Source organism: Haliotis rubra, unplaced genomic scaffold, assembly GCF_003918875.1.
Source record: "Haliotis rubra isolate DU_JTF1 unplaced genomic scaffold, ASM391887v1 Scf18, whole genome shotgun sequence".
In the NCBI taxonomy this organism is placed as follows: Eukaryota; Metazoa; Mollusca; class Gastropoda; order Lepetellida; family Haliotidae; genus Haliotis; species Haliotis rubra.
In genome coordinates, this window is record NW_025765780.1 from 2426002 (window position 1) to 2570180 (window position 144179).

Sequence of the window (144179 nt, forward strand, 5' to 3'; positions counted from 1 at the left end):
GAAAGTTTATTCCTGAATTCTAGATTATTAATCAATTTATGACTGGTGAAAGGTAAATTTCCCAATGGTAAATGTGTTCGCTCGTCACGCCAAAGATCCGGTTTCTATTCTCCATGTGTCCATATTGTGTGAAGCTGATTCGTGGTGACTCTCGTCGTGAGGTTGCTGGAACAAAAGCAGGATAAAAGCAAACACACTCACTCATTCATTGTGTGACCAATAAGTGTCACTGTTATCATTGTTTCGGGTTCTTCATTAACTTCATTTCATCATGTATGTGAGTGAATAAGATTTCACGCCGCTTTTAGCAATATTCCAGCAATATCACGGTGGACACCAGAAATGGGCTTCACATATTGTACTTTGGTGTGGCGAGTGAACGTTTTAACCACTAACCTACCCCACCGCCTGAACATGTAACATGACAAGTATACTTACAGAGTTGTAGTGTGGACGATTCAAAAGGCGGCGGTATTCAGACATACACTGGACATCCCAGAATCCTGTGATTATGATCCATGATCTGTCAACACTAATCCCGTGCTGTTTCAGCAAAAAGGTGATAATACCAAAAATGGGATGTCCTACAACATTAGCTTACAACTTGTTGCAATCCCTCAAAACACGACTTAAGTTCTAAAAACAGCATCTTTAACACGTCTCTTACATTTAATCTGAGGGCAAAAATCAAAGCTGTTTTCACAGCTTGTATCAATGTACTCTTAAGTAAGAATCTTTACAATGAATTATTTAAGGCAACTGAACATCAATCTTAGAATTTTCTCAGATGTTTCTAGAATCTTTAAGAAAGCAGCAAAGGTCTTTGAAGAGAATCAGTCTTGGACACTAGTGGATCGCTTCATCATCATTTGCATTAGAGAGATGACACCTTCTGCTAGCCTCTCCTCCCACAAATTGCCTGACCAAAGGAACGCTTCTCTTTTGTCAGTGCCATGCTACATTTGCCAACAACCCCCTCTCCGGCCAACGCATCAGCAGCTACCTCCAGACTGTCGTCTCAAGGAATGATTGATTAAGGTATTTCTAAGGAATGTAAACTATTCCCTTTCAATTAGACGAGACACCATTCTAGATTAGCATTCGACATGTAATTCCAGTTGATATTTCCACGTGTATATAATGGAACTATCAAACTTACGTTGGTCCTGTCTTTCTCTTCACACGATGTATGGAAACAACTATTCACATAGAAAGTTTTGTTTTTAGTATTTTCTTCTTCTGTTCTTGTAAAAACATAGCTCTGAAAATATAATTCGCAAAATCAGTGGTGTATTTTATCACATACAGTCAACTGTCTTGTTCATTATTAGCTTGTGGTTAACGAATATTGAAAATGTCTCACATGAAACCTTTCACAGACTATGTTTGATGCTACTATTGAAAGGAATCCTTGCCCTTTGTAATTGGCATTCAACGCGAATTTCACTCAAGCTAATCTAGATTGAGTTTTTTTGTCTTCTACTTAGACCTCTATCATGTGAATAAATGTAGAAAATTTAAAACCCACATTACAGAGATCTACTTCTACATTTACAACTATCAGTGATTCAAACGTCTAGACCATGAATGCAAATAGGCACCCGACTTCAGCGGATTGTCTCCTTTTGGTTTTTCTATTCTTTTACCGTTCCCACAGAATGTCAAGCACCACACTCCGACACAGTATGGCATTATCTGAGTCTGTGTGTCGATAGTGTTTCACTGTACCTTCAGTATTGAATATCGCTGCCAATAGTTAATGCTTTCTCGACATCAAACTTATCTGCAAACCAGTAACAATGGCTTACATTGTGCAATGTTTACCAAATTTCAATGTTTGTCGTATCTCGACACAATTTTTAAAACTTGATCTTCCGATCACCTGTAAGATCAGGTAATGAGAGATCTCCGTCTGGTGATAACACGAGAACTAGAAGATATATGACATAGGTTTCAAGCTACTATTCCATCATCTGGCTTATCAATCAGCAAATAAGTCACTGTTATGCTTTTCCGTGGCCAATATGCGGGTCAGATAACCAAGATGGCATTTAGAGCGAAGGAATGGCTTCAAATGCTTATCTAAACATCCTGTGTGATATCGCTATTACTGACTCTGTTGAACGATCACGCAACCGTGTGACGTGCGATAACCAAGAGACCAGGGACAGATCCAAGAACAGCCATCGACCGTGTGTTCCTGCAAACTGTTGGCAGCGTCTATCACAGTATCTTGTCAGTCTCCTGTCCGTACTGGCCTTTGTAAAGTGCACAAATACCGAAGTAATTCATCATCTCGGTCCAGTTCTACTCCATCAACACAGTAACAGGCCTTACACCACGAACGTAGCTATGAAAAAATGTAGCAACATATAGGTCTCGAGGTCTATCGCGAGAGGACACGAGAAATGATGAATGTGGCACATTGGCCCTCTCTGCTACCCAACCTAGTAGGGGTATGAGTTTATGGCGCCGTAATATCGACCAGCGGAGAATGAAAGATTACTGAGGTAGGATGTAGGTTAACAGATGAAATGCACAAACATCGGAAATCTCTATTTCCTGTTAAGGGAATTAAATTGAGAGTGGTTCCAACTTGAGCAGAGCAATAGAAAATTTGAAGCGGTTATCTCAATGCAAGCGTTAACGAAAGCTTTGTTTTATCGACAAAAAGAGATTCTTTCAAAAACATTGAGACTGAAAGTTGTACTTAATTCTGTCTCAGTGTTTCAAAGCACTAGAGATTATGGCGATTTAAATTTATCGCAGATGATAAAGGGTAATGAGTGTTATATGACCGATTACCATGGCAACTAACGACCAATACAATATAATAGCAATTCCATCCGTCTGTCTAGGTCATGATGCTCATGATTCTGAAATTAAAAATATCAAATTACACCCTTGGGTATGTTTTGTCTGTTATTTCCTTAAATATCAGAAGTAAAATACCAACTGAACAAGAGCATTGCGGCCAAACTTTCAATGTTTCCAACGACTGCGACTTCAAGATGTTTGGTAACTTTTGTAGTTTAGTGAATGATGTGGGGTGTGCGTTTTTGAACATTCCTCATATGACAAGAACTGCCTACTGTGGGAAGAAATCCCGAAGTACTGAAGGTTTTAGACGTGTATAATTTCACTGACAAATCTAGAAACCTAATCGGGACGAACCGGGATTCGAACCCACGATTATTGGATTTGGGCGCAACTCTGTACACTTGGTCACCTGTGTCCCCATCGTATATAGTTTTAACAAGACATTAGAGACTAAAACGGATGGGTCACAATTATAAAAGTAACCAATTCTGGCTGATAATGGGACAAAGCATTTTGTGTTATTGTAGTGTAACTAGTATCTGTAGTAGTAGAAGTTATTGTTGTTGTAGTAGTATCAATAGTAGTTGTTGTGTAGGGAAGGGGGAGTGCTGGTAGTAGCTTTAGTAGTGGTTGTTGTGTAGGGAAGGGGGAGTGCTGGTAGTAGCTTTTAGTAGTGGTTGTTGTGTAGGGGGATGGGTTGCTATTGTAGTAGTAGCAGTAGTAGTAGTAGTAGCTGTTTGGGTTCCAGGGGGAGGCGTACTGCTAGTAGTAGTAATGGTCGTCAAATATGCGAAAACACATCCATCAACTTCTTTTCGATCAAGACTGGCAATATCAGAACTTAATTTGTTTCAGTATCAGTCTTGTTTTTTTCACAGGCCATTTAATTAAGTTGTGTAGAATGCTTCACAATAGTGCCTTTGGCCCCAGAGCCTGGTATTGGATGTTCCCTGTCTACATCCCCTTGTAAGAATATACCAAATCTGCGAGTATCTCATCCTCTGGAACACCACGTGCAAGCAACAAGAACCCACTCATCAAGTGGAACCATCATCCATCCGTGACCAACTTTAAATGCACTCTAACCCTACAAGTTGCAACAGTATACAACCCTGTCCCGCTACCATCCTTAACTGAACTGTAATATTGCCCTAGACCTTATCCCGCGTGTGAGTATCGATCTCCGACAAGCTAGCGATCATTGGACGGTCTGCTTGGCGCTGCGTTCACAGTACCCTTCTTTCGCTGCCACTCACTTAGTCACGTCAGATTGAGGCATACCTATAAATGCCCGACCTCGGCAAGTGGCACGTCACTTATGAGTTGTCCTGCAGTAGCGGGAAGTCGGGGGAAATGGACATAGAGAGGGATTTACGCAGTGGTTATACTTACACTACAAGGATTCCCATCTTCCAAGTAAGTGGGCGTGTTTTTATAAACAAGCAAGAGGCAGTTAAGTTTATTGAGCTAAAGAAAACAGTATCAGAATGTGCCTGAATTAGGCGTGTGATAACAGAACGATGTCATTCAAATCCTGCAGTGTATCTCACTCAATGAATGTGGAACTATGTATCATCTGTCTGTCTGCCTGCCCGTCTGTCTGTCTGTCTGTCTGTCTGTCTGTGTATGTATGTGTGTGTGAGTTAACATTTCCATAATGATGCGGAGGTAAACTACAAACACTCGATAAACCTAATTGCTATGATATCAACAATAATTTGTTTCATTTTGCTGAAAGAAAATCTTTGTTCAGCCTACAGTCTTGCCCAAGAGAAAAGCGTGACCATCAATGTCGTGAGGCGATCGCACAGTCCGATCAGCAATGTTCTACCTATATAAACGAAGCTAAGGCCGCGGCTTGTCTTGGCTTTGCTTCATAATCCAAAATCAATAGTAATGGGACTTAATAAAGATGTTTCTAAATCAATGAATTAGTATCCGTCACCCATTATCACGATATTCCGCTCAAAACCTACCTTCAACGTAAATGATATGCTGAAGGTATTTCATGAAACGTTGGAATGTCGTATACAGTAGGATATGAAATCATAGACTTGACTTCATCACGAGACTTGGATGAACTTTATCCATCGCCTTCAGCAATGTGTGCAATGAATCGAATGTTACTGGGTTTCATTAGACTTTAAAAACTGTCATTGTTCTATCTTTGCTAACATATCATTACAAGTGGCAGAAATGCTGTCAATTAAACATGGGAAAATAGAACTGGATGTTTTATTAATTGTTTTATGTTGTGGTACTACCTGGCTTCATCAAGGTGTGTCATTTCCTGTGTTTTAGTTGTATCATCAGTACAGAGGGTCGAACTCGGGTACATTAATGCTTCGTCATGATGCATATCATATCAATATTTAATGTAAACACGTTGGGACGGAACTGCAAATTAAAACAAGGGTTCTACGAAAAACAGGTATAGAAAGTTATTTTTCAAAACGGACATGTTTGGACCACAAGAGTGTTGACATGAAACCCTGAAACGATTACACCGTGTACCACTATGCAAACAGTTTAAACATAACAGCTCATCGATTGATCACAAGAGCTATTGATGAAACAATTGCCAAAGTGATTGCGAAACTTTTGGAATAGTTATAGCCCTTATCAATATTGTTTCATCAACGTAATGCTTTATATATTGTTCTGTTGTCATAAGGAATGCTTATGAACTCGGTAATTACGTTACTGGGAGGTTTAAAGAGATGCGATGCAAACACAATTCTCTTTACCATGCTGTCATTCATGGACTGTGTATATCATTCTGTCTTCAAAGTGATCATGGCACTGTTTTTCAGTATGATGAATTCATTTAAATGTAGGTTTTTCCCACTAATTGACACATTACAGTTTGAAGGAAGTTACAAATAATGTCATATTTACAATAATTTCCGTCTTTAATGCTATTAATAGAAATACTTCATTGATCACAAAATCGTAAGACACAGCAGAACATGCATACATTGGTCTGCATAATCCCATGCATATATAATTCCACACATCTTATAAGAAGCATTCCATTAACCTTTTTACATTCCCAGAGTGCAACATATCAATAGCAGTTCAAAAGCAGTTAAAACTGTTAATATATATTATGTAAAAACATACATATATACATGCCCTTACATATATGATTGTCCTTGAACAACGGCCTTTGCTATCGCATATGTGTGTGAGTTCGTTCAAAAAATCGCCATCGTTTAACAATTGATTTTCACTTAGGATTCAATAAACACTCGACTCAATGGAGTAAATTTCATAGAAAATTAACGATTTGGTAAAGAGCCCCATCAAAACAGTTTGAAACGTTCAACTGTGCTTGTCTTCGCCCGTGTTCAAACATTAGATTTAAAGAACATGTTTTAGGTATTGATGTCAACAATTCACTGCCAATGAATACCGAGGACATGGCATATTTCAGGTCCGATCTGAATTCGAAACCTACTCGTGTCGGAAAAAATAACGGAAATGCTATCTTCTTCATCCTCAATTTAACGTGAATATCGTCAACAGTACTGAATAGGATCTGTTATACCGCATCTATAATATAAAGGATTTTCCTGGAAACTAGAAAGACAATTACGCCATGTTGATCAGCTGATAGGTGTGCCCTACATAATTATAAGCTTTGCGAATTTCCACGAGACGATCTATACACAAAACATCCCAGATGCCATATCTGGGTTGAACTCGTTCACAATTGATCGCTTTTTACTCTGAAATTGCCAACTCTTAAGTTTTCCGCCGGACAATATCGACAAACAGCGCATTACAGAACCTGATCTATACTTCTACTTCTCTTACGCATATTAAAGGAATTATGAGGCTGTTTAAGATCAGTGTAAGATGACGTACTGAAGGGAACGTCGGTTGCAAAAACATCGTACATTACACAACTGCCAAGCATGTGACTCGATTACGTATGATTATATTTTTAACATCGACGTCGGGTATGATTAATGCGAAGCTTGCTGGAGGTTTTGTATTGATACATAGCACTTAAACCAATATGAAGACGCCAAATATAGATACGCCACCATATTCTTTTAAGGCAAATATTGCTTTAACATGGTGCAAAGATAGGGTTATTTGGTATGTGTTATACGGATGCGGTTACAGCTTGTCGGTTGTGCAGCTACCGCAAGGCAATCTAAAGCAGCTGTTTTAAAGAGTTCGCGGATAGGAAGAGCATCGTTGTGGCTGTGGCTGGCATGCTCTGTAACTGAATCCAATTTGATGTGTGGGCAGCGTTTGGAACAAGCATCAGGTCCTGAGACATATTTCCTAAAGCTTAACATAGCCTTCCTACAGAAGAAAAATACAAGCCAAAAACCCTTTCCCCATCGATAGGAATTGTCAGCTAAAAGACCGAATCGATTGTGCAATTCCATCTATGTTATGATCATGTGTTTATGAATCACTGTCAAAATAATAATGATACTTGGTGTGAGAGTGTCCTTCCCGAACGACGGCACCCGTCTCAAACCGATGCAAATGCTTGCTATTGTTCATCTGAAAATGTTCGGGTGCGTACGGTAAAAGTCAAGACAAGGAATTTCATGGCTTGAATGCTGTAAGTTCTGATCCAGCCACTTATGCACAAGAGACTTTGAAATCTTGTTAAAAGAAGCATGCTCTATTGTACCTCAAAGGTTTTGAAATGCAAACACGAAAGGCTGACGCTGTTGGAATATTGCTCAGCACGAAACCCAACGTTAGCTTTGTGAAACGTTCACAATGGCTTACATCGTACTCTGCAGGCGGGTGTTTGTCACATTCATGGCGATTCTGGATGCCCCAAGTACAACAGTAGTTGTCCGTTAAAGTGATAATTGCATAGTTGGTGAGAGAGGGGTTCCGTAAAGCACCTTTGTAACTTTCGTGTGGTGCTTCTTTGTAGTTAAACACCGTTATAAGGGCACTCGCCCCTGGCCCAGGCACCAATAGCAGGTCATAGAGTCTGAAGACACCATTCCCTTATATATTGTCTCTTTCGAAAAACGGAGAGGTGGGGAAGGTAGATGATTCAAGAGTTAGCTCCTCCGAAGATTCGGGTTCTATTCCTAACATTTGCACAATAGAATGTTTGAAGCACATTTCTGGTGGCACTAATCGTGATAGTGTTGGAATATTGTTAAACGCGACGTACAATCATACCCACTCACTCACTCACAATTATGACAAGCAGGACGTACTGGTGATCTGCTCTAACTCGGTATACCAAAGGGATCTATATGATAATTACAGAGATATCAAAGTAGAAATTGTAAAAAAGTTGTAATTGTATAAACCGAAACTACTCGTATCTTCAGTACGAATAATTGTCATCCAGCCTTGTTGCATTGTATCCTATCTAACAGAGCGGAACGTGAAGACTTCTACCTAATGTGCTCGACATAACATCAGAAACACCCTACTCACGTCCTCGATAAAGTAAGTCGACGAATTGAAACCGTGGTTTTCATAGATGTTTCAGAAGAATACATTATATATACGACCGTTAACCATTTTGTCAGGGTAGGCGCTCATTTGTTGTAGTCACTGGATACATTATTCCATTTGATTACAATGTTTATCGCTCTCACGGGACTTAGCGTGTCAACCAGCTGTAAATATGCATGGGACATACCTACATACGTATGCATGGAAGAACGTCATCTGACATCATGCATGATGTATTAACGTCCTCAGGTCGGACTATTGTGTGATGTTAATTCTGATTGTGGCCTTTCTGTGACTGAGTGCAATGTTTCAAATGAAGGGAGTAGCGGTTGGTTTATACAGACATGCACAATAGCAGAAGGAACAAAGCGATACCGTTCAAACATAGTGTTAGGAGCTGCAATATTTATAATATTTCAATAGTCTATCATGAAAATGCCATACAAGGCCATGCCATACAAGGCCATGCCATACAAGGCCATATCATACAAGGCCATATGAGGCAGGGCCATGCCATGCATAGACATACGAGGCAAGGTCGTATGATGCAGGGCCAAGTCATGCATAGACATACGAGGACATGTGAGACGAGGTTAAAGTCATACCGGACATAACACTCTCTAAGGCCATACAAGGCCGTACACCTCTCGCTATCACCCAATACCGAAAACGATACTTGTCTCTTGCATGACCCAGCAAGTGTCATATCATTCGTGAACAGTTAAATCGCAAAGGCCACAAGCATCTCGGTCGATACCACTCCAAATGTTATAAAATCGCGTATGTTGCAAGCATGAAATGCCCAAGTCCCATGATGGGGTCCTGACAACAGACCCTCTGAAACAAGGTCAGACGCGATGTCCACATGTCCAAACCTGATATGGTAAGGATGGCATCTGTGTAATGACGCCGGGCCATGTTGTGTATTCCTCGTTACACAGGGCAGGGCAGGGCAGGGCAGGGCAGGGTGATATATTGATACTTATTTCGCTCAAATAGAATATCACTTTGCTCATCCTCCCGTTCCGCGCCAATGCAGTGGTCATAGCAGTTCCATAAAAGAGGTTTACCTCATTGCAAATCTGACAAGACAGAGATCTCCAGAGCAAGCTACACATATAGAACTCAGCACCATGCTGCACCAAATACCACGTGTTCTACGATTCAGAAAGTAGTTATTAGCCCAAGCCTCTTGTCAGGTTTATCAGACAAACTGGAAGCGCGGGTGGCCCATTTGTCTCGGGCGCCGTAAAGAATGTTGTGCCTTGGGCTCGCCACAAACCTATGTCAGAGTTGGTTCGAATTCCAGTTCGCCAGAATGATGTTTCTAGATGTTTCAGCGCAGCATTGTGGTACGCGTGAGGTACGTGGTTTCCTTCACACATAGAGCTCACACGTTCTCATATAAATGGAACATTGCTGCACCAGACACAGCTCATCATTGTTGAACAATGAACTTAGGAGATCCTTATTCGAACCTGGGATTACATTTATGCGTATGATTTACATATATCATGTAACAGGATCAATGTACACATGTATTATGCCTGTACCCCGTTGTACCACGACATTTGTGATATCCGTCAGGGACTCAATACTCATGAGAGTAACTAATAATGTTCGCCTGCTGTAAGTAAGCGTTAATATACACGTCGATGCTTACTTCTATCACCTTATTAATATTGTTTCATGATTACCCGCATAATATGTCACTTGACGATATAGTCTGCAGTGAACCAAGCGAACTTTATCCGTTGACCTAAATTAGATTGTGTGAATTTTCGTGGTGCAAATCATGTAACAGAAGTTATGCATGCTGCAAATATGTCCCCGTTATATATCCTTATATGATGTTGCTTTTGTCTAGTTCGGCCCTCCATACCCATCTTATCCCTATACCGCTGTACTCTGGGATTTGTGTCCAGTTCGGGCCTCCATACACCTCTGATCCCTATACCGCTGTACTCTGGGATTTGTGTCCAGTTCGGGCCTCCATACACCTCTGATCCCTATACCGCTGTACTCTGGGATTTGTGTCCAGTTCGGGCCTCCATACACATCTGATCCCTATACGGCTATACGCTGGTATTTTGTCCAGTTCGGGCCTCCATACACATCTGATCCCTATACGGCTATACGCTGGTATTTTGTCCAGTTCGGGCCTCCATACACATCTGATCCCTATACGGCTATATGCTGGTATTTTGTCCAGTTCGGGCCTCCATACACATCTGATCCCTATACGGCTATACGCCAGACTAGTGTAAATAATGAAGTTTTATCGGGAAAATATTCATAGTTTGATAAAATAAATGACGCCTGATAAAGAGAACTCGACTAATCATGAAGGTCAGTGAGTTCGTTGTATTCTGTTTAGCGTACATAACAAGTACCGTGATAGCCCGGGGTTAGATCTATATTGATCCAGCTAACAGCTTACAGAAAATACCATGCATATATATGAGGAAACAGATCATAACATTAATACAATTTATCCCCTGATTAAAGATAAATAATAAAAGACACATCGGGAAATTGCATTTTACGTTGTCAAATAGAACAATCCAACAACTATATATTATCCGTGTATGTTTACACCATCCCGAGGTATGACGCAAACAGTTCAGCCCTGACTGCGTGTATTTACTACATCAGAACAGGTAATTATAACTACGTCATTTCAAATCAGGTCCGATGTATTGCATGGACTTTCATAATAAACCTTATGCTTTGACGTAACATTCTCTTAAAGACTTTAGATAAATTGATTCTCAGTATATAAAGACTCCAGTGTACGTTTTTCTATCCGTTTCAAATAACGATCGCCAGAAATCCGAGTAAATCTTCCCCCAAATTTGTTTCAAGGCTACAAAAGCATGTTAAAGGCCAAAAGTAACTACCGTAATCGTTACTGGGCCCATAAGGAGAGTGTTATTTCAAGGGCCAAATGCCAATACCAGTGGCCATCGATGAAATAACACTAACTGGATGTGATTGCATAGCAGTAGAACCTGCGTCAAACCCAAATTGATCAAGTCAGAAATTTTGTCTCGGACTAAAGTTGCTGCCGAAGCCTTTTAAAAGATTTCTGATTTTATACCGACAGAGGAAAAGTGAGCACCTACTCAAGTTACTGATCGTTTCCTTAAAGGTTAATAAGAGCGTATGGAAGCCATTGCAAATTTAAATATATTAATATTTACTAATGTACCGTAGATACAGTCATGCCTCTTTAATGTAACATTTTTTGCTGTCATGGATGACATACTGCTGGTCGGAGATGTTCCGGATGACTGAAAATTGGAATTCTTTCCTGCTGACATCATGATAATACTGATAATTTTTTTCATTTGGATACTCATTAACTTCATGGTATACATTTTACTTGGATAATTATGCAATATTATGAGTTTGTTCAACCGTTTCACATATACTGACAATACTGTTGCATGCTGCAAATATAACATGAACTGAATGTACTTTCATACTTTTTATGAATAAATACGTTTAACGCCACGTTGAACGCTATTTCAGTAATAAAGTGGCGTGGCGTTTGCGCTTATTTTGAACCACACGAAGACAGCTGATCATAAACAGAGCGATAAACAGAGCGAACCCACCTCGAATGATCATTGGATCATTAACATTATTCTTGGACCCACAACCATTTAAGGCCTCAGCTCGTCATAGTCAGGTACAGCGGGTTCAGATCACTGAGATAAGTCGATTTCCGATTAGTAAGCAAATAAAGTAATATTTCTATGAAAATAAATTAGTGTTTACAAAGATATCAGTTTAACACTGTTCTTGAAGAATGATGTTCATCTGAACAAACGTCATAGTCAGAAGGCCACAATGCTCTCATACGTTATTTTCCATTAGCCGGTTTGGCGCAACCAACTGGAACTACAATATCCATATTTTCCTGGTACTCATTGCCTATAACCCAATTCATCTGAAATTGTCTTAATCTGTTAAAGGATCTCACAGTTTTCAAATAACAACGTACCTTTTTCCAAAGGTTGAAAAGACAAAAGTGCTTAAGTTAATTTTTAAAACAAGAACATCATCTGCGACCAAATCCTTTGCATTTCAATGTTGTCCTATTATACTCTTTTGAAGACAGCTAGATGTGAAATATACTCTACAGATGTATTTGTCCACGACTACATATTCGCATTTGTTCTAAAACCGAATCCTGTCTCTGAAAGACATCTGTCACCCAAGATTTAACCGACAAACACACATTTGAATAAAACGGGGATACATAAAATACTGATCGTACCAGTAAAACCCTGCCACATTTTACGAGGGTGACTTGGTGCCCTCCCTGTTCAAAGTGATTTCATTTAGCCTTGCAGACAGCGTTTGGAGTGGACGTTCTTCCAGTCGTATCGATCGTTCCTGGCCCCGATCCCATTCCCCAAAAGAGAGTAACAATCAGGGAGACAACCCGTTGTTCTTTTTGCATGTGGTATTGATGCTGCGTGGGCAATCAAAGTTAGTTTCAATCAGATTGGCCAGTTGTCTGCTCTTCCGGTGTTTGAACATTCCTTCCATTGCCGTGCAGCTTGACATCCAGCTGCACCGTTATTGACGGGATGCGCCAAATTTAATTCCTGTTCAAGTCGACATCTGTTTCCCTGCTGATGCCTGTGTACATCCCCGAAGCAGTTGCGCGCGTCTGGTGTTCTGTGGGTTTACCATCAGTCGCTATGCACATGCAAATAGACGCGCTTGTTTCACCATTTGGCAAATCAATGTAATGTGTGATTCATGCAAACTGGAACTCATCACGCGCAGCAGTTGCTGTGGTTCTGGAAACAGAGAACGCTGGGATGCAAAATAATACCCAAATGTTGTTGGATGAAGGTGGGTTGAGCCATGTGGACGATGGCTGTGTCCATAGACCGACTGCTGCAATCAATTCCTCATGTGTGTCTTCTTATCGATGCACCTGCAATCCCTGGCTTTGGCACGCAGTTTTGTGCGTGTCCTTTACGCATCGCTTCCGCTTTGTAGTCATCTTTATCTGTTGAGTAATGCTTTGTTCTCGTTAGGTCCAGGCTATAAATTATTTACCTACCTGAACGTATATCTTGGATTTCAGTTTTCATCAATATGCAGGACCACCACAAACAACGACCTGGGATTGTGCCTTGCGGCCTGTCGTTGTGATGTGTTTTGAAAACATTAGGCAGATGTACAATGATATCAGTTACATATTCAGGATGCAGCACACTTGAATGTGCATATCGAAAAATGTCGGTGACAATATGTCCAAACGGGGATTTAGCATCAACCACGTCCATTTCAATTCTACTTGGTACCTGTAATATCCCTTGGTAATGGAATATGAGTAATGAAAGTCAACATTTGTTGGCTAAGTTAGGCCAATATCTGCGTACACAACAGTTTCACTCACTCACTCTAGAGTCGCCTTGAGGTCATAGCGTTCGCATGGCATACCAAAACCCATGTCCATATGGTACAATGGTTAAAGGTCATTTTGGATGGTTGCCGCCGAGATACTATTGGAATATTGCTAAAAGCAACGCGAAGTCTCTCTCACTCATTCACTTGACTTATGGTGATACAACGTGTGATATGTTTTGATATGAAAAATAAATATTTAATTTCACTGATTAAAATCTCTTCATCACATGACGTCATCCTCACCATTACCAAATTCCCCATTGTGTGGAACTGTCCTGCACTGAAGGGCGGAACGTGTCACGGTGTCCGCCATTATGCAGGTTGCGAGGCTGCATTTGATTTATTGTTACGGATCATGCAACATTCGACCTGACACGATAAGCCTTCCAATAAGCATGTCGTTCTTATGGCTGAATAAGTAACATGTGAAGTCTCTTGTAAATCCCAGAAAACGTCACACATTGAAACAGGTCTCATTCAATTGCAAACCAACAATGCGTTAAATTTCCAAACTAAATATTGGCGATTGGATAGTCTAGAGGTTACAGCGTTTGCATGTCACACTGAAAGCCCTTGTTCGATTCCCTACATGGTACTACGTGTGAAGCCCATTTGGCGTTCCCCTCCATGATATTGTAGGAATATTGCTGAAAGTGTAAAACGTTGCGATACTCGATAGCCTCACTCACTCACTCACTCACTCACTCACCATCCCACTCACTCACTCATCCAACACCCAATACTATCTATGACAGCACGTCCTAAATGGGTTTATCAAAGAAAGCTGAAGCAATTACCTCGATAGGCCTCAGTACGAGGCGCTGATGAGAGGGCCAAATCCGCGAACTATTGGTAACACATACTAAAGCTAGAAGCACTCTCTGCTTGCTTATGGAACAGCCATTGGTCATTAAAGTATCAGAATACAGAAAGACCGGATGATTCGTTCGTTCCAGTAGTAACACTCATCAGGTTTAACGGCATCTCAACGTTCATGTATGTCGAGTGACAATGGTTTACTTGAAGCAGTAATTCTGATGTTTTATACGATGGAGACATTTGATGGTGGGTCGTTGTATTACGGTTGCTGATAATGTACATGTCAGACTCTCCTTAAGACATGGTTTTCACTTTCTGTCCTTTTAACATTGTAATCCTATAAGCCTAATGAACGGCACCTTGCACATTTCACTTATCTTCTTCTAAAAGATGGTAAACGGCAACATCCTTTCGGATAATTCTTCCATTCAAGTATGCATTTAGTTTCTTTTTCGAATATCGTGTTCATGTTAGTCTGGTCCAGAAGAGACAAGGAATTGTTTGCATATTTGTACAATTTTGGCTCGTTGTGTCTGACTTTCCGAGCACGACTCCTTGCACAAACCTTCTTGACCAGGGTGCCTATTGTCGAAAGCGTCCCAGCTAAGACAGATCCTACATAGTTAACACAGACGTTAGGACATCCTACCGTTAGGATAAAGCCCATTCTCGAACCGTTCCAATCTTTCTAGCCTTTCTGCTTCTTCTTATTGGCATTCTTATCCCCAAACATCGAATGAACTAACAAATACGACGCCATGTTGTTTTCGTCTGGGATGTATTTAGGAGAAGTCAAAACCTGTCCTAGTATTAGTCCTAAGTTATGATATCCCAGCTCTAGGATACATTTCGAGAATAAGTTTAGACACCTATACTGGACCCTAGGATCAAAGTTAGGATATTTTAGGGCGAGCATCCTTTCGAGAATAGAGGCCCAGGGTTTCAACATTCAGGGTATCAGCAAAACTTTCTAAAATGGTATGTTGGACATGTGGGGAACGTTTCTAAATTTGACACATCAGTGACCCAAAAAAGTGAATAGCCTTTGCATGTGTTTGTGACTGATGCAGCCAATGGAGAAGAATACGCCCATCTTCACCATTTGTTAGCAATCCATAAACACGTGCTTAAGATATCCACGGTATCGTAACAATAGGCTTTGCTTTTAGCAATGTTTTCGATACCTTTATTGAGATACTCAAGGACGTCTTGCTGGCGAATAGTTAGTTATTAATTACTCATTATAAATAACTCAATCAATTACTTTCAGCAAGATGAGTACATAGACAACGACGTCAAGGGTTGCATTCTCCTGAATCTTAATTACCTAAAGGGGCAGAAAATAAATTTTCAAGTGCGCCATAATAAGGACGAAAGACATAATCCATGGCAATGTTTTATTTAAAAACAAAGGTTTTTTTATATATGGGTGAACAGTTTGACTTAGAGCACGACACGGTCTGGCAAACATGAAACTGAACACAGGCGAGACAAAACATCTTGTCGGCGGGGTTTTATTTTAAGCCACGAAAGCACTTACGAGATGAAACGGCTCTAAGTTTGGAAACCTTTTAACATGTTAGCAAACGCGACATTTTGAGGTTGAGTGCTTTTAAGATTATTCATGAATCTCCCATTAACTGTTTTCTTGCAGGTACCGCTGATCGTTCATGTGTCTTATGATTGTTTTTCTGTGTGAATATTATAGTTCGGTATTGTTTCATTTGACAGAGCTTTCATTACACTCGCAATCAATATTTCTCCTTGTATCTAAGTGTGTGGGAAATTGCGTTTTTATGCAACAGGGATTCTGCTCTATGCTATGTGACATGTCGGATATGCTCCCTAAAAGCCGTCAGATGAATGCTCTGAACGAGCTATGGCGTCACCAAACTGATTACTTTCAGAGCAAACCTCTGAAGTGATGAGTCACGCTGATTGATTACCTGTGTTCATTTAACGTCTTCAGTACTGAAAGGAACTGAAAATTCCCACACAAATGCTAAGGAGCATAATAAGATCGAAATCAGATCACCGTTTCATTCTAAGACACTATGAAGGCATTTCCTGAATTGGTTCCTGAAGACGTTGGCAAAGTACATACTAGAATGTCATTAAAAACGGAACCAAACTGGAAGTGACTCGTACATAAATCGTTTGTATGTGTTTCATATGTACATGAAAGCTTTATCTAGAATTATAAGCGATTAGCAAATGAAATTGATTTATTTTATGGCACTGAATACCTAGAGTAATGATTTCAAAGGATGTATTTTTTAAGTTAGGGAGTTTGAGGATTTCTAAAGCTCTCAACCATCATAGTCCCAGAGAACCACTATTTTCTGTAAAATATTACACTATTCAAGCCTGTGTCCTTTGTGTTGAGCACTAGGATGTCGACATGCAGTGTGTTTACTGTGTCCAACGGAACTCTAACATCTGTGAAAGGACAATCTTCTGCTATTCCGGCATGTCGTTGCGTGTGTGACTGAACGCCATTGTCGGACACATGACGTGACACCTTTAATAGCTGATGCGAGCCAACAATGGTCAGGATGTTTGGGGAAATTATATCAACATCTTTCTACAAATACATTCATGTCTAAACAATTGTAAATTAGTGCAATGACCTGTGTTAGCAGTACGTGGTGACCTTACGATAAAAATAACTTACACATTGAATAATTCATATCCAGATCAGATGAAGTATTTTACATTAATCACACTGTGACCATCCATATATGTGAAGGCTCCTTCTCCCGAATGAAACTATCATTTGCTATAAAGATACTCCCGTAAGTTTATCTGTAAGTCATACTGATATTTCTCCCATAATGTTAACGCCATTTCTTCACAGTTTTCTACATTGATCTGTTTCTTTGGCGTTGAGGTTTGTGAGAAACAAGAAAGATGACGTAATTTATAGATGACAAATTCTTACCGTATTATGACGTTTCGGCATAGATTCTCTTGCTTGACAACGGTGTTAATGTATCAGTTGACTCTTTCTATCGCAAAATAGTAAGTCGTCGTCCATATAGTATTGTATCTTTCTTGTTTCTCTACGTTAACAAGTTCACAGCCTGCTTTATGTTTGCTCACAAGGAATTCTGATTTCATTTTCATGCAATACCCTCAACAATGACACATTTATGTTACATGGCTTTACATATGCCGAAAACACTGTGCGTTTATAATTTGGCATTAATTTGACAGAAGGAATACATGTGTCAGAAAGGAAACACTGCTTGTTCTTCCAGAACAAATGGTCTTCAGGAAATTGATCTATCTGTACTGCATAGGAAATCATTTTGTCTTTGACGTCCTCATCGACATAAACAATGTGAAGCTGTGATAATCCAACACTAGGCACGCACTGCCTCAAACATGGCTTGTAGTCCAGAGGAAGTAATTACAAGAAAATCGTACTTCCCTGGGGACAACTGAATTAATTGATTATTCCTTCTACAGTTTATTGGTGGCAATAAATATTTGATACGACACGTAGGTGCTGTAAGGTATCACAGTGGCGATAATCATCTCCTATAACAGTTCTCGGTCGGTATCAGATTTCATAGACGGACTCAAATCAGACCGTCTGGCCCTCAATGCCTAGGGTCGAACCTGTCTTGTGTTATTCTGTTACCGCTGCAGTTTTAATGTGCATCGCGTCAGATTGTACGTTCGTTAACACAATGCTCTAGTGTTTACTGATACTGTCTGATAAAACATATCTAACTTGTCTGTTTGCGTTCTTTTGAGTCATCAAATTTCAAGTATGATTGACAAGTGTAAGAATGTTTATCATCCAAAACTGTGTTCCACAGGAGATATCGCTTGTGTAAGATCATATGATATCTCCTAGGAAATATCGTTTTGACAGTAGATTTTGTACAATGCCCTGACAATGCTATGACGTCATCAACTTGATGACGTCACAATGCTATGACATCGCTGCACTGCAAGTCTAATGGTAGTACAGTGTTGATAGATGTACATTCATTGAAAACTAGTGAAGAATGATTTTTGATGATAAATAGAATCTCACCCTCGTGTCTACTGATATCAATTATATCAACACTCGTTGATAAAGGTAAAAATATCCTCGGCAAGCCTCGGATATTTGTACCTTTATCAACTCGTGTTGATATAATTGATATCAGTAGACACTTGGGTGAGATTCTCTATATCTAATGCATTTCCATATTGGCTGTACAAAGTCATTACTTCAGACGAAGTAAATATCTAGGATTGTCCACTCTCCTTTGGACAGAATCTTGGTATCAATTATCAGTCAGGTCATCAGTTATCAGTTATCCTAACCCTGTCTGTTTGTCGTTGTGTGCATCAATAAGATTTGCCTTTAGAGATAAGAGATAAACAAGCACTAGATGTGGCTTCATCCGGTGTATGAATTTCCATGTTTAATTAGGAAAGTAGTTCTGTTTAGGATACACTTAAACTGACATTGGCATGGAAAGTACATGTCATGGGATACTGACAGAATGACATCATGGCCTTTCTTTCATTTAAGGATCGTTGGGAGTTTGAGGTGTTTGTTTGTTTGTTTTCCGTATTGTTTAATAGCAATAGTCCAGCTATATGGCGGCGGTCTGTAAATAATGATTTCGAGATCAGACAATCCAGTGGTGAAGAACATTAGCATCGATCTACGCAGTTGGGATACGATGACATATTTTAACCAAGCCAGTGAGTCACCCGATCCAGTAAGTCGCCTCTTATGACGAAAATGGGTTGCTGAAGACAAATTCCAAATATCTTCACGGGTGAACTCTTTGAGGTGAGTATTAGGATAATGTGTTCACCCTAGCAACCTGTCTAATCTGAGGTCGCCATCCGCACTTGTTTTCTAATGCATTACATGGCATGAAACGGTTGTTCTTCAAAGTTAACACAAACATTTAATATTCCTTCAGAGAAAATATGAAAGGACTTTACAATGGACGAAAGAAGCCATGATAATTACGTACGCCTTCTTGCTCATATGTATTTTAAACCCTATACAGTCCTGCAATTAAAGTCCCTTTGTGACACACACGCTCTTATGAGTAGCATCTTAAAATAAATCCAATTCGCGTTAGATTTCAAAAGTTCCGGTTTCACAAAAGTGTTTTGCGAAAACAGTCACCAACAACGCTGCAACGTCCATCATTGAAGCTATTCCCAGTACGCAAATAGCTCCATAAAACTCATTCAGAGCCTGTCCAGCACCTAGGGATTCATTAGAAAACCAGTAATGAGGTCGATTCCTCTACCGTAGTGGTTATGGCTGTGTTACGAAATAACCTAAAACGAGCAATGAAACGAGGCAAATTGCTGGTCATTGATCATGATTTGACACAAACCGTCATTACACTGTTACAAAACACCATAATCAGCCGCTGTGCACCTGTGTCATTGAAGACGACAGAACACCTATCGAGGGTCCACATATTCTTCTTGACTAATGAATGAATGACTAATAGGCAATTATTTTCAATTTTTCCATCTAATGACCATTACCGTTCTCAACACGGACACCTGCACGTGACCAACTTCAAATATGTAAATTATCGCGTTGGTCATAAGTACATACATACGTCGCATTTATCATTCCACAAAGTTTCATTGCAAGACAGATGTGACTGAGCATAATGAGGCAGTAAACAGTACGTCGTTACTGAAGACGTGTCAGCGAGGGCTTGTTTTCCCTCGACGTTGAGAGTCATAAGTCATGGTTAACGTCGATCATCAAATGATGGAGATAATTATCTTCCAAGATTCATCTCCTGACGTTTAGAGTCATGTTTAGTTTTCTCTTTATTAGCCAATTTGTAGCTGAGGCTGAATAAAAGTGATCTCTTGTCGCTTGTTCACTGACAGAAATGAATTATTACAACATTCACAACGCAAATTGAAATATCAGTAGCCATCGCTGAGAAAGTTATTTCACCCTGAACAGGAAACATTCTTTTGGGATGGGAACACCGATAGTGAATGTATAAACTAAATAAACATTATATATAAAGTCCATTGTTCTAGACAGACATTTGTTAATCCGGATTTCGTAGTTAACATCCTGTCCGTATTAACAGGGTTGCAGTTTAATGAAGAAACATTCAATGTCGACTATGTTTTTGCAACAGAATCTAGGTCATACAATGTAAGAACTCCCTACGGCTATGTATGATTAATATATGACCATCTTGAAGCCGGCGTGAGCGCAAAAAAAATAAAATAATCACAAATATTGTTTTCACGAGTGTGGGTGTGCTTTGTTAAGCTGCATGCTTGACAACAGGACAAAACCCAATGTTAATAACAGTGTGATAACAATGGGAAACATGCCCGAATGCATCATGCCTATTGATTACGTGAACAATAGCGCCATGATGATGAAACATACAAACCGTACCTTTGAAACCTCTCTAGACATCACCGACAAAGGAGCGTCGGTAATTGTATCTGAAGCTGAGAATGCAGGATAGTGCACCTGTGTGCTTTTCAATAAGAACGCATCTTGAGGTATAAATAAAAAATGTGTATTTGCATACAGCTGTTTTAAGTATTAATAAGTCAGATAAGTTTTTAGCATCACAGTATAATTGGTTATTATCGACTGACAACTTCGTCATGGGTCTCTTAGCGTGCCTCAGGTAAAATGTCTGGTTAATAATTCCCACGAAATGACTGTTTCATCGGATGTTGCCACATGGTACCCTGTGGCTGGTCGCTTCCTGTAACTTTCACCTTTTTTCATTTAATTTTAAAAACGGAAGGTGTTTGTGTTTTCACAAGTTCTGCCTTGCGTTTAGAAAGGGTCTCATCATAATCGACAACAGCAAAATTAACATTTTCCAGGTTTTGTTTTATTCCCGTTTTACACAAGTTCCACAAGTGATCATATCTTTCGCTCGACGAATACATACTCGACTCTCGACGAGTTCGAATCCCAACATGGGTAAACATGGGTACAACGTATGAAGCCCAAATCGGGTGTCCTCGACGTGATGCTGCTGGAATTGGTAAAATCATACTTATTAACACACTCACTATTACTGAATATTGATCTAAAGACATAAAACCATACTGATATTCATACTCGGTATTATATTACAATAAATCAATATATTACGATATACGATATATTACAATGAGCATATACTACACTCGATCTAAATGATATATTTATTGATACTATTTTTATGTATTTACTAAATATAATCTTCTCTGGATAACTTCACCGTGTGAAGTATTCGCTGATACGTGTCCTGTACGTGGTGTGTCTCGATCACCTCTCTTCAGCACACAGAAATGCTATCGTTTTAAAAACGTAGGACGTCACCCTAACTACCCATCCGTCCTCTTATCCAACCATCCGATCGACTGATCGCCCAACCAACCAGCCAATCAGTCAACCAACGAACAAGATTACAACCAGCCTCTCATGCAACCAACCGACTGACAAACTATCCTCCTATCCATCTAACCAACCAGCCACCCATCAAACCGATCGAACGACGGAACGACCAACCAACCAACCAATCATCAGACAGACGGACCGACCAACCAACCAACCAACCATCCAACCGGTCAACCAAAGAACCAGACTCCAACCAACCAACCACCCATCCGACAGACTGACCAATCAACCAACCACCCATCCGACAGACTGACCAATCAACCATCCTCTCATCCAACCACCAGCCAGCCAACCATTAGCCCACCAGTCAACCAACTAACCAAAAGTAACATATGTTTAGGTGCCTGACTCTGAGGGTTCGAATCCCGGATGGGACACAACCCAACAAAGGTTCTAGAATCTGTACTTTCCCGAGAAACGTTAATGCGACTTATAACATATCCTACATTTGACATATTTCTAAATGGCATTGATCATTCATAACTAACCCACCGATCGATTGACTAACCAGCCATCTAGCTAACCAGGCTGTTTGCTCGAAGACCAATAATCCCACTATGGCTACAGGATCTGTAGACCAGACATCCCTTAATCTACACCTGCGTGACATAATCGGTCAGCGCTAGTCCTGTGGCACATCCACATGAGCTACCAAACGTCATCATGAAGAATATATCTGACAGTTCTGACCGCAGTCTTTGGTAATGCATCTCCATAAATAGCTCCTTTGTCTTGACGTCTGTGTTTGTCTCTGCATCAACACACAGATACCTGTCACGTCGGAGCATGGTAGAACATTGAAATCTTACTTTGGGTTTGTCATTCAAAATGTGATGCAAATTATCACTGCAACACCGTTGATATTTTAGTTACACAGAATCAGGCGGTTAAAGTTCATAAATCAGTACTGGACAGCTCAACACAGGCAACAATCTGTGGTGGGCCCAGGGAAGTTCAAACCAAAACGCAATCATAATCCTTTAAATAAACACAAGAAAAAGTCCAATACGATTCGCCTTCCTGCAAATACCGAACACCAAAGACTTATCAATTGTCTACTTGTACCTGTTACTCCTCTTGTCGTTCTTATATAAGGAGTATACCAGTGAGGCCCTACAAATCCATATCTCGTCTGAAGATTAATGTCATGATGGATGTAAAAGAAGTGTAGCTGATAGCATTCTTACAAATCAATAGTCCTGTCGACGCTGATCGATAATTTGGTGGTGATGATGTGCCAAGAGGTTAAAGGACACTGCGATCCGCTGCTCAGTGTTGCGTCAACCTCGAATCCATGAGCCATATTATGAACCTTGATTTGCCATCCTCTCCCATGTCACATTTGTTACCGCCTGCGATCCCTGTCTCTTTACGCTGCTCTGCTATTACAAGCTGACACGCTCTTGTAGCAAAATGTTGTTCAAAGTCTCTGTCTCAGCCAATCAAGAATTCAGCTGGGAGGTATCCAGCATTTAGATCATGAGTGCTATGCTATTTACTGTAACCTGAATGTGATGTGGTTTTGTCAGTGTGTTTTGGCAGTTCATGAGTTAGTTATGTATATTTTCTGTTGCCCTTTTCAGGCCTGAGTATGCGCACATGCAGGGGCCTTCTTGAAGCTGTGACTCGGCGGAAGTTATGGGATACACGGAGTTTACATGATACAAAATACAAGCGATGTCTAAACGTCGTCGACTTGATTGGAATTGGTGAGTAACCTTCGATTGTGCTTACACGAATAATCGATTTTCATATCGGCCACCATATCATTTCATGTGTTTTTTCAATAATTTTAGTGTATGATATTGTTTACTATGCCCAGACGCTGTATAAAGGAAACCGAGTACACACTCTCTCTCTCTCTCTCTCTCTCTCTCTCTCTCTCTCTCTCTCTCTCTCTCTCTCTCTCTCTCTCTCTCTCTCTCTCTCTCTCTCTCTCTCTCTCTCTCTCTTTCAAAATCACTCTCTCAAAATCACTCATGCACATGCAAATATACCCACCAACTTACGCGCCATCGCATCAACATACCATCATACATATGCACATGAACACACAAGCACGCACACGCATACGCACACGCACACACACAAACACGATACACACATTTACACATAACATAACCAAACACGTCACATACACACACAAACCCATGTCCACAAATCAACTTAACGGACCATGTAGTCCAGCTATTTAACTTTGGTTCGTATCATCGAACCCGATCAATGTTAGGCTTTAATCATTATATTAATCACTGTTTTTCTTGTCCAAGCTCGAGTACACACTGATCGTCATTGGACTGAATACTACATGTTATGACTCTAGGTCCTAGCACAGCAACCTATATTCTAAACGCAAGATTGGTATTGGAACCAGAAGCAGATAGACAATGGTTCCAGTGACAAACACGTCTCATAAATCCACTACGAGAACACGATCCTTTTAGCAACCGTTTTAGCAAAGAACAGAGGACCCGAGAGTGTGTTGAACTAAAGTGTGTTGAGTGTGTTCCCTTTGTCAGTTGTGCAGCTATAGCTGCCAGTTTGAGAGATTTTGTGTGCACCATCATCCAAGAGACTCAATGTCGAGTGCTCATCCATTTGAGAACTTTCTGCGCTAAGCTGTATAGATCCGGATTTCGCCATTTTAGGAGCCTTTATCTTGAAGCACGTACTCCTTGTGACTTATTCTCTCAGACTAAAGCATCTATAAATACAACAGCAGAACCCAAAACACTCGAATGGAAAAGAAAACATGACACATTTGGGCATGCGTCAGTATTGACCGATGAATCCAAGGTGTTATTTGTTCATAAATGATAGAAATCCGGCCTTGCACGGAAAACAGCCTTTATTCTACAATCGTGCTTGTCGTCCTATACAAGACGGTAGAAAAAATAGCAAAATTATTTTAACGATTTTAACGCTCCAATAATAGATAGATCGTTGCCCGTGGCACCTGGATGTCTGTTAGGAGGCTTCCGTTGGCACGAACAACGTGCATGTCAGGAAAAACATTTGGATCTCTATCAATGTCAAAACCAGTTCTGAATATCACTAAGGTTTGCTTAAGGTACCACTAGACTATGAGTTTAAATACGATCGTGACATAACAGTTCTGGGTTCACAGTACAAACTGGAATGCCAGTCAGTTTCAATTTTAAGCATTATTTGAGTTCTATGAATATAAACATTGAAAATCGTAAATTACCGAGACACGGACTATAACAAGCACCTCGTTATTTTATTCCGCATCTTTGCTGTTTTAAGACATAGAGTAAAGGTATTTAAGACTGCACGCTATTTTCTAACGCTTGGTAAGGTCAATGCCATTTTTAATGTGCTCGTTATGCAACTGAGCCCGGACCAAATCTCTGGAGGAGGATGTGTATAATGTGTGGGCCGTATGTATCATTTAACGTTACCTCATCCGTTGGTCTTGCCCACTCTCCCTACTCGCCCTATGCAACTCATTACGTTATTCCTCGTCCGTTAGACTTGCCCACTTTCCTTACTTGCCTTAAGTGACTAAAGACGTTATTCCGGATCCGTTAATCTTGACCGCTCTCCCTACTCGCCCTATGCAGTACATTGCCTACTCTCCCTTCTCGCCATATGTAGCATATTACGTTATTCCTCATCCGTTAGACCTGCCCACTCTCCCTACTCGCCATATGTAGCATATTACGTTATTCCTCATCCGTTAGACTTGTCCAAACTCCCTACTCGCCCTATGTGGCATATTACGTTATTCCTCATCCGTTAGACTTGCCAACTCTCCCTACTCGCCCTATGTAGCATATTACGTTATTCCTCATCCGTTAGACCTGCCCACTCTCCCTACTCGCCCTATGTAGCATATTACGTTATTCCTCATCCGTTAGACTTGCCAACTCTCCCTACTCGCCGTATGTGGCATATTACGTTATTCCTCATCCGTTAGACTTGCCCACTCTCCCTACTCGCCCTATGTTGCATATTACGTTATTCCTCATCCGTTAGACTTGCCAACTCTCCCTACTCGCCCTATGTGGCATATTACGTTATTCCTCATCCGTTAGACTTGCCAACTCTCCCTACTCGCTCTATGTAGCATATTACGTTATTCCTCATCCGTTAGACTTGCCCACTCTCCCCACTCGCCCTATGTAGCATATTACGTTATTCCTCATCCGTTAGACTTGCCAACTCTCCCTACTCGCCATATGTAGCATATTACGTTATTCCTCATCCGTTAGACTTGCCAACTCTCCCTACTCGCCCTATATAACTCATTACGTTATTCCTCATCCGTTCGTCTTGCGCACTCTCCTTACCGAATGAGACTTATTCTTAGAGTAATATATTCTTTTGTGGTATACCATTTCCAATTTAACACCCGAATTATACATGCCGCGTGAACAACTATACTGCATGTTATGGTCGTTGCGATTTCACAAGTTAAATACGACAGCAATAATGAACCAATTTGTCATTAGAGCAGGTTAGGCCTCCACCTGGTAACGTGTGATAACACTGCCAATAGCCACACTTGATACACACCAGATCAATTCCAAACTTCACACATCACTGCTCTTGCATCAATACAGGCTGGAATCACGTGGGATGAAGTCACTGTGAAATATCATGTTACTTGAGCTGCACATGACGCAAGCGTTGGCTGCTATTTGCATCACATTAACTATCACCGAAAAATTCTGGTTTGCAGATGCAGACTACACGAACATTTGTAAAAGGGATATTTTTATGACTTGGGAGCGGATCTCAGCGTTCAGTCCAAACCTAACTACCATTGGACCTATAGCTCAGTTCATATCATACGGCATAATCCAGGATGTGTATTGTCCCGGGAGAATCTAAATAAAGGGACGACCAGTTGATATTGGTCGAGGTAGAATCTGTCAGAGGGAGAGGGAGAGGAGAGCTGGGAATATATCCAAAAACTAAAAAGAATATTCTTGAGAACAATATTGGTGACTGTTGAAAAAAGGCTGTTTCCACAAAAATTACATTGTTGCAAGGCGTGTTTCGTTTAAATTATCTTCAGATGTTCAGGTTTTATACCATCTCCATTTAAAATTCCGGGGGTCCCTCACAGATGTTTCAGGAAAGTAATGCTGTTTCATTTATGTGCTCTGCACTCTCCCTGTTTATCCTATCCTGTGGCTCGTTTAGGAATACCCTTCATCACATGTCAGTGTAGTGCCGTTAGTATTCACCAGGATTCATCTAGGCACTTTGAGATGTCAATCAGGACGCCTATTTCAATTGGCGTTAACTCAGCGATGTCATCTCATTCTCAAACATTAACCGTAATATGCAAAATAAGCGATACCTTAAGTAGATGCTGTACTGGGAGTGTGGTGCTTCAGCTCACTGACTCAAATAAGGACGTCACACCACTTAACTATATGAAGGAAGATTGATGCCGTTCTTTTGACATATATTGCTGAAACCAATTCCCGAATCAATCGAGTCAACTGCGCGTGAAATCATTGCTCTTAGAGAGGGTGATTTACAGACAGCTGTCTACAATGGTGACAGGAGAATTGTTACCTTATAACAGCTCTATAGATTGACAAAACTCCCCACATCCACGCTAATACACAACTATAGAACGTGTTTATTTTGCTGATGTCTGATTACAGAAAGGTTTAATATTGCTGCAATACATGTTGAGATAATTATATTGGTTCGTTATATTTCGATTATGTAAATTGATAAAGCTTTAGCCTATTGTTGTTGCTCTATAAAATACATAACGAAGCGATAGATATGTTTGCATTTGAAAGCAATACCTCTCGACTTGTGCAGAACCTGTTTTAGTAATGAAAGACATGCTGATCTGTTTTTGTTCTTCATAAATCCATTTCCTTGTTCTTCATAAAGCCATTTCCTTGTTCTTCATAAATCCATTTCCGTGTTCTCCATGTTTAAACAAAAGAATGTCACGACCTTTCACTGGTGTTCTGCATAATATTATGTTCATTTAAGACCTCAATAGTTTTAGGCATGTTTTAGATGGTACAAAGGAAATAATTGAAATCTATTCGTTATCTCGGACTGACTTAATACCCTCCCTGATGCCCTTGTCAAATGTTTCTGTATCACTAGATACAGTAATCCTTTTAGGATCCCCTGAGAAAATCAATCTTTTATGCTTTCTTTATACTGGAGCTTCCTGACGTCAAAGTTACCATCACCGCAGGAATATTGCTTGGAGGCTTTATTTGGCCATCATGGCATCAGCATTCTTATCAGATTAGTTTTTATTGCACTAATGCATAATGTAAAGCAACCAGCAAGGCACCTGGTAGAAGTAAACGGCAGTATTACACAACTGCAAACAATGTCATAGATGGCAGATTGGGCCTTAAACTGTAATGTCATCAGCCAGACAGATTAGTTGTGTGGGCAACCACCGTATGTAGCTCTGAAAGGCAATCGGTATTTAAATAAAGATGCAGGTAGTCATTAGGGACAGAATTAGAAGTAACTAATATGTTTTTTATGAGTTTACGGATGGTAGATATCATTTTCGCAATAAGTGGTTCCTCATAATGTAGATCTCTAATGTATTTCTGATTAGGTAGCGCAGATGGCGAAAGAGTTAAATGGTAATGACATGTATTGTCACCACTCCCTGGCTTGTGTTTGATGCGATGGTTTAACCTGTTTATATGCTGATGTATTCATCTAATAGTTGTAGCGTGCTGTTCATTAACATACGCTGTGCGTATGTTGATAAATAAGAAATGCATTAGTGTCATTATGACGTACTAAGTGACGGCCAATTGCATGTTAAGTGCAAATAGAGCGATTTACAAATGACATACCACCACTCAAGCATTGGGTACATATTATATTGACCTCTTATGTTTCTTTATTCCTTTTTTGGAACGCTGGGGTAGCATAGTGGTTAAAGTGTTCGCTCGTCACGCCGAAGACCGGGTTCGACTCCCCACATGGGTACACTGTGTGGATCCCATTTTTTGTGTTCCCCACCGTGATATTGCTTGAATATTGCTAAAAGCGGCGTAAAAACCATACTTACTCACTCTTTCAGCTTTCTGAAAAATAATTCATGTTAACCTTTTTTGACATACCTTCAGGTTTATTGTGGTTTAGTCGTTAAAATGTTCCATTCCTCACACTGATACAACGTGTGAAGCCATTTTTTTGTGTCCCGATATGTTTTAATATTGAGATGATCGGTGGCAAAACAAGCCATTCGCATCCTTAAAGAAGTAGCGGGTGTTTATGTCACATATAGATATATGTCACGCTGTGATGCTAGAAACACCGGTACCCATACGCAACACTATTTCAAATGTTAGAGAGAGTGAGTGAGTTAAAATTTGTAGTCACATCGACAATATTTCAGTCATATCGTGTCTAAAGCCGTCATACGTTAATAACTGATTATGTTATATGAAAAAATATGTAACCAAGGGACAGGAAAACAACTAGAATGTCACAATTACAGATTTAAAACTAGCATTTGACTATATTCACTACTTCCACGCCTTTTTGTACACCCGAAAAACAATTTTGGCGCAACCAGAATAGAATGCAACATTTAACAGCTTTACAAAGTTGCATTGTTAACAAAGTTGGAATACTTGTGTTCATAACGAATTTACTTTGAAAAAATACTTTGTTGTAAAACATTTTGATCACAGGATATTTTTACAAATACTTGCATCTTCATCTAAATAGCATTTTCTTCAGATGTTATTTTGTGTTTGTTGCAGGTACTGGGAGTAGCGCCGGCCTCGGGGTGTACGTGCTGTCAGCATATATTGCACGTGCAGAGGCGGGCCCTTCAGCTGTCCTGTCGGTACTGTTGGGTGGAGTGTCCGCACTTCTGTCAGGTAGGAAATTAGCTGTGGAAGAACTGTCTAATCTTTAAGGGCTTTACTAATCAATTTTCATTGGCTTTAGGTATTTTATGAAATTACAGCAGTGTACGAATGTGGTCACCTGCATGAACCAATGCACATATATTTCTGCATGTCAAGCCACTCTTCACAGTTACTAACAGTGAATCAAATGGAACTAACGAAAGCCTGATCTGTGACCTGACAGTAATGTCACTGGAAAACATTGGAGAAAGACTATTATTATCAAGGTAGATCTAAACGTCATCCGTGCGCTTGTGCAACAAAAATATAAATCACATATATCCATATATATCGTTGTCACTTTCTAGTGAGGTACAGATTGCTACAATATGTGACATGGCTTAGATTGCTTCAGTATGTGAAATGGCAGAGTTTGGGATTCCTACAATATGTGACATGGCTAAGTTTGGGATTCCTACAATATGTGACATGGCTAAGTGTTGGATTGCTATAATACGTGACATGGCTGAGTGTGGGATTGCTACAATATGTGGCATCGCTAAGCGTGGGGTTGCTACAATATGTGACATGGCTGAGTGTGGGATTGCTACAATATGTACATGGCTAAGTGTTAGATATCTACAGTTTGTGACATGGCTGAGTGTGAGATATCTACAGTTTGTGACATGGCTGAGTGTTGGATTGCTACAATATGTGACATGGCTGAGTGTGGCATTGCTACAATATGTGACATAGCTAAGTGTGAGATATCTACAGTTTGTGACATGGCTGAGTGTGGGATTGCTACAATATGTGACATGGCTGAGTGTTGGATTTGCTATAATGTGTGACATGGCTAAGTGTGAGATATCTACAGTTTGTGACATGGCTGAGTGTGGGATTGCTACAATATGTGATATGACTGAGTGTTGGATTTGCTATCATGTGTGACATGGCTAAGTGTGAGATATCTACAGTTTGTGACATGGCTGAGTATGGGATTGCTACAATATGTGACATGGCTGAGTGTTGGATTTGCTATAATGTGTGACATGGCTAAGTGTGAGATATCTACAGTTTGTGACATGGCTGAGCGTGGGATTGCTACAATATGTGATGTGGCTAAGTGTTGGATTGCTACAATATGTGATTGCTAAGTGTGAGATATCTACAGTTTGTGACATTGCTGAGCGTGGGATTGCTACAATATGTGACATGGCTGAGTGTGAGATATCTACAGTTTGTGACATGGCTCAGTGCGGGATTGCTACAATATGTGACATGGCTTATTTTTGGATTGCTACAATATGTGACATAGCTAAGTGTGAGATATCTACAGTTTGTGACATGGCTGAGCGTGGGATTGCTACAATATGTGACATGGCTAAGTGTTGAATTTGCTATAATGAGTGACATGGCTGAGTGTGAGATATCTACAGTTTGTGACATGGCTGAGTATGGGATTGCCACAATATGTGACATGGCTTAGTGTTGGATTTGCTATAATGTGTGACATGGCTGAGTGTGAGATATCTACAGTTTGTGACATGGCTGAGTGTGGGATTTGCTATAATGTGTGACATGGCTAAGTGTGAGATATCTACAGTTTGTGACATGGCTGAGTGTGGGATTCCTACAATATGTGACATGGCCTAGTGTTGGATTTGCTATAATGTGTGACATGGCTAAGTGTTAGATATCTACAATATGTGACATGGCTGAGTGTTGGATTTGCTAAAATGTGTGACTTGGCTAAGTGTTGGATTGCTACAATATGTGACATAGCTGAGTGCTGGAATTGCTATAATGTTTGATATGGCTGAGTGTGGGATTTGTTATAATGTGTGACATGGCTAAGTGTTGGATTTTCTATATTGTGTGACATGGCTAAGTGTGACATATCTACAGTTTGTGACATGGCTGAGTGTTGGATTTGCTATAATGTGTGACATGGCTAAGTGTTGGATTTGCTATATTGTGTGACATGGCTAAGTGTGAGATATCTACAGTTTGTGACATGGCTGAGTGTTGGATTTGCTATAATGTGTGACATGGCTAAGTGTTGGATTTGCTATAATGTGTGACATGGCTAAGTGTGACATATCTACAGTTTGTGACATGGCTGAGTGTTGGATTTGCTATAATGTGTGACATGGCTAAGTGTTGGATTTGCTATAATGTGTGACATGGCTAAGTGTTGGATTTGCTATAATGTGTGACATGGCTTAGTGTGAGATATCTACAGTTTGTGACATGGCTGAGTGTTGGATTTGCTATAATGTGTGGCATGGCTAAGTGTTGGATTTGCTATAATGAGTGACATCGCTAAGTGTGAGATATCTACAGTTTGTGACATGGCTAAGTGTGAGATATCTACAGTTTGTGACATGGCTGAGTGTTGGATTTGCTATAATGTGTGACATGGCTGAGTGTTGGATTTGCTATAATGTGTGACATTGCTGAGTGTTGGATTGCTACAATATGTGACATGGCTGAGTGTCAGATATCTACAGTTTGTGACATGGCTGAGTGTTGGATTGTTACAATATGTGACATGGCTGAGTTTTGGATTTGCTATAATGTGTGACATGGCTGAGTGTCAGATATCTACAGTTTGTGACATGGCTGAGTGTAGGATTGCTACAATATGTGACATGGCTGAGTGTGGGATTGCTACAATATGTGACATGGCTGAGTATGGGATATCTACAGTTTGTGACATGGCTGAGTGTTCGATTGCTACAATATGTGACATGGCTGAGTGTTGGATTTGCTACAATATGTGACATGGCTGAGTGTGGGATTGCTACAATATGTGATATGGCTGAGTATGGGATTGCTACAATATGTGATATGACTGAGTGTGGGATTGCTACAATATGTGATATGACTGGGTGTGGGATTGCTACAATATGTGACATCTGTCATTGTTTATCTGGCCGAAACTTCATTATGTAATGTCTGTCGAGAAATAGCTGTCATTCCACTTACTTATTTTAAATTGATTCGTAACGTATTTTTATGATAAATTCGGACTAGTAAAATGGAATCTTCTTTGAGAAGACATTACTTCTTATGGTAATGGAAATAAGTTTTGTCATCTATAGATATGTCCTACTGCGCCAAGCTGTTTGTTTCCCCCACAAACATTGTTGTTTGGAACGGGCTTCAATTCATTCTTCACAGTTCTATAGTTATGGTAGGCTCTAACACTAACCTACTGCTCAGTTTATCTACTGAATCAACTGTTTGCAGTGTAAAAGATAAATATGTACAGATTTATTGTTACATTTGTACACAAATAAACTGTACACACACTTCAATTTCCTGAGAATATTTGTTCGTAAACTACGTTTACCTTCCAAAGCCCATGTGTATATGTTGAAGTAATACCGGCAATGTTTCATTCTGCTTGTCCATTTTGTTATAAGTGTTTAGGCTATTACTAATAAATAACGTAGATGTTGATCTAACCCTTCAGTGTGTTTCCACATCCTGTTACCTATGATACGGTGTCAAGGTCGATATGGTGGTTTGAAATTGGTTACGTTTTCGTGAAGAATAAGAAGCTAATACGTCTGCCCCTTGACATTTTGCTCGGCATATCTAACGTTGTTGAGCCGCACTTTCGTATTGATTAAATCTCGACTTTTCTCGTTTTCGTCGAGGTTGTATTTGACTCAGGCCGCGAGAGGAGCCAAGGCGTTCTGCAGAAGGTAATCAGTGGACTGTAGACAGTGAAAGATGGCGTGAGACGACAGTTACATGTAGAAGAGTGTTGCTCTTTTCCTCGCGAGTGTTGTAAGCCGCTTTTTAGTGTATTTAACAGCTTCCTTGTGATTCGGAATCTCTTTTTTTCGTCCTCAGAGAGTCGCATCGTCTAAGATCGATTGTTTACGTTTCCTCTGCGGTTCTCGGTTAGAAATGAGCGCCAAGACAGTTCTGTTTTTCGTTGTTTCTTGCCTCTGTACAGATGGGAACCAACATAAGACGGTCGATGGTGGGAGTTTTTCAAACGATTATTTTGTACATCATTCGACGTTCGCTTAGTTATTTAAGAGAGTAGCTGTTAACTAAACTGACACCGAAAATGACTTCTGTTAATCCATGTACAGATTTAGTTACTGGTAAACATGTCGCCTAAGGGTCTGCTACTTCCTGTGATTGTGTATCCCGGCTGCAACGCTGAGGGCCTTCCTTTCACGTCACGCCGTGATATATGTGAATATCAATACACATTACCCTTGAATCCACAATGTCTAATAGAAAGTGATCTAATGTAATTACACTTTCTCAGTAAAGAACAGTCTCTCTCTCTCTCTCTCTCTCTCTCTCTCTCTCTCTCTCTCTCTCTCTCTCTCTCTCTCTCTCTCTCTCTCTCTCTCTCTCTCTCTCTCGATAGTTAGAAAGACAGGCAGACAGACTGATGGATAGATAGATGGGAGGATGGATGGATGGATAGTTAGATAGATAGATAGATATAAAGGTTTCCTATACGAAGACTCTTTGTACAGATTTTTTTCAGCTTTTGTTCAGAGAGCAAAATGAAGTTTCCAATTTTAAGTCGCCTCTGCGTAGCCATTCCTGCCTAGCGGGGTAATGTTGGGAGTAAGATAATATCCTTCATCACATAAGAAAACCTTGATGAATACTGAAGTGTGATTAGAACAAACTGAGATCATGAACATCTGTTGTAAATCAGGGACTGTATGGCTCCGCCGCCGGCCGGACATGAAAATCGCTCTGTCAAACACCTAGCAAGATCCCACCGGATTTTCAATCGATGTTGACCACTCTCGCTTAAAGCTGTAATTGATCTGTTGGCGGTCCACGTCGATTGCATCCCGGGCGGTCCAAGTTTAGATTTGTTTGCCTGACAAATCGAAAGTATTGTTTCCACTAACTACATTGCAAACCCATGTTCATGTCCGCGCAATGCTCAATTGAGTTTCAACGCTTGCTCATGGGCTAGGATTATTAACGTTTAAAGGACAGAGGCAGATATGTGTCTTTGAAGTCTCTAATTCGATTAATACACGACTCAAGCTGTGTATTTCGAAAACGAAAAAAACAAACAAAATGTTTTCAGTTATACTGCATATGACTGAACTGATCGTTGATCAGTTATGCCAGGCAATACATTTATTTATTTCTGAACACAGCACCCTTTGTCTATGGAACAGTTAATAGTCGCACTCAATCAAAGCTATTGGTATGAAATGTGAGTAGATAAGTCAAAGGCGTAGACGTAGATGAAAGAATGACCTGTTCAGGTCCTCACTCGAGGAATCTTTAGCGGCATTACTGATGTACTTCCGTACATCACGATACTTCCGGTTTCTTCATGGCAAGTTGATGTTCATTCAGAATCTCTCTTTGATCTGACTACGATTTAATGGCCAGAGAAGACGTGGTGTATTGTCTCAGAATTTCCAGGTAAGAATATATTTCAATCAGGAACACAGCGAACCAAATTATTTAAAGGGATGATTCTGCGTCTGAAATTAAACGAATTTGAAGCTATTTTCGCTGCAGAATAATTCTCGTTATATAATATTTGTTCCGGTCCCTCTGATCGAGCATTCCTTATATTTATCATTTCATAAACTTTGAGACAATAACATGTTGCATGTGACCTGTGTCAAGCAAATACTGATCAACCGGAAGTCAAAGTCAAAGATGTTTATTGTTCAAAAGGCCTCCATATACATTTGGGTTATACATTTACATTATACATAGGTTGCAATAAGTAATGAGTTATCCAAACAGCAAATCATGTTACAGGCAGTAAATTACGTTACAATATTGAATTACGAAGTCGCTATGTCGTCACTCCCTTTCGAATATTTGTGAATAACGAAACTTTTCGCACAATTGCAGGAGGTTTATCTTGAAATGTACGATAAAGCCATCAAAGCAAATTTGGAATCAATTATTAATTTAAACACAATGGCATCATCAATACAAATGATACCCTGTTCCAGTAGCAAGGACAACAACTGAAACTCCCATCTTCTTCCCTGTTCGCAGTGAGGTTCCAGAGGCTGGTTTCCTTTGATATTTTCAAGCAGACGCAATATAATTATAACTTAAGAGTTTTTGCTGTTGATGTAATAGCTGTACCATGAGAGGAGCTCCTCGTGACAATATTCTGCAAAGAAACCGCTCAGGGAGAATCTCTTTCAAGCTGGTCTTCCTCTTCTCCATCCAAGTCGGTACACGAACAGTTGTTGGCGGTTAAGAAAGGACAGGCCTTAATACTCTCAACAAGACTACTCTGCAAATATAGTACATCCTTCGAATTAAGATTTATAAAGTTCTTTAATCTTCATAGGAAGATCAATAAGCTTGAACCCCGTGAATGCAATTGCTGTCTAAGAACGTGAGCGTGAACAGCAGCACTCACAGCATACCAAGGGTACGTTGATTACAACGGCACTGAGGACAAAGAAATTTGACAAGAGAGATCTAATTTGCCGTAGTTATTGCTAAACGTGCTTAGATTTGAAACACTGTCAGAAATCAGAACGGAAACAGTCTTTCTCTTTTCACGTGATGTGTGTTGTTTGTTTAAGGTTTGTTCACACCGTAGCTGGTCCTCGTTCGGGCCACCATAATGCTATCTCTTGAAGATCAATAGTCATTTCCCCTTGTCAGAAGTGATCTAGCGGGGTAATTGTATCTCAGATCAAATAAGCAGCAAAAAAAATGAAATCGGCGAAAAACGCGTTTATTGACCGAACCACTAGGCGCGAAATGTCACGAGAGTGTGTGATGGCAGTTTTTGACCCCCGATAAATTTTCTTCAGTAAGTAATTTCTAGCAATACTATTTACAATTGGCTGCGAAAGTCACCCATGACCCAAGTTTCGAATCGACCCTTTGAGACTCTTTTGCACGGACACAAGTTTCTAGATTGGTTCTGATCTCAAAGGGAAATTTCTTGCTCTATTGTTTATCATATGACAGATCGATGAGGGCCCAGACTTGTACTTTAGGCACTGGCGCTCTTTGTGTCTGATCCTGCGGAAGTACACCACCAATAGTTAAGAGGAAATATTTTATTATCCTCTGATGCAAATTGAAAGTATAAACATTGCATAACCAATGCACCCTTAATATGCATACACTAATGTTTAATCCCGGCTAATAGGATTATATGTGATAAATGTACATGCTGGTCAATGTTCAGCGGTTTTCGGGAGCTTACTTTATCGATCACCCATGTTACTAAATCGTGGTGATTGGGCTGCCGAGCATTTGGGTTAGCAAATTTATAAGTGTAACACCGTAAACAAGCGATGCTAATGTCAGACTTCGCCAGAGAGTCCCGAATCGGTATTGGTACTTGGCTAGCTCAGGGCGTCTCGGACTTTGCCCGAGCTGACTGTATTTCCACTGCAACATCCAGCAGTTAAGCCAGCTTCTAATAATAAGCATAAGGCCGCATATATAGCGTTGAACTGCACGACGTACGTTCTTAGCGCATACAACATGGCGGACTTTATTACCCCGGATAAGCCAAGCTGCATGTGAGGCGCTAGAAGGTTCGTGGCCATATTACTAATCCCACCGGGTACCCATCTATTGCTGGGTGAACTGAGGCTGTTTTGTCAAACTCACTTGCCTTGGGTGAGACCACACGTGTCACGTGTTTCGGTGTGGGACTGTCGTAGAAACTTTCAGGAAGCTGCCAAACCCGGTCACCCATCCACGGAGTCTCCGTGACCAATGTTGCTTTACTTCAACTGATTTGTAACCTGGGCTCTATGCACAACCCACACATCACCAATTCATCGATACTGCTCCCCAAGATGCACATATTGTATGATACTGTATGACCTGAAAGGCATCAGGTCGTTTGTGTGGGGGCAAATTGAGACCGCAGACAGACTGGAATAAAAACGTGAATCAGTCATTACTTTGTGTATTTCAACCCAATCAATTTATGAGGCACTGTAAGTAATTTTGTTGTTTCAATTTTTCTCATCTTATCAACAGCGTTCTTCAAATACCAAGAATACCTGTACATACAATTAAGTACCATTGTGTCGAACATTAGATGTGTCGAACATTAGATTGTCGAACATTAGATGTGTCGAACGTTCGGTTGCCTTGAGTTAAACGCTCAGAAGTCATTCCGTTTTCAACATTTTCGTATGTGTGGAACCTCGGATATCACGATGTATTTACGTTGACACAGCGGTGTTTGACTGTACAACATTGGGGGGTTTCTTTTGAAAAACATCAAACACCCTAACACCCTACGCATAAGACCACACAGCGATCGCTCCCTGGCGGACATAATAATGACTGTCCCTGGGTGTAAAATACGATTGAATGGGACAGTGTGGTAGGCGAGTGTTTAAAGCGTTCGCTCGTCACGCCGAAGACCCGGTTTTGATTCCCCCCGTCGTGATATTGCTGTGATATTGCTAACACCCTACTCACTAACACACTGACTATCGCTGAATATTGATCCATGATGACAATCGTTTCCAGAAACCGTTTCTATTTACTTTCTGTTGCATAACGTGTGTTGACTAGTACAAGTCTGAGACCACTACTTTGTGACTACATATCTGCTCGAAACTGACATTCAATAAACAGAAGGAGATCACATTTACACTATTTACTCACTATAGAGCGTCTCATCCCAGTATTTGATCAGACACTAATGGTCGATGCTTGACATTTACCTTCAAGAAAATTTCTATAAACTTTCACTTCCGTGAGCTGTTTGTTATACATTGTACCTTGTGATGAGCCATGTCATTCTGACATGAACGTTTCTCAAGGCATGAATTGATTTAGACTATCCGGTTTAATACCTAGCTTCTGGTATCGTCTCGAGGAATAATGAAAAACTTTTTTTTCCCAACTGCTGGATTAGTCATGTCGGTTGACTAATCTCTAATTGTTTACCTGAATTTGAAGCCTAAATCTATTTTTGTACAAGAAATCAAGCGCACAGGTGTATCAGCCGTATTGACTAAGGCCGATGAGATGGATGTTGCTCAGCTTTTCACAAATACATACTGAGCGACAGTCTTTTCTCCCGCAATCTTTTCCCTTTGCAGTACCTGTCTTGTAACGATGCAGGGTAGAAATTTCTCACATCAGCCTTTGAGTTAACGTTGGTCAATATCTGGTATACAGGCATTGTGGCCATGGCTGACTGTGGCTCCCGTGCCATGACTGTGGTTCCCGTGTCATGACTGTGGTTCCCGTGCCATGACTGTGGTTCCCGTGCCATGACTGCGGTTCCCGTGTCATGTTTGTGGTTCCCGTGCCATGACTGTGGTTCCCGTGCCATGACTGTGGTTCCCGTGCCATGACTGTGGTTCCCGTGTCATGACTGCGGTTCCCGTGTCATGACTGTGGTTCCCGTGTCATGACTGTGGTTCCCGTGCCATGACTGTGGTTCCCGTGCCATGACTGTGGTTCCCGTGCCATGACTGTGGTTCCCGTGTCATGTTTGTGGTTCCCGTGCCATGACTGTGGTTCCCGTGCCATGACTGTGGTTCCCGTGCCATGACTGTGGTTCCCGTGTCATGACTGTTGTTCCCGTGCCATGACTGTGGTTCCCGTGTCATGACTGTGGTTCCCGTGTCATGACTGTGGTTCCCGTGCCATGACTGTGGTTCCCGTGCCATGACTGTGGTTCCCGTGTCATGTTTGTGGTTCTCGTGTCATGTTTGTGGTTCCCGTGTCATGACTGTGGTTCCCGTGCCATGACTGTGGTTCCCGTGTCATGTTTGTGGTTCCCGTGTCATGACTGTGGTTCCAGTGTCACGAATGTGGTTCCCGTGTCATGACTGTGGTTCCCGTGTCATGACTGTGGTTCCAGTGTCACGAATGTGGTTCCCGTGTCATGATTGTGGTTCCCGTGTCATGACTGTGGTTCCCGTGTCATGACTGTGGTTCCAGTGTCACGAATGTGGTATCCGTGTCATGACTGTGGTACCCGTGTCATGACTGTGGTTCCCGTGTCATGACTGAGGTATCCGTGTCATGACTGTGGTTCCCGTGTCATGACTGTGGTACCCGCGTCATGACTGTAGTATCCGTAACATGACTGTGGTTCCAGTGCCATGACTGTGGTATCCGTGTCATGATTGTGGTTCCCGTGTCATGACTGTGGTTCCCGCGTCATGTTTGTGGTACCCGTGTCATGACTGTGGTATCCGTGTCATGACTGTGGTACCCGTGTCATGACTGTGGTTCCTATGTCATGACTGTGGTATCCGTGTCATGATTGTGGTTCCCGTGTCATGACTGTGGTTCCCGTGTCATGACTGTGGTATCCGTGTCATAATTGTGGTACCCGTGTCATGACTGTGGTATCCGTGTCATGACTGTGGTTCCCGTGCCATGACTGTGGTACCCGTGTCATGACTGTGGTTCCCATGTCATGACTGTGGTATCCGTGTCATGATTGTGGTTCCCGTGTCATGACTGTGGTTCCCGCGTCATGACTGTGGTACCCGTGAAATGACTGTTGTTCTCGTGTCATGTTTGTAGTTCCAGTGTCGTAACTCTTGCTGATGTGCTAATTAGTTTGGTATGTTAAGTTTCGATTAATATATTCAGCACACATGATGAGCCTTTCACTACATGTTTTTTGGTTGGCTGAGATCTATACACTAACATTGTTGATAGCATGACGTTCCATTTCACCAACATGCATATTTAGTTGTGGACTACCTGATATGTATACTCTGAATCACTTTAAATCGATACTCGACAACTAACTCGACACTTCATTGCCCAAACTGACAAACAGTCATCTGACAGACGTCTTCATCAGTCGGCCCGGAAATCCAGCTTTATGGAGGTCTGAATAGGAATGCATCTCCACAAACAGCTTCTGCATCGTGGCTTTCGGCTGCATCGGTTGATGACATGCAGAATCCAATAACCACGGCGCACAGCCTGTTTTATATCCCACTTGAACATTAGGCCAAGGGTTATCGGGTTCGATTCCCGTCACTGTTAGTATATTCAAGACTATTTTGGTGTCCTCGGTTTTGAAATTTACTGGAATATTGTTAAAAAGCGAGGTAACACTATATTGAATTATTTCAATTGACAGAAACATGACATGGCATATCGACTATGTCTGCGTAGTCAGGCACATACGGCTAGAATTGGTGTTCAGAAACTCATGTTTGTCTAACAAGTCGATTAATGGGTCAGGTTGGTCTGACTGGGTTGATACATGTCATCGTATTCCCAAACGGATTGTCTGGTCCAGGCTCGAAGATTCGCAGACCGCCTTCATATAGCTAGAATATTGGTGCGTTGGGCGTTAAACAAACAAACCAACAGAGCTTGACATGACATGACTCTGGGACTAGGCAATGGAGAAACGGGTTGGAATTGGTCTACAGCAACCCATCCCTGTCATGAGAGGGTCAGGATCGGGTTGTCACGATCGCTGACCTAGTTGATCTTTGTCACCTCGAAAGTTTATATCATGTTCGATGAATGTTCGATGCTCATTGTTTTTATCGCTGGATTGTCGGGTCTAGACTCGATTATTTACAGATCGCCGCCATATGGCTGGAATATGGCTGAGTGCGGCGTTAAACAACAAACATATATATTGATGCTCATGACATCAATCACCGGTTGTCTGACTGTGCCAACTGTACCGACTCGCATATTTACAGATCCCCGTGATATATATCGAATATTGCTGAGTGCAACGGTAAACAACAAACAAACATATGTATTGATGCTCATGATAACAATCACCGGGTTGTCTGACAGGGCTTCAGGGCTGTATAAGGTTCCGTGTCTCCTTACAGGTGTGTGCCATGCAGAGCTGGCGGCGCGCTTCCCCCGGGCAGGGTCCTCCTACGTCTACAGCTACTCCACATTCGGCGAGCTGTGTGCCTTCATCACAGGATGGAACCTCCTCCTGGAACACGTCCTGGGGGCAGCAGTGGCAGCAAAAGCCTGGAGCGGATACGTCGACTACATGCTCAACGACACCGTCAACAGGTGCGTCATATTCCAGTTGACCATTCTTTTAATATACTAGTAATACATGTACAAGTTGCAATTAGCTCGGCGGTCTTTAGCGACAGTCACAAACAATACTGATAACGGTGGCTTCAGGAAGTCACCAACCTTTCCCTACAGCCTTTATAACGAACAACCCGTCTTTCATGTTGCTGGTTGTTCCAACAGGCACGCCTCACATAGGGGCACATTTTGCTATATTGATGCATTTTAACTCTTAATATCTTCTCGGATGGACCAGTATTTACATACAGTTAATTAACTTTAGCGTTGATTATGCTGACACAAAAATTCGCTTAAACCTTAATTGATTCCTGCACATGTCTAATTCAACCTAACTATAAGTGTATTATGCCGTGATTTGGGCAAATACCTTTGTGTCGAACTTTGATGTGCTGAAGGTGCGGTTGTCTCGAAGTGAAAGTCTGGTATCTTGGTATGTTTATATTGTTCATCATTTAGGTGGTGGATAATCAAAGTATTACATAGGTCCCTTCAACTATGGTTCCTAAACACGTTCGAGGTAGCGGTCTGAACAATAACAGAAAACACACTAGTATTTCGAATACAAAATGCCATTTAGAAAGTGGTCAAATGTAACAAATGTTTTATTGGGCAATACTCTTTCTCAGTAATGTACATTTTCTAGTATTGTTGTTGGGTTACATATGTAAGTCCCATTCGGGATTCGAACCAACACCCTCAGAATCAGGCACCTAATCACCAGCACACAAAGTCAGACGCCTAACCCGCTCAGACTTCCACAAAAATGGAAGTCGCACAACTGGTAGTCTAGACCACGGACTTTGAGTATTTCATTATTAAATGATATGTGCTGCACGAAACCTTGCAATGTCACGGTGCCCGCTCCAAGAGAAGATTAGACAGTCGTGTTTGTAGTTCACACGGTGATGTTTTGCGCGTACTGGTCTGTAAGTAATGCCCTGTCTCTGTAATCCCCAGGAAGAGGAGGTACAATTCCGCCACAGTTCCTGTGATTTAGTTTTAAGAGTATCGTCATTTTATTCCGATGGCTGACCTTTGGAATACGTGCTCATGGGTACAGAGACATCTTTCGATTGTCCCTCCATGTATTGATGTAAAAGGCCTTCCCCTGCGTCTATATTTGTCATGGTACTTAATTTCACACCTGTCGATTCTCAAGAGCTTCTGTGGCTAGCCAAAGAAGTGCTCATTTTTTTAGACAGTTAACATTTCGGAGAACCTCCGTATACCATATGGGTACCATTTGTTACTTGGTTCATGAAATTACATATACTGCTCCGTAAACCTGCTTTTATGGTAATCAAAGGTTGGGTTCATGTTCACGTTCTTTCAACAGTGAAAGAACATCTAAAGTTTGCAAAGAATAGAACTTGCAGTCAAATTGAGTACTAACATCTAGCCACTCACACGATAAAACTGCACAACCTCTATCGGATCGCAACGGATCACCTAGTTACAACATATTCCTACATTTCGGTTTGCCCGGAGGTATAGTGGTATGACAAATGGTCATTCTAGGTATGTTCCAGTGATTGAGAGTAGTGGTTTGATTCTGACAGGGATATCATGCAAGACGGGTTCAATGCTGGGAAAGATTAGTAAGGAGTGCCGACCGTGGTATTACATGGGTGTTTTGCTGTTTGAGGAATTGGATTATACACCTGGCACTATGAGTTATTATCATCTTGATGAAACGTTGTCCATCATACCGGTAAATGCCACAGGGACTAGCGCCTTGTCCAGATAGTACTGACCTCTGACTGCCGTGGACAATGTTCAGCGCAGGATGGCTAGTCATTGTGATACATCCCCATACCATTGTGGACACGTATCCAAAACAATCATGCTGTACGACGTTAACCCTGATAAAACCCCGGTCTGCAAACTCCTTCTGTCATGGACTTTGAGAATGAACCTGGATCCGTCAGAAAACATGGCATTAGTCCAACGTCGTTTGTCCTAGGCCTAACTGACTCAAATTTATATTTAAAGTTGTGGATTCCACATGGAGGTCGTGCACTTAAATGCCATCTGTTGCAACCAGTCCCTTATCTGAGTGGCAGTTTGCACACGATTTCTTAAAGCCATCATTCTGTCTGATCTGTTCTGTGCAGGAGTTCTTGCCCTTGAGCGTCCAGAGCGATTATGACGTTATGTGTTTGTTGTTACAATCTACAGATGACAGATTGAGAAACATGTAGCATTTGGGCAGCCATATTCTGATACCTGTCATGTTGCATCATCCCTGAGGCATGTAAAGGTTCAGTATGTAACAAACATCACATGATCAATACTGTTGTCCGCAACATAGTAATATATATATATATATATATATAGGTTCAGTGTCAATCATTCAGGCCAGTACTCGAACACGTGTCAACACTTGTTTGGTGATGGTATGAAGGATTAAAGCCGTAATGTATACTAAAAGCCACAGGTGCGGAGACTGAGGGAGATATGTGTCTAGGCCTGATAACTTCATAACGATACATAATACATACTGCAAACATTTCCTGGTGGGAGCGTGGCTTAATTGTGCCCATACACCGGGATATAAATGGTAAGACGCGAGCAATTCAGATAATCAGATTTCAATCACCACAACCATAGTTTAAGATATCAAATACAAACTAAACTGATTTCGCATGCTTAGAATGAAATAACCCGACTATGACGTCACTGCATTGTAACTTCGTTTCGCGAAGTCAAAGTACAAGATAACGTAATCAGTCGAATGGTGGTGTACGTTAGAAATTTACGAAAATACAAAAATAATTTTATCCGCGAACACAGGACCAACCCTAGATGTAAACAGAGGATCTAAGAACTAAGGCTAGATGTAAGCAGAGGAACACGGGCCAAGGCTAGATGTAAGCACAGGAACAGGGCTATGGCAAGATATAAGCACAGGAACACAGGGCCAAGGCTAGATGTAATTATAGGAACATACCCCCTAGTCTAGATGTAAGCAGAGGAACACATGACAAAGGCTAGATGTAAGCAAAGGAACACAGGACCAGTGCTAAATGTAAGCACAAGTGCACAGGACCAATGCTAGATGTAAGCACAGGAACACAGGACCAAGGCTAGATAGCACAGGAACACAGGACCAAGGCTAGATGTAAGCACAGGAACACAGGAGCAAGCCTAGATGTAAGCACCGAATCACAGAACCAAGACTTAATGTTAGCACAGGAACACAGTACCAAGGCAAGATGTAAGCACAGGAGCACACGGCAATGTTTATCAAGTTAGACCCTTAAAGCACGTTTTCGTCTATGAAAACGCCACTCAAATGCTGCCATTATTACTGTGGCTAAAAGCAAGAAGTGATTAAGACTGCTAGGTTACTTATATCGCTCTGTTGAGTGGAATTGGAAAGGTTCTTCAATTGGTAATGTTACCGATTTAAACACGATACCGCAGCATAAATCTAATGTTCTTCAGCGCATCACAGATAGCTTCTCTGTTGACTATCAATGCAATTTCGAATACACTAAAAACACGGTTGTAACTCGCTCAAGTAACAATCGTTTTTTCCTTCTGATGTATTTACAATCTGAGTAACGCCAGTTTAATACCGCGTTAATGGCATGTAACACTCTTTCAATTCCAAGACTCTATTGGGCTAAGCAAGGCGTTCATCTGGCGCGAGGACCTCTTGCCCAGTTCAGAGAGCAGCTAAAGAACCGCTGTAGCTAGCCATCGATTTCAGATGTCGTGTTGATTCCCCCGCTTCCACTAATTAGAATCGACTTTCATTTCATTTATTTAAACCAATTGTGTTACAACCAAATTTGAACAATTACTGCAGAATTCGGTATTGCTAAAACGAATTTAGAGCTAATCTTTTCCGCTTATTGGGTTTATTTTTTAATGAATTTGTTTATAGCGGAATAGATTCGCGATTTCTGTGTACACGGCACGCAGTGTGTAAGGACAGTAATCAGTATTTAACTGCCATGCAACAGCATATATAGAAACCGAGGGTGAAAATAATGCTGACGCAAGGACATTTTGATACGTGCTTTTCCCACGGGAACGTCGTTTAATCAAATCGATTATGAAAGTAATATCAGAACTCACTGAGAGTCCTCTTTTTCATCAGTTTCACTTCGCGCTATATTAAAGCTTTAGATTACATTGTGTTTTATGTAAATGGCCTGTACGTGATTTGTTTAGGTCACCGTTCGCCCTAGGGAGGACATTAGCCAAAATGGTCCGGAAACTTTTCAGATGTATGCAACATTTTTGCACAAAATATGCTAAACATATTAATGCATAGCCTTAGAGGCCATTTTCTAAAGTTCATCATCATCACCATTTAATGCACCATCATCACCAGCATCATAACCAGCATCAGCATCATCAAAAACAACATCAAAATCATCCTCACCACATCATCGTAATCATCATCACCACTACTAGAACCATCACCATCAAAATCAGCATCATGATCACCCTCAAAATCAACATAATCATACCCACCACCATCAACATCATCTTCATCATCATCACCACACCACAACCATCATCATCATCATAATCATCATCATCAAAATCATCCTCACCACATCATCGTAATCATCATCACCACTACTAGAACCATCACCATCAAAATCAGCATCATGATCACCCTCAAAATCAACATAATCATACCCACCACCATCAACATCATCTTCATCATCATCATCACACCACAACCATCATCATCATCATCATCAAAATCAGCATCAGCGAATTAATGTTCGCAGCACTTCTCCACACAGACTATTCAGACACAGCTGGCGACCACTAACCAGCTCTGTTGATGTCATGACTTCATTCTTGACGTGAATAATGTAGGAGTTGCAGCATTTATCCATCGCTTAGTCGAGGAACCGATAACATATGAAGGTTGGCTGGCTATAGAAGCACCCATGGGTTGTGTAAGGATATAATATTACAGGGAAAGGTGAACGAGAACGTCCCTGATTGAACACACGAGTGCCCAAACTGTCTCTTCAATTCGATCCCAACATGATGCCATTTCTCTCAGGTATTCCGCAAAAACATCGACAATTTACATGGCAGCTCAATACTATATAGACTTCTCCAAGAATCAAACAAGGGACCGTTTCATAATAATCCACTTCTAAATCAAGGGACGCTATCATTGTTGAACGAAATTGTTAAGTCCTGTGAGACGAACGTTGTTGACATTCAACTCTGGTATGCAGTCACCATTGTGTCCACGCTGAAGAGACATGCTCCTTAATACATGATAACCATGATCACAGGCACAGAAGATATATTCCTTGTGTTATTTGCCATGGTAACAGTCTTAGGCCTACCTTTAGAATACAGTACCACAAACTTTACATATGCAAATTCCTCGAGTTATTCGAAGTTCTACAACATCTATAATAATGTGTCCATTTTTATAGCGCCAAACTCCACACTAGGTATGTTCACAGCGCTTACAATCAATAACACAGCACATTATTACCCCGGATAACCCACGTTGCCTGTTAGGCGCTTGAAGGTAAAAGTCAAATGACTTATTCCACCGGGTATTTTTTCTGCTGGGTGAACAGAGGCAAATTTGAACAAACTCACTTGCCTAAGGTTTCATTCAAATTTCAAACTGAGTTTGACATTTGAAACAGCTGAATTTGTAACTCAACTGCATTTTTAAAATATAAAAGCCCAAATAACTTAAGTGATCTATCCACCAAACTGAAACTGAGTTTGATATCGATTTCAGTTCATTCTGGGAAATGCATTTTTATGCGTTTTCTTAAATTTGAGTAAAAACTCTTAACTTAAGTCAAAACTCAGACTTAAGTTTGTGTTGAGAAATCGGGACCAGATGTATCACATATGCTTCGTCGTGGGGCAGAAACTCTCAGTTTAGGAGTACACTTTCCCAAGTACATGTTCTAATACTCGAGCATACACAATGTCTTTTAGAAAGCGTCCAATTACAACATGTCATGTTTTGGGTGCTAGAAGTGCTAGAATATGTATTTTACTGGGAGAGTGTAATCAGAAATATAGCATATGTTGACAGAATACGAAGGTACCAAGAATTTGCTTCTGGACAACCGAAAATTCGACACATCAAAGTTTGATACAACAGTGTTTGATACAACAGTGTTTGATACAACAGTGTTCGATACAACAGTGTTCGATACAACAGTGTTCGATACAACAGTGTTTGATACAACAGTGTTCGATACAACAGTGTCTGATACAACAATGTTTGATACAACAGTGTTTGATACAACAGTGTTCGATACAACAGTGTTTGATACAACAGTGTTCGATACAACAGCTCGTCACGATATGGCTGAAATATTGCCGATGTGACGTTAAATAATAACTCACTCGCTCGATACAACAGTGTTTGATACAACAGTGTTTGATTGTACATTTGTATTTGCATTTACAATACCCAAATTGGGATTTACAAAGCAGCAATGGACACGTCTTACATTCGATGCCAAAGTAATGTTTAGTTTATATTTGTGTCGTCAGAGAGGTTTTTTATGTTTATCACTGCCTGCATTCTGTTCCGCTTCTGATGGATCTCAGAGTACAACCAAAGTAATCAGCTAGCGCGCATAAAGATCGGAAGGAAGTTTTCCATCTTCTCTGATGAAGCGGAAAAGTTGCAGTCGGCAAACTAGAATGCCCTGAAGCCGACCTGCGATCTTAGATAGATGGCCAACGTTTTATCCCGAGCTTCTAAATCTGGCAAGTGCTTCAGATGGTGACAAGGAGGGGAGACGAGAGGCACCTTTGTCCATCCAGTTATTACTGCCTGGTCAAGGGGTCTCGAGGGAGACGCTCAAATCACTGGCCATTACACTCTAATGGACTACGGCGCTCGCCGGATGCCCTGAGCCAGGTTTTGCGGAGGAAAGTGGACATTTAAAGGTTAAAGTTATCGCAAAGGTTATGTTGACTGTGTCGCTGATTTCTGGCGAATACTCTCACACCAAAGTAGTTATGAATCTCTTTTTATTCTTCTACGACGGCCGAACATATTAAACTTTTAAAACTTTTCAATCATATTGACTTCCGCCTTGAATAATCTCTAACCTACGGTTTCAGAAAGTGGACTCATCTGCTAATTTGTCTTTTCTGAACCTTTTCTGAACTTACTGACGTCGTCCACGCCGCTGTTTAGACTACTTTAGTTTTGTAGTAATCATGACATCATAATGTCGGACATAATGTCAGGTCTCTTTTTCTACATTGTCAGTCCATTTTGTAATTGTGGCTTAAATGTGACCATGTTGGGCGAGCTGTATAATGCGCCAGAGTAGTGATCCAGCGAGCTTGAGGTGTCGGGATCGAGCCCACTTGTGACCGGGTGTAAAAACATTGGAGCCAACTTTGTGTGCAGACTCTTTCGGTGTTGTCACAACCCCTAGTGTACAGTACACAACCACGTGCACTTAAAAGAACCCACGAATCCGTTGGTATATGTCCAGATGGTGGCCATATGAATACATACAAACACCTAGTTGCGGGTACAGCAACGTGCAGTAAACTTGGACAAAGTACTGTGACTATGTGTCCCAGTCCAACCAGCTGTGAATGGGTACCTCGTAAGGATGGGAAAGCCGCATTAACTCGGTGCGTCTAGTGGCTGCAAGAGTTGTATGATCCCTAGAGTTGAGAATGATAATACGATGTGCCGTTGAGATTGACATCAATGATCGAGGGAAAAAACACCATAGCCTTGAGCATGTACTAGCTGCGTGGATATGTGCGCTATATAAATATCCTATAATAATTGTCTGAACAAGTTAGTAGGTTTCTCGAATATCAGAATGTTCGACATGAAGGAAACATATGTGTTGTGAGCTACACGTAACCTGAGCAATAGAATTTTCTTTACAGTTTATTTAATATACATTGAAACTTTAATGTTTGACCATAAATCTGTGTCTTTTACAATTGATAAAACAAGAACATCGGGACTCTTGACGTACATTGTACACCAACACTGCACAGTCATTAGTTACTTAGCTACTGTCAGCGTACCTAAATTCAATTTCTCCTTGATATTATGGGAATCGAGTACCAATCCGTTCTTTGGTTGTCGTTATACCTTCTTCAGACAGTTTGCCTCTACAAATCAAGACAACATTTAACGCGTTATTGACATGGACGAGAGGGAGTACAATTTCACGTTAAGGAAAACAACAAGTAATCACATATCTCATCGCATTCGGGTTAGTTCAGTTCAACTTAATACAATACCATAAATGAATACAATTCTAAGTAGTATCTGAAATATACATTGACCATAGTTCTTCTAGACCAGGAAGGAATGTGCTTTCTCATAAATAACATTTCTTCTTCGTACTGATGAACTATAATTGATGTACACATACTGTATACTTGTTTCCCGCGGGGATGAAGCTTATATTCAATTACACATTTTACTTTTTTTTCAACACATACCATATATGTTTACGGTGATAAGTGATAGAGAGTTTCTTTTGGCTATCCCCCGAGACAAACTTACTTTTTTTTAACACATAACTTCGTCTCACCGTGTATATAATTGACTGACAGAGAAAACACGTTGCTAAAAGATATTTGATTTCGGTAAGTTTTATTTCCCAGAAGGTAACACGTGTTTAGAATATCCGTCCATCCGATGCATCGACAAGTTTAGTCACCTTTCACGTGATGCAGAGGAGCTTCTTGGGTACGGATTCAATATACAGTCAAACCCCCTTGTGTCGAACATACGTTTGTCTCTAGGTGAAATTCTGGTCCCTGTAAGATTCATGGAAACAAAAGAAGATTGGATAACTCGAACTACAGTAAACTACGGTTATATCGAAGTCGACGGGACCACTGATCGTAGTTTGCTATAACCGTACTCGTTATACATATCTCGACACAAGTACAAAGCACGTAGCCAGGATCAAAAAATGAGTTCGTTATATCAATCAGTTCGTTATAAGAATGTTCTTTATAAACATAGTCTACCGTATTTCAACCCGTGTGGGGTGGCGGTGTAGCGTATTTGTTATTGTGTTCAGCCATCACGCTAAAGTCCCAGGTTCGATTCCTCACAAGGGAACAATATAAGAAACAACCTTCGTTGTGTTGCCATTGTGATATTGCTGAATTGTTGCTAACATTTTGGTGAAACCCAGATTATAACAAATGTACTCATTCATTCTGTGTTGTTTCCAGGTATATGTCCGAGACAGTTCAGTGGGGTAACTGGTGGATACTGGACACATACCCTGATGTGCTAGCGTTGTCCATATCACTGCTAGCCACCCTGTTCCTTGTACCGAGTGTAAGGGTAAGTCTCGCTGTGGCAGCATCTAGAAACTGAAATATACATGTTTACTACTTCATTCATATTTTTACTCAAAGAGCCGTATAATATTATGCTTATGGGCTATCAACATATTCCAAATCTAAGCTGTAAACATTGATTAAATATCTATGTCTTCCTGAGAATGAGTGAGTGAGTGAGTTAATATTTATCGTCACATCGGCAATATTTCAATCATATCGTGACGAGAAGAATTAATTATTATATTTTAAAATTAAAATTGGAAATTGGAAATTTAAAGCCTGATGACGAAGAACAGTAAACTACTGTTATATCACAGATATATAAAGTAAAAATAGCACGTTATCATAAATGGGGTTTTATTAAAGAGAACAGTCCAAATAAAAACAGTCTATAGGATCACCATACTAGGAACCATGGGGACTTACAGTACATTTACTTCCTGCATGGACCCTAACTCTTCCTGAGAATGAAAGTGCGCATTTTTGTTAAAAGCATGTATAATCCAAGCAATCAAGGTAATGAAAAATAATGACACTTCATAGAACATCTGTTTTGACGATCTTACATTTTCAAATTAGTCTGATCGATCAATTTGTCGAACAGTTCATAATCTTTTAATGGAAACAATATCTCTAAATTACACATGTAAGGGTGTTGTTTTGGATTTAGAAACAACTTGTATCATTAGTTTTATTTATGCTGTGTGAAAGGATCTTGTAATCCACAAGTAATACAAATATTGCATCAACGGAACATACACACTGTGCCCTTTCCTTGATTCCACTGATGTTTTCTCTGCAGAAGCTCCACTGTTATTTTGCTCCTCGCCAAACGCTCACACTACCCCATTATAACTGGTGTTTTGGCATAAAATCAATATCCTGCTCATTATTACCCATCCAAGATAAAACTGGAAATGGCGAACTAGTTTGGGGTCATCTTTATTGGAAAGGAATTCGACGGAAATTGCTGCAACCTTTGTGCAACGTCTTTGTCGCTTCAGCACCGTGTAAAGATGAGCATTTCATAACACTGATTGCATTGAGATGGTCACTTAATGACATTGCCTCGGAAAATGTCAGTGCACTTGGGATTATGGCAGTTTTCTTTAGGACCAGATTGAAACATGTCAGGAATAGTTTTGCTAATTTTACACTTAATACTTCCTAAATATGAACGACGGGACATGAAAAAGTCTCACATTGTCAACACTTAATCGCTGGTCGGTCTTTATTGTGATCCTTCGCGTTTAAGATTCATGGAAACAAAAGAAGATTTATAATAAAACCTAGCAGCTGATAATAACCTCCGTCTTATCGTAAGTGTTGAGGCATCTTATTCTTTAAGACCCGCTAGTTAATATTCTAAGAATACTCTTGTATGAATGTCACGTTGTCGTGGCACTATAATCACCTGCTTGTGGGTAGGTCGAAGGCGGAAAACAGTCATTACGGAAGACGACATCGTAATTGATCGGGATTTCGGAAGGAAAGAATCAAGTTAACTCGCGATATAGTCCGGAGACGACAGTAATTGATCACGCTGGAGAATTGTTATTAGGCCACAACAAATTAATGACATGTTGCTTTAAATAGACAATTCCTTTTAGGAATAGTGATTTTTTCCATCAGGAAAAGGTCAACATTTCATTTACCGAATTACCTATCTTGCTCACAAATGGCTAAGAAATGTATTAGGCAAGAACACCTTCTCATAAGGGCTGAAGATGAGAAATCTAATATTAAATTAGTGTTATATCATGGACTGACGATGGAAAATCGTTGAATGTGTTACTTAACATAACCAATACCATGCCTAATGTAATTATTCCTTCAGAGTTGTGAGTTAACACAAATTGCAAGGTGTAGAAACTATATATTCCCATTTTGTGTCTATGTATTCATATTAGGTGAAGATTTCAGAAGTATAATACATCCACTTTAATACATCTTACAAGAGTTGCATGTCAACGATGAAACCCCGTAGGCGTTACGCTTTTAACAATGACCAATATGTTGTAGAACTGTACTAAAATATTGTTATGTACGTTTGTATGAGAATTTTCATTTTCATGTTGCATTGTGTCATACCTCTAAAAGTATTCCGGGTGAGGTGGCATTGTGTCATACCTCTAAGAGCATCTCGGGTGACATGTGCATTGTGTGATACCTATATGAGTATCTTGGGTGGCATGTGGCATTGTGGCATACCTCTTAGAGTATATCCCGGGTGACATGTGGCTCTGTGTGATACCTCCAAGAGTATCTCCATGTGGCATTGTGTGATTCCTCGAAGAGTATCTCGGGTGACATGTGATTGGCGTTCCTGTTTTTCAGATATATTCGGTTATCAATTTCATCTTGACATGTCTCGCCGGCCTGTTCGTGCTGTCCTTCATCTGCGTGGGGTTTTTCCACGTGGAGACTCACAACTGGACCAAATCGCCTGGCTTCTTCCCACACGGAGTCAGAGGGGTAAGCAATAGTTGTTGTTTTTTCCAATTCGGGGACGAGTCCCAACCAGAATCTGTGTTGTTCTAACCTGGTGATATGTAAATGTTGCTATAATCACACTACCAACAAGGCCGACTGTATACATACTGAATGAAAAACTATGACAGTATTCTTTCGGTAATGGAAATTGTATACATGTATACAGATGTTTGGTGATCATGAATTTGTTTGTTTTTCTTATCCGACCGTGGGAATGGTTGTTTGCTTTTTTCATGTATTTTGAGTCGTACTGTGTTACCCTACATCAACAGGAAGTTACACATGGGCATGTGTTGGGTTCGATCAGGATCGATTGTACTCAAACACACTCAAACATTCCTCAATATCGATAGGTCTTGCAGTTCAACTGGATTTACCCAGTGTGTTTCGGTATGTACGCGAAAAGCATCATTTACTCTTGACACGATATCTGTTGTAAACATCATGTGTCAATGCAGTTCATTCATAATGTATTTTGAGCAAATCGAGAAAACCTAATAACACACTGGAACAGCTTGCAATATTGATATTTGGACAAAAACGTTCACTACTCTTTTATTGTAACATACACGAATCTGCCTACAAGAAATAGACATTTGTTTTATTTATTCGAGAGCATTTTCGGGACACGGCAAATGACGTAAAAATTTTGAATCCAATCGCTTTCATTGAAATTTGAAAGGAAAGGGGAGATTACACTTGACGGACTGTATTGGTTTGCATTAGAAACCCATTAGAAAGTCCGTGATATTAGTTCCGATGAGCGTGTTGACTGAAAATTATAAAACACATGATGCCGCGATCAGGCACTTTGGAAATTAAATGCTTCGTTCATTTTCTTTTTAAATTCTTATTCACAGATGACATCTGGAGCAGCGGTCCTCATTTATGCCTTCACCGGAGTGGACAACGTGGCGACCTCAGGTGAGGAGACAAAAAACGCCTGCCGCACCATTCCTACTGCCATTGTCGCCAGCATTATGATCACCTTCGTTGTCTACTTCGGTGCCACGACATCGCTCACGTTGGCCTTCCCATGGGTAGACCTGTCCGACAAAGCTGCTTTAGCCAAGGCGTATGAAGGAAGACATATATTCGCTGCTAAGTATGTGATCGGCGTTGGAGCTGTGTTTGGACTTTCAGCCGCCATTTTGGGATCACTCTACCCGCTTTCGAGGATACTTCACGCCATGTGTGAGGACGGACTTTTACCACGTGGTCTGTCACGTGTCAATTCCTCGACACAAACACCAGTTGTTGGGATTCTTATTTTGGGATTATTTTCTGCGGGAATTGCCCTTATCGTAGCTTTTGATCCAGCAATCGAAATGTTGTCAATTGCTTCTTTAACTGGATATTTCCTCAGTGCTTTAAACGTATTATGCCTTCGTTACCACCCGGATGTTGTCGGAGTGTATCGGGAATATACGGATCCCGAGGATTCTGTTGACTACACAAAACAAGCGCGAATGTGCGAGACTTGCACCCACCCTAGCACGCCCAGGCTGGAGGTGATGATGAATGGAGATCTGACGCTGCATTACACCACTGAAAACAGGTTCTCAAACTCGTCTGACAAACCGGATTCTTGCCAGCTGAACGGCCAGTGTAAATGTGCACGCAATACGCCCTATTCTCAAACTGGTTACAAATTCGATTCCTCTGAGAGGAGTTACCTTAAACCAGAAACTAATAGATCCAGCCTCTCCCTCTCCAGTCTCAGTAGCCTCATCCGTCTACCAAGTTACACCTGTTTAGACCCGGACGAGTCCACATGGAGGTCGACAAGGCACTCTATTCTGACCTACCTAATTTCGAGTGTCTTCATGTGTGTGTCTGTTATTGCCGTTGCTCTTGAATCGACGGCCAGATCCTGGTGGGCAATAACCCTAGCTTGTATCTCGGCAGTGTTCATGGTGACCTCTAGTCTTTTTATTGCCAAGCAGCCACAGAATAAGACAAAGCTATATTTCCAGACACCCTATGTTCCATTTGTTCCCCTGCTGTCAATGCTTCTCAGTATGATTCTACTATCAGCCCTGTCGTCACTTGCATGGACGAGGTTCGCTTTATGGATGCTTCTGGGTGAGTATTAAAAGCAATAATAACAAACATTATTATTATTTCAGCAACCGTTATACACACATTTATCATTTTGATCAAAAAGCTCTGGCGTGCGTCATCCATTAAAAAGTCATGAACATGTATCATTGTCACATAATCGTCAGTAAGTCGAGCTTCCCGAATAAAGTGGGACGAGTGTTCTTAATCAGGCATACTAATTTAATAAAAGTGTGATATTAATGTTCATCGGCGAATGCATTTTATTCAAACATTGTAATTTAAGTGAACCGGGGTTTAATGATATAGGCATTGTTTGCCATGGTCCTGTCGCAGTGAATATTGACTGAGACCTGTGTACACTTGGTGTAATCGGGATTAATATAAAATCTAATATGAATTCAAGACAAACGGAATAAGTATGAAGTTTGTTTTCTTACTTAAGGAAATTTATTCCATAATTGTTGAACTGGTTTGGGTTTTTTCTCTTTTGTCGTACATTGTGGTTATGAGGTTTCGTTTCGGCCTCACAAACTCACAGTAAAACGTTCCTCCTATTTCAGATTTAATTGTCAGCTAGAGCGTTATTTAAACATCACTAAGTACATGGACATACACACTAACAAACATCCAACATATTATGGATTACTTAATGTTGACAACAGTTGAGGCAATAATGGCTCAGTACCTTCATCTTGGGTAAATCCTAGCTCACGGGATAATCTCTATCGTCAATATACAATTACCAAAATAACATTCTGGTTGTGCGAATAGTGTGGTGTGCTCCACAGGAAGCCAGGTATTGAGATTACTAATTGGTCTCTATATGCCGAGCCTTTCAGTAAACCTGGCCCAGAAACGATTTCAATCCTTCTTGTTGAATTAGCTTTTGATAAGCTGGAACTGCTTTTAATTTTATTTGTCTTTTTTGCAGGTCTGATGTTCTATTGTATATATGGAGTAAGGAACAGCGCTGTACGACACGAAGACGATCAGGAAGTTGTGCTTTATGACGTCACTAACCCCACGTTTAACATGAACTCAATACCAAGATCACATGTCAGGTGACGTGACCGGAAGTGACCTGTCACCTATACACTATGCATGGACAATGTTATCTATTCCAACCACTCCTTCCGAACATCAATACAGATCTTTCAATAAACGCGTGAAGTCAGCCAAGTTATGAATATATTACCGGAACAATAAAACGCTTTTGTATGAAATAGTTGTTTGTATATATAGCGTGTTCTTGAAGTGAAACATCCCTATTGTTCAAAGACGGAATCAGTATGTTGGTGACTCTCCAAAAGCAATAATATTTCTGGATTTGTGTTTAAACATATGGATTCATTTTGACTCGGATATAATTTTTATACCCTATGTGCATCAGCCAATTCTGTGCAAATGAAACGTGGCCATATCAATAAATTAGTTATGCTCCACACGTATTCCGTTATGATCTCAACTAGAAGCCATGCACTCCACTAATCATATCAGTGTCCCTGTTGTGACTAGCGTTATAATATGGAGGAACCTTACTGGTACCTTTATTGTGATCCCCTGACATCAATAATACCAACACATCCATCTATCCCGTGGCCGTGGTCCTGTACAATGGTTAGATTATGCAACTATTTTGAAGAACACGTGGACACAGAAGGGAAAATGTGATTAATTATGTGCAAATACTATTTGTTCCCACACAATCCTGGTTATAGTGAAGTGGTGGAGATGTTGATGAGGGTGGGAATAGTTATGGAAATCTGGAAATCGATGTCACTAAAATTTAAGAAACCATATCAGCTACATAATTGCTGTCACATTTGGTGCTGAGTCTTCTAGAAGTATTATAATGACCAGTTAAAGCATCGAACGAAAGCAACACATCGGTTCACATAACCTTAACTCTACAATGTATTGAGCATTCGATCGAGTGAACTACGGATCGGATGTACGTCAATATTGGAGTTGAAGGTGAACTATAGTTCAGATCAACCAGGACGATGAACCCGGCAACGTGGGTGTGTTTGGCTCCAGTGTAGGTGCTGATGGGGCTTGATCCCAAGCACCCTGTATCACCAATCTAAGCAGTGTTAATAATGGCCCCCCTTCGCCCGTCGCCCACCCCCTACACCGAACCCTCAACCTCACCTTGTTTTGTACTTGGCTTCAATGTCCCGTGACGATGATCTTCCTTATGATGCAAGTACTACAATTAGCAACTGACATTAAGATGCTTGGTTGGTGTTTCCCTTCGTGATCTATATCACCATGGCCTCAGCAAATAACGGATGTTTAAGTGTGAACTGTTTGATCGACAGTATAGAAGTTGCTAAGCAACTATACAAGACGTGTTATGGAACTTCTCTGTTCAATTATGATGCGACGGATCTGCAGACATTTGTATAAAGTTGACAAGCAAGATGTATACCGAAAAGTCCCATCTTAATATAATAGAGAAGGACTGATCCCTAAAATACCCTGCCTTTACTGATGGTGGTTACTTCAAAATACGAAATGGTCAGCAAAGTTTGTAGACCTGTCAGAACTAAGGACTCATTGTATCTGACCAACAAGACAATGTGCTTTCCACTTGGCAATGCGCATCATGGCACGTCAAGTCTGACGTGGTCCGACTTCTATGTTTAGCCATAAAGAACTGCTCTACCGTATAACGCTTACATAGTCACTAATGTGCTGGTCATGTAAGGAGCATGCGAATCGACACCTTGTCAGCACCTAGTCATACAACACCTAGTACAAAAGATGTCAGACACTCTCTGACCACTAGAAGATGCAACACCTAGTGGAGATCCAGACATGACCCTGGAACCAGCAAGAGCACCCAAACCTACTTCAGCTCCGATCTGGGAATGCCTTCAGATGCAACAGCTGGGCGAGATCCAGGACGTTTGCTAGCGCTTGGTGTTTGTGTTAATTTTAATTGGCTCGCACTGCCTCTCCCGTTTGAATTACGATTAACAGTTCTATACAGAACACATTAATATGTTTAATACAAGTCCTGATAGAAGTTATTAACTGCTGATATAGAAAATTCTCCTGTGGAAAAACTCCCAGACGTTCTTGACACGTTTTCAAATCAGTAAGTCCTCGCTAACTCCAATAGATGACGCACAGAAACACTTTACTTAAACTGAAGCATGCTAGACTATGCTTTAATTCAAACTGGAATATAAGTGTCAGTGTGTTGCTGACAGTAAAATGCTTTACCGACTTGATTAGGAGCTGTTTGGTATCCCAGCTTGGCAGAACAGCCTCTACAGACATGCTTGTCAAGTCTGGCTGGCACATCCAACAGATATTAAGGTTCTCTTGTGATTAATATCTGATACTTCACAACGTGTGTTTGACAGTTTCAACACAGACCCATACATCAAGTTATCGGGAAAGTCTATTTGAAACCATATGGTAATTGAAAAAGTGTAATTATTTTTGCAATGTGGTTATGGTTAGAAACTGACCAGGGATTGTCAGAGGTAATGGAACGATCTTGACAATGCGCCGATTTTAATCATTGGAAATATTTGGACATTTTCTGACGAATACGATTTCCTGAGGTGATGTGTTAAGTACAACTCTCATGTGGAGGATTGAGAATGGGTGTAGTATATTTACAAATACATGTTTTCTTAAGTATGCAGAACTCTACAGTAGGCAGTGGTTACTCACTGTGCCCCGGCTTCTGCATCATAACTCAAACTGTTCTTTCATGTGACGGACAAACAGCTATGTGTTCGTTGACTGACAAAACATCACGTCTTACGCAAAAATACCCCCAAACCAGGGGTAGATATATACGTTACCAGCGCTACACAATATTAATACAATAGTATAATGAGCAAAACAACCATTCTGCACGCATTTTTTAGGAAATCATACAATTAGTTCCAGATAGAATGCATATAATGCATCTGCTGTGGAGTTACATGCCACATTGGCGAAATAATATAATGGTTATCTATAAAGCGCCTCTTTCCACGCACTTCCCCGGATATACCAAGCTGCCTGTGAGACGCTGAAAGGTTAACAGTCGTATGACTTCTCCCACCGGGTACCCATTCACTGCTGGGGGAACACAGGCAATTCATGAACAAACCCAAGCTGGTAACAAGTGGTCTTTGTTACCAATGACAAAGCTGAAATGAATAAGAAAGTATGCGGAAAACAATATATGTCCACGTGATATATAATAATGTTCAAAAGTGACGGTACGCTAGCCACCTAAATCAAACATACAACGCGCCTACACATGCATTTATCCATATATATGTCAATCAACCACTCATATCAAACATAGAGGCATTCGTGCAATTTACTAACCATTACAGACGTACAGTTATACAATGTTTAGGACTACACAGGTTAAAGTTTACTATTTTATTTGTACAGGTAATCTTAATAATTTACTGAACTGTGAATTCAACTACAACTATGTACAAGACATATATGTCAAGTTAATCCAATCCGAATAGTATTATACAGTACATCATATTTCATATTATAATAAACCAGAAACTATTCACATGTACAACATTGGATACATTATGAACCAACCTCAAGTCGTGGTATGTACGAAATTCTTCTCTCTATAAATAGTTGAGAACAGTACGTGGCCTTCCTTCAGAGAGCAAGTGAGCTTAAAATCTGAACATTGAAGTTAAGCTGTGGGACAATAGAACCTACCTGGCGCTGGAGCAAAGAGTGTTCTAAGTGAGTGAGTGAGTTAGGTTTTACACCGCACCCAGCATTATTTCAGCTATATGGCGAAGGTCTGTAAATAATCGAGTCTGCACCAGACAATCCAGTGATCAACAGCATAAGCATCGATCTGCGCAATTGGGAACCGATGACATGTCAACTAAGTCAGCGAGCCTGACCACCCGATCCCGTTAGTCGCCTCTTACGACAAGCATGGGTTACTGAAGATCAATATTCTAACCCGACCTTCACGGGTGTGTTGTAAGCATGCAGTTTGGCAATCGATGGATTTTAAACTGAGAGTAAAGCTAGCTGTGGTATGGAATGAATGTTTAAGGCATACTATGTCAACATATAAAACATAACCAATATTCTACCATACCAATAAATAATATTCCGACTAGAATTCTAATCCTATTGTAAAATATAGGTGTACAAGTAATTGAACGTTAACAAATGTCAAATGTAATATGTTACATTAGAGATCACACTTTCTTAGTTGTGACAATGAACACAGTTTGCTCGTGATCATTGCTCCGCTATGTAGTACTTTTTCAATTCAATTTTCAGTCAGTCGTTACAGCATTTACGCTCGTACACACACACACACTTTATCGTGTGTCGTAAGAAGTGATTTAATTGGACAGGTGACTATGAAACAGTATCCTATTAAGAACAAGGGCCCTTATTCTCGAAACGTTCGTAGCCCTAAGAATTCTTAACTTTGATCGGAGCCAATGTGTTAAGAATTGGCTTAAGAAGTTCGTAAGGCTACGAATGTTTCGAGAATAGCTAGCCAGTGGTTATCTACTATTCAACGAAATGGGTCACACCGTATAATATATATAATAATAATAAATGCATATTTATAATGCGCCCCTTCCACACCCTAAGGCATGCTCAAAGCGCTACAGAATATTTACACTGGAGTATTTACAGATGAAGTTATACATAATATACTGAGAAAAGGTGGGTTTTAAGTCTGGACTTAAAAATGTCAATTGTGTCAGAGCTTTTAAGGGCACATGGGGAGAGAGTTCCAAACACAGGTGCAGAGTAAGAGAATGATCGGTGTCCAAAGGATTTCAGGTTGTAGGATGGGATGACCAATCGATTTTGTGTGTTTGAGCGCAAGTTGCGTGCGGGGACATACGGATGTAGGAGTTCAGACAAGTAGGAGGGAGCCAAACCATGGAGGCACTTGGTATGGCGGGTCGCTCATAGTATCAGTCACTGGTCAGTTGTATATATCTGTGAAATAGCTTACGTGCAATTATACCTGACGTTGCCAAATTCAGCAATGGATTGAATGTAAATAGCATTTATTCATTCCAAACAATTAATAATTGTTTGACGCAGCTCGACACTCGATCAATCATTTGATTAATCTCTATCCACGGTGTGATAGGACATTTAGTACAATGCATGACTAAATCCATATTTACATAAACGTTCATGATCTATTACAAGCTACAAGGTAGAACTGTGGAAGGTCCAGAATTGATCTCAGCAAATCACCTATGTACACTCATTTTTTGCTTTTCCAGAATCCTGGGATAGTAAGGGCAAACAGAAGGTATGAATGATACTTGTACACATCCACTTCAAATAATGAAGATGTGATTTTTTTAAATAGTAAATATTGTATTATGCCGTAAATAGAGCAAGTGTCAATAGACGCTCTTTTAAAATGTTTACTGTCTTGCACACGCGGGACGCTGGAGCTTGGGGTGTTTTTTCAGTAACTCTTTTAAGACATGTGTTTCTCTGAAAGAATGCCCTGAATTCTTTTTGTCTGAATACACAAACCATCATTTCTTACATCTTCTTACACGTGCACCAAACAGCCTGTTTTATTAAATCTGACAAAGGTTGGGGTTTTTTTGCAATATTTTCAAAAAGAGGTTAAGTGACGGATGTACTGCCTGTAATCTTTGGAAGTCGGCTGTAGTCGTTTGTAGTTGCCAGCAATGAGTGTGTGGTTACGTCAGAATATTCTTAAAACTGACAAAAAGATAGAGTTTTTTCTACTACCCTTGAATAGTACATTCTACTGAGCTCACTGAACAATTCTACTGACATTATCGAAATGTTAGATTACATTGATATAATCCCACTCACAAACTATATACATTTTGTGTCTGAAGGTGTTTAAATGATTATCAACTGAAATATCAATCGGAACCTTTTGGGAAATAAACTGTTTTTCATATTTGCGAGTATTATTTATTCTGCGATCTTTGGAACAGAAAGCATCAGCTTCTAATTTAAAGGGGGCAGTGGGGTAGCCTAGTGGTTAAAGCGTTGGCTCGTCACGCCGAAAACTCGGGTTCGATTTCCCACATTTCTGGTGTCCCCCGCCGTGATATTGCTGGAATATTGCTAAAAGCGGCGTAAAACTTAACTCAGTCCGTCAGTCAGTCTAATTTCAAGAAAGGCATTCATGGTGTCAACTCAGATTTGCGGATCTTGTCCCATCCGACATTGTTTTTAACCCAGTTAGTATATAATATATTAGTATATAATGTTAATATATAATAATGCTGCCCACAATCATAATACACATTATTGCAACCACGGCTACAATAACAGGTAGAATCAAGGTCAGGCTTCAAATTTATAAAAATGGAAGGAATGGGGAAAAGGGCCAGGTAGACATCTTGTGTAGATTCTCTATCACAGTAAGTAAAAGAGATCAACGCCTTACCACAGTCATTAGAAATATCTGTTGAACATAAAGTCAGTTGATTCCGACAATATCATGATAGTGTGTTATGAATGCCGGTCAAATATTGACAATATCAGGTGTTCGTGATAGGGTGATTCTGTCACCAGTCACGAACACATACAGACGCATTTAAGCGTTTACCTGAACAAACACGGGAAAGTGTGATACAAGTTGGAAATAGGGAATTGATTTGAATCATTTTGTTTCTGATTTGGAATTGCCCTTCACATGTCTATCGTTAACTGTTTCAAGCTTTAAGGCGTTAGATGCTCCATGAAACACGTCAGAGATATCAGGTACTCTATTTACATAGAAGGGAGTGTGAGTATGAGAAGACAATGTCGGCAATTCAGAAACACATTATTGACTACGATATCAATTAATATTTCGATCACGTCACCGTCATAGATGGGATTTATATGGTTTGAACATAATCACTGTAAACGAAAAATAGAATCTGGAACTTGTAACTTGTATTAATTGGCATGGGAACAATCCCAGGTAAACAAACATCCGCCACACAGAAAACTCGGTAGGATTCCCTTGAGTACAGTTTGAAAGTGGAATCTTGCTTTTAACTCGGTTAATCATGCGAATCTGTCTGCTCAACAAACACCATGCCAAAAAATTGAACAGAAAAAACAAGTCGGAAGCTGTCATTATGTCTCTACCAGTGGCAATCGTCAATTTTTGTGCTTATTACTCTGGCATTTCCATCTCCTTCCGTTTGTACATAAAACATGGCAGCTGTCACAGACACGGACAACCTCCCAGATTGAACTAATCTGCGTCCAGAGAGGGCCCGCTGTGCAAAACAGTTGACGAGTTGCCACAAGTGTGACAGAGCAGACCCGACTAAGTGTTGCAGATACTGGACTAGTGTCGTCATTAGTGTTGTGTCAGCGTAATGTGACACTAACAGGTAAAGATTTAAAACATTGTAGGTAAAATTGATCAGAGAGGCGGGTATGTTTTGTGATACTCCAAAATATGTACCACTCTAACTAGGAAATGTGTTCGATATACCGTCTGAGCTGTCACATCATGCGGTATGAAGTTGTTCGAATAAGTAATGTTTTGTTGGAAAATGAATATGTAAGACGATGACATAAATCTGTAATTATGGCATCATAAATTATGAATGGATTTTATGATCACAGGTTATGTCGAAATGGATACACATGTTTCTAATCATTAATGTGGAATGAATGTATTTTTATGCTGATTTCCTTGTTTCTAATGGCTATCATAACAATAGACATGAATTTATTGCTCAAGCAATCACGTAACATGTGGCCAAGAATTACCATATTTCGACCTGTGTTCAAGAATGTCATTAGGAACCAAATACAAAGCTAATGCTTCATATAGGTTACGCCTAGTCTCAGTTCAGGCTGTGTGTTTTCAGGTACTGTTTGTTTATGATCAACGCAATATATTTGGCAGAAAAGCAGAGTGACATGAAAATCACTTTTAACAACATATTCAGATCCATTTACTTTCCATCACTTTCACATCCATATCTTCAATGGCCATTACAGCTGACATTACAATCTATCTATGAAAATGTTATCTGATTGCTACAGATGCGTGATTTGGAATCCAGCGCTTAGACAGACCCTTAAGCTGTTGAAATCACTGCCACGCATTAGCATTCGTCCCATGCGGGTACAGTTGCCACGTTAATCTGTCACTCCGTCAGACCCAAAGCACCACACATTAACTCAGGCCTGATGCTATCACCACCGAGCTGCCTGTTATTCCTTTGGCTGGTAGTTTTCGCATAATGATTTCCGCTGTAACCGACCAATGCATTTTAAGCATAGAGTAGAGCTAACCACGGATGCTACAATCTTCCTCAGCATATACCGTTAGTATCTCGGCAGCCGGAGAGGGAACAGGATAGACATTTGACATTTGAACACCCGAATTGTCCGCGATAGATTCTAATTAAGGCAGGAAATTGCTTTCTGGGCATAACTCAAGGAAAGTTAGAGGGTTCAACCTGTAATCATTGAGGCTTTATCATTAGCTTTGTATTCAAATCATTGTCAAGAGAAAGGTGGTGTCTTTACCTTCAGGTATGTGTGGTGTTATAAAATAGCTAAATGTAATTTGAAGTCATCTTAGCCTTTTTTGTACAGATTGTCATGACAGGAATTTACTTTTCTTTCAGTTTCAATGTTGTTGTTTAACAGCATGGGATGGATTTGTTTCCTGTTTCATATCCAGAATTAGGGCTATGTATGTTTAGTCACATCGAATTGTTCAAATGATTTTCGTGATATTATTTTACACTTTCTTGGGCATTTTAAAATAATCAGAAACACTCAGAGACTCAGTTTTTGAGAAAATCGCTCTTTAAGGGATAACGTGAATGTTGATGATTTGAAGATTTAATGTGCGCTTTCCGTCATGAGACACGTTAAGAAGATGGTACTATTTTATGTCGGGGTGCAGTTACAAACAAGTCAAGACTAAATCATTTATGAAGTAAAAACATTTCTTAATCGAAGTGCAATAGACAGAGCATGACACGTTCTACAAATGGCAAGTACTTCAAAGTACGAGGGGAGGATGGTTACAGCATTTGGTCGAAACGATGAAGTTGGACTATCGACAACGAATGCTATTAACTTCATCCATTCTAAATAGTAAAACATTTATATGAAAGTGTTATTTAGTACAATTGCATAATACTTAAAATAAATGCAGACTGCTTGGTGACGAAAATGTATGAACCTATATAAGAGATTATTGAACACAATTTCTTGTCTGGGGCTTTGTTCGTATTCATCAAGTGGTGCAGCGTCGCTAATCTTGTAAATATGCATGTTCGTGTTTTTGGTCGCATCTTTAAAATGTACTGGTTCGTATGTTGCGTCAAATTAACATGCTTTGTTTCATTTATTAGTGAGATGGCTCAGTGGTCCTTTCCAACCAGCAAATTGGGAAAACAAAGAAAGCAGTCTGTCGTAGTTACATGAGAATCGTATACACCTACTCATTCCCGTTGGCCAAAGCACCACCACATATCTTCCGCTAAGCAAAGAAAGCGATAGCAAAATGAACGTACCTTTGGCAGAATTGAGATTATATATAATTATAGTGACACGGTGTCCTTGACAGACAGCCGATATTATTTATTTCCTGTTTATGTGACTTCTGTTTTTGATTTTAATGATGTGTCGATAAAAACTGAAATACCAATATGCTTTTGGTGTTTCCAGCATGATTTACCTGCACGACACAGGTGAAGGTTTTACCCTGTTGTCTGTGATAATGACGTATTTGTCTTCTGATCCACAAATTCATCTTAGTACTAAGAAGATAATCAATACGCCAATCACATACAGGAAGTCGTGCGGTCGTTGTAGGGATGCTGATGGCGCTGTGTCTTTATTTACAGACATATTATGTACTGCTGCAGAACCAATGAAGCGTAATAATACACATCAAGACACTGAACAGCCGTGGTTTCATAAGGAATGTCATTTCTTGTCATTTCTTACGTTCTGAAAGACAAAGACTCTTGAAGGTGTTTCGTTTAAATAAATGTAAACAGTCACTAGGAATAAATATGTCAACACTGTGAGCGACCAAAAAAGGTAATATCAGGATGAAATATTATCTTGTATTTCTAACAACTTAAAAAATAGTAAAATGTTTTGGCTGAATGTTAAGACATTAACAGTGCAAAAGTATAAACACAGGCCTAATATAAAAATGGATGAGTGGTTTCAGTATTTTAAGAACATGTTTTCTGATGTTAATGATAAAGATGTCTATTTTATTAATACTGATTTTGATGAAACAACACAACATATTTTGGATTCTCCTATCTCCCGAGAAGAGGTTGTAGAAGCAATTAACACTCTAAAAACAAATAAAGCAGCAGGTAATGACAAGCTCATAGCAGAAATGTTCAAATGTGCAGGTAATGTGTTGGTTCCATTTATTACAGTTTTGTTTAATGCTATGTTTGATACACATTATTTCCGCCATTATTTCATAAGAAGGGGGATGTTAATTCCACAGTTAACTATGGAGGTATTACCATATTAAGTGTCTTAAGTTGTATATTTCAATACTGAATGCAAGACTCCAATTTTGAACAGATGCATATGAAAGAATTGATGAATCACAGGCCAGTTTTCGTCATGGCTACTCCACAACAGACAATATTTTTACTCTACAATCAATTATACAACGTTATTTATCCTAAAAGAGAGGGAAGATATACGCATTATTTGTGGATTTCTCAAAGGCTTTTGATTCTATTAATAGATCCAAGCTGTGGATGGTTTTGAATCATAACGGTATCTCACCCAAAATGTGCCGTAGTATATACAATCGATTTATGATAAGGTATGTGCCTGTGTTAAAGTTAATAATAATCTTTCAGATACATTTATATGTGGCTTGGGCTTAAAACAGGGATGTATCTTGAGCCCGCTCTTATTTAGCCTCTTCATTAACGATTTAGCTCTCGGAAATTGAGTCAAGCTGTGAACCAGGTATCCAACTCCACCAAGATATAATTCAGGTTTTCCTTCTTTTATTTGCGGATGATGTCATACTTATTTCAGACACAATATTTGGACTCCAGAAACGCATTAATTATCTTGAAAAGTTATTGTTATAATTATAAAATATCTGTTAATATGGAAAAAAACAAAGTCATTGTCTTCAAGAGTTGCGGATTACTCTCTAAACATGAAAAGTGGTCAAGCATGTTGATAATGTATTAATACAAGCCAAACGTGTCCTATTTACGATTTTGAGCTCATTGTCACAAATCAAGCCACTGCCTTTGAAACTATTTTTCAGTATCTTTTACTCTAAAGTTGTGCCAATTTTAATGCATGGGGTGGAGATTATAGGTCTGTCAAATTGTAAGCGAATTGAATCAGTACATGTTCTTGCGTGTAAACGCTTTTTGGGTGTTAAGTCCGCAACTTCCAATCACGTTGTGCGAGGAGAATGTAGTAGATACCCACTTTATATAACCGTCTATAAAAATTGTATAAAATATTGGTTAAAATTACTTAATATGCCTGATTACCGATTTCTCAAAAAAGCTACGACATGTTGTTGCAATTGTCAGGTAATGGAAAATGTAACTGGACTTCAGAAATAAGGTGCCTTTTGTATGAATATGGTTTTGGATATATTTGGGAAAGACAAAAAGTAGATTGCACTGAATTTGTTTTTCGTCTGAAATGTTCATATGAACCAGAATGCCGTACATGTTTGGTTAATAGCTCTAAGTCTACCGCGTATATGTTGTACAAACAACTTTTTGAAGCAGAATTGTATTTTTCAGTAATTACAGTCCACAAGTTTCGACTGGCACTTGCCAAATTTCGCTGTAGCTCACATTCTTTAGCCATTGAGGAAAGCAGATATCTGAGTGAACCAAGGGATGAAAGAATTTGTAAAGTCTGTAACTGTGGTTATATTGAAACAGAATATCATTTTTCATTGATCTGTACAGTTTTTCATAATCTACGTCAACGATACATTGCCAAGAAATATTAAAAATATCCTACTGTGACAAAATTTAATATACTCATGTCTTCTAACCAAACATCTGTTGTTAGAGATTTAGCCTGTTTTATTTACCATGCCTCGCAGCTTAGACATGCTATAGTAAAATGAACTAACTATTTCATACCTAATGTACATCTCTGGAATACATATACAAGTATTTAGCCATTGAAGAAGGAAGATATCTCAATGTACAAAGGAATGAAAGATTTTGTAAAGTCTGTAACTGTGGTTATATTGAGACAGAATATCATTTTTATTGATTTGTACTGTTTCTGATAATCAACGTCAACGATACACTGCCAAGAAATATTACGAATATCCTACTGAGACAAAATTTAATATATGTCTTCTAACCAAACATCTGTTGTTAGATATTTAACCTGTTCTATATACCATGCCTCGCAGCCTAGACAGGTTATAGTAAAATGAACTACCTCATACCTCTTGTACATCTCTGTAACACATATTCAGTCAGTCACTGAAGGAATTTGTAAAATCCGTAACTGTGGCTATATTGAGACAGATTATCATTTTTATTGATCTGTACAGTTTTTGATAATCTACGTCAACGATATATGGCCAAGAAATACTATGAATATCCTTATGTGACAGAATTTAATATGTCCATGTCTTCTAACCAAACATCTGTTGATAGTAACTTAGCCTGTTATATTTACCATGCCTCGCAACCGAGACACACTATAGTAAAGTGAACCAACTACCTCATACCTCATGTACATTCTCTGGAATATATATACATGTAGGTATACACTTATATGCAATGGACCAATCAATGTTGTACCAGGGGCCGTTGGCCCACATCTGTACTGATAAAGAATTGAATTGGATCATATCACTTTGTAATTCAGGGTTATGACTATGAGCCTGTGTGGAGGTGTATGAGGTATGATCACCTTAGCAACAACATAGCTTTCAGCAATGAGGCTGTCAGTAGCGTTCATTGACAAATACACCAATAAAGCCGCGACACTGCAAAGAACACCCATCGTTGACATTCTCAATGTAAATGGTTTGCATCTAATGTGAGGACTCTCTTGCCTCTGTTAAATGTGATGCCGACATACTGCTGCAGCTCCTCTGGTGCTGTCTCCTCTACTTCATCACAGTGGTTATATGGGCTCGGCAATCTACACGTCAAATAGCACTTGAACCGTTGTCACTTGTCGTTACACAGTGTTGGATGAGGCGCTTTGCGGGTAGACGTGGGGATTGGGAGAACTTTACAGACTTTTAAACTTTTCAAACTCATACTTATTACTGTGGAAGTAGTTGGAATATAATCATGGACACTTACGTACACCATTTGTGTGTATATATTGCTGTCAGACGTTTACACTGTCACAAGCATTACAGCGAGGAGATATCAGAGGAAATTGGACAAAGTTCCTTTCACATAAGTGTTGTTTACACAGAGTGTATTTGACTCATTTCGATCAGCTGTAACATTTCAAGCATTGCATAATTCATGATGCATAAACCGATTTTAAAAACCTGCCGGTGACGAACAGTAAAACCAACTGGTATATCACAGTATCAAGAATCAAACCTAGTATAGGATTTCAAATTTGGACAATACAATAGATTGCGAACGTAGCAGTAGTAGTAGTAGTAGTAGTAGTAGTGGTGGTAGTAGTAGTAGTAGTAGTAGTAGTAGTAGTAGTAGTAGTAGTAGTAGTGATTGAATGAGTGAATAAGGTTGTACGCCGCCTTTAGCAATCTTCCAGCAATATCACGGCGGGGACAACAGAAATGGGCTTCAAGTAGTAGTAGTAGTAGTAGTAGAAGTAGTAGTTGTTGTAGCAGTAGTAGTTGTTGTAGCAGTAGTAGTTGTTGTTGTAGTAGTAGTAGTAGTAGTCATTCGTTCAGTGATTATTCATTTTTGATTCTCATGCACATATTTAGGATGCCTAAAGCATCTATGCCTCCCCTGATCAGCACACGCCTGTAGATTTCCTATATATATAGAGAGAGAGATGTATATATCGCACATTTACAGACACACTGAGATTAATACCAAGAGAAACTAATATTCACTTGGAAAAAGCACGAGCATCTTTATGCATGATAGCAAAGAACGCTAATAGCAGGAATTGTGGAAATGACAATGGTTGGTCTCCAGCTTTCAGTTCATGATGATATGCAGGCTCTGCAGAGAGTTGTCAAGTATGTTATCAAATAGCAAAACAATAACTGTACATTGAATAAAATCAATGTTCATTGTTCGAGCAAACCAGTCCACTCTAATGGTGAAGTAGCTCAAGGAGACTGACTTGTATGTCAGGGACGGAAATTTATCGCCAGCGATGGTCAGACATAGTACCATAGTACCACAATAGTGGTCACACAAGTGGTCACCGACATTACTTTCCTGTATGAAGTGCTTGATGGATTGCTTAATATGAATAAACTATCGATTGTCATGCCACTGGTATATTGGGTCGGGATATTGCCATAAGTGGCTTCGGGTGGTGTAACAATCTAAAGTCCTTATATCTAACTCCCTTGTTTGTGGGAAGTTGCGTTTTCCCCGTTCTCTCAACAGCCAGAAAACATACTTATGACGATACAAGTAAGCAGCCGGAGAGGGAACGGAATAGGCATTTGACATTTGAACACCCGAATTGTCCGCGACAGATTCTAATTAAGGCAGGAAATTGCTTTCTGGGCATAACTCAAGGAAAATTAGAGGGTTCGACCTGTAATCATTGAGGCTTTATCATTAGCATTGCATTCAAATCATTGTCAAAAGAAAGGTGGTGTTTTTACCGTGAGGTATGTGTGGTGTTATATAATAGTTCAATGTCATTTGAAGTCATCTTAGCCTTTTGTGTACAGATTGTCATGGCAGGAATGTATTTTTGGTACAGCTTCTGTGCTATCGTTTCACAACATCAGTTGGGTTTTTGTCCTGCTTTCTATCTAAAATGAAAGTTCTATATGTATGGTTATATCAAATTGTTCAAATGATTTTCGTGATATTTCAGTATAGGTAGAAAGACAACCAGTTTTTAACAAAATAACTCTTTACGGTATAACTTGTTGGCACCAATATTGTATATTTTGGTACAGTCAGAAACAAGTCAATAATTAAGACCATATCATTTTTTAAGAAAATACATTTTTTTAATCGAGACAAAACATGACACAATGTACAAATGACAAGTACTTCAAAGTGCGAGGGAATGGTGGTTACAACATTTGATCGAAACAATGAAGTTGCACTACATGTGGATGGTGATCAGCACAGTCAGAGCAACAATCACAAACAAACCAATGATATACTATCCATTTATCGACAACGTTGCAACAAAATGAATGGTATTAAATTCATGCATTCTAAATATTAAACATTCATATGAAAACGTTATTTAGTACAACTGCATTACATTTAAAATGAAAGTAGACAGTTTGGTGTCGGAAAATTATTAACCCATTTAAGAGTTTATTGAACATGATTTCTTGTCTAAGGTTTTCTTCATTTAATCATTGCCACCCATCAAGCGGTGCAGTGTCGCTAGTCTTGTAAATGTGCCAAACGGACTGGGTCGTAGATTGGGCAAATTAACATGCTTTCTTTCATTTATTAGTGAGATGGTTGTGTGGTCCTTTCCAACCAGCAAATTGGGAAAACAAAGAAAGCAGGCTGTCGTAGTTACATGAGAATCGTATACATCTACGCATTCCCGTAGGCCAAACTACCACTACAGATCGTCCGCTAAGTAAAGGAAACGATAGCAAAATGAACGTACCTTTGGCAAAATTGAGATCATCTATAACAGACACTGGAATGGTGTCCTTAACAGACAGCCGATATGATTAATTTCCTGTTTATGTGACTTCTGCTTTTGACTTTGAAGACGTGTCGTTGCAAACGGAAGTACCAATATGCGTTTGGTGTTTCTAGCATGATTTACCTGCACGACACAGGTGAAGGTTTTACCCTTTTGTCTGTGATAATGAGGTCTTCGTCATATGATCCAGAAAGAGATTTTAGCACTAAGAAAGATGATTAATACTCAGTTAACATACACGAAGCCTTAAGGCGTGCGATCGTCGTTGGGATCATATCGCTTTGTCATTCGGAGTTACGTTACGACTATCAAAAGCCTGCATTAAGGTATATGAGTTATGATCACCTTACCAATAACATAGCTTTCAGCAAAGGGGAGTGGAAAATACAAGAATAAAGCCGTGACATGCTGTCAGTATGAAAGTACACTGCAAAGAACACCCATCGTTGACATTCTCAATGTAAATGGTTTGCATCTAATGTGAGGACTCTCTTGCCTCTGCTAAATGTGATGCCGACATACTGCTGCAGCTCCTCTGGTGCTGTCTCCTCTACTTCATCACAGTGGTTATATGGGCTCGGCAATCTACACGTCAAATAGCACTTGAACCGTTGTCACTTGTCGTTACACAGTGTTTGATGTGGCGCTTTGCGGGGACACATTGAGGTTGGGAGAACTTTACAGACTTTTAAACTTTTCAAACTCATACTTATTACTGTGCTGCATTGAATGTAGTGGAAATAATTTCATGGACACTTACGTACACCATTTGTATATATAATATATTGCTTTCAGACGTTTACACTGTCACAAGCTTTAGACCGAGTATATATCAGAGGAATTTGGACAAAGTTCCTTTCACATAAGTGGGGTTTACACAGAGTGTATTTTGACAAACGAACTCATTTTGGTCCATTGTATCATCTTAAGTTTCATTTAGCATTACATTTTGTGCTGGGATTGAAACATTCACCGTTACATTTCTTTCAAGTCATTATTTGAACTGCCTTCAAGGACCAGCTCAAGATAACATGCAAAATGAACAATCCATTCAATTTCTTGCAGCATGGAAGGAAATACATGGTTCTCAGTTGCTGGTGTCTTCACTGCTTATTAGCATGTATTTTCAGCTGAGTTGAAATGACACGTACATTATTTTCTCTGTATAAATCAAAATATTTTTCCTTTTTATTGTCATTGAATATTGCATTGTGCGTTGGCAGTGGTGTGAGTTGAAGCTATTACTCCGTACTGTTTCGAATTCAAAGTAATGTATAACATTATCAATCTTTTATGCACAGTAATTTAAGTGTGCACAATTAATGTGTCTTGTTCCCTGCAGCTTGGGCAAGCGCACAATTAACTCAATCGTATAACAATATATAGCATTACAATTTTTGTGAGAACTAAAACATCATCTGAGCATCATCCACTGAAGTCATCATCTGAGCTGAATTCTAGGAACAACTAAAAAAACTAGCAAACTCACTCATTCACTTGAAGGGACAAGAAGCGTATATTCACATGGGAATACTCTTCTCTGGTTTATTCCGGAATAGTCATTACTTCTGTTTCCGGTGGACCAAGAATTGTTGCCAATGAGACTCTAATTGCTTGGTGACTTTGAAAGTTGTGAATGATGTTCAAAGAGCAGGTTGACGTTCAGAGAGCTGGATGACGTTCAAAGTGCTGATGCCATGACCACCGCGTTTCCGTTTGTATGGTCAGATTTTAGCTCACCTGAAAGTAAAATGAGATTTTGTTGTCTTTTTCTCTGCCCCCCGTCCCTCTTCTCCTTGTGAAAATGTCGAATTTCTTCAAACCATTTTAGTACACTAGTTTCAAGTCATCAGTGATTGCAAACGTAGTAGTAGTAGTAGTAGTAGTAGTGGTAGTAGTGGTAGTAGTAGTAGTGGTAGTAGTAGTAGTAGTGGTAGAAGTAGTGGTAGTAGTAGTAGTAGTAGTGGTAGAAGTAGTGGTAGTAGTAGTAGTAGTGGTAGTAGTAGTAGTAGTAGTGGTAGTAGTAGTAGTAGTGGTAGAAGTATTGGTAGTAGTAGTAGTAGTGGTAGTAGTCGTAGTAGTAGTAGTAGCAGCAGCAGTAGTAGGGGTAGTAGTAGTAGTAGTAGTAGTAGTAGTAGTAGTAGTCGTAGTCGTAGTCGTAGTCGTAGTAGTAGTAGTAGTAGTAGTAGTAGTAGTCCTTTATTAAGTGATTATCCATCTTAAATTCTCATGCACATACATAACATGCCTAGTGCATATATGCTTCTCCTGATCAGATAGGAGGCGCCTCCTTAGATGTTCTTCCAAATGTTTCATTGGACTGTAATTCAAAAATATTCGCGGTTTCTGGTAGTGCATTCAGATGTATATATTTACAGCCACACTGAGATCAATACCAAAAGAAATTAACATTCACTTGGAGGTGAGGTGAAATTGGGTTTTACGTGGTGCTTGAGAATATTTCGCCCATATGACGACGTGCATGCGTGTGTATGTGTATGTGCGGCTGCTTGTACTAACCCAGACTAAGGTGGTTTTATAGTGCTAGCCCACTGAGATACCATGCCGCAGTGAAGCATTGATACCCCACTCAGACACATTATACTGACTCCGAGCCGACCAGTACCCATTAATGTCGAGCGCCAGGCAGGGACCAACAAGTACCATATTTTAACGACTTTTGGTATGACGCGGTCGGGGATCGAACCTGCGACCTTCCGCTCTCCGGGCGGACGCTCTAACCACTACACCACGGAGGCGGTCACAATCCCTTGGAAAATGCACGAGTATATTTGTGCATGATGGTAAAGAACGCTAATAGCAGGGATTGTGGTAATGATCATGGTTGGTCTCCAGCTTTCAGCTCACGATGATATGCAGGCTCTACAGAGAGTTGTCAAGTGTGTTATCAAATAGCAAAACAATAACTGTACATTGAATAAAATCAATGTTCATTGTTCGAGCAAACCAGTCCACTCTAATGGTGAAGTAGCTCAAAGAGACTGACTTGTATGTCTGGGACGGAAATTTATCGCCAGCGATGGTCAGACATAGTACCAGATCGTGATAAGTACAATAGTGGTCACACAAGTGGTCACCGACATTACTTTCCTGTATGAAGTGTTTGATGGATTGCTTAATATAAATAAACTATCGATTGTCATGCCACTGGTATATTGGGTCGGGATATTGTTATAAGTGGCTTCGGGTGGTGTAACAATCTAAAGTCCTTATATCTAACTCCCTTGTTTGTGGGAAGTTGCATTTTCCCCGTTCTCTCAACAGCCAGAAAAATACTTTTGAAACTACAAGTAAGCAGCCGGAGAGGGAACGGAATAGGCATTTGACATTTGAACACCCGAATTGTCCGCGATAGATTCTAATTAAGGCAGGAAATTGCTTTCTGGGCATAACTCAAGGAAAGTTAGAGAGTTCGACCTGTAATCATTGAGGCTTTATCATAAGCATTGCATTCAAATCATTGTCAAAAGAAAGGTGGTGTTTTTACCGTGAGGTATGTGTGGTGTTATATAATAGTTCAATGTCATTTGAAGTCATCTAAGCCTTTTGTGTACAGAGTGTCATGACAGAATTTACTTTTCTTTCAGCTTCTGTGCTATCGTTTCACAACATCAGTTAGGTTTTTGTCCTGCTTTCTATCTATAATGAAAGTTCTATATGTATGGTTATATCAAATTGTTCAAATGATTTTCGTGATATTTCAGTATAGGTAGAAAGACAACCAGTTTTTAACAAAATAGCTCTTCACGGTATCACTTGTTGGCACTAATATTGTATGTTTTGCTACAGTCAGAAACAAGTCAATAATTAAGACCATATCATTTTTTAAGTAAATACATTTTTTTAATCGAGACAAAACATGACACAATGTACAAATGACAAGTACTTCAAAGCGCGAGGGAATGGTGGTTACAACATTTGATCGAAACAATGAAGTTGCACTACATGTGGATGGTGATCAGCACAGTCAGAGCAACAATCACAAACAAACCAATGATATACTATCCATTTATCGACAACGTTGCAACAAAATGAATGGTATTAAATTCATGCATTCTAAATATTAAACATTCATATGGAACCGTTATTTAGTACAATTGCATTACATTTAAAATGAAAGTAGACAGTTTGGTGTCGGAAAATTATTAACCCATTTAAGAGTTTATTGAACATAATTTCTTGTCTAAGGTTTTCCTCATTTAATCATTGCCTTCCATCAAGCGGTGCAGTGTCGCTAGTCTTGTAAATGTGCCAAACGGACTGGGTCGTAGATTGGGCAAATTAACATGCTTTCTTTCATTTATTAGTGAGATGGTTGTGTGGTCCTTTCCAACCAGCAAATTGGGAAAACAAAGAAAGCCATCTGTTGTAGTTACATGAGAATCGTATACATCTACGCATTCCCGTAGGCCAAACTACCACTACAGATCATCCGCTAAGTAAAGGAAACGATAGCAAAATGAACGTACCTTTGGCAAAATTGAGATCATATATAAGAGACAGTGGAATGGTGTCCTTAACAGACAGCCGATATGATTAATTTCCTGTTTATGTGACTTCTGCTTTTGACTTTGAAGACGTGTCGTTGCAAACGGAAGTACCAATATGCGTTTGGTGTTTCTAGCATGATTTACCTGCACGACACAGGTGAAGGTTTTACCCTTTTGTCTGTGATAATGAGGTCTTCGTCATATGATCCAGAAAGAGATTTTAGCACTAAGAAAGATGATTAATACTCAGTTAACATACACGAAGCCTTAAGGCGTGCGATCGTCGTTGGGATCATATCGCTTTGTCATTCGGAGTTACGTTACGACTATCAAAAGCCTGCATTAAGGTATATGAGTTATGATCACCTTAGCAATAACATAGCTTTCAGCAAAGGGGAGTGGAAAATACAAGAATAAAGCCGCGACGTGCTGTCAGTATGAAAATACACTGCAAAGAACACCCATCGTTGACATTCTCAATATAAATGGTTTGCATCTAATGTGAGGACTCTCTTGCCTCTGTTAAATGTGATGCCGACATACTGCTGCAGCTCCTCTGGTGCTGTCTCCTCTACTTCATCACAGTTGTTATTTGGGCTCGGCAATCTACACGTCAAATAGCACTTGAACCGTTGTCACTTGTCATTACACAGTGTTAGATGAGGTGCTTTGCGGGGAGACGTGGGGATTGGGAGAACTTTACAGACTTTTAAACTTTTCAAACTCATACTTATTGCTGTGCTGCATTGGGTGTAGTGGGAATATAATTATGAACAATTACGTACGCCGTTTGTGTATATATATTGCTTTCAGACGTTTACACTGTCACAAGCATTAGACCGAGTATATATCAGAGGAATTTGGACAAAGTTCCTTTCACATAAGTGGGGTTTACACAGAGTGTATTTTGACAAACGAACTCATTTTGGTCCATTGTATCATCTAAAGTTTCATTTAGCATTACATTTTGTGCTGGGAATGAAACATTCACCGTTACATTTCTTTCAAGTCATCATTTGAACTGCCTTCAAGGACCAGCTCAAGATAACATGCAAAATGAACAATCCATTCAATTTCTTGCAACATGGAAGGAAATACATGTACATGGTTCTCAGTTGCTGGTGTCTTCACTGCTTATTAGCATGTATTTTCAGCTGAGTTGAAATGACACGTACATTATTTTCTCTGTATAAATCAAAATATTTTTCCTTTTTATTGTCATTGAATATTGCATTGTGCGTTGGCAGTGGTGTGAGTTGAAGCTATTACTCCGTACTGTTTCGAATTCAAAGTAATGTATAACATTATCAATCTTTTATGCACAGTAATTTAAGTGTGCACAATTAATGTGTCTTGTTCCCTGCAGCTTGGGCGAGCGCACAATAAACATCAATCGTATTACAATATATAGTATTACAATTCTTGTGAGAACTAAAACATCATCTGAGCATCATCCACTGAAGTCATCATCTGAGCTGAATTCTAGGAACAACTAAAAAACTAGCAAACTCACTCATTCTCTTGAAGGGACAAGAAGCGTATATTCACATGGGAATACTCTTCTCTGGTTTATTCCGGAATAGTCATTACTTCTGTTTCCGGTGGACCAAGAATTGTTGCCGATGAGACTCTAATGACAATTAGATTGCTTGGTGACTTTGAAAGTTGTGATTGATGTTCAAAGAGCAGGTTGACGTTCAGAGAGCTGGATGACGTTCAAAGTGCTGATGCCATGACCACCGCGTTTTTGTTTGTATGGTCAGATTTTAGCTCACCTGAAAGTAAAATTAGATTTTGTTGTCTTTTTCTCTGTCCCCCGTCCCTCTTTTCCTTATGAAAACGTCACATTTCTTCAAACCATTCTAGTACACTAGTTTCAAGTCATCAGTGATTGCAAATGTAGTAGTAGTAGTAGTAGTAGTGGTAGTAGTAGTAGTAGTAGTAGTGGTAGTAGTAGTAGTAGTAGTAGTAGTAGTAGTAGTAGTAGTAGTAGTAGTAGTAGTAGTAGTAGTGGTAGTAGTAGTAGGAGTAGTAGGAGTAGTAGTAGTAGTAGTAGTAGTCCTTTATTAAGTGATTATCCATCTTAAATTCTCATGCACATATATAACATGCCTAGGGCATATATGTTTCTCCTGATCAGATAGGAGGCGCCTGCAGATTTCCTTAGATGTTCTTCCAAATGTTTCATTGGACTGTAATTCAAAAATATTCGCGGTATCTGGTAGTGCATTTAGATGTATATATTTACAGCCACACTGAGATCAATACCAAGAGAAATTAACATTCACTTGGAGGTGAGGTGAAATTGGGTTTTACGTGGTGCTTGAGAATATTTCGCCCATATGACGACGTGCATGCGTGTGCATGTGTATGTGCGGCTGCTTGTACTAGCTCAGACTTAAGCTGGTTTTATAGTGCTAGCCCACTGAGATACCATGCCGCAGTGAAGCATTGATACCCCACTCAGACACATTATACTGACTCCGAGCCGACCAGTCTTTGTTGTACCCATTAATGTCGAGCCCCAGGCAGGGACCAACAAGTACCATATTTTAACGTCTTTTGGTATGACGCGGTCGGGGATCGAACCTGCGATCTTCCGCTCTCCGGGCGGACGCTCTAACCACCACGGAGGCGGTCACAATCCCTTGGAAAATGCACGAGTATATTCGTGCATGATGGTAAAGAACGCTTATAGCAGGGATTGTGGTAATGATCATGGTTGGTCTCCAGCTTTCAGCTCACGATGATATGCAGGCTCTACAGAGCGTTGTCAAGTGTGTTATCAAATAGCAAAAAATAACTGCACATTGAATAAAATCAATGTTCATTGTTCGAGCAAACCAGTCCACTCTAATGGTGAAGTAGCTCAACGACTGACTTGTATGTCAGGGACGGAAATATATCGCCAGCGATGGTCACATAGTACCAGATCGTGATAAGTACCACAGTGGTCACACAAGTAGTCACCGACATTACTTTCCTGTATGAAGTGCTTGATGGATTGGTTGATATGAACAAACTATCGATTGTCATACGGCTTATATCTAACTAACTTGTTTGTGGGAAGTTGCTTTTTCTTCGTTCTCTCAACAGCCAGAAAAACAAACTAATTATGAAACTACAAATAAATAAGTGTAAATATATAGCATAAACGAAAATACCATATATTGTTGCAATTGCATGAATGAATAAACACAAATACAAGAAATCAAACGTCGTATACCACGAAGCAGTTCAAACAATTCCTTTTGCTTCCTGTGCGTCCCATGTCACTCATTGACAAGTCAGGGTTGTTAACATCAGACATGCCACAGAGAAAACAGTTTAAGTCAATCTGTTACGTATCGACTTCCAAAGTCTACATTAACCCTGGAATCCACATGCAAATGAATTAAGACCGAAACAACAAAGAATGGGATACCATTAACAATTGTATCATCTAATTAACTGGAAATGAACTGCAGAAAAAATGTATAACAAAATATTACAAAATAATACAAATTACTGGAACGTAATCGCAATGCCAATACACAACATAGTGGCAGTACGGTTATAAAATATCATAGCAGTGGTTATAGACTAAGGCTTAGTCTCTGAATATATATAATTTTGATAGTAACAAACAAGCCCATTTATATTGAAAAGGAGCCCTATGGAGACCAGAGATTCAGAGACTAAGAACATCTGCATTGGGGCTACACGTGCTGGGGTCATTACCAATTAGAAGTCACATCATACAACCATCAGATAACGCTATAAGTGAAAGGCATATTTATTGGCCCTCCTGTTAAGCCCTGTCCTATCTCCATGCTGTCATCATCTCATGTGGTCCGGTCAAGTGCCCCTACTGCCTAACATTTTACTGTTGGGAAACTTGCAGCCCACAATGTCACTTGGACATTAGATGACCAAGGTGCAAGATCTGTCTGGAACACCAACAAAATTATTTATGAATTTGAACTTATCTCCAAATTCCAAAGTTTCCATGTGTATAATATGCGAAGAGGATATAGATAACCACCTTTTTTTAAACAAACTGTTCAATGGAAGTGAAAAGGCCAGCGTCTGTCTTACGCTTGAAGATGTTCTGGGTATTTCTAGATACTAGATCTTCCTCACTAGATTTCACCTTGCATGCCTCAATCACATCACGAAGGTAAACAGATTTAATTCCGAGATGCTGTGCCTTTTGAATTTGGTTCTTCACGAGAAGGCGACTAACGGGGTCGGGTGGTCAGGCTTGCTGACTTGGTTGACACATGTCATCGTATCCCAATTGCGTAGATGCTCATGCTGTTGACCACTGGATTGTCTGGTCCAGACTCGACTTATTTACAGACCGCCGCCATATATGGAATATTACTGAATGCGGTGTAAACCCAAACTCACTCACTCACTCTTCACGAGTGCTAGGTCCCTGCCATGTTTTACTGTTGAGCAATTAGATAAAAAGAGATACTCAAAACACACCAGAATTTCACACAATAATCTTATATGAGGAATAAGAAAAATAACCCTTGTTTTAATTACAATTAAATCCTTAACCGCATTTACAATTGGGCTGCTATGTGTGGACCCAAGTCAGACAATGAAACTATACTTTTTACAACATAACATTCAGGAGGAACCTTTCCCCAAGATTTTGCTTGATTTGTCTCTTCAAGACCAGAAACTGTGCACAAGGCCTCCACTATAGCTTCATGTCACCCAATGTGCTTGTTAATTAAGAGTTGACAGATGAAAATGTGAGGCAAGATTCCAGACCACTGGTGAGGATGTTGGTCCGGCCAGCCATGGTAGTTAGATATGTTTACTTTCTAATCCGACCCCCAAAGTGAGTTAGTTTTCTTGCAGATGTTAACAGACCCTGAACCTGAGGAAATCTAGACTTGCTTTATTTAGGGCTTTAGCACTGCAGAGAAGGCTTGGCAGTAGGGAAATTAATATGGTTCAGGGACTGTGAGACAGACTACAGTGGTTATAACAGGGAAGTCAGTGATGATGATATTTGCTTGGCCACTTCTTGAAAGTTTCGTTTCAGTGTTGGCTTAGTCTCTAGCTGTTCCAGAAGATTCCCAGACTGACTGACTGACTGAGTTTTACGCCGCTTTTAGCAATATTTCAGCAACATCACGGCGGGGGACACCAGAAATGGGCTTCACACATTGTACCCATGTGGGGGTATCGAACCCGGGTCTTCGGCGTGACGAGCCAACGCTTTAACCACTAGGCTAGCCCACCGCCCCCGACATATAGTAACTTCCACATCACTACCTACGTTAGACAGTAGTATTTTCCAGACAGATAATTATTGTTAAAACAAATGTTATGAACGTCTCCTGAATCTTAACAGAGACAATGTCATACAGTTACAACGTTGTCATACATAACACCGCCATATGACAGCAAAACCTCATTCGACATACCATTAAGTCGTGATGCGTCTACCTGCTGACAGATTGGCTTCTTCAAGCAACATGGAATGCCCATTTTACTGTCTGGTCACTCCATTAAGAAATTACATGTATTCAGTTGTAACATCTTACACAAGGGATGAGATAGTGTAGAGTTGAGTTTGGGCGAGTGCTCGCGTCTAACAGGTGTGTTCACATCGACTGCAAGTGGATAAATGTGTCCTTGGTGGTAATATAGTAAAACAGATCTGTCACGTGAGTTCTTTTAATCCTTCAGCATCAACATTCAGTCACACTGAAGAAAAACAGTAAATTCATTCAAAAATTTAATTCATCAAAACTGTTGTTTCGGCCTTTCATTATTATTTTTAAGTCTTGGCACGTGTCCACTGACTGCGTCTGAAGAATGACGTGACGCCTCCTATACAAAAAGACACTGAATTAAAAGAGTAACTACAAGCGTCCGATAAAAGCAGTGAATGAAAGAAGATCAACAGTCTCTAACAGGGCACGTTTCGTTCGCTTCAGGCAACACATTTTACGCTTATAAAATAAACATCATGTGGAAGTCATACCCTGTCTTTCTGATTTCCCTCAAGAGTGTTCATCACATGTCATCATGTTGTCACGTATTTTTAAAAAGCTGTGTTCTAAAAGCACTTGGGGTTGTTTTTTGATTAACGTTTTGCTTTGAAAGAAGAGTGTTCATCACATGTCATCATGGTAACCACAGCATAAAATTTTGATTTGGGTACAAGAAAGTCATTCCTCAAATATTTCAATTCTAATCGGTATCGCCATAACTTAAACCTCCAAATCATAGCAATAACTGAAGGTAGTGTATTGATTACACATACAGAAACAACTTGCACTGAAAGAATGGTTTCAATGGTGTTTTAAGTATGGATCATTTTGACAACGGGGACGTCATTTCTATATCACGTTTTAGGAATCACATTCAATTTATTGTACCTGAAGAGTCGCGATCGATTCTTGTTTACACAGTGGTCGATGACAGCCGTCTGGCAATACCATGCCATGTGGAATTAGCTGAAATGAATTCAAATGGATCTATAATATCACTAAAATATTGTTGTCACGTATTTTTAAATAGCTGTCTTGTAAAAGCACTTGGGGTTTTTTTTATTAACGTTTTGCTTTAAAAGAAGACTTCAGTTGTTTTCGGTTCTGTATTCTGGAGATGTAAATTGACTTATGATAGTAACTAGTGATGAACATTCATCAGCCATTGTCGTAGATTTGTTAAATTCCCTTACGGTATTTCCGTTTGGGTTTACAGATGTTTATATTGGAATTCATATTATCCTACATATATACATGTGTGAATAACTTAACTGGTGAAGAAGTTTAATAATGTATGCAAAATAAGGATATTCTTGACGAAATGGTGCTTATAAAGCTCAATAGTTGGAGCTACCATCCACGCTTACGATCAATTTATACACTACACGCCAAAAGAAACGTTATCCTCCTACCTTTATGAATTACTGAAAAACTATCAAAGATATGTTAGAAGGTATTAGACAAAAATTATCAAATGCATTCATGTTTAGGTGAAATGCATCCTTTTCAGAAGAATTAAATTGTCCTATTTTCGTCCATGTCGAAATAAACCAACAACAGTGATTTCGATGTCCAAAAGAAACATTGAAATAAAATTCTGCTTTGAGACAAAGATAAACCACTTCAAGTCACCATTTTCCAACTGTTAAAACGAGAAACAACTGTTGAAGAGTGTAAAATTGGAAAGCAACTAATGACTAATGACCACATTGAAGTTAATGTTTTGCACTGGCGGAGCCAAGGTGGGGTTCAGGGGGTTCGAACCTCTTTCAAAATTTCTGGATCCGCCTATGATCATCCCTATGATTATAGTCTTTTAAAACATTCTCTGTTGATTTTCATTAGTGATAACAAGGAAAACGTGTCTTTGGTATTGTGAAAAAGTGTTCAGGAACATCTAAAATTAGCTTTGTTAACATTATTCCATTTTCTGTGTGACCATAACAATATCAATCGCCAAAACGCAGCAGAAATATTCAAGCGGTATTTGCATCCATTTCACATGTGGAATGATTCTATAGGGTATAAAGAGAGACTAGAATGCATGATATGATACACAAGAACGAGAAATATGCCACGATTAACAGCTGAAGAGAGAGAAAGAGCTACTGGGATGATGCAGATGGGGTCGACATACAATGCTGCTGCCAACGCCCTCGGATGCCACCGTATCACGGTTCTAAGACTTCTTCGGGTCTTCGGTCAGACTGGGTCACCGTAGACAGACCAAGACGTGGACGTCCACGCATCACAACGCCAGCTGAAGATAGGTACCTCCGTCACGTTTCTTTTGGCGTTTAGTGTATATGAAGGTAATGTTTATGGGGGTAGGGGGTGCAGTTGAGAGTAGTATATTGTCGAAAACTGTTAATATCTGTACATCAATCAGCATGCAACATTCCTTTGAGATGTTGACTTGTTTACCGGATATTCTATTCACCGCAAGCCATGCGGCACATGAACGTAAAAAAGTCTTATTTTTATCGATTACATACTCTTCCCATAAGAAACATTTACCGCTGTCTAAAGTTATCTGCTTCAAGAAGAAGATTTATAAAGTTATATCTTAAGCAGTTATCCCAATGCAATATGGTTGGTTTTATGAAAACGTCTGCAAGGTAAATTTCAAAATGGATTCGATCCTTGGAAATCCAGGTTAGAACTGATCTTCATCAAGACATGTTGATAAATAACTACATCTACATCTGCCGTATTCAGCAAAACCACTTCAGACACTCTACCCATTGAATATTAACATATACGGTTAGTATAAATTAAACCGTTCATGGTGTACTGTCGCTAAAGCACAGCCGTGATAAGTAGATTGCTGGTTTGACAGTCGGAGTGGAAGGAGATGACGCGAGCATCCCTCAGTTATCAGGGCTTCTATTCTCGCCAACAGCGGACACGACCTACACTTGGCCTTTCCTGATTACGTGTGCTGAGGTCGTGCCCTGTCTGATTCAATAACAGTTGACTCTTACGAGCTATAACTGCCGTCACGTACGAGATCTACTGAACTGAAACTATACCGCATCCAGCACAATGACAGGTCCTATGTATGACCAAGGCGTTCGACATCATGCTTATAAATGTACCTTTCGCTAATAAGATCTGGGCCTCTTTTCACAAAGCACTAACGTGATCGTAAGTCACTGAGTAACCTTAGAGCAATGTTAAAGAATGGGAGTTAAGGTTAACCTTCGTAATGCTTGCTTCGTGAAAGGAGACCCTGATCCTCATAAACACATGGTTGCTAGTACAAAAGGGATTGTCGGATAAACCGACAATACCTTTTGTAGGAGCAACTAACGGAGTCGCGTGATGAGGCTACGTGATTTGTTTTATGTTTGTCATAATTCTAACAGTTGCTAAGATCGATGTTCATGATGACGATGGCTGGGTTTCCTGGTCCAGAATCGATTCATTACAGCCCGCAGTCATATAACAGCTATGTTGCTGAGCGAGGCGTTAATCAAGTTACAAACATCCGTCGTTGTAGTCTTAACGCACATTAGAGCATTATGCATGTACATACATAAAGGTTTAATCCTACAATATCGATACCGTCAAGACGGGTTGCTTACATTCAACTCAAACAGACAAGATAACTTTATGTTGTACTTCCTGACGTCGGTATCGAGTTATTCTCAGTTAGAACCCATTTACGTTATTCTAATTTCAGACTCTGACGAGTGTTCAAGCTACCTTTAAATGCATAAGCTTAAATTGCATTTTGTCCCGACTACAATCGTCTTGTATTGTGTCGTGTCCAAAGTCGTATTCCTGATCCTATATAATTCTGGCAGTACTGAGCTTTATATAGGTTGTAAATGTAAGTCTGTTCATAAGACGTGTTCCAGTTGTTTTAAGCTTTCCACGTTGATGGACTGCATTTTTTCCTCTTCATCACCGCGGTCTACTTCCTGTCGTAATGTCTACCATTACTATAAGCCGGGACTCGAGCACTCCCTCAGAACAGAGGGTTAACTATCTCTTTGTGACATGTGTATTAAGTAGCATCAGTCTGGATAAACTACGAAACACTCAGACGGATCCCCGCGGGCAACCACTGCCAGCCATCATGGCGGCTAGCGGAGCTATTGATAGTGTCGGCAATGTCAAGGTCACGCGATCAGTTTATCTGAGGTAAAGATAATTACAGTTCCTGGGACTTGTGCTAAATAGCGAGCGAGTAATTTGGAATGATCAGTCAGTGTGTTGGTAGATTACAGGTCCCGAAAGTCTCCATATATGAGGTGCTCTGTAATTAAGGGAAAGGTTTGCAAGTACAAGATTAATTAGAAACGATTTGCCTTCTTACAGGTAGTCGATTTGTGATTGCATGGGTTCCGTCACTGGTATCAATCACATGACCGTGGAATGGAACTCAATCATTCGCACACGAGCACACCAGACAACGAATGTTTTCCGAAGCGTTGCGACTTTTGAGCCACTGAAAATATTGTATGTTCACAGATGAATCTGTTGTAAATGATTTGTGTAACATTCATCTTCAATTAGTTGATACAACAATAGATATTGACCCAGATTCATAGTGTGTATATATTTTGGACCTAATTTAAAAAAGAGCCTCTGTATTTAATACTACTTGCGCCACAGTCCCAACTATTTCCACAGAGAAAAATCATATCTTTCGCCCCTCTACAATGTATTTGTATCTAATTTTCTTCCTTGATGTTTCTTATTGAATTATATTTTTTCCAGAAATGTGCAATGTATCCTCTTTACTGCGGTTGTCTGAAGATATCTGCATGGATACAAATAATCTATCGATCTAAACAACTCATCTAAAATTTCAAAGTGACCAACAACAATCGAGAATATTCCAGAGACATCATATTAGAATGCTACATAACTGAACAACCGCAATATATTGTATTTGAAAATATTCCCACATTTCAATCGGTCATTGAATAATTGTCTAACATGGTTTAATATCTGTTTAAGATCAAGGTTGAAGTATACCAACACGAACATGGTCTAATATCTGCTAAAGATCAAGATTGAAGTGTACCAACACGAACATGGTCTAATATCTGCTAAAGATCACGGTTGAAGTATACCAACACGAACATGGTCTAATATCTGCTAAAGATCAAGATTGAAGTGTACCAACACGAACATGGTCTAATATCTGTTAAAGATCACGGTTGAAGTATACTAACACAAACATGGTCTAATATCTGCTAAAGATCAAGATTGAAGTGTACCAACACGAACATGGTCCAATATCTGTTTAAGACCAGCCCGAAGTGTACCAACACGAACATGGTCTAATATCTATTAAAGATCAAGACTGAAGTGTACCAACACGAACATGGTCTAATATCTGCTAAAGATCAAGATTGAAGTGTACCAACACGAACATGGTCTAATATCTGTTAAAGATCAAGATTGAAGTGTACCAACACGAACATGGTCTAATATCTGTTAAAGATCACGGTTGAAGTATACCAACACGAACATGGTCTAATATCTGCTAAAGATCAAGGTTGAAGTGTACCAACACGAACATGGTCTAATATCTGTTAAAGATCAAGATTGAAGTGTACCAACACGAACATGGTCCAATATCTGTTTAAGATCAAGGCTGAAGTGTACCAACACGAACATTGTCTAATATCTATTAAAGATCAAGGCTGAAGTGTACCAACACGAACATGGTCTAATATCTATTAAAGATCAAGGTTGAAGTATACCAACACGAACATGGTCTAATATCTATTAAAGATCAAGATTGAAGTGTACCAACACGAACATTGTCTAATATCTATTAAAGATCAAGGTTGAAGTGTACCAACACGAACATGGTCTAATATCTGTTAAAGATCAAGATTGAAGTGTACCAACACGAACATGGTCCAATATCTGTTTAAGATCAAGGCTGAAGTGTACCAACACGAACATTGTCTAATATCTATTAAAGATCAAGGCTGAAGTGTACCAACACGAACATGGTCTAATATCTATTAAAGATCAAGGTTGAAGTATACCAACACGAACATGGTCTAATATCTATTAAAGATCAAGATTGAAGTGTACCAACACGAACATTGTCTAATATCTATTAAAGATCAAGGTTGAAGTGTACCAACACGAACATGGTCTAATATCTGTTAAAGATCAAGATTGAAGTGTACCAACACGAACATGGTCCAATATCTGTTTAAGATCAAGGCTGAAGTGTACCAACACGAACATTGTCTAATATCTATTAAAGATCAAGGCTGAAGTGTACCAACACGAACATGGTCTAATATCTATTAAAGATCAAGGTTGAAGTATACCAACACGAACATGGTCTAATATCTATTAAAGATCAAGATTGAAGTGTACCAACACGAACATTGTCTAATATCTATTAAAGATCAAGGTTGAAGTATACCAACACGAACATGGTCTAATATATATTAAAGATCAAGATTGAAGTGTACCAACACGAACATTGTACTAATATATGTTAAAGTTCACACGGTCAAAAACACATCCTGTTCTGTTTTACTACAAGCAAATGAGACCATACGCTGCTACCATCACCATGACAATCCAGTAGTACCTCTTCAATCCTCCCGAACTAGATGTCTCCTGGCTATATTTATTGCCAGAACGCTTGCCTTGTAATTGAAGCCCACGTTTGGCCGTCTTGACCACTGGTCAGTTAAAGAGAGAACACAGCATTGATCTCCTTGTGCGTAAACTGGTAAATCAGCACCGGGATTTAATAAGGCCCAGCATTGTTTGACATCGTTCATTGTAGGTCTTCTTTATTGGACAATGTTCATGGTTTCATTGACGAGGTTACCCATGAGGCAAATTGAGTTGGTGTCGGGAAGGGAGGATGGTACTATGATTAAAGACAAACACTAGAAATGTCAGCCGGATGAAGGATTCGCGAGATACGCCAAATTGAATCACTTTTCTCATCAGGAGAAAAGTTGTAATGTAATGTAAAATTGTCCCTTGGTCGTGTCTCGGGGTTGCATTCAAAAACCGTAATAATGTAGACCATATGTTGTGTCGAAGAACGCATTACCCCGATTTAGCTACGGAATTAACTTTGGATAAAAACAAGCCAGGTTCAAAACGAATTGACTGCTCATTCAGTGTTCATTTCCATTCGAACTAACGTTCAGATAAATGCTAAATTAACAGCGCTTCTATGTTATCTTTAACTAACTAAATTAAGTAGATGTTCGCTGAACCAGCTTCGAGATTGCATTACTGCGGAAAACGAGGTTTGCACTGAATATTTAATGCAAAGGAGCGCACGTCAAGGCAACGATTGACCTCTTCTAACTGCAATTCAGTGGTCAAACAGTTTGGTGATGGTTTGTGGTAACACTTGGCTTTTATTTCCAAACTTCAACGATGTGAAGAAGAAGTTCAAACCTTTGTAGTTACTTGGTGAAGGTACAGAAGGTCAGTTAGTTCAAGCTTTTCAGGCCGTGTCTCCTACATACATAACCCTCACCATTCGCCCCAAGTCACGGAGTCCATTGTATTAGACAAGGTCATCAGAAGTTGAGACCATATAACTGTTCACCCAACAACATCCAGTCAGCCATCAGGCAACACATTATCCTGTCAGTGACTCAAACAAGATGGTAACTCTTTTGTAAGTCTTCTTTTTATAATGACATTAGAATCAGGGTAAACAAATTCCAACTAGCGTTTTCTGTGGAACAAGGAACATGAGTCCTTACAACACGATGGTGGAATGAAGTGAGTAACCTATTTCAGATAACTTCGTCAGTAGTCGTTGAGGTGTTAGTAGTTTAATCATTAGTTTGTGTTCTTATCGTACAATAGTAACATGGAACATGATCTGCAGTACATTCTTCAAACACCCACATTATGTGTTCCATGCTGTGCAATCGTAATGGTCGTAACAGCTGAAGACTTATTAGAATTCAATCAAGAAAGCTATTCCGATATCTATTCGGAATAGGCAAGAAATTATATCGATTCCATACATGATAACAAATCATAAAAATCTGAAACCTTTCAAGTGGGAATGTGTTCTGACAAGGAGGCGAGTTCGCACATACATTATGCTAAATATCCACAAACCTTGCAGTTTCTCTTACTCAAGGGAATTACCTAGACAAAGCAAAACACATATCTAAAGAGCAATGTTGACCCTGGCAATTTTTGCAGCATGTGATACAATCAAGGAAGCTAAATCATTCGTCTTTTAATAGCTATACTCAACAGAACCCGTTTGACGAAGGCAAATAATCATCAATGCAGGATTAAAAGTTGAACCATTAATCAGCAACACGTACTCAGAATGAGTTTAAAAACTTGTCAGTTTGCCATTACAGCCAGTCAGCAGTCCAAACATTACGTTCTGCAATCGTCTAAGCAAAACACGTACGTTCGGCTATTCCAGATCATAATGTCTTCAGTAAAGCAGCAGTGATGATCGGCTGAGGTCACGTGAACAGACTCAGGAGGAAATATCTGCAGTCAACTGGTGATAGACTATGGCACGCTAATGAGTGAAGGAACTGAGTGTCTTTAAGGGATATATCTCATGAATTCAGCAAACATTTACAGTTGTTACGCGTGTGTGTGTGTACGCCTGCCTTAAGTCAGGTGTAAAGTTTTGCTTGGATCTACAAACTCTATACTCTATACAAATTCATGCAAATACATACACATGTATGCAGATTGGGATAAGGTTCAAGATGCTAGCACTTACATATCCATGTGCATGTACGTGTGTATGTGTGTATTTTGCCGCTCCTAGTACAAATGAAGGTAGTGCTCGCCATTAAGGCCCCGTGCCGCAATATCACACGAGTACACCATCAAGTCGTTATACTCCTGTCTGACTAGTCCTTGTTTCCATGCCGTCTTTCCATCTTTTTAACGTATTTTGGCATTTGATAAAGAAACACCAGAATAAGGTATGACAGGACCGAGGGATCGAAGGCAGAGTTTGACTACTTCACTTCGACGGCACTCAGGAATGCATGCAATCGGTGTGTACCTGTGTTCGGGGCCCGTGAAGGTCCGGGCTAGAATGTACCTTCAGCAACCCATGCTTGTAAGAGGCGACTAACGGGATCGGGTGGTCAGGCTCGCTGGCTTGGTTGACACATGTCATCGGTTCCCAATTGCGCATGTCGATGCTCATGCTGTTGATCACTGGATTGTCTGGTCCAGACTCGATTATTTACAGACTGCCCCCATATAGCTGGAATATTGCTGAGTGCGGCGTAAAACTAAACTCACTCACTCACTGTTAGTGTTCGGTAACTATCAATGTACCAACGTGAACTTCAAATGATGCTACGTCATCTGGAGAAGCAAGATACCATATGTCAATTTAATGTCAACCTGTCTTCATTAATAAAAATAAATCATTTTCGTCTTTAACAGTATGTTTGAGTGACTATTTTTTCACCGTTTTTCACAATACTCATTATGATTTATTGCTTCATATATTGTGAATGTTGATAAACAGGGCCTCGACAAGGCATGATACCATTTTCACAACTAAAGTCCCAAGAATGCTGATGCACCTTCTGAACCCTTCAACATACGTGTACATGTATTTTGATTAAGAATTGATCGTGTGCTTGTTGATGTTCGTCAGCGACTGAACACGGCGACCCCACGCAAGGAACTCATTGAAGCGCGAAATGTTTCATGGTGAATCTGTGCGTGATCAGAATCCTTCGTCAACCGATGAACGTCAACAAGTACGCATTTTATCGTCCAACTGAAAGTTCAGATAGAGCACAAGGATCAAGAATCAACAAGAAGACACATCAAGATTTAATAGAGAGAACAAATTATTACAAGGATGAATGGGTGTCTTGGAATTATAGCAGTAACACGTCCCTGACAGTCTGCCTAGAGTGACTTCCCTTGACGCTGACGAGACAATATTATGTATTCACATCTATAAATTGGAGGAGAAATTGACAGCAACTCTCGACAAAACAACTGAGCGATATATTATATGAATCAATCTTTATCGTTTCACTAAACAATATGATTGAATTACAAATCAAAGTGGCATCGACGTTATTTCAGTAATAAAGCTTAAATAGATAATCCCCTCGAGTTATCAAATTTAATGTATTAAAATGAGATGAAACATACATTGATTATATTTTCTTCAAATTATTTTCAGTAAATATGTCTCAGATATATATATTGAAAAGTCAATGTGTTAAAATGTACCACCTCACAGGTATTTTTCTACACCTTATCAATTATCTCCGCATAATTGTCAGTAGCTCACGTTATTGAAGGAAGTGTGAATTGTGTAACCTATTTAGCACATATAAAGAGTTTTATTACATTTTCATTACATTAATGACTAGTACGTTAAACTTTGCACATTACAGATCCGAAAGTTCAACGAACACTCAAATTTGCATAATGTAAGATGTTTATATATATTTTTCGCTTGGAATTTCATTTGTCTTTAGAAGAGAATCCAAACTTGTAAAATGTCTTCAACGTCATAGTTCACAACTACTTTTCAGTAACGTTGTCTAATGTTTTGAGTAGTTTCTCAATATCACGATACTTCACACGATCGCCGACTGACAATGCCGACGCATTGTTTGGAAACACGGGGAGTAGTACGAACAATCATTTTCGCATATGCGTGTATATTTCAGCCAAATTCTAATTGTCATCATGTCTGGAACAGGTTCAAATGTATATACATATACACGTCCCTGCACTGTTTGTACGCGTTTTTCACGTGATATACCTCAATCCATTTTACAACAGCAAAAATATTCTTACGTGAGAAAAATGTTGTACGGAGAAAGATTTTGCCACACTTAATATATAACTAACTATATCATCTGTAGAATTCAGGTCTGTGGGTTTGATCACAACAGCATGATAAGTGTCCGACGTTAATGACAGAAGGTGACCATTCCTCTGTGATTCCACTTCAAAGAGGGCACTTGAGTCTATTAAAGAGCTGCCTGCGGCTGCATACTGATTACATTCAATCAGTGTGGTATGGAATCTCATTTGATGATCCTTCGGAAGTCTCTGGTATATTTCACAGCAAATCCTGTAATCATAATATGGTCTGTACATAAATGTACCTGAACATGTGGATGACGAATAATAGTGTAAAATATTTTTCATGCCGCTGAAGGTGGTGGTGTGAACAGAGTGAAGAAATCCAGTACCCGCAATCGGAATAAATAACACACACACAAATGTCTTGAATATCGGTTTATCAGTCAGCCCATAGAAACTCGCGACGGAGGAAACCTTTTAATATCCTCAAAGCTGTCATGACCGTCCCAGATTTTGTTCTCAACTGACTCTGCTAGTCTCACATTCAGTCACAGCACCAATCTCACAAGGACTGGAACATGAACTATACACATTCCAATCAACCCGTCACCTTGAGTCGCTACCTCTCCAGAGATCAATACTTTCACAAACTGCGATCAACAACGGATTTATGATTTTGTCAGCTTTATGGTTGTGACCCCAGGTGAACCAAATGCTGGCCCTTTGAAAGGCGAGACGACTACATGTCCTTGGGGTTTGTTCGGGGAACATGATCACTTCTCAAGGGAAGGTGATCATGTTCTTTTTTTATTTTATCGGTCAATAGCCCTGGAGTATGAGTCATTGTCGGAAAACAGGAATGGTGAAATTTGCAGATTGGTGGTATTACACGTATTGGCACAAATCGATATGCTGTTTACTTGATGGAAAGTTCGTATAAGATGAAAACATATTTCAGTTTGATGTATAAGGGCTCTTATGCAAAGAGTATATTTGTGTACATGTAGTCTATAAATGCAGTGGCTGCCCATTGTCTCATTCCAGACAATACATTCTCTTACATACATAGTAATGCGTGTCAAATCACCCATTTCACACATATGTTTTCAGTCATACTGGTTTGATTGAGCTGGGTTACAACCCACCTTGAACAGTTTCTGTATACCCAGCTGCCCAACTCAGCACATGAAAGTCAGCGCCCTTGGTCAACCGTGCACAAGAATGACTGACTTTAGATTCAGATCGTAATTCTTACTACTTCTTTTTTTGTTGGATAAGCTCGAGCTTCCATTATGCTTACGTTGTTTTATTTAACGATAATGTGTTCATCCTTAATATATACTCAACAAAGCGTCAGTGCAGATGATGGGCATGTTGACGGTATCTGAGGATTACCTTTCATATAATAAACATTTCAGGTCCGATCCATATGTTATTCCATGTCATAGCCCTCAAACGTTATTGCTTATGAGTTCAGTAATTTCTATACAAAAATGAAACATACAACTTTATGGATGACAACTTCGTGTTTATTGCATAGAGCAACGTTTCGATGAAGATTCTTACACCGTTATCAAGTTAAAAGAATGGTGGCAAATCTCACCCAACACCTAAGCAATAAATATTTACTTTTAGCTCACACTTTAACGGTGTAAGAATCTACATCGAAACGTCGCTCTATAAAAATAAACAAAAAGTTGTCATCCACAAAGTTATATGTTTCATTTTGACTCACCTACTTCTAGAATGCCCATCAAACAATTGCTATACAGATCATTAACACATATACGATCCAAGCAACTATAGATAACAAATTATCTGAAAGTTTCTTTATTCAGTTGTAGAAGCTATGAGCTCCACTGTTAATAACCACACCCGGATATTGTCTGGAAACAATGCTTGACAATGCTTGGTTTCATGACAAGCAAAAGATGTTGTCAGTGTCGTCAAAGTGTTCTGGAACAGCTCATCGAGCTGCCTTAGTGTTCATCCAGGCAATAAATATTGCAGTCAAATCCATGGGTTAGAGACAATTGTCACCTTGCACCTAATCAATAAATGCAGCTATTGGTGATGGGGTCACAAATTGAAACCATTGAAAACGGGCATAGAAAATGTCTCTGCAGATCATTAAAACTTGTAGGATCCAAGGAACCGTTGTGTTTACTGGCTGCTTATTGTCCATAAAATGTTTCTCACACAGACGTCTTGGGTGATCCTCTCTTGTACTTTCAATATCATGTCAAAGGACTGTCAGATTTTAGGAGAAAGATATCACTTAAACAATGCTCATGGGTAGAGAGTAGGAATTGCAAACACAGCTCTAGTTCCTTAAAAGGAAGCTAATTCAAACGACTTCATTAACTTCACAAGAATAACATCCTGTCCATGAGGTCGAATTTATCAAGAAATCTCCCGATCGGAAATTGGACAGAAAATAATGCATTCCCATACTTCCAAGTTGATTGCAGAGCGACAATATTTCTATTGTAGGCCTTGTGATGGTATACTGTCTGCATTATCACAAAGATCTGTCGTTACAGCATTAGGCCGCGGCAACTCCTGGATGATGGACACCATACATTTTTAGCATGATAACATGTTTTACCACGTGCGTGGTGACATCTTGATGCACCTGTATTCTACTTGTCAACATTATTGACAGTTACGCGAGTTCGTGTAGTGTGAAAGTGTCCATTCTAAGCATATGTCAGCTGCGATTGAAACTGCAATGACAGCTTTTAACATAGGAGTTTATTTAATAAAATTGAGAAGAGTCTTACTTTGCAATAGGTACCAAGAGATCAACCTATTTAAATATTCTTAAAATTGGATAGCTATCTGGGGAGGAAAGATCACAACACATGTAGGTGTAACTTGTCTTGCTTCGAGAAAACCAATTGTCTTGGTCTGAGAAACCACAGCCGATGGATGAATGTAAATACATTAGTGCTTGTCCTCTTGCATGGTGCCGTCAGTTCTGGGACTGATTTATCTTGGTCAACTCACTGAACTGAATGAAGAGTTAACCAAGTGTCGTCAAGTGTGCATGTCACTAATTTCGTCTACTAATGAAATGATGGAGATCACACAAGCGTCGGAACTGCAGTGCGTCAACTGAATGCAATAACGAACTCAAGGCACACACTTCTCAGAATTCAATCATCTGGCCAATTGTAGCCACGGGTACATCGTTAGGTGAACCATCTACTGTTCACTGGAGATACTGAGTGTTACATAGATATTAAACTGTCGAAATAATCTTCAAAGAATGAAGGGTTCTCAAAATGTGTCACACCTTTCTCACTCAGTGTGTCTCTTGTCTGATGACACATGTCTGTGAAATTCCAAATATTTATTCACAATGCTGTTGTTTTTGTTGTTGTCACGAGTTGTCGCAAGTCAGATCAAATCAATAAGTCGTCTTGATCTTGAACAAATACCAAACATCGATGCAAAAGAATTCCCAGTTTTGACTATTCTCAGTAATAGAATTGCTGTGAAAATCATATCAAAGGACCTTGCTTTCATTTAATAGCTCCTTGTCGTTCGTATGAATGTAGTAACATTTGTTTCTGGAATCAGTATGTCTGGACAGTAACGGCTAGTTGAGCGTATTATAACAGATGGTGTTAATGCTGTGTGTAGTACACACTACGTTTTATTCCAACCAATTTGATTGAAACTAGTGCCAGCTTAAACACCGCGTTGTTCAAACAAATCGGGAACAAAATACTGACAATGCTTCCGAGTTGTCTTTTGTGATCGCAATCGGTCATTGTCTGCAAGGATGGTATCTGTGGAACCCAAAGCTATCAGGCATAAGTGGTTTTTGTTCAGTGATTATGGGTTTACCCAACACAATAATTAAACAAATGGAGGACACAAGGTGGAGGTATCGTTTGTAACAGGGCGAGCTTCGTGAAAACGGAAAGCTATGAGTCAAGCCAAGAGGCTCTTTTCGAGGTGCATTGACACCAAGCGAGTCAATGAATACATAGGCTTCACATACTGGCATTGCATCGTCAGAGGGTATAGAACCCTTGTCTTAACCACTGACCTACGCAGTTTTAGGCACAAGTCATGGGATTTGCCAGGCGTGTCGGTAAAACAATTCAATAAAGCATGTCGTTTCCACAAATCATTCATTCAATTTTGAAATCGTTCGGCCTATAATAATGCAAATAACGCTTTTGGTGGACACAACGATTTTAAGTCAACGTTGCAACGTTTCAGACATGTTGATTACATCGTTAGTGGTAACCCAAAGTTGGCGTTATGCTTTATGATAAAGGGTACAGTGTATGGGGTGTTGAGTTGGTGGAGTAAGTGTCACGATTTAGGGAACATATGTAGCCTTGTTCATGTCCATGTCAACGTAACGGGTGTACGTTCTCACCACTCGACACTCTGCAACTGGACCTACTGCACGACTCCCTTCCGAGTTCCTGTGAGCTTAGAGCATAAACGCATTCACTGTGGGTGCCAAGATCTCCGTATATAGATCCTACTGAGCATCTGTGGAGTAGCCGAACAGACGTCAATCAGTGCAGCAATTTCGCAAAACTCTTCAAGGGAAGATTTCATCCTCGGGATTGTCTTAGTTTTTATAGGAAGTAGATTTCGTGCAATAATTCAAAGCCAGTATTGAACACACGCGTTACCATGCTTTATGACATCCTTGCACATGCCAAGGGCACGAAGGGCACAGTGTACATAGAATGCAAGCGAGGTATTTCAATGGCGAGGTACGCATATTTAGCATGCTTTTTCTGAATCTAGCCAATCGCAATGCTGTTAAAAGGGACAGAAAATTCAGTGGTATAAATAAATGCATTTGCTTTATCCAAAAGGACAAGATCAGGGTTGTTGGCTGGAACTCTATTTAGGCTGTATATAGGCCTATTCCAAAGAAGCATGATTTTCAATGACACCCTGTGCATCTTCAGGGTCGTACAATGGATGGACCTCGGACTCAAAGCCATACGCATGGCGAAGACGATAGTAGAAGCAAGGAGCCATGCCAGCATGTCTTTTAAGATATGATGTTTGTGCCAAGGAAGGGCATCCACTGACAAGGTGCTGGACAGTCTCTGTAAATTCATTGCAAAGTCGACATTTCATATTGAGAATCACATTTTTGGGAAGTGACTTTATTATTATTATGGTTTACAGATAAAAAATAGTATACCCACCAAGAACATTCCGGAGAATAGGAAGGCTCCTCAACTCTGCACCCAGAGTGTCAGAAGGGCTGTACTCCCGATGGAGAGCCTGGGCACTCTCCTGATCTGCACCAAGAAATCAGAAGGTACTAAACCAAGGGGGCCGAGAACAAATTCATTCTTTGGCTTTATCACCAAAGGACAAGATCAGGTTATTATCATTATCACTCATACATATTCTTCACGCCGAAGACCTGAGTTCGAATCCCCACATGGGTACAATGTGTGAAGCCCATTTCTGGTGTCCCCCGCCGTGATGTTGTTGGAATATAATATTGCTAAAAGCGGCGTAAAACCACACTCAGTCAGTCAGTCAGTCAGTCATACATATTCTTCAAGTTTCCCAGACTGTCTTCCCCATAATGAAATTAGAATATGAGCAAAAACTTCCGTATCGGACCTTATCAGACTGAACAAACGTTATACGCCTTAGCAGCTTAAGCTTCAGCTTAATTCTACTGAGACGATTATCAAGACATATATTGGAAAATTATATATATTAAAGATCTATCCAATAGGCCTACACGATATTACCGAATACGCCTTTGAAACGATACATATTACAACACTTTTTCTTAGAACCGGTTTTGGGTAAAAAATATATGAAGTGTTGTGATAACCTCAATGGCTTAAGTTAAAATCTAAAAAGACTTTCATGCACAACTGATGTTTCCATTTGAAATTAATTTACAAAAGTAGAAAGTAGAATCCCTAACTACCCAACCTTATTTTGATCTTGCCCATTATCAGAACATACATATTTTAAGGCCTTAATATGTTGAAAAGAGGATATGTACAGTTAGTGTTAGTCTCTGTCAAACACTTTAGTTCCTGCAATGGAGTGTATTTGTCACTACACAGCCCTACAGTTAACTTTAGGAGGTGTTGGCCAAAGGTCAGAGTTTACAAATGCATTGCCTTAGATAACAACAGATGTTGAACATTTGTCTTAAGGCGTTGGCGACGAAAGAACACGAATTGTTTTCTTAAGCGCACAAGTGCATAGTCTAAAGCACACTGTTGACCTGCACATTGAAGACAGTATGTGATGTATCAAAGCAACAATAGAAATACCCAGCAGAAGTTGAAGGATCCATCTGAAGAAGGCAAATAGTCACCGACATATGATAAGAAGTTCATTCATTGATCAGCAACATACATTCAAATAACTTCTTCGAGTTGGGAAGTACAGCATTGGCAATAAAGTCAAGCAACGGTACACGAATCTGTGTCAAAACGTCGCACTCACGAAATAAAGAAGTTTCTATCCATAAAGTTTGTTTATAATATACACAAATACACTCCTAGATTTGTCAGTGTGGTATTTATCATCGCCAGTCAGCAGACCAAAGACAACGTTCAGGAACATACAAGGAACACATGTACATCTTCCTTCCGAGATGATTAAAAACCGTAAACATTCCAGTTCTGCACCAGGCGGCTGAGGTCACGTGAACAGACTCAAGAGGAAACATCTGCAGTCAACGGGTTATCATAAACTATGGCACGCTAATGAGTGGCTGGCTTTAAAGGGACATGTCATTCAGAGTTGTTACGATGGTGTGTGTACCACTAGTTTAAGTCATGTATACAGTTGTCCTTGATTCTACAAACTCTAGAAACAAGTACAAATACATACAAATGTATACAGATTGGGATGAGGTAAAACGGATCAAGATAACTGTACTTATATATCCATGTGCATATACAAGTGTATGTGTGCATTTGCTGCTTCTTGGGACAAATGGGGATAGAACTCGCCCACTAAGATACTATGCCGCAATGTCACAAGAATAAACCAAAGACCATTATATTCCTGGCTGACCCGTCATTGCTTCAATGCCGAGAAGAACAATACCATCTTATAGCGTACTGAGGTACTTGATTAAGCAACACAAGTATAAGTCACCAACACGGGGTTTGAACAACCAGCCTTCTACTCACCACGCAGACTTTCTCTCTGATACAATACGGAGGCACTCAAGAATGCAAGCAATTGTGGGGTATCTGTTAAATATCAATGTGCCAACTTTAAAATGATACTACTTCATGTCAAAGATCATATGTCAAATAAATGTTGGTCTGTCTATATAAATGAACACAAGCCATGTTCGTATTTCGGGTTAACAGAAGGATTGAGTGATTGAAGCGGTTTTTACCGTTTTGCTTAATGCTCAATATGATATAATACTTCAGATATTGTCAACATGTGGTTGTTGAACACAGGGCCTCGACAAGACGTGACACGATTTTCACAACTAATTGTAAAGTTTGAAGAATGTTCATGCACCTGTTGAATCCTTCAACATACGTGTACATGTATTTTGATTAAGAATTGATCGTGTGCTTGTTGATGTTCGTCAGCGACTGAACACGGCGGCCCCACGCAAGGAACTCATTGAAGCGCGAAATGTTTCATGGTGAATCTGTGCGTGATCAGAATCCTTCGTCAACCGATGAACGTCAACAAGTACGCATTTTATCGTCCAACAGTTCAGATAGAGCACAAGGATCAAGAATCAACAAGAAGGCACCTCAAGATTTAATAGAGAGAACAAATTATTACAAGGATGAATGGGTGTCTTGGAATTATAGCAGTACCACGTCCTTGACAGTCTGCCTAGAGTGACTTCCCTTGACGCTGACGAGACAATATTATGTATTCATATCTATAAATTGATATTTTCTAAACCTTTCAATTATCACCGCAAAATAGTCCATGGCTCACGTTTTTGGGATTCAAACACTACCAGTACACAATTGCTGCAAGTGTGCATTGTGTAACCTATACAGCACATATAAAGAGTTGTATTCCATTGTCATTACATTAATCCAATTCATTTGACAACACGAAAACACTTTAAACATGTACAATTATGCATAGTGACAAAACTAAAAAGTAAAACATTCTCACGTTAGTAAATGTTAACAGAGAAAGATTTTGCCACGCTTAATATATAACTGTCTGTGTCATCTGTGGAATTCAGGACTATGGGTTTTATCACAACTGCATGAAAAGTGTCATATGTTAACTAACGATTCCTCTGTGATGGACATCTCTGTGACGTTAGCATTCCACTTGAAGGAGGACACTGTAGTCTATTGGAGAGTTAATCTCAATTAATTACAATTGTACTAGTAACCCTCGGAAGTCGTTTCTGAAGAATATTTCTTGAATATTGGTTTAGCAGTCAGTCCATGGAAACATGGCTGTCCTAAATGTACCACGTGTTGGTCTTAACTGACTGCGCTAGCCTGACAAGTACTGCAACATGAACTATACACATTCCAATCAACCCTTGACACCTCCAATCTGACAGTTAAACATGAAGGGGTTGTTTCTTGAGAAATCTAATGATATTAGTGCATGCTTCGTACTCATGTGTCCTCATTCCTTATTGCTATCAACCACTGGTGCGTAGGGGCCAGATTCAATCAGTAATTAATTGCAGAAATATGCATGCAACCTTGATAATGTCAGCTTCAGTTAAACACACCTTTCGGTATACTTTTTCTCTCGATTCAAGTATGGGGAGGGTTAAAAAGCAAACGGCGTTATTCAGACGGGTTACGTATATTGATTTGATCACAACCGTCTGAATGACAGGATATAACCACAGGTCTGTGGTAGACCTTTCAGTGAAGGGTTCATCTTCGAGGAGAACACTTCACTGTACTGGAGAGTTGCCTACGGTTCCATACTGGCCACATTCAATCAATTTGATACTGAAAATCTCATTTGGAAGTCTCTGTTATATGGTCAACAGCAAATGATTTCAGTCCAAAGCATAATAATCATAAATCATAAGAATAAATCAAATACACACTTCGTTATCATTGGTTTATCAGACATGGACTCGAGTCACTGTATGGATACACACCACTGACGAGCCCATTCAATAACCAATAAGATACCATTAATGTGACTGATATACATCTTTATTACACCCTAGCGTAATGTCCTGTCACAGCACAAATATCACAAGTACTTGACCATGAAATATACACAGTCCAATAAACCTGTGACCTTGAGTCGCTACCTCTCCAGAGATCAATACTTTTACAACCTGCAATGACGTATTGTTAACGGTAAGTCAGCTTGGCCCCAGGTGAACTAAATGCTGGCCCTTTGAAAGGCGAAACGACTATATGTCCTTTGGGTCTGTTAGGGGAGATAATCATGTTCCTTCATATTTTATCGGTCAATAGCCCTGGAGTATGAGTCATTGTCGGAAGACAGGAATTATTCCAAACGGTGAAATTTGCAGATTGGTGGTGTTGCTCTTATTGGCACAAATCGATATAACGTTTACTTGATGGAAAGTTCATATAAGACGAGGACATTTTTCAGCTTTTTACACATAATCCAATGCCAGTGCAAATGATGGGCATGTTGCCAATATCGTAGGGATTTTCTGGAACAGTTCAGGGCGCTTGTTTAGTGTTATTTTATGCCATAAATAATTCAGGCCCGATCCATATTTGTGAGACACTTTCCATTTTATAACCCTAAACCGTTATTACCCATGAGGTAAGAAATTGTCTATACAGACCATTAGACACATAGGGTCCAAGCAACCAATAATGTATAAACGTATTTAAATTTAGACATAAACACTTCCAAGATGATTCGTTTACAGCAGAGCGACAACATTTCTACTGTGGGCTTTATGATGGTATACTATCTGCATTATCACACTGTCAGATATCTGCGGTTACACAGACCTTAGCAGAAGTATATCTTGTATAAAACACGCACCACGACATAATACTCATTATTTGATATTAATGCATTCATTATAAGGGACCCGTGAAGGTCCGGGTTCTTCAGCAATATTGATCTTCAGCAACCCATGCTTGTCGTAACAGGTGACTAACGGGATCGGGTGATCAGGCTCGCTGGGCTGCTTGACACATGTCATCGTATTCCAATTGAGTAATTGATACTCATGCTGTTGATCACTGGATTGTCTGGTCCAGATTCGATTATTTACAGACCGCGGCCAAATAGCCGGAGTATTGCGGCGATACACAACTACCAAACCAAACCAATCAGATATTCAATTATCTGAAAGATTCTTCTTTCAGTTGTAGAAGCTATGAGCTCCACTATCAATAACGACAAACACGGATATTGTCTAGAAATAATGCCACATTAGTGGTTTAATGACAAGCAGGAACTAAAAAAAAATGCAAAAGCATCAGATGTTGTCAAAGTCGCCAAAGTGTTCTGGAACAGCTCTTTGAGCTGCCTTAGTGTTCATCCAGGCAATAAATATTGCAGTCAAATCCATGGGTTAGAGATAATTGTCACCTTGCACCTAATCAATAAATGCAGCTATTGGTGATGGGGTCACAAATTGAAACCATTGAAAACGGGCATAGAAAATGTCTCTGCAGATCATTAAAACTTGTAGGATCCAAGGAACCGTTGTGTTTACTGGCTGCTTATTGTCCATAAAATGTTTCTCATACAGACGTCTTGGGTGATCCTCTCTTGTGCTTTCAATATCATATCAAAGGACTGTCCGACTTTAGTAGAAAGATATCACTAAAGAAATGCTCATGGGTAGAGAGTAGGACTTTCAAACACGGATCTAGTTCAGTAAAAGGAAGCTACTTCAAACGACTTCATTAGGTTCTCAAGAATAACATCCTGTCCATGAGGTCGAATTTATCAAGAAATCTCCCGATCGGAAATTGGACAGAAAATAATGCATTCCCATACTTCCAAGTTGATTTGTTGAGTGCAGAGCGACAATATTTCTACTGTGGACTTTGTGATGGTATGCTATCTGTATTATCACAAATATCTTTCTATAGAGCAGCAGTTACAACAGCAGTATGTCTTGTATACAACCCGCACCACGACATAATAATCGTTGTTTGATTGTAATGCCTAATTGTGCGGGCCTAATCAGTATGTTTTGACAGTGACGACCAGTAGCGTGTTGTATTCCTGATGGTGTTAATGCTGTGTGTAGTACATGTGGAATTCTCTTCCAACCAATGTGACTGAAACCAATGCTAGCTTAAATACAGCGGAGTCCAAACAAATCGGGAACAAACTAACGACAATGGTTCTGTGTTATCTTGTATGATCACAATCGGTCATTTACTGCAAGGATAGCTTCAGTGAAACCTAAAGCTATCAGTCATGCACCCATGAGGCTTTTTTATCCAGGTGCATGACAACCAAAGAAGGTAGTGTAGTGGTTGAGTATTCAAACAGTTGTTGGCCAATGAATTGAGCAACCATTTCAGATCACCACCGGTGATACCTGCAGGGTGGGCTTCATGTAATTTCAAAGCTATGAGACACGCCAAACACGAGTGAGTGAGTGAGTTTACTTTAACGCCGCTTTTAGCAATATTCCAGCAAAATCACAGCGGGTGACACCAGAAATGGGCTTCACCCAAACAAGAGGCTGTTTACAAGATGTATCTCCATCGAGCGAGGCAAGGAAAAGGGAAGGTATCGAGAATTGGCTTCACGTTTTGCATATTCGTGGGGAATAGAACCCTGGTCTTTGCCGTGGAGAGCAAACGTTTTACTCTTTTGACTTACTCATTTTTAGGCACAAGTCGTGGGATTTGTCAAGGGTGTCTGGGGCAAGAAATGTATGCTTGTCGTGTCAACAGTACCGTCATGCCAGATTTCATCCACATTTTTGTTTTTATGAGCAGTAGATTTCATGCAACACTTCAAACCAGTGTTGAGGCCATACGTCACCGTGCTTTACGACATCCCGGTTTGACGTACCATTCAACTATCGCTCTGTATGGGTTGAGGAAATCTTTGAATTCTCCCAAATACACATTTAAACTCACAAAACGATTCTCTTGTAAACCTTATAGGCGTTTTTTCTGTTTAGTACATTCTCACCAACGACACTTTGCAACGTGACCTACTAAAGAAACTGATTTCCTGAGAGTTTAAAACACAAACGTACCTACTGAGGTCGCCAAGATCTCCAGATACGTCTGACAGACCAGATTTTAGCCGAGGTCTCCCGGATTATGGTCAGTAGATTTCGTGTAATAATTCAAGGCAGTGTCGAACACACGCAGTACCATGCTTTACGTAACAGGAACATGCGAACATCAATCCTATTATTTGTTTGAGGAACACTCTCTCATCTCCCTCCCCTTCCCTGTCACTTCCTTACCCCAACAGAGAAGAACCTATTGTCCAGGACTGTCATGCGGTCATTTGGTACTATACCTCTGTTTTAAGATGACTGTATCTAAACACAGATACCTATTGTATCTGCCGTTCATGCGACTGACGATTTAAATAATGGAATATGTGCCACCAAACACAATAGATTCATCCAAACGTATCTGTGTTTGATGTGATTCAGTCATTGTAGAACATAGGTACAGTACATTTGTACGAATTGACTGCATGGTTGTCCTGGACAAGCTCAGTAGGCATTGTGTCCCGGATACTCATGTCTTGTTAAGGGCAGCTGTAATATGATGTCAGTGTTTGATTTTAAGCTTAATAATGTTGACTCATGTGTCGAAAACAGTGCCCAGTTTCCTAATAAGCAACACTGCAAACGAATTAACTGCGTTCCATTCCAGCTAAATATTAAAATATTCGCAGCTTAATGCTTAACTTGGAGAAAAGGATTAAGAAACTCTTCCAGATGAAAAGTTTGTGGTCATATCTGGCTTTTGTTTCCAAACCTCAACAGCTTTTAAAAGACACTCAAATCTTTGTAATTTACAATGTCAGCCTCTCATGCCTGTTAACATATTTTAAATGCAAAGTATTTATGACATTTATTTATATGAAAAATTTGTATTGGATGAAAAGTAATATTAAATTTTAAATTATTTCAGGATTGGGTCTTAAACGCATTGATCCTGGCAATAAACTTGCTTATTCACTCAGCTCAGGAATCGAGTGAACAGGACCGAGACATTCTCCATCAGTTTTCAGATTCAAGATTCAAGACGCATTCAAAATGATGTAAAATAGCTAAATTAAAGAAACTACTGAATGAATTAACAATAGTGAAACAAGCATTATGTGGGTTCCCCAACCATGTTAACTCTTAAAAGATAATTAGGCTATTTTCTTTACTGCTCTTGGTATTTGTTCACACGCAAAATTCAGTTAATGGTTTGGAGGTTTTATGTGATAGGTATTCGTACTTTTGATATATGTAGGGTTAAAATTTATCTCCAAATACACCATGTCTGTTCATTGTCAATAATGGCGCGTTGCAATGAAAAGCTTTTGACGTATAAACATTCCACACACGACCGTGCCACCTCCATAACCCTCACCTTTTGCCCCGAGTCACGGCGTACTTTGTATTAGGCAAGGTCATCTGAAGTTGAGGCCGTATAACTCTTCACCCAAGTCATCCTCATAATGAAATTAGAATATGAGTAAACAATTCCAGGACAGCTTCATCCAAGTGGTGGGATGGCAGTTGTTATGGTGCTCTGTAGTTACGGCATCGTTACAGTAATCATCAGTTTGTGGTCTTATTGGATAACAGTAACATCATGACAGTAACATTGATTTGATAACAATCGTCTGGAGAACCACATATCTGTGACAGACATCTGTTACGTTTGGATTCATCTTCGAGGAGGGCACCTTAGTCCACTGGAGAGTTGCCTGTAGCTCCATACTGGTCATACTCAATCGATTGGACACGAAAATCACATTTGGTGTATGTTAACCTTTGGAAGTCGCTATTATGGTCAACAGCAAACCATTTCATTGTGAAGCATAATAATAATAAATCATAAGACTAGAACATATACGCACTTTCTTTATCAGACATGGACTCTAGTCACTGTATGGATACACACCACAAACGATCCCATTCAATAACATTAAAGATATGATAAATGTCACTGATTTCTATCTTTATTACACCAACTGGCCCCGCTAGCCTCACATTCAGTCACAGCACCAATCTCATAAGCACTGGAACAGGAACTATACACGTTCCAATCAACCCGTGACCTTGAGTCGCTACCTCTCCAGAGATCAATACTTTCAAAACCTGCGATTTATGATTAACGGTACGCAAGTCAGCTTGATGGTTGTGACTCCAGGTGAACTTAATGCTGGCCCTTTGAAAGGCGAGACAACTACATGTCCTTCGGATTTGTTCGGGGAGATGATCTCTTCTCAAGAGGTGTTCTTTTTTTTATTTTATCGGTCAATAGCCTTGGAGTATGAGTCATTGAAGAAGAAAAGGAATTATTGGAAATTTGCAGATAGTGCAAATCGATATTGGCATTACTCGATGCGCACATGGAGCGTAATCCATCCAATAAAATATATATTCTAATGCAATGAGTAACTTTGCGTAGTTGCATTCGTATTTCATTTTTCCTCATTTTTGTCTCTTATGCAGTCAGGTGTGTCATATTCCAGGTCTTCTGGAACGATTCACAGTGTTCTTCTACACCAAAGACATGATCAAATCCTTCGGTTAGTACGTTGACATTTTATGCACTAAAACCCATAAAACCGAGCAAATATTTATCCGGTCAGAAATTGGAAACGGAAAGAGGTCAAATGTCTATGCAAATCATTAGGATCCAAGAGACTGGTGTGTTGACCGGCTCCCTGTTTCCCATGACATGTCTTGAGTGATCATTCCCTGTGTTTTCAACATCACATCAAAGAACCGTTAGATTTTACTGGTATCGGGGATGCCCCTGGGTAGACAGTATGTTCTTCAAACAAAGAGCTAGTTCAGCGATCGGAAACTACTTCAAACGACTTTATCAAGTTTCTATGTATTACAATCTGACCAGAAGGTGACGATTACAATCTATTTCCAGACTCCCAAGTTGAATTATCGAGTGGATAACGGCAATCATCAAACTGTGAGCCTGGTGATGAAATGCTAACTACACTGTCAAAAATATCTTTTGTTACAGCAACAGACAGTGACAACTGCGGGATGATGTACGACTATACTGTGGATCAATGTAGAGATCTGCTGCAGGATTACATGCTTATAAACGACTGGGCAAGACAAGTTTAAACGGTTGCAGGGTAAGATCATGCAGCAGATAGACCATTCTGTCAATTCATTAGCCCAAGCTGGGGGAATAAGGCCACAGCACATGAAGGCAGAACATGTCTTGCTTCAAAGAAACCTATTTTCTCGGTCTGACAGAACACTGCAGATGGATGGATTTAAATGTACGACTGTTTGTCCTCTTGCATGGTGCTGTTAGTCCAGTGATTGACTTATCTTCGTCAACTCTCTCAACCGAATGAAGAGCTAACCAAGTGTTGTGAAGTGCACATCTCACAAATTACGTTAACACTAATGAAATGTTGGAGAAATCAAGCAAGAAACCTTGTCCTGACCCATTGTAATGACGAACACATGACACAAGTTCACAATTCAATTATTGTGCCAATTTTAGCAATGGGTAATTCTTAAGGTCAACCAGTTACGGCCTATTGAAGGTGATGAGTGTTACATAGGTGGTAATAATATTTGAACAATCACACTTATATTTGTGAGAAGGAACAAATGACAGTGAGAACGGATAGTCGCCAAACTGAATCAAACTGGTAGGGAAAGGGCGAATAGAAAATGACAGAGTTCTTGTTTTGAGAAATACAAAAAGAAAAAAATCTTAATTTGAACAAAATGTAGGGACTGATCAAGTATTCCAGTTGGCGAGAAAGATCGAAACATGTTGCATAAAATGTGGGGGTGGCAAAATATGTATGATGCATTTCGAGACAAATCCCTCCCATCTTCAAACTTACTAATAACCTTTCATCCTTTTGGATACGATAAAAAATAAGAAAATGTTCAAGTTATCAGCCTCGTTGATGCAAATGTCATTTGTACCTTTTTAGTTCGATTGAGAAAAGTTTGACAAAAGAAGATTTGGTTATATATCTTAAGAAAATCAAATGTTTCTATTAAGAAGGCAGTGATCCAGGGTGCATATTCGACCATAGAGTTGTTTTGTGTATTTTAGCATATCTTAAAACAATTGGTCAAAGTCCTTCTCAACGAACTGCTCAAATACTCCACACTGGAAGGACGCTTCCTGTTAGGCTTTGTTCTTGTCATTATTGAGATACTTAAACGATGATTTTAAACTTTGGTTTTGTTATAAGGTAAACGTTCAAGCATGCATCCTTCATCCAAGCCCCAAGTGAGATTGAGAGTCAATATCGGTATCACTGTTAAGCCTGCAACATGCAGAAATCATGCTCAGCAGTGTGTTTAGGTGATCATTAATATCACGATTCTTGTGGGAAAACACGTATGTGCATTTTTGTGTAAGTTTTCACAATTAGAGCGTAATAGAGGCGCATGTTGAAATGTTTGTGAAAAACAACTACACACGTCAGTTCACAGAAATCCGGTGAGTGTTCTGTTCACAACTCGGAAATGTCTTGCGTTATCAGTTATAAGTTCCAACATAATCCGAACACAATTCAATTGGGATTCATTCTACTGAATAAACAAGATCATCAAAATTGGCCAATCGGTTGAGTAATAACTAAACGAAATAGCAGAGTGTACGATTCAATCATAACAAGGTTTCGCCTGACATCACATAATAAAGAGTTAGACAGTAGGGATAACAGAGGTGACATGTAGTAACAGGCTACGACTTGACATCATAGTATGAGCTGTCAGTTTAGGAATGTAGAAAAGCAGAAGTTCTGCACTGACTCATTGAAGCCACGACACACTAATGTAAGACACACAGGACTGCTATAGAATGCCCAGCACAATGATACAGTACAACAGAATGCATGCACACTACACTACTACACAACACCTGCACACTACAAGACTATACAACACCTGCACACTACAAGAACTATACAACACCTGCACACTACAGGACTATACAACACCTGCACACTACAGGACTACACAACACCTGCACACTACACTACTACACAACACCTGCACACTACAGGACTATACAACACCTGCACTGCACACTATACAACACATGCACACACAGGACTACACTGCACACTACAGGACTACACAACACCTGCACACTATACTACACATCACCTGCACACTACAGGACTACACACTACAGGACCTGCACCTGCACTACACTACTACACACCTGCACACTACACTACACTACACCTGCACTACACTACTACAGGACACCTGCACACTACAAGACCATACAACACCTTCACACTACAGGACTATACAACACCTGCACACTACAGGACTATACAACACCTGCACACTACAGGACTACACAACACCTGCACACTACACTACTACACAACACCTGCACACTACACTAGAACACTACACAACACCTTCACACTACACTACTACACAACACCTGCACACTACAAGACTATACAACACCTGCACACTACAGGACTACACAACACCTGCACACTACAGGACTACACAACACCTGCACACTACAGGACTACACAGGACAATACAACACATGCACACTACAGGACTACAGAACACCTGCACACTACAGGACTACACAACACCTGCACACTATACTACTACACAACACCTGCACACTACAGGACTACACAACACCTGCACACTACAGTACTACACAACACCTGCACGCTACAGGACTATACAACACCTGCACACTACACTACTACACAACACCTGCACACTACAGGACTACACAACACCTGCACACTACAGGACTACACAACACCTGCACACTACAGGATTACACAGCACCTGCACACTATACTACTACACAACACCTGCACACTACAGGACTACACAACACCTGCACACTACAGGACTACACAACACCTGCACACTACACTACTACACAACACCTGCACACTACAGGACTATACAACACATGTACACCACACGACATTCATAGAGGACACAGAATACCCAGTTGTAAACTCCAGGACACCTTCTCACTTCAGGACTACAGAGCACATGCTCACTACAGGACTACACAACACCTGCACACTACAGGACTACACAACACATGTACACCACACGACATTCATAGAGGACACAGAATACCCAGTTGTGTACTCCAGGACACCTTCTCACTTCAGGACTACAGAGCATCTGCACACTACAGGACTACAGAACACCTGCACACTACAGGACTACACAACACCTGCACACTATACTACTACACAACACCTGCACACTACAGGACTATACAACACCTGCACACTACAGTACTACACAACACCTGCACGCTACAAGACTATACAACACCTGCACACTACACTACTACACAACACCTGCACACTACAGGACTACACAACACCTGCACACTACACTACTACACAACACCTGCACACTACAGGACTATACAACACATGTACACCACACGACATTCATAGAGGACACAGAATACCCAGTTGTAAACTCCAGGACACCTTCTCACTTCAGAACTACAGAGCACATGCTCACTACAGGACTACACAACACCTGCACACTACAGGACTACACAACACATGTACACCACACGACATTCATAGAGGACACAGAATACCCAGTTGTGTACTCCAGGACACCTTCTCACTTCAGGACTACAGAGCATCTGCACACTACAGGACTACAGAACACACAGCACACAGCAAACACAAGAAGATCTGTTTACGTACTCATACAATTTACACACTTCAACGCACTTTCATAAACAACACAAACAAGCATCTTGTCCTGCTTCTAAGCATGCACCATTCCGCGTTAATCGTGCCTAGGATAAGTGTGTGATCTTTAATGCGTCCATTTTGCGGAATTGCTTGTTTAGCATCCCGGCGTTTGCCAAGTAACGGCCAGTGGGATGTATTATTCCCAGTGGTGATAAATGTTGTGTTTGTTAAATGGGACGTCCTCATTTTCTTCCACCAAATATGATTCACACTAATGCCAGCTTAAACACAGAACATTGTGTAACAGGGAACAATACAATGTGGATACTCGAGTTATCGTTTGTGATCACTATCGGCCATTGCCTACAATGGACGCTTCATTAAACCCAAAAGTGTGAAGAGTTTTCAAGATGCATGAGCACCAAGAGAGTTAGTGTGAAATACTCAGCCTAATAGTTGAGCCGGGCAAAGGGACAACAAGAATTGATTGCACCCACTGTATATTTTTGGGGTAGAAACTGTGTGTTTCGAACTCTTTAACCATTAACTAAATCACTGTCGTATTCGTAACAGAGACTGGATTTTCTTTGATATTTTATATTATTTATCAAAACACGATCAAGAGACGTGTCTCCTGTTCATTCCTCAGTGAGATTGACCAAACAGGGAGCACAGCTACTAACCCGTATATATGAGTCTGTATAAAGCACCATCTTTGATTTTCTACCACCTGCATCACATAATACACACAAAACTTCAGGCAAAGCATATTCGTTTTTCGACACCGTTTTTATTTTTTTAATCATGATATGTGATGTGCAAGGTAATTAATTTGTAAATAAACCGCGTTGGTGACATTATTAGTAACCATTTTCCCGTAAATGTGTCAACAAGGTTTGGCTTCTGAGGTGTTAAGAGTAGTTTCCCTTTGGTCATTAACGTCTAACTAAGAGTAGTTCCCCTTGCCCACAATGGCTGTCAAAAGCTTTGCATCATTTAATGGTCACGTCATTTACAATGGTTATAACGGAACATGTGTATTGGTCCTTACGTTTCTATCGGTTGTAATATCAGTGACAGAAAACTGTGAACTGATCGGAAAGATCAACTCATTTTTGTGTTTTTGGCTGCCGTATAGTTCTGTAAGCAGAGGATTTACATAGCATTGTGTCTGTTTCACTCTTTAGTGAATGTTTTAATCCATGTCGCTGACCACTTATTTGCTTGTACAACATTGTCAAAATTCTTGTCGATTGTCGTTTACATATTCGCATTTCCAAATGCCAATTTTCCTTATCTTTCATCAGCTTCACGAGGAAGTTCTGAAATACGCAAAAACGATAACACACTCTCAATTCACGACACACACACGTCATACCACCAACATCACACAGGCTGCTCATGTAAACACACAATCACTCGATAGACTCTGCAAAGGCTCAAGTATTTGACATCTGTTTAAACAACACAATGACAAGTTGAGGGTCAAGCCATGTTGAAGACACGGTATGAAAAACTGTTGAGTTGCAGGAATATTGTGGGATCAATGGAGACGCTCTCAAATGAAATTTCATTTGTTTCCCGCAAATTTTACAGTTGAGAGATTCTGACAACAGCCAATAGTCTGAACATCACAACAAGAGATCAATCTCTCATATCCTGTTTTGCGACAATAGGTGATTATCTGGGATAAAATTGAATATAAAAGAGAAGTATTTGGTTGCATGCTGTTAAAGTAACAGCGCCGAATGGAATAAATCTTTATTACGAGCTGTAGGGAGCGTGGTTGGAATTGTTACAGATCTTCAGACTCAACCAGCCAGACTCAGTACCCTACAGTCAGATGGATTTACCTGTGTAATAGTTAAATACGAAGCCCAGCAACGCAGTAGTTTCCCGGAAAGCCTTCACTAAGCTCCGCCTGATTGGTCAAATGCTATGAAATTCTTCGGAACTTTGTTTCAAGAAATAGTTCATTCCCATCCGAATGATTTTATACATCAATTCAGGGGTTTAACAGTGGACAATATATTTTAATCAATAATTGGAGTCTATTTTTAACGCCAAAGCAATTTTATCTGAGATTCATCTTTAATTTATCCGTCTGTTACTGTTCCAATATTAATACTTCACTAGTGCATTTGTGTCCAACCAAAGTATGCATGTAGACTCATTTAACTCACCGCGAATATTCAAAAGATGGCGTAGGCAATTTCATGCATACATAAACACGCACGCACGCACACACACACACAGACACACAGAGACACACAGACACACACACACACACACACACACACACATACACATACATACATACATACATACATACATACATACATACACACACACACACATACATTCATACATACATACATACATACATACATACATACATACATACATACATACATACATACATACATTATTTCGTGCTTGTTTCGCATCTTTCTTGGGGATGAAGGTATTAAAACGCCCCCTCGGCACAGAAGTGACACTACCATACCTGGGCATGTTTGGTTTTCCAATTACCATAGTTCTTTCACTTAAGGTTAAACATTGTGGAATGTGTTCACATCAGCCGTCCTTCAACTGCTCCGGGGTTGTTCAAAGAAGCAAGCAAGACTACGGAACTATACTCGCTTGGCAGCAACTGCTCATTGGGTTTAACTAATATGGCTTGAGCGTCTGTGAATCATTCAGCATGAGCGCCAAGTGAAGAAATGTCTCAAATTTTGGGAACGGGAAAAAGGCATTCCGTTTCTAATTACGGAGTGTATTCACGCATCAATGTGTACAGTCGGAGAGATCAAAGTGACAACAGTGGTTCGCGGGATAATGCTACAACCATGCTCCTAACTCCGTCTTCTTCGATGTCAGGGCTGTAATCCAAAGGAGAAATGTAAAGCCGGGGCACCTTGTAATCCAGGGATTGATTGTCCTCATGACAGACCAGTCGACACTTGAACACTTGTAATACTTGAATAAGCTGGCGTCACTCTTTCAATGTCTCCGCACAGTGTATTTCCTTGAACCATTTCGCTTGAAGGAATCGAAAATTTAATCAGGAAAATTGGTTTTCCGCCTGGAGCACTTAAGCATGGTTCCTCATCAATAAAAGCTGAGCCATGTTTCACAGTTTCATTCTGTCGCTTAAAGTTGTTTGTCGTATGAATACATAGTATAGGTCATGTTACTTCCAATGATCTAACCGTTTAGTTACATAATTATTAACACATATTTTGATGTTAAGAAGAGAGAAAGCCAGATTTAACAGGTTACCATCGTTTGTCTCTTCTCGTTCTGACGTAACCGAAGAACTGGGAATAGCAGGTATCATCATTACGCTTTAACAGTGAGATCTTGTAACTTCAGCCATGTCATATGACAATGATGTGTGTGACAGTGCAGAAACAAACCTAACGGTTTGTCCCCTTCAGAACATGGACAACCCTGATGAACATGCAGTGATCAAACACTATGCGAAAGTGAGTTTAACGCCAATTACCATTCATGAAAAATACAACACAAGGGAAGGATGCACCTTCCTATGTCGCGGCAAAGAGCTGACCAGAAGGGTGTAAGCAAGGCAAGGAGAGCTTTGATGAAGACCAGGTCCTCGAACACCTCGAACATGACGAACACCAGAAATGGTCCTGAAAATCTACGGTACGACGGTAACTGACTGCAAGTACTTGATCACTATACATTCCTCGAGATTACCCTTTTTCAAAATGTCACAGACTCACAATTCTTTATACCTTGTCACCGAGAAATCATTTGTTCAATTTACGCTGTTTAGATCATCTGATAATGTCCACAACAAAGAGGGTTATTTTTTTATTTCGCAATTCCTTCGCTCCTATACTATTGATAAAGTAGGGGGTATTCCTTTTTGGGAGGAGTGCATGTAACATGATTTAGAAAATAATTAATCCGTTCTCCATTATTTTTCATGCAAACGCGTCCATTTCGTGGAAGCGGTTTTCATGATGTGCCGGTGAACATGGTCAGGGTCAATTTACAGTCAAGCATGTCGATGTGTTGCTGTACATTTCAGTGATATAAACCAGACTCAGAGTTGTTTAAATATTGTTTTGAACTCATTTAAGCATGTTTTTCATGCGGCGTATGACCCGCCTGGAGGGGCTACGTACAACTGGCATGCTGATGATTAAACTGGCGTACAAAAGAAAGTACACACCTGATGCTTTGGTAAAATGTTTTTCCTGAAAACAGCGTAATATTTAGAAAAGTGTTTTGATTGCGACTCACAAGTCACAAACATCGTGTACGTGTTGCAATAACACTATAGATATCGTACACAATTGGAACATTAAATATTTACGTTGTTTTAATAGCCTCAAAATACCAGGTGTGCACTTTCTTTTGTACATCAGTATAGTAACAGAATCGGCATTACAGCACGATCTCTGAACATTTCACAATGGGTAATAAGCAGATTACAAAAATCATATGAACAGGCAAAACGTTGATAAGACGTCGACAACTGACGCACACGAACGTTTCATCAGAACGACTGTGTTATGCAACCATGGTCAAATTGGAGATGAGCCTCAAGTGGACAGACCAAAATCGGCTACACAGAGGGAACCTGGTTCTCAACGTCCACATGCAAGACGTCGTTTGTCTCAAGGGCGGCAACTCTGGACCAATCGTCGCTGGGCAGCAGAGTGCGGCAAATGAGCGTTTTGTTTTCATGCCATTCAAGTTAGACAGAAGGGTCGTTTTGTGACTGCAAAACACCTTACATGTCATTCACGGACCAGTCTCGTCTCTGGGCCGTTTGACCGTGACCGTGGAGGCACACGTGGCACCATTTGTGCACCGACGTGGACGACGTTTAGAGTTTCACGATGAACAGCGTGTATAAACAACCATCATTACAAAACCATGTTTCACATGTTTAAGCTATTCAGCAAAAACCAATCCATTAAAACCCAGCATGTTACGCTTCACATATTCCTTTTCTTTTTGTATCATTACGGGAAAAGACGTCATAGCTGAAGCTTGTTGACACTATTCAACAACTGTGGTTTTCTGACAAAGGGGTCGTGGTCAATGCATGGTTGTATATTCGCATGTGTGTCATACTGACTTATAAAATTATTAAGTATTAATATAATATAGTATTAATGTATTACCCCCGCCCTCGCTCGCAAAATACAAGAATTGATACACCCGTTTCGCAAAATCACTATGACACACATACTCGTATAAATGTTTATATATGCTGTACGCTCTCTTATCCAGCATGATGGTGTGAGGAGTGACATCGCCATATCCAACAGCAATACATTCCGTGTCAAGTCCAGTACGGTTAACTGTTATATTTCAATGTAAGCGTTAACGTCAACCTATCGATCATCAAAGCGTTCAAGAATTAGAATAGATCTCCACTTGTGGGTCTAAATTCGTACACTTACAATCTAAAAGCAAAAACTGATGAGGGTGTTTCTGGAACAGTGTAATACTCCTAGTACTTGTTTGGGACCTTCATCCTTCATACTTTCAATCACTGGGGCTAGATTCAATCAGTAATTAATTGCAGAAATATTCATGTAGCCTTAATAATGTCAGATCCAGTTAAACTCACATTCCGGAATACTTAGCTTTTTCTTTCAACTCCAAAAGCAATTGACAATATTCAGACGGGTCAGGCATATTGATTTGATCACAACCGTCTGAGAAGTGTCAGACGGTAATGACAGAATATAACCACAGGTCTGTGATAGACCTCTTGGTGGTGTTTGGATTCATCTTCAAGGAGAGCACCTTAGTCCATTATTGGAGAGTTGCTTGCGGCTCCATACTGGTCACGCTCAATCAATTGGATACGAAAATCACATTTGACGTATATTTACCATTGGAAGTCCCTGCTATAGTCAACAACAAAACAAAAGCATAAAGATGAATAAGCAATTAGAATTAATCAAAAACACACTTCGCTATCACTGGTTTATCAGACATGGATTGCAGTCACTGTATGGATACACACCACTGACAATCCCATTCAATAACATTAAAGAGAAATAAATGTCACTGATATATATCTTTATTACAGACAAACTGGCTCCGCTAGACTCACATTCAGTCACAGCACCAACTAGAACATGACTATACACATTCCAATCAACCCGTGACCTTACGTTGCTACTAGAGATCAATACTTTTAAAACCTGCGATGATTTATGATTAACAGTACGCAAGTCAGCTAGATGGTTGTGACCCCAGGTGAACCAAATGCTGGCCCTTTGAAAGGCGAGACGACTACATGTCCTTGGGGTTTGTTCAGGGAGATGATAACTTCTCAAGGGAAGGTGATCATGTTCCTTTTTTTATATTTTATCGGTCAATAGCCTTGGAGTATGAGTCATTGACGAAGAAAAAGAATTATTCAAAATTTGAAGACTGTTGCCGACACTCTTGTCAGTGCAAATCGATATTTGCTTTACTCGATGGGAGATTCGTAGAAAATGAGCACATGGAGAGTAATCAGTCCGATATAATATAAATTGTAATACAAGGAGTAACTTTGTGTAGTTTATTACCTGGACCTGCCTAGGTATCTCTAAAGACAACCCATTCTGTTTGTGCCACCAGTGCACCACACACAGGATTCAAACCATACTTTCTGCCATGTGTTCTACATAATACTATTGAGAGGGAAACTGTTTGTGTTGATTTGAAGCATCCTTCAACAGTGTTCTACGACCAGTTATATCACGGTCTCCCAAAGAGAGCAGTAAAACTGAATACAATTTCATCAGTTTACAGAGTGACATGTAGAAAGACATTCACAAAATAAGCACGAATCTTTCGTCTCTTGTCATTTTCACAAGGTCTTCTGGAACGATTCGCAAGTTGACAGTTTATGTCCCAAACCCATAAAATCGAGCAATTATTTATGAAGTCAGAAATTGGAAACTGAAAGAGGTCATATCAAAAGTCGATGCAAATCATTAGGATCCATGGGACTAGTGGATTGACTGGCTGCCTGTTGCCTATGACATGTCCTAAGTGATCATTCCCCTTGTTTCCAGCATCACATCAAAGAACTCTTGGATTATACTGTGAAAGGTATCACTTCAGGGATGTCCCTGGGTAGACAGTATGTTCTTCAAACAAAGAGCTAGTTCAGCGATCGGAAACTACTTCAAACGACTTTATCAAGTTTCTATGTATTACATTCTGACCAGAAGGTGACGATTACAATCGATTTCATCAAGATCTTCCGATCGGAAATTGGACAGAAAATATTCTATTTTCAGACTCCCAAGTTGACTTATCGAGTGGAGAACGACACTCATCAAACTGTGGGCCTGGTGATGAAATGCTAACTACACTGTCACAAAGATCTGTTGTTACAGCAACAGACAGTGACAACTGCTGGGTGATGGACACCGCATCTGATTACGTCTATACTGTGGATCAATGTAGAGATCTGCAGCAAGATTACATGCTTATTAACGACTGGGCAAGATACTGTCACCCTGTGGTGACATCCAGATGCACCTTCATTCTACTGATCAACATTACTGCCAGCTACGTGAATTCGTACAATATGGAAGCGTCCATTCTAGTGTTACATCAGTTGACTGAAACTGCAGCTACAGCCTTTAAATCATGCGTGTATTTAACAAACAATACGAAGTGTTCCTTTTCAGTGGTTGCCAAGAACACTGATCAAGTTTAAACGGTTGCAGGGTAAAATCCTGCAGCAGATAGACCATTCTGTAAATTGATTAGCCCAAGCTGGGGGAATAAAGGCCAGCACATGAAGGCAGAGTGTGTCTTGCTTCAAGGAAACCTATTTTCTCGTTCTCACAGAACACTGCAGATGGATGGATGTAAATGTACGACTGTTTGTCTACTTGCAAGGTGCTGTTAGTCCAGTGATTGACTTATTTTGGTCAACTCTCAACCGAATGAAGAGCTAACCAAGTGTTGTGAAGTGCACATCTCACATTTTACGTTAACACTAATGAAATGTTGGAGAAACCAAGCATGGGAACTACTTGTCCCAACCCATTCTGATGACGAACACAGGACACAAGTTTCTCACAATTCAATTATTGTGCCAATTTTAGCAATGGATAATTCTTAAGGTCAACCAGTTACGGTCTATTGAAGGTGATGAGTGTCACATAGGTGGTAATAATATTTGAACAATCACACGTATGTTTGTGAGAAAGAACAAATAACAGTGAGAAAGGATAGTCGCCAAACTGTATCAAAATGGTAGGGGAAGGTGGAATACAAAATGAGAGAGTTCTTGTTTTGAGAAATACAAAAGAAAAAAATCTTAATTTGAACAACATTTAGGGACTGATGAAGTATTGCAGTAGACGAGAAAGATCGAAACATGTTACATAAAATGTGGGGGTGGCAAAATATGTATGATGCATTTCGAGACAAATCCCTCCTATCTTCAAACTTAATAATAACCTTTCACCATTTTGGATACGATAAAATAAGAAAATGTTCAAGTTATCAGCCTCGTTGATGCAAATGTCAATTGTACCTTTTTAGTTCGATTGAAAAAAGTTTGACAAAAGTAGATTTGTTTATATATCATAAGAAGATCAAATGTTTCTATTAGTCAGTGATCAAGGGTGCATTTTCGACCATGTAGTTGTTTTGTGTATTTTAGCATATCTTAAAACAATTGGTCAAAGTCCTTCTCAAAGAAGTGCTCAAATACTCCACATTGGAAGGACGCTTCCTGTTAGGCTTTGTTCTTGTCATTATTGAGATACTTACACGATGATTTTAAACTTTGGTTTTGTTATAAGGCAAAACGTTCAAGCATACATCCTTCATCCTTCATCCTTCATCCAAGCCCCAATAGATTGAGAGTCAATATCAGTATGACTGTCAAGCTTGCAACAGGCAGAAATCATGCTCAGCAGTGTTTTTAGGTGATCATTAATATCACAATTCTTGTGGGAAAACACGTATGTGCATTTTGTGTAAGTTTTCACAATTACTGCGTAATAGAGGCGCATGTTGAAATGTTTGTGATAAAGAACTACACACGTCAGTTCACAGAAATCCGGTGAGTGTTCTGTTCACAACTCGGAAATGTCTTGCGTTATCAGTTATAAGTTCCAACATAATCCGAACACAATTCAATTGGGATTCATTCTACTGAATAAACAAGATCATCAAAATTGGCCAATCGGTTGAGTAATAACTAAACGAAATAGCAGAGTGTATGATTAAATCATAACAAGGTTTCACCTGACATCACATAATAAAGAGTTAGACAGTATGGTTACCAGAGGTGACATGTAGTAACAGGCTACGACATGACCGTCATAGTATGAGCTGTCAGTTTAGGAATGTAGAAAAGCAGAATTTATGCACTGACTCATGGAAGCCACGACACACTAATGTAAGACACACAGGATTGCTACAGAATGCCGTGCACAATGATACAGTACAACAGAATGCATGCACACTACACTACTACACAACACCTGCACAATACACTACTACTGAACACCTGCACACTACAGGACTACAAAACACCTGCACACTACAGGACTACAAAACACCTGCACACTACAGGACTACAAAACACCTGCACACTACAGGACTACACAACACCTGCACACTACAGGACTACACAACACATGTAAACCACACGACTTTCAAAGAAGACACGGAATACCCAGTTGGGTACTACAGGACACCCGCACACTACAGGTCTACAGAGCACCTGCACACTACAGGACTACAGAGCACCTGCACACAACAGGACTACAGAACACACAACACACAGCAACCACAAAAGATCTGTTGACGTATCATACAATTTAGACACTTCAACGCACTTTCATAAACAACACAAACAATCATCTTGTCCTGCTTCTAAACATGCACCATTCCGCGTTAATCGTGCATGGGATAAGTGTGTGATCTTTAATGTGTCTATTTTGCGGAATTGTTTGTTTAGCATCCCGGCGTTTGCCAAGTAACAGCCAGTGGGATGTATTATTCCCAGTGGTGATAAATGTTGTGTTTGTTAAATGGGACGTCCTCATTTTCTTCCACCAAATGTGATTCACACTAATGCCAGCTTAAACACAGAACATTGTGTAATCACTGTCCAACCTAATAGGGAACAATACAATGTGGATACTCGAGTTATCGTTTGTGATCACTATCGGTCATTACCTACAATGGACGCTTCATTAAACCCAAAGGTGGGACTCATACCAACCATGAAGAGTTTTCGAGATGCATGAGCACCAAGAGAGTCAGTATGAAATACCCAGCCTAATATTTGAGCCGGGCAAAGGAACATCAAGAATTGATTGCACCCACTGTATATTTTTGGGGTAGAAACTGTGTGTTTCGAACTCTTTAACCATTAACTAAATGACTGTCGTAACAGAGACTGGATTTTCTGTGATATTTTACATTATTTATCAAAACACGATCAAGAGACATTTCTCCTCTTCATTCCTCAGGATGCCCCCTAGTGAGATTGACCAAACAGGTAGCAGAGCTACTAACCCGTATATATGAGTCTGTATAAAGCGCCATCTTTGATTTTCTACCACCCGCATCACATAATACACACAAAACTTCAGGCAAAGCATATTCGTTTTTCGACACCGTTTTTATTTTTTAATCATGATATGTGATGTGCAAGGTAATTGATTTGTAAATAAACCGCGTTGGTGACATTATTAATAACCATTTTCCCATAAATGTGTCAACAAGGTTTGGCTTCTGAGGTGTTAAGAGTAGTCTCCCTTTGGTCATTAACGTCTAACTAAGAGTAGTTCCCCTTGCCCACAATGGCTGTCAAAAGCTTTGCATCATTTAATGGTCCTGTCATTTACAATGGTTATAACGGAACATGTGTACTGGTCCTTACATTTGTATCGGTTGTAATATCAGTGACAGAAAACTGTGATGTGATCGGAAAGATCAACTCATTTTGTGTTTTTGTCTGCCGTATAGTTCTGTAAGCAGAGGATTTACATAGCATTGTGTCTGTTTCACTCTTTAGTGAATGTTTTAATCCATGTCGCTGACCACTTATTTGCTTGTACACCACTGTCAAAATTCTTATCTATTGTCGCTTACATATTTGCTTTTCCAAATGCCAAGTTTCATCAGCTTCACGAGGAAGTTCAGAAATACGCAAAAACGATAACGCACTCTCATTTCACGACACATACACGCCATACCACCAACATCACACAGGCTGCTCATGTAAACACACAATCACTCGATAGACTCTGCAAAGGCTCAATTATTTGACATCTGTTTAAACAACACAATGACAAGTTGAGGGTCAAGCCATGTTGAAGACACGGTATGAAAAACTGTTGAGTTGCAGGAACATTGTGGGATCAATGGAGACGCTCTCAAATGAAATTTCATTTGTTTCCCGCAAATTTTACAGTTGAGAGATTCTGACAACAGCCAATAGTTTGAACATCACAACAAGCGATCAATCTCTCATATCCTGTTTTGCGACAATAAGTGATTATTCGGGATAAAATTGAATATAAAAGAGAAGTATTTGGTTACATGCTGTTAAAGTAACAGCGCCGAGTGGAATAAATCTTTATTACGAGCTGTAGGGAGCGTGGTTGGAATTGTTACAGATCTTCAGACTCAACCAGCCAGACTCAGTACCCTACAGTCAGATGGATTTACCTGTGTAATAGTTAAATACGAAGCCCAGCGACGCAGTGGTTTCCCGAGAAAGCCTTTAATAAGCTCCGCCTGATGCTGTGGGTCAAATGCTATGGAATTCTTCGGAACTTTGTTTCAAGAAATAGTTCACTCCCATCCGAGTTCACTCCCATTCAGGGGTTTAACAGTGGAAAATAATTGGATAATTAATCAATAATTGGAGCCTTCTTTTAACGCCAAAGCAATTTTATCTGAGATTCATCTTTAATTTCTCCGTCTGTTGCTGTTCCAATATTAATACTTCACTCGTGCATTTGTGTCCAACCAAAGTATGCATGTAGACTCATATAACTCACCGCGAATATTCAAAAGATGGCGTAGACAATTTCATGCATACATAAACACGTACGTACGTACACACACGCACACACACACACACACATACACACATACATACGTACGTACGTACGTACGTACGTACGTACATACATACATACATACATACATACATACATACATACATACATACATACATACATACATACATACATACATACATACATACATACATACATACATACATACATACATACATACATACATACATACATACATACATACATACATACATACATACATACATACATACATTATTTCGTTCCTGTTTCCCATCTTTCTTGGGGATGAAGGTATTAAAATGCCCCCTCGGCACAGAAGTGACACTACCATACCTGGGCATGTTCGGTTTTCCACATCAGCCGTCCTTCATCTTCTTCGGTTTTCCAACATTGTGGAATGTGTTCACATCAGCCGTCCTTCAACTGCTCCGGGGTTGTTCAAAGAAGCAAGCAAGACTACGGAACTATACTCGCTTGGCAGCAACTGCTCATTGGGTTTTACTGATATAGCTTGAGCGTCTGTGAATCATTCAGCATGAGCGCCAAGTGAAGAAATGTCTCAAATTATGGAAACGGGAAAAAGGCGTTCCGTTTCTATTTACGGAGTAGATTCACGCATCAATGTGTACAGTCGGAGAGATCAAACAGTGGTTCGCGGGATAATGCTACAACCATCCTCCTAACCCAATGGTTAGGAGCATGTCAGGGCTGTAATCCAAAGGAGAAATGTAAAGCCGGGGCACCTTGTAATCAAGGGTTTGTTTGTCCTCACGACAGACCAGTCGACACTTGAACACTTGTAATACTTGAATAAGCTGGCGTCACTCCTTCAATGTCTCCGCACAGTGTATTTCCTTGGACCATTTCGCTTGAAGGAATCGAAAATTTAATCAGGAAAATTGGTTTTCCGCCTGGAGCACTTAAGCATGGTTCCTCATCAATAAAAGCTGAGCCATGTTTCACAGTTTCATTCTGTCGCTTAAAGTTGTTTGTCGTATGAATACATAGTATAGGTTATGTTACTTCCAATGATCTAATCGTTTAGTTACATAATTATTAACACATATTTTGATGTTAAGAAGAGAGAAAGCCAGATTTAACAGGTTACCATCGTTTGTCTCTTCTCGTTCTGACGTAACCGAAGAACTGGGAATAGCAGGTATCATCATTACGCTTTTATATTGAGATCTTGTAACTTCAGCATTGTCATATGACAATGATGTGTGTGACAGTGCAGAAACAAAAAAAGGGCTGTTCCCTTCAGAACATGGACAACCCTGATGAATATGCAGTGATCAAACACTTGGCGAAAGTGAGTTTAACGCCAGTTACCATTCATGAAAATACAAAACAAGGGAAGGATGCGCCTTCCTATGTCGCGGCAAAGAGCTGACAGAAGGGTGTAAGCGAGGCAGGGAGAGCTTTGATGAAGACCAGGTCCTCGAACACCTCGAACATGACGAACACCAGAAATGGTCCTGAAAATCCACGGCACGACGGTAACTGACTGCAAGTACTTGATCACTATACATTCCTCGAGATTACCCTTTGTCAAAATGTCACAGACTCACAATTCTTTATGCCTCGTCACCGAGAAACAATTTGTTCAATTTACGTTTAGATCATTTGATAATGTCCTCAACAAAAGAGTTATCATTTGATAATGTCCACAACATAAAGGGGGTATTTTTCTATTTCGCAATTCCTTCGCTCCTTTAGTCGTGATAAAGTACATTTCAGTGATTAAAAACCAGACTCAAAGTTGTCAAAATATTGTTTTGAACTCATTTAAGCGTGTTTTTCATGCGGCGTATGACCCGCCTGGAGGGGCTACGTACAACTGGCATGTTGATGATGCAACTGACGTACAAAAGAAAGTACACACCTGATGCTTTGGTAAAATGTTTTCGTTTAGTAACAAGAAGGAGCATTATAGCACGATCTCTTAACATTTCACAGTCGGTAATAAGCAGATTACAAAAATGATATGGACAGGCAAATAACGTTGATAAGACGTCGTTCATGTTGACCAAGGGACCAAGGTCGACAACTGTCGCACACGAACGTTTCATCAGAACAACTGTGTTATGAAACCATGGTCAAATTTGAGATGAGCCTCAAGTGGACAGACTAAAATCGGCTACACATACTGAACGTGGTTGACGACGTCCACATGCAAGACGTCGTTTGTCTCAAGGGCGGCAACTCTGGACCAATTGTCGCTGGGCAGCAGAGTGTGGCAAATGAGCGTTTTGTTTTCATGCCATTCAAGTTAGACAGAAGGGTCGTTTTGTGACTGCACAACACCTTACATGTCATTCTCGGACCTGTTTCGTCTCTGGGCAGTTCGACCGTGACCGTGGAGGCACACGTGGTACCATTTGTGCACCGACGTGGACGACGTTTAGAGTTTCACGATGAACAGCGTTTATAACAGCTGTCATTACAAAAACATGTTTCAAATGTTTAACCTATTCAGCATAAACCAATCCATTTAAACCCAGCATGTTACGCTTCACATATTCCTTTTCTTTTTGTATCATTACGGGAAAAGACGTCATAGCTGAAGCTTGTTGACACTATTCAACAACGGTGGCTTTCTGACAGAGGGGTCGTGGTCAATGCATGGTTGTATATTTGCATGTGTGTCATGCTGTCTTATAAAATTATTAAGTATTAATATAAAATAGTATTAATGTATTACCCCCGCCCTCGTTCGCAAAATACAAGAATTGATACCCCTGTTTCGCAAAATCACTATGACACACATACTCGTATAACTGTGTATATATGCTGTACCCTCTCTTATCCAGCATGATGGTGTGAGGAGTGACATCGCCAAATCCAATAGCAATACATTCCGTGTCAAGTCCAGTAACTGTTATCTTTCAATGAAAGATGTTTTGATGTCGCACCGTCAACCTATCGATCATCAAAGCGTTCAAGAATTAGAATAGATCTCCACTTGTGGGTCTGAATTCGTACACTTACAATCTAAAAGCAAAAACTGATGAGGGTGTTTCTGGAACAGTGTAATACTCCTAGTACTTGTTTGGGACCTCCGTCCTTCATACTATCAATCACTGGGGCTAGATTCAATCAGTAATTAATTGCAGAAATATTCATGTAGCCTTAATAATGTCAGATCCAGTTAAACTCACAATCCTGAATACTTAGCTTTTTCTTTCAATTCAGGTATGAGGAGGGCCCAAAAGCAATTGACAATATTCAGACGGGTCAGGCATATTGATTTGAACACAACCGTCTGAGAAGTGTCAGACGTTAATGACAGAATATAACCACAGGTCTGTGATAGACCTCTCGGTGGAGTTTGGATTCACCTTCAAGGAGAGCACCTTAGTCCATTATTGGAGAGTTGCTTGCGGCTGCATACTGGTCACACTCAATCAATTGGATACCAAAATCACATTTGACGTATATTTACCATTGGAAGTCCCTGTTATACTCAACAACAAAACAAAAGCATAAAGATGAATAAGCAATTAGAATTAATCAAAAAGACACTTCGCTATCACTGGTTTATCAGACATGGATTGCAGTCACTGTATGGATACACACCACTGACAATCCCATTCAATAACATTAAAGAGAAATAAATGTCACTGATATATATCTTTATTACAGACAAACTGGCTCCGCTAGCCTCACATTCAGTCACAGCACCAACTAGAACATGACTATACACATTCCAATCAACCCGTGACCTTACGTTGCTACCAGAGATCAATACTTTCAAAACCTGCGATGATTTATGATTAACGGTACGCAAGTCAGCTTGATGGTTGTGATGGTGAACCAAATGCTGGCCCTTTGAAAGGCGAGACGACTACATGTCCTTGGGGTTTGTTCAGGTAGTTGATCACTTCTCAAGGTGATCATGTTCCTTTTTTTATATTTTATCGGTCAATAGTCATTGACGAAGAAAAAGAATTATTCAAAATTTGAAGATTGTTGCCGACACTCTTGTTAGTGCAAATCGATATTTGCTTTACTCGATGGGAGATTCGTAGAAAATGAGTCCGATCTAATATAAATTGTAATGCAAGGAGTAACTTTGTGTAGTTTATTACCTGACTGACTGAACCTTGAGTTTGGGTATCTCTAAAGACAACCCGGCGGGTTTGTGCCATCAGTGCATCACAACCTCCTTGTACTAGGATTCAAAGACATACTTTCTGCCATGTGTTGCATCACATACAGGACTCAAACCATACTTTCTGCCATGTGTTCTATGTAATACTATTAATGAGGGCAACTATTTGTGTTGATTTGAAGCAACCTTTAACAGTGTTCTACGACCAGTTATATCACGGTCTCTCAAAGAGAGCTGTAAAACTGAATACAATTTCATCAGTTTACAGAGTGACATGTAGAAAGACATTCACAAAATAAGCACGAATCTTTCATCTCTTCTGGAACGATTCGCAAGTTGACAGTTTATGTCCCAAACCCATAAAATCGAGCAATTATTTATGAGATCAGAATTTGGAAACGGAAAGAGGTCATATCAAAAGTGTATGCAAAGCATTAGGATCCGTGGGACTAGTGTGTTAACTGGCTCCCTGTTGCCCATGACATGTCTTCAATGACAGGTGATCATTCCCTGTTTCCAGCATCACATCAAAGACCTCTTGGATTATGCTGTGAGAGGCATCACTTCAGGGATGCCCCTGGGCAGACAGTATGTTCTTCAAACAAAGAGCTAGTTCAGCGATCGGAAACTACTTCAAACGACTTTATCAAGTTTCTATGTATTACATTCTGACCAGAAGGTGACGATTACAATCGATTTCATCAAGATCTTCCCATCGGAAATTGGACAGAAAATAATCTATTTCCAGACTCCCAAGTTGACTTATCGAGTGGAGAACGACAATCACCTAACTGTGGGTCTGGTGATGAAATGCTAACTACACTGTCACAAAGATCTGTTGTTACAGCAACAGACAGTGACAACTGCGGGATGATGGACACCGCCTCTCATTACGTCTATACTGTGGATCAATGTAGAGATCTTCAGCATGATTACATCCTTATCAACGACTGGGCAAGATACCGTCACCCTGTGGTAACAACCAGATGCACCTTTATTCTACTGATCAACATTACTGCCAGCTACGTGAATTCGTACAAGGTGGTAGCTTCCATTCTAGTGTTACATCAGTTGACTGAAACTGCAGCTACAGCCCTTAAATCACGCATGTGTTTAACAAACAATAACATGTGTTCCATTTCAATGGTTACCAAGAGCACTGATCAAGTTTAAACGGTTGCAGGGTAAGATCATGCAGCAGATAGACCATTCTGTAAATTCATTAGCCCAAGCTGGGGGAATAAGGGCCACAGCACATGAAGGCAGAACATGTCTTGCTTCAAAGAAACCTATTTTCTCGGTCTGACAGAACACTGCAGATGGATGCATGGCTTTGTGTCCTCTTGCATGGTGCTGTTAGTCCAGTGATTGACTTATCTTCGTCAACTCTCAACCGAATGAAGAGCAAACCAAGTGTTGTGAAGTGTACATATCACAAAATACGTTAGCACTAATGAAATGTTGAAGAAACCAAGCATGGGAACTACTTGTCCCAACCCATTCTGATGACGAACACAGGACACAAGTTTCTCACAATTCAATTATTGTGCCAATTTTAGCAATGGATAATTCTTAAGATCAACCAGTTACGGTCTATTGAAGGTGATGAGTGTTACATAGGTGGTAATAATATTTGAACAATCACACGTTTATTTGTGAGATGGAACAAATAACAGTGAGAAAGGATAGTCGCCAAACTGTATCAAAATGGTAGGGGAAGGTGGAATGGAAACTGTCAGAGTTTTTGTTTTGAGAAATACAAAAAATAATTCCTTAATTGGATCATTATTTAGGGACTGGTCAATTATACCAGTAGGCTAGAAAGATCGAAACATGTTACATAACATATTGGGGTGGCCAAACATTTATAATGCATTCAGAGACAAATCCCTCCCATCTTCAAACTTAATAATATCCTTTCATCCTTTTGGGTAGGATAAAAATAAGAAAGTTATCAGCCTCGTTGATGCAAATGTCAATTGGACGTTTTAGTTGAGAAACGTCTGACAAAGGTAGATTTGTATATATATCATAAGAAGATCAAATGTTCCTATTGGGAAGTCAGTGATCCAGAGTGCACATTCGACCATAGAGTTGTTTTGTGCATTTTAGCATATCTTAAAACAATTAGTCAAATTACTCAAATACTCCACATTGGAAAGACGATTCCCGTTAGTCTTTGTTCTTATTGTTTTGACATATTCATACGATGATTTTAAACTTTGACAAAACTTTCAAGTATTCATCCTTCATCCAAGCGCCAGGTGAGATTGAGAGTCAACGTCAGGATCAATGTTTGCAACATGAGAAACCATGCTTAGCGTGGTTTCAGATAACGTTTAAAATCACGATTCTTGTGGGAAAAAACGTATTTGCATTTTCATATCAGTTTTCACAATTACTGCGTAATAGAAGCGCATGTTGAAATGTTTGTGATAAACAACTACACACGTCCATTCACAGAAATCCGGAGAGTGTTGTGTTCACAACCGGGAAATGTCTTGTGTTATCATCAGTTATAAATCCCAACATATTCTGAACACAATTCAATTTGGATCTATTCAACTGAATAAACAAGATCATCAAAAGTGGCCAATCGGATGAGTAACAACTGAAAAGAATATCAGAGTGTATGATTAAATAATAACAAAGCTTCGCCTGACATGCTTTCTTGACATGACATGATAAAGAGTTAGATAGTAGGGTCAACAGAGGTGACATGGTGTAGCAGGTGTACCACTGTAACAGCTTACCATAGTGTGAACTGTCAGTTTAGGAGTGTAGAAAAGCAGATGTTACCATTTCTTGACAAGTTCTACACCGACTCATTAAAACCACGACACACTACTACGACTACAGACTCGCACACAATACACTACAGACACACTACAGTACGACTACAGAACACCTGCGCACTACAGTACGACTACAGAACACCTGTGCACTACAGTACGACTACAGAACACCTGCGCACTACAGTACGACTACAGAACACCTGCACACTACAGTACGACTACAGAACACCTGCGCACTACAGTACGACTACAGAACACCTGCGCACTACAGTACGACTACACCTGACTACACGAACACACCTGCGCACTACAGTACGACTACAGAACACCTGCGCACTACAGTACGACTACAGAACACCTGCGCACTACAGTACGACTACAGAACACCTGCGCACTACAGTACGACTACAGAACACCTGCGCACTACAGTACGACTACAGAACACCTGCGCACTACAGAACTAAAGAACACTCTTTAGTTTGCAGAGCACCTGCAGAGGAAAGCATGTCAGGCGAAGCTTTGTTATGATTTAATCATTACACCACACGGCCATCAGAGCACCTGCACACCACCTGCACACTACAGGACTACAGAACACCTGCACACTACAGGACTACAGAACTCCTGCACACTACAGGACTACAGAACTCCTGCACACTACAGGACTACAGAACACCTGCGCACTACAGGACTACAGAACACATGTCAATCACACGGAGTTTGCAGAGGTCCTACAGAAGTTCAACTCCACAACACATACACATTATCGAGCATATAAGGACATGTTTTCGTGGGACACTGTCTCCTGTTAACATGTGTCTGTTACACGACAATGAAAGAGGCGTTAACCTCACAGATGCTATTTTTTATTAATTGTATTCTGAACATATTTGTTTTCCAGCCATTACAACCACAAAAGATCTGTTGACGTACTCATACAATTTACACACTTCAACGCAGTTACATAAACAGAACAAACAAGCATCTTGTCCTGCTTCTAAGCACGCACCAATCCGCGTAAATCGTGCATGGGATAAGTGTGTGATCTTTAATGTGTCTATTTTGCGGAATTGCTTGTTTAGCATCCCGGCGTTTGCCAAATAACGGCCAGTGGGATGTATTATTCCCAGTGGTGATAAATGATGTGTTTGTTAAATGGGACGTCCTCATTTTCTTCCACCAAATGTGATTGACACTAATGCCAACTTAAACACAGGACATGTGTAACCACTGTACAAACAAATAGGGAACAATAGAATTGTCATTCGGCGAGTCATCTTTTGTGATCACAATCGGTCAGTACCTGCCATTGACTCTTCATTAAAACCCAAAGGTGTAAGTCATACCAACAATGAAGCTTTTTCCAGGTGCATGAGCACCAAGAGAGGCAGTATGGTATGTCAAGCCTAATATTTAAGCCGGGCAAGAATTGATTGCACCCATTGTACATTTGTTCGGAATTGAACCTTTTGTTTTTGGAGAGCGAACGTTTAAACCATTGACTAAATGACTGCCGTATTTCATAACATCGACAGGATTTTTGTCATTTATCAAATTATTTATCAAAACACGATCAAAAACATTTCTCCTGTAAATTCGCCATTATGCCTCCTAGTGAGACTGACCAATCAGGTGTAAGAACCACTATAACCCCACGTGACTCGGTATACCGTTAGTAGAGCCATCACCCGCTCACATACTACACAAGAACATCCAGGCACAGGCTGCACATTATTCGACACTGGTTTGTTTCTGAGGTTTTTTTTATGTCGGTACATGTATATGGTATAAGGTAATTAATTTGGGACAAATATCACGTTCGTCACTACATTAATAGATGCTTCGTATAAAAGCGTCAAAGAATGGTCCCTTAGGAGTTAAGAGTAGTCTCCCTTTGTCCATTAACATCGGCTTAGAAGAATTATTCCCTAATGGCCGTAATCGTCCTCTCATTAATAACGGTTTTATCGGAGACGCATGTACAGGTGCTGTCATATACATCGGTTGTAATATGAGTGCTAAGGATACCAGAGTGTGTAAACGTCTCAGGAATATCAGTTCTTTGTGGTGCTTTAGTTGCCGTACGTATAATTCTGCAGTATTGTAGGTAAGCATCATTGTTTCAGTTAATGCACACACCATGCCGCTTGCACAGATACACCTGTCTGTCACACCCTTCACTTAACGTATTACTGATGTTCCTGGCCACGTATTTGTTAGTGAAACACGTGTATTTCACGATTGTCAAAGTTTTGATGTAATGTATCCGTTCGCTTTTCCAAAATCAATTTCCAATATCTGTCATCAGCTACACTGTCAGGAAAAACAAACTATACACTTGAAAGCTGGCTTGGAAGAAATGCTATAAGACCCACCACATCTAGGTTACATCTGTAACCACACAAACACTCGATAGACTCGCAATCGTTCAAGCATCTGGGCCTAGATTTTCGAAGCTCTCTTAGTCGTAAGTTAATGTTAATGTACGGCACTTACGACTATCTTAGCGCTCAGAGAGCTTCGAAAATCCAGGCCCGGGCGATGAAAAGCCGAGGGTCGAGCTGATGTTGAAGACACGGTATGTAACGCTGTTGAGCTGCAGAAGCATTGTGGGATCAATGTAGAGGAATGCTCTACGCTTTTCATTTGTTTTCGTCAAATTTCGTCAAAAGAGGATGTATATCACAACATGCCATCAATCTCCCATTTCCTATTTCGCTACAATAGGTGATTATCCGGACTAAGATTGGAGACACGGTATGAAACACTCTTGAGTTGCAGGAACATTGTGGAATCAATGGAGCCGCTCTCAAATGAAATTTCATTTGTTTCCCGCAAATTTTACAGTTGAGAGATTCTGACAACAGCCAATAGTCTGAACATCACAACAAGCAATCAATCTCTCATATCCTGTTTTGCGACAATAGGTGATTATCTGGGATAAAATTGAATATAAAAGAGAAGTATTTGGTTACATGCTGTTGAAATAACAGCGCCGAGTGGAATAAATCTTTATTACCAGCTGTAGGGAGCGTGGTTGGAATTGTTACAGATCTTCAGACTCAACAAGCCAGACTCAGTACCCTACAGTCAGATGGATTTACCTGTGTAATAGTTAAATACGAAGCCCAGCGACGCAGTAGTTTCCCGGAAAGGCTTCACTAAGCTCCGCCTGATGGGTCAAATGCTATGAAATTCTTCGGAACTTTGTTTCAAGAAATAGTTCACTATCATCCGAATGATTTTTTATATCATTTCAGGGGGTTAACAGTGGACAATATATTTTAATCAGTAATTGGAGCCTTTTTTTAACGCCAAAGCAATTTTATCTGAGATTCATCTTTAATCTATCCGTCTGTTGCTGTTCCGATATTAATACTTCACTCGTGCATTTGTGTCCAACCAAAGTATGCATGTAGACTCATTTAACTCACCGCGAATATTCAAAAGAAGGCGTAGACAATTTCATGCATACATAAATACGTACGTACGTACACACACGCACGCGCGCGCGCACACACACACACACACACACACACACACACACACACACACATATACATACATACATACATACATACATACATAATTAAATGTAGTATTTGGTTACATGCTGTTAAAGTAACAACGCCAAGTGGAATAAATCTTTATTACGAGCTGTAGGGAGCGTGTTTGGAATTGTTACAGATCTTCAGACTCAACCAGCCAGACTCAGTACCCTACAGTCAGATGGATTTACCTGTGTAATAGTTAAATACGAAGCCCAGCGACGCAGTAGTTTCCCGGAAAGCCTTTACTAAGCTCTGTCTGATGCTGTGGGTCAAAACCACCAGGAACTTCTTCGGAACTTCGGAAATAGTTCAGTCGTATCTGAATGATTTAATAAATTAGATCAGAGCTCTATTCAAACGTCTGAAATTCATCTTTAATTTCTCCGCAAAATATACTAATCCGTAACCGATAGTGTACACACTTTAATGCCGAAACTAACCGAGTTTACACATTTATGGTATCATTATAACTACCGTTAGTGTGCTCTCGATGCCTTCTTAGCACGCACGCACACACACAGAGATACACACAGACAAGCACGAACGCACACACGCACGCACGCACGCACGCACATACATACATGCAAGTCCGCCTCAGTTTCATACTTTCCTTGATACTCACACATACGCGCACACACACACACACACACACACACACACACACACACACACACACACACACATGGATACATAAACATCTCTTATATGGATTATCCTTCATAAGTCCGCCTCAGATGTAGTGACAGATTATGTCCTTCACATATGTTTCATGCAGCGAATCCATTTTCAGGTGAAATTTATAGAGACGACAGGTTGTCAAATTTGTCAACACTTTTTTCAAAAGAAACGGCATCAGTGCACATACTTCACAAATTATTGATCATCATATTCCAAAGGATGTGAATTTCATTTCGTTCCTGATTCCCGTATTTCTTGGGGATGAAGGAAAACGTGCCCTCGGGACAGAAGTGACACTGCCATACCATGTCCGGTTTCCAATTACTATGGTTCTTTCACTTAAGGTTAAACGTTGTGGAATGTGTTCACATCAGCCGTCGTTCAACTGCTCCGGGGTTGTTCAAAGAAGCAAGCAAGACTACGGAACTATACTCGCTTGGCAGCAACTGCTCATTGGGTTTTACTGATATGGCTTGAGCGTCTGTGAATCATTCACCATGAGCGCCAAGTGAAGAAATGTCTCAAATTTTGGGAACGGGAAAAAGGCATTCCGTTTCTAATTACGGAGTGGATTCACGCATCAATGTGTACAGTCGGAGAGATCAATGTGACAACAGTGGTTCGCGGGATAATGCTACAACCATGCTCCTAACTCCGTCTTCTTCGGTGTCAGGGCTGTAATCCAAAGGAGAAATGTAAAGCCGGTGCACCCTAGTAATCCAGGGTTTGTTTGTCCTCACGGTCGACATCTAAATCTGAGTAAGCTGGCGTCACTCTTTCAGTGTCTCCGCACAGTGTATTTCCTTGGACCATTTCGCTCGAAGGAATCGAAAATTTAATCAGGAAAATTGGTTTTCCGTCTGGAGCACTTAAGCATGGTTCCACATCAATAACAGCAATAGGGATGACCATGTTTCACAGTGTTCCTCTGTCCTCGTAAAGTTGTTTGTGATATGAATACATAGTGTAAGTTAATGATCTAATCGTTTAGTTACATAAATATTAACACAAGTATTGATGCCGTTTTAAAGAAATCCCATATTTAACAGGTTACCATCGTTTCTGCCTCTCCGTAACCCAAGAAGCGGTAGTAGCTCTTATCATCATTATGCTTCTACACTAACATCAAGTAAATTCAGCCATGTTACATGACTTTAACCCGCATCATAATTCAATTTACCAAACTTTTCTATTGTGAAATACAGAAACAAAACTAAGGGTATGTTCCCTTCAGAAAATGGACAAACCTGAGGAACGTGCAGTTTTAGATGGACCTGCGGAACATCTGATAATGCCCACAGCAAAAAGTTTTTCTACTATGCAGTTCATTGTATACCATTAGAATCAGGGGTGGGAGGATCCATTTTGGGTGATGCAATTCGAAACTTTCAGTCAAACTTCTCAATTACTCCAATGATAAAAGCCTGATATTATTTAAGGTCAGTTAAACCTTTTTGCAGGGTCTGAAAAGTGTGGAGGGGCAACAGGATCGAGCTTGGTGGCAAGGGCTCTTAACGTTTCAGAGTCATTAATTGGCAAATTACAATCATGACATGGCCAGACAAATGACGTTAATGAAAGACCAAGGGCGACACATGGCACACAAGTCTGTTTCATCTGGACAACTGTGTCACGTAACCGTGGTCAAAGTGCCTCTCGAAATGGAGATGATCGTCACAGAGCTACAGGTGATAGAGTGAGTGGACAGAAGGTCAGTAAGCGGCTACACAGATGGAACCTGCCGTCCACCTGTCCACCCACGACTCACTTTACGTAGTTCTTGTCAAGAGAGGCAACGCTGCACAAATCGTTGGCCAATCGTCATGTTTTCACATGTATGAGGTTTACTTTGGACTTCCTTGACAGACGCAACAGAATGTGGCGTAGACGGAACGAGAGTTTTATGCCGTTAATGTTGGACAGAAAGACCGTCTTGGGGTTGCTCAGTAAGGGCGTGCGTTGGTTTACTGTGACTGGGGAACACCATTACATATTATTCACGGATATGTTTCAAGGCATTATCACTGTGACAACATCCCGGAGGCACACGTGGTGCCATTTGCGCACCGACATGGACGTCGTTCAGCGTTTCAGGGTGTTTCATGTTGTCACTGAGTACCTTGGAATGAACCAAGCTGACGTTTCTTATTTGGAATCGAATCATCCAGGATTATCTGAGAATAGAGGCAGATTCACGCGACACTAATGTGTTTGACTTTGATGGACAGTAGGGCGCTTTGGTCAATCATTAACACAATATGTGACGTTCAGTGATTAATGCTAATCTCAAATGTACCTATTACGCCGTTACAATATTAAACTCCTCAATAGTTTGGGAAACATGATCTCCCCCACATGATGGCAAACGGTATTCGGATCCTTGAGAATGACGTACGTTTAGTTGCCAAAGAGTCATTCATGTAAATTCAAAGTGTGATATTTTTCGGCAAATATATGAACTTGAAAATATTTTCGTTTTCAGTTGTGGAAATTTTAAAAGAGTACGGCCTTTTATTCACAAACTACAAGCAAAAATGTCCAGCTTTGTCTCTTATACACCAAACACAATAATACTTGTGAGCAAATCATATTGCGCCAGGATGATCTACCGATTCTATAACAATTCCAGACAATTCCATGAATGTTTCATATTGGAGATACAGGGGCACTTGTCCAAACACTTTTATACGAGAGAACTGGGTCCCATTAGGATTTGATGTGTCTGATGATAAACAGTTTAGGTTACATCTGATACATTTTTAGATATATCTGATAGAAGTCCCCGATGCTAGTGTATTCAACAACCGATTTTAGCCAATACGAGGATGAGATATCAATTGGATTTCAGGTTGATGGCGAACGGTTAGTTATTTCTGGTTTGCATAAAAGCAGTGCAATATACAATAGACGGATTTGATTGTTACACATTTGTTGAGGTCAGTGAACGTGCAAGCAGCCGCTCATGATGTTGTTTGTATATGTCGTCTTCTGCTACCGATTGTATTGAAGGAGCTCCACCATTGTTCCTGTCACACTGTAATCTGCGATATTTCGGGTTTTATATCTCGACAGTTGATGGGAAGAGGTCTTCGGGTGAGGATTCGGTTATGGTGATGCAAACTATTCTTTCACAAACAAAAGAAGTAGCAGCAGCAGCATTAGAAGTGGTAGTGTTGATAGTGTGTAAAAGGTATGAATAGTTCTTTCCAACCTCGATTACTTCATTTCATATAATGTCAATATTATATCAAATGACAGAACCCGGATCATTTTCCAGACATGTTATTCAGGCATGTCCATTGGTATCACTGCCCAGCGTGTTGAGGAAGGCTCATTCTCCAAGTTTGCTTAGATGTAGCAGGTGACACCGATGAATCCGTCATAATTAATCAAATTACTGCTACACAGACCATAGCGTATTGCCCTCCCATTTTGACAAATGCCATCCTGATGTCATAATCAGATAATCATACTTGTATGATAGCCAATTACTGAGACCAGCAGCATGCTGGGAAACCTTTATGAAGCGTTACCTAATGCTATATCGATAGGTATGAAATACTGCAGAATAGTCTTTCAACAAAACACAAAGTTTTATCTCTCTTTATCTTGTTTTATTGTGGACCTTAATCAACTTAAATTTGCATTTCATTGTTGTCAATACTTGTAACTAAAAGTTTAAGTTTTAAAACGCTTTCCATAATATGAATTTGAACATGGCCCCAAGACAACCACAATACCTTCAGCTTTCTTTTAATACATGTGAAATTTGAAGACGTTTTAAGCCTTCCATGGACCTTTTGTCTTGGGTCCAAAAATGACACTTGACGCACCTCGCGAAGTCGCGATTCTTGCATACCTCCACGAATGTGATAAAACAGGCAAACATGCACAGTCAACCCAAGGTAAATTCACATTTTGCTGCGTAGTGGTATCGCAGTTTACTTAGTATTATGCAACATAGTTAGCGTTATCCCATGAAGTACATCCAGATTACTTATCGTTGAAAGGGATATCACACGAGGAATTCACAATGAATGAAAGTTAGAGAGACTGCAAGCTGATGCACTACAATCTGTCACCACCTTATTATCATTATATTGCAGAACAGGTGCATTTATATTTGTTTACGTTTCTCGCCTTCCTTCGTGATGAAGTTCTTCAAACCTCCCCTCGGGACGGCAGTAACACCATCATGCCCAGGCATCGGGTTTTTCGTTACCACGTGGTTTTCATGTAAGGCTAAACGTTATGGAAAGTTTACTTCAGTCGTCGTTTAGCTGCTCCGGGGCTGCTCAAAACAACATGCAAGACAACACAATTCCACAAAATCAATTGTTCTTTGAGCTAAACTGATATGGCTTGAGCGTTCGTAAATAATCCAGCATAAGTGAATGAAACCTTTAGGCAAATTGAAGGAACAGGGGAAAAATACGTTTCATTTCTAAATACAGACTGGATTCACGTTTCAGTGTATACATCCGGAAATGCCATGCATTGCCATGGAGATATTGTACTGGATATAAATGGAATTCCAATATTGGCAGAGAGATCAAAGTGACAGGTTCGCAGGTTAATGCTACAGCCTTGTCGTAATTCTATACCCCTAACTCTGTCCTTTCTGTGCCAGATCTGTGATCCAAAGGAGAAAGCCGGGGCACCTTTAGTAATTCTGGGTTTCTTTCAATTGTCTTGACGAGAGAGACATTTATAACATTTGAATAAGCTAGCGTCACTCTTTCAATGTCTCCGCGCAGTGTATTTCCTTGGACTATTTCGCTTGAAGGAATCGAAAATTTAATCAGCAAAATTGGTTTTCCGTCTGGAGCACTTAAGCATGGTTCCACATCAATAACAGCAATAGGGATGACCATGTTTCACAGTGTTCCTCTGTCCTCGTAAAGTTGTTTGTGATATGAATACATAGTGTAAGGGTGGTCCAGTTATACTAATACTATTATTAACACAGGTATTGATGTTGCCGTCTTAAAGAACCCCTTTTTGCTTGTGGTTAATAGACATAACAGAACGGATCCCCTCCCTCTTTCATGTCCTTTATTGGATTATGTGTGAATCCAGTGCTTTCTCTACATAGGAATTCTGACACAAGGACATATTGTTGCCAGATTCTCAATGAAAATCATCGTTTCTATTTCTCCTGACCCCTGTTATCATTATACATCAGTCAGAAGATGTACGGTGGTTGGTTAGTAGGTTGTAAGTATTACAGAGAATGCAAAGCATGCTAGTGAAACGTCTTGTTGCAGACATTACAATCATGGATGAAAACATTCGGTCTGGGCCCGCTGGAATGAAAGCTCACTGATCACATACTGACGATACAGTACTGACGTAACACCGTATACCAACCACTAAGAGTACAGCTCTCGAGAAAGATGTCCATTTCTCTGCAACCGTAAAGAGCTGGGAAGGAGAGTAAAGCGAGCAGGGAGAGCCTTGATGAAGAATGGCATCCTGGAGTCTGTTTGAAGCTTGTCTGAAAAGAGTCTTGCAACGATATTATGAAGCCACTGGATCAAATCTGGGTTCATCACCTGCAGTCCAAACACCAACCTGCACGTACACGATCACTGTATGGTCATAGGCCCGTGATTATTTTACTACTTGTCACAGCGAGAACAAATGATCAGTTAGCACAGGCTTTGGTAGATCGACCTCTGTGGCATCCATGCAATGTCCACAATACTAGATTGGGCTACCACACAATTCCTCCGGTATGAGGCTTTGAACGTATCAGTCAACCCTCGCAAAGTGGCAAATACTAGGATACCAAATGCTTAGTGATCCTTGTCATTCACGGAAAATGGTGTATCTATAAGAATCCCGACTACTTTGGGTTGAAGTGTTTAAATACCACAAAATCAGACGCATTTGAAATGAAGTTCATATGGTTGCCAAAGAGAGGCACTGTGTATGTTCAAGTACTTATCCAGCAGAAGAATCTTGAACATCTGATTTACCACTATTTCTTATAAAATAAATTACCAATGGCATGGCCCTTCAACTAGGGTCTTAAAAGAAGGGAAATAATTCACAACACGTGCGTTGTTTCTCATAAACCAAATCCAATAAAACGGGTGTATAAATCATCGTGTGGCAATATGCTATATACTGGCAGTCCTTTAGCCGTTCCAGACAATACCATGCATTTATCATATTACAGACAGAGAGGCTGTATTCCAAGTGCTTTTAAAGAGGGGGATCGGTCCAATTACAAGATATGATGTGTCTAATGATGAATAGATTCCCCTTTCCCTGTCATTATGGTGCACTCTCACACATTACTCAGATTACTTTTCCATTTACCGAGACATCGATGTTGTTGAATACGGAAACTATCGGATACCAGTATATAATGCTGTTTTTATAATCATGAACCAAATAGCAATTTGGTCAGGCCAGACGGAGAGTTATAAAGGTCGGATTTATTCATGTCCAATTCATTGCAACACGAAGATGAGTTCGTATCGATGGAGGAACGGTTCATACATTGTGGTTTTAAGCAGTGTGATGCACAGCGGAATGACTTACAGAGTTACACATATGTTGGGGTCAAAGACCCGTCGACGGCGTGCAAGCAGCCACTTTGTATGTTACAGATGCGTCCACTGCTATTAATCGCTCAACATGTAATGCTAACCTTAATCTGAAATATTATTGCTTCTAAATCCGAATGGTTGTGGTAACGAAATGCTAGGGGTGGATTCATTTCCTCTCTGATTACCCGTTCAGAATAACAAACATCGTTAGAATAACAAATCCACAACAAAACGCGATTAAGGGAGTTGATGTTTGTTTAACGGCGCATAAAACAATAATCAAGCTATGGCAGTGAGATATGGAAACACTCGTGGAAACACTAGATCAGGAAAGGAGAGGCTGATAGTACAATCAATGATCCCACTGTAGGAATTAAGATCTGGGTTAGAATTGATCTCCAGTAACCCATGCTTGTCGTAAGAGGCGACTAACGGGATCGGGTGGTCAGGCTCACTGTCTTGCTTGACAATCATGTCACCGTATGCTAGTTGCGTATATCGAGGCTCATGCTGTTGATCAGTGGATTGTCTGATCCAGACTCGACTATTTACTGACCGCCCGAATATAGCTGGAATACTGCTGAGTGCGACGTAAAACTAAACTCACTCACTAACTCACTCCTGGGGGACTTATAAGGGATAATGTGGTTGTGTACTGCAACTGAAAGTTCCTGGCTTTCATGATGGTCTTATAAGTAGGGCATCCACGTTCATCGCCCGTTGTCTCGTCAAATAGATTCTCATGTGTTCAGACGCATATAGAGAAAGACACACCTTTACTAAAACAACAGTTCTGTCGATGTTGTTTTGCTAGATTTCAATTCCCATTATTTTATCAGAAACACTCCACGCAAGAACGCTTGCAATATCCGGTCGCTGAGTGGCTTTGGGACTGATGTAACAGATTCCAGTTGGCAGCGTCTGGGTGGGAGATAGTTCTCCACGCACCAGGAAGCAGTAATTAGATAAGTTATGAAAAGTTCCAGTTGGTGTGTATACTCTACACGGTGTGCGTAAACAATACGTGGATACGTCATGTGGGTCTCCCTCGTCACACTGCTCAGTGATTGCAACGGAAATGAACGAATAACATGCTTTACATACAATTATCAGTTGAGGAAATGATCATGGATGTGTGCCAGTCGGTCATATTGTCAGTTTTGAAATGTCATGTAAATGGTGAAAACAAGCATTTGTATTATATTAACAATACATCTTCATCATCACGACGGCGATGATGATGATGACGATGACGATGATGATGATGGTGGTGGTGATGGTGGTGGTGGTGATGATGACGACGACGACGATGATGATGATGATGATGACGATGATGGTGGTGATGACGACGACGACGACGACGATCATGATGATGGTGGTGGTGGTGGTGGTGGTGGTGGTGGTGGTGACGACGACGACGCCAACAGGGACAATAACATCACAATGTTCCTGTCTGCAATGTTGTTTAACGCCGCACTCAGCATAAATATAACAGCTATATGGCAGCTGTCTGTAAATAATCAAGTCTGGGTACAATCCACTGATCAACAGCATGAGCATCGATCTACGCAATAGAGGTGCGATAACATGTGTCAACCACCCGATCCCGTTAGTCGCCTCTTTCGACAAGCATGGGTTACTGAAGATCAATTCTAACCCGGATCTTAATTCCTATAGGGGAATCATTGATTGTACTATCAGCCTCTCGTTTGCCTGATCTAGTGTTTCCGCGAGTGTTTCCATATCTCATTGTCATAGCCTGATTATTGTTGTTGTATGCGCCGTAAAACAAACATCAACTCCCTTAATCGCGTTTTGTTGTGGATTTGTTATTCTAAATGGTGCCACTGTCAGTGTTTATTAATGGTCGCTTGTCAAGTTGCCCGTCTACTTGATAAAGAATGGACGATTTGTCTGTGTCGGGAATTTAAGAAAAAACACATTCACAGAGTAACTGAAATCCTGTTTGACTTATCTGTTAACACATAACACTATGATACTCGTTTTTCACACGTTGTAGAAAAATATCTGGAAAGTTTAACTGATTGACATTTGGACGGTTTCGTGTTTTACCAATACGTCCTATCTGTTGCAATTGTGTATGTAAAAAAAGCGACAATGCCCTTTCCACATCCATAAGGAACCTCTACCATAAGCAGAGACGATTGTACGATTTCGAATGTATCATCAGTATAATTTATTATTTTGGATAGCTATA

General features: G+C 40.0%; 1 protein-coding gene and 2 long non-coding RNA genes across 3 annotated transcripts; 2 read left to right on the forward strand and 1 right to left on the reverse strand.

Annotated features, from left to right (window-relative positions):
- Positions 1 to 4062: 4062 nt before the first annotated feature.
- LOC124273367 (cationic amino acid transporter 3-like) lies at positions 4063 to 56933 on the forward strand. Its single transcript, XM_046708607.1, has 8 exons — positions 4063 to 4236; positions 23539 to 23664; positions 29707 to 29826; positions 41610 to 41805; positions 51040 to 51154; positions 53491 to 53628; positions 54507 to 55731; positions 56642 to 56933. Exons 2-8 carry the CDS (start codon positions 23547 to 23549, stop codon positions 56773 to 56775), a joined length of 2046 nt encoding a protein of 681 aa, XP_046564563.1. The 5' UTR covers positions 4063 to 4236; positions 23539 to 23546; the 3' UTR covers positions 56776 to 56933.
- LOC124273368 lies at positions 47447 to 70744 on the reverse strand. Its single transcript, XR_006897624.1, has 4 exons — positions 70734 to 70744; positions 59432 to 59435; positions 51195 to 51204; positions 47447 to 47556 (listed from the first exon to the last, which is right to left on the reverse strand). It is a non-coding gene; the product is annotated as an uncharacterized LOC124273368 (long non-coding RNA).
- A 16479-nt stretch (positions 70745 to 87223) lies between these two features.
- On the forward strand, positions 87224 to 99850 carry LOC124273343. The gene is made up of 3 exons (XR_006897620.1): positions 87224 to 87234; positions 94628 to 94643; positions 99780 to 99850. It is a non-coding gene; the product is annotated as an uncharacterized LOC124273343 (long non-coding RNA).
- Positions 99851 to 144179: the final 44329 nt, after the last annotated feature.

What these genes read in the sequence shown, in the direction of transcription:
- LOC124273367 (XM_046708607.1), top strand. Translation starts at nt 23,547, where the DNA reads ATGCGCACATGCAGGGGCCTTCTTGAAGCTGTGACTCGGCGGAAGTTA. An exon ending in CGTCGACTTGATTGGAATTG is followed by an intron (nt 23,665 to 29,706) that starts GTGAGTAACCTT and finishes TGTTTGTTGCAG; the next exon opens with GTACTGGGAGTAGCGCCGGC. An exon ending in CTCAACGACACCGTCAACAG is followed by an intron (nt 41,806 to 51,039) that starts GTGCGTCATATT and finishes TGTTGTTTCCAG; the next exon opens with GTATATGTCCGAGACAGTTC.